The sequence below is a fragment of the Chiloscyllium punctatum genome, chromosome 30 (genome assembly GCF_047496795.1).
Source record: "Chiloscyllium punctatum isolate Juve2018m chromosome 30, sChiPun1.3, whole genome shotgun sequence".
In the NCBI taxonomy this organism is placed as follows: domain Eukaryota; kingdom Metazoa; phylum Chordata; class Chondrichthyes; order Orectolobiformes; family Hemiscylliidae; genus Chiloscyllium; species Chiloscyllium punctatum.
In genome coordinates this window covers 40,820,299-40,942,194 of record NC_092768.1, presented here as the reverse complement: position 1 = coordinate 40,942,194, position 121,896 = coordinate 40,820,299, and the positions used below count along the sequence as shown (strand labels likewise).

Genomic DNA, 121,896 nt, shown 5'->3' with positions numbered 1-121,896 from the left:
TCTTCCCTCGTGGCAACGTATGTCCCCTTCCAACACATGGACTGCTACAGTCTGTCTGTGTGGAGTTTGCACATTCTCCCCGTGTCTGCGTGGGTTTCCTCCGGGTGCTCCGGTTTCCTCCCACAGACCAAAGATGTGCAGGTCAGGTGAATTGGCCGTGCTAAATTGCCCGTAGTGGTAGGTGCATTAGTCAGAGGGAAATGGGTCCGGGTGGGTTACTCTTCGGAGGGTCGATGTGGACTTGGTGGGCCGAAGGGCCTATTTCCACACTGTAGCGAATCTAATGTAATTTCAGTCAGCTCACAATCGCCTCCTGAAGGGAAACTAAGAACAGGCAATTAATAGTGGCTTAGCCAGTGACACTCCGAGGTTCATCAGTGAATTTTTTTTGTAAAAAGTGTCTGAAGTCAGAGTAGAGGACAGAGTCATTAAGTTTAAATTCGGATCATGAACTATATTTGGCTCAATACCGATGGTCCATCGTCTAATGGTCTTAGTTGCAGTGGTTTGAAACACCCCGTAGCTTGACAGGCGATTTCAGAGGACATATAAAATATCAAGCACAGTTCTGTATGGCTGAATTCACCATGATTCACGTCAGATAATGACGGCAAATTTCCTGTCCCAAACAAAATTAGTGAAATGTCGTGATGACAATTATGTTTTTTTTCAAAAAAGAACTTCGAATGAAGCCAAATGCAGCTTTCAAACACAGACGAACCGAAATAGATTTGTAGCAAGCAAAGACATGAAAAAAATGTAATATCCAGCGCATGGAAATAAAACAATTAAAACATGACAAATTCGATACATTGCGATACAATGACCTCACTGTAAATAGCATTGAGACAACGAAAGCATGCATCAGTCCCTGGTGGTCTAGTGGTTAGGATTCGGCGCTCTCACCGCCGCGGCCCGGGTTCGATTCCCGGTCAGGGAAGTAAATTTTTGAAGAGCTATTTACAATGTCAATAGTTTTCACATAACTATTCCAGCTTCTATATATTACTGCCTATGAAAATAAATGTTTACCAAAGATCTGGTTGGTGATCTCGTGCTACCTCAATTTTCATCACTTTTGTCCCCGGCTTCGGCTGACAGCCGGGATAAAAATTTGGAGACTGCGAAAACGTTGGATCAGTGGATGGAGATTTCAGGAGAGCTTGTGGCGAGATGGGTGGGAGACGGCGATAGTGCACTTAACAACTGCAGGTGTACACACCTAACCTTTTGCATTGTCGAGTTCTTTGCATATATTTACTTTCGTGCCCATTTCACAGTTCACAATTCACTTTATGTGAGGGGAAAAAACTTATATCAATTTCTAAAACTTTACACTCACGAATCTGTTCCTCTTCCGCAGAAGAATTACTTCTCTCCCCATAAAGGTCACTAGCGTTGCCCCATATTTCCGGTACTTGTCGTTTTCTTTCATATTTTCCTTCCGCGACTCATGGGAATCTTACCCTCCTTCGGATCCTTCGTCCCGCCTCCGGGAAACACCACACTGATTCTGTGAATTGGAGGTGCTGATGTTGGACTGGGGTGGACAAAGTTAAAAATCACGCAGCACCAGGTTATAGTCCAACAGGTTTATTTGTGCTTCTGTGATTTTGAACTTGATTCTGTGAATGCCGTGTGTTTTGTTGGGGTGGGGGCAAGGTGGAGAGGAGAATCACTTAACCACACGTTCCTGCAAACACTTTTTTTCCCCGGAATGTGACACTCATTCATTCACAAAATCTCCATTCTCTTGCACAGGCAGACGACGCTGGTAGGAGCGATACCTGGCAAATATGCACCTTCTGGCCGGTATACATATGGAAAGCACAGCTGGAGAGGGATATAGTGATTCTGTCAGTCGGAAATATGTCCAACATTGAGGAAAAAAAAATCAGAATAAATTTCTTTCAAATGGAACAGTATGTTTAGCATTGTTTTGCCTCTACTAATTCAACCTGCACAACAACTGAAGTAGCTTTACACTGTATTTGAAATCTGTAGAAACAACTTGCAGCAGTCTCTTTGAATCAGTAACTTAAGGCAAGAGGTCAGAAAGGAAATATTGCTCGTTAGGAGCAGAAAGAAATGAAAAATAAGTTAAAAAAAAACAGATGCCAATTCTGTAAGTCTTGATGGACGCTTAAGTGCACCCTTCTTTCTAATCAAAACAAAATTTGCTGGAGAAATTCAGCAGGTTTGGGAGTGCCTGTAGAGAGAAAGCAAAGTTAAAGTTTCGGAGTTCACTGTTCCTCATTCAGAACTGCTCGTATCACAGGTGCTCTCAGACCTGCTGAGTTTTTCCAGCAGTTTTTTATTTTTATTATTGTTCATTTTTCTTTCCCCTTTGAGATACTGGAACATTTACTCCGAACGTCTCCACAAAATTAATGAATCTGTATTACTGAAACAATTCCCAATATTGCACAGCAGGACATAAACTGCAATGTTGGTTTCAAAACCTTGTGGATATTTCGCTAACGATGCATTAAATGGCTATAACGAAGACGGCAGTTATAGTAAGCAAACCACATAAACCTATTTCCAAGATATCTATGAGTATCCCAGAGACCAGATTTGCTGACGCAGTCTTTGTGGTGCAATCAGTTAGTGCGTTGGGCTGTTGGTGGTTCGAGTGTACTCAGGGACGCATGTCCTGGTTAATTTTAGCATTCTTGCTAAATACATCACCATGAATTGTTGTGCATTCAATCCCAAGGAAATTATCCACAAACGTTATCATCGCAAGAAAACCGGAAGATGATCATTCATCAATTGAGAGATCAGTTCGTCCTTTCTTCTTTTGCGATACTGTTTTGCATCTGTACTGCAGCAATCCTGGAGCAATTTACGACAGATGCTGGAATCTCAATTGAAAAGACTGGAGACCACAAGCGAGTCAGACAGCTTCCATTGAGAGAAAGAAAGCTAAACTCTCGAGTCTGGATAACTCTTTATCACAGCCGGTGAAGTGTGGAATGGGCAGCTTTTATGCAGTAAGGGATTTTTTAGAATGCTGCAGGAGAGAGGATTTGGATCGTTCAGATTAAGTGATCAGAATGTGAGAATAACAGAACAATGGTGTGGCGAATTGCCAGACTGGAATTGTCATTCTAAGAGCACTGTATGTAATTTTTGCTTCTTGGCTGCAGAGAGTCAAGGAGCGGACGCACCACCCAGGATAAATTGCAATAGGCAGAAAGTGCTGATCTGTGCTTCCTTCCCATAATCGAATTCAAATCTCAGTGAAATTTACAAGATTACATGTAGACTCAGGAGGAATATCCCCACCGGCTGCGAATGTAAAACAACGGAACTTCAAATAGAAGTATACAATAAACATAAAACGTTTTCAATCATTAAATTTGTTTTGGTTATTTTCCACACTTGGGAAGGATGCGCGGGAGTGCGTTGAGAATGAGGCGTTTAGAGTAAATTATACAGCGGAATAAAAACAACTGTGTAACAGGTGAATATAAATTCACGCCAAATTAATGTAAATCATATTATCTGCCAACGATTGTTGTTGATTCGTTTATTTGTTCGTAACAAGAAAACTGCTGGTGGTCCCAAGATGTTCATATGCTCCATCGCAGGAACAATTTTGCGTTCGCCTCCGTAAGAACTGGGCTATGAGAGACCAAACAAGAAATTCAGAACCGGGTTCATTCATTCGGAAACACGGGGGATTACTGCGCAGATTCTCTGAACGGAATTCGAACTTTTGGGAGAAAAAAGAATCATTGGTTTTGCCAATCCATTCAATTTAACACTAAGTAGTTTCACCCGTGCAAGAATAATGTATAACATTTAAAGTGTGAAAAATAGGGAATAAATGCTGATCAGCTGTGTGAGGCAACACTTTTCTGGTTGTCACTCCTGTACATCACTCCTTGTTTGCCAACTGGTACAATGTGATCTAACATCTAATGTCTCCACTTATTAAGCAACTACTTAAACTCATTACAAACAGGATTGTAACAGGATACTCAGATCTGGAGGAAGAAGCAAAATGTAAACATGTAATGACTTAATCTTGACCTTCAGCAGACTCTATCATGACAGACTGAAAATAACAAATGCTGGAGATCACAGCGCTTCAGACAGCATCCATGGAGAGACAGCAAGCTAACGTTTCATGTCGAGAGGACGCTGATGAAACGTTGTTCTCGCTCCATGGATGCTGCCTAACCGGCTGTGATTCCCAGGATTTGTCGTTTTCATTGCAGATTGCAGCTTCTGCAGTAATTTGTTTCCGCCATGAGAGACTTTCGTGTGAGTGTGAAAGCAATGAAATGTTTTCTTGAGTGGCGTAGTGTTTATGTCAGCCAAGAGTGCAGTGCTGGAAAAGCACGGCAGGTCAGGCACCTTTCGAGGAACAGGAGAATCTTGTTTTATTTCAAAAATATACTTTATTCATAAAATATTTTGATGATCTGTACAATTGGTCATGCCATACATACGTAAACATTCAATTTCTTTGCATACAGAGATCGAGAAATCAACCATATGTAGAGGTCTGTACGTTTACTGTCCATAAGCTGTGGCGTCAGCAGAGCCCACTCACTGCGTGGGCCCCCTGTTCTTAGGCAGGCAGACCTTACACGGTGGTCTTTCCCCACCACGCCTTGGCGGCTGCTGCCCCAAGCTTCACCGCGTCCCTCAACACGTAGTCCTGGACCTTGGAATGTGCCAGTCCGCAACACTCAGTCAGGGTCAACACCTTCAGCTGGAAGATCAACAGATTTTTGACTGTCCAGAGTGCATCCTTCACAGAGTTGATGATCCTCCAGGCACAGTTGATGTTAGTCTCGGTGTGCGTCCTGGGGAACAGGCCGTCGAGCACGGAGTCCCGCGTCACGGCGCTGCTCTGGATGAACCTCGAAAAACACCACTGCATTCCTCTCCAGACTTCCTTTGCGGAGGCACATTCCAGAAGAAGGTGTGTGACAGTCTCGTCGAAGGGCAGCGTGCTGTGCGGCAGAGAGTCCGGACGTGCATAAAGGATCTCACAGCCAGAGCCCTTCTCACCACCAGGCAAGCCATGTCTTAGTGCTTGTTGGAAAGTTCTGATGATGAGGCATTCTGCCAATTGACTTTGACAGTCTGCCCATGGAACCATTTGACAGGATCTGCCCTCTCCTTTTCCCAAAGGGTCTCAAGGACACTATGTGCTGACCACTTCCTGATGGACTTGCAGTCAAAGGTGTTTTCCTTCATAAAGTTCTCCAGGAAGGACAGGTGATACAGAATGGTCCAACTACTTGGAGCATTCCGGAGCGAGGCCAGGCCCATCCTTCGCAACACTGGGGACAGGTAGAACTTCAGAATGTACTGACACTTGGTGTTAGTGTACCGGGGATCCAAGCACAGCTTGATGCAGCCACACACAAAGGTGGCCATCAGGGTTAGAGTGGCACTGGGATTCGACATTTTGGGCAAACGCACTTCATCAGGAATGTGGCATGGAACCTTGACAGTGAAGTGATAAATGGGAGCGGGATGGGGCAGGGGGGAAGGTAACTGAGACTCGGATAGGTAGATGGAGAAAATGCTGGAGCGGGTAAGTAGCAGGGAAGATGGGCAGGTCATGAGGGCGGTGTTGCATTGGAAGTTTGGAATGGGATAAGATTTGGGGAGGGGAAATGAGCAAACTGGTGAAATCCACATTGGTGCAGTAGGGCTTTTTTAGTGTAGATCCCCTATAGTATGGAAACAGGCCCTTCAGCCCAACAAGTCCATACCAACCCTTCCAAGAAGAATCCACCCATTCCCCCACCCTCTAATTACCCCTAAATAATTGGGTAAAACAAGCAGATTAAACATTTTGGGTCTATAACATTCTCTTAGAATTTTGTTTGCTATGTCCACTATACAGGACAGAAACCATTGCATTACCCTGAGACACACAGCAGTAGCTGTTCTAACATCAGGAACGTCATGTAGATCACAATCATAGAAAGTTTATGACACAAGAGAGTGGCCAGTTGAGTGAATCAGCTGAAAACAAAAAGACAACCACCAAATCAATTTCGGAGCAGCTTTTCCATGGTCGATGAGTTCCCCAGCTCAGACTATAGATGGTACAGTATTGAAAATAATAAATGCTGGAGATCACATCGGGTCAGACTGCTTCCATGGAGAGAGAGCAAGCTGACGTTTCGAGTGGTGATGACTTGTCAGTAGAATCTGGGGAAAATTGACTAACGAAAGCAGAGACGAATGCGACATAAAATAGTCAGGGGGATGACCACGCTCTCTCCCCTTTTCACACATTCCTTGTTAAAATATAGGTGAAAGTGTTGTGGAGAAAATATAGAGAATCACCAGGAGACGAAAGGAGTTCTTAAAGAATTAAGTCTTTTATTTGCAAACAAAAAAGCCATGACACTGAGAAATCAGATTCTCGAATGCCCCAAACCTCAGGGTCCATGGATTTTTATATCTTTTTTTAATCATGTTTTTCTTTGGTTATCAGCATGTCCAACTATATTAATCAAAGTACCTCACTCTAGCTACAACAAACCAGTGATGTTAGTTCCCATTATCTCTTTAGTTGTACATTCTACTTAATGTTATTCTAATGTCTCGGTTAGATATTTAGTGCTAAGTCTTGCAACGATGGTCTTTCATTCCAGACACTACTTAATGTTTTCCTAATGTCATGGTTAGATATTTATTATCAGCTCTGCTACAGTGATCGTCTATTCCAGACTAACCTGTCATGATAGATATTTAGCTAGTCCATCTATTACAATAGTTTCCTGTCTCAAGCTGACTCTACTAACTACTAATTAGAAATTTTAATGCCATGTCCCAAATATTCTTGATCCCAATCCTGTCATACTAGCACTTAATAGAGAAACTTGCTTCATTACTTGTGTTATCCTTAACCTTACTCTGCTAATTGGTGTAAGAGCGTTCCACAATGCTTATCCCATCTTACATTCCACAGACCACAGATTGCCAGTGGTCTTCATACTTTAACCCTTCCCTTGTTTTCATGTTCTTTATTTTCCATAAAAGGAATTGATCTGCCTCATCAAAAGAATGTTCATTTCTGTCGGCCAGGAAGTAATACAAAAGTACATACAACATTGACTGAATGAGAATTAGAGTGTAGTCATGACTTGGAGATGCCGGTGTTGGACGAGAGTGGATAAGGTTAAAACTCACAAACGAGGTTCTCGTCCAATCGGTTTAATTGGAAGCACGAACTTCCGGCGCACCGTTCCTGGATGTCTACAGTTTTATTCAGACTAGAGGAAGCCATTTCGCCAGCAATTAGTCTCTGTGGCGCAATCGGTTAGCGCGTTCGGCTGTTAACCGAAAGGTTGGTGGTTCGAGCCCACCCAGGGACGTGTTTTCCTACCGTTGAACACCACATTGCGTCAGTTTGTCGTGTGCCCTCTGATCATACCCGCTTTTCAGACTGGAGTTGTGACCAGTGGTGCGCCACTGCTTCTCGTCATTTATTTCAAAGATCAGTGCTGGTCCCACTGCTTTTCGTCATTTGTATAACTTATTTGGATGTCAACATAGGAGGTAGAGTTAGTAAGCTTGCAGATGACACCAAAATTGGAGGTGTAGTGGACAATGAAGAAACTTTCTGCAAAACGGGATCTTGATCAGATGACTCAATGGACTTCGAAGTGGCAGATTGAATTTATTTTAGATAAATGTGAGGTGCTGCATTTTGGAAAATAAAATCAGAGCAAGACTTATACACTTAATGGTAAGGTTTTTGGTAGTGTGGCTGAACAAAGAGAACTTGGAGTGGTGGTTGCTCGTTCCCTGAAAGTAGAGTCGCATGTAGATAGGATAGTGAAGAAGGCGTTTGGTATGGTCAGAGCAGTGAATATAGGAGTTGGGAGGTCATGTTGCGGCTGCGCAGGACATTGGTGAGGCCACTTTTGGAATATTGCGTAAACTCTGGTCTGCTTCCTATCGGAAACTGTGAAACTTGGTGTTGTAAAACTTGAAAAGTTTGCAAGGATGTAACCAGGATTGGAGGATTTGTGCTAGAGGGAGAGACTGAACAGGCTGGAACTTTTTTCCCTGGAGTGTCGGAGGCTGAGAGGTGACCTTACAGATGTTTATAAAATCAAAAGGGGCATGGATAGGATAAATAAACAAGGTCTTTTCCCTGGGGTAGAGGAGTCTAGAACTAGAGGGCATAGGTTTAGGGTGAGAGGGGAAAGATATAAAAGGGATCTAAGGGGCAACTTTTTCACGCAGAGAGTGGTGTGTGTACGGAATGAGCTGCCAGAGGAAGTGGTTGAGGGTGGTATAAGTACAGCATTTAAAAGGTATCTGGTTGGGTAGATACTAATCGCACTAGATTAGTTTTGGGTATCTGGTCAGCATGGACGATTTGGACCGAAGGGCCTGTTTCTGTGCTGTACATCTCTGTGTCTCTGTGACTCTATGACTGTGGTGTTCTTTTCCTGGACGGTACAGAACAGTTCCGCACACTGGCCCTGACCTCAGGTTGCAGAAACCGCATTGACAGATCCGCGATTTGAGCAAAATATTGAAATCAGCTTCAAATTCGGTTAGATTTCAGACTAAGGGAAGATGGGACAATTTAACGATAGAGGTGTTTAAAATATTCTATCGGCCCAATACAAATAATTTCAGCTAGTGAGTAAGAAACGGTTATCTGATCTCCACATCATTTTGATCCCCGGCAGTTTCTGTTTTTCTTTAATGTTATGTGTTCACTTTGAACCATAAAGAGTCGCGGATGCTGGAAAACGGAAATTGCTGTCAAAACTCAACATATTTGGTGTCGTCTGTGGAAGAGAGTAGAGATAGTGTTCAAGTCCAGTGACTCTTTATCAGTGCTGACAGCAATTTCTGGTCAGGTTGTTACAGAATCATCCTGAACTCCAGACATCTTCATCAAGGGGAGAACTCCTTGAGCGTTTCTCCGACATGAGTGCTCATATTCACTCACATCTGCTTTGAAGTCGACATTTCCGAAAACTGCTTATGCCAATAACATTTTTCTCTGGGCTAACTTGCTACAACAGTTTTTCTATTTCGGATTATCGTCTATCTATTGCGACTGCACATTTCAACAGAGGAGATGCCTGGCAGTCCGATCTTGAACTCTCCACCGGTTTGTCGGTGCACTGCTCATCTGTCTGGATATCACGCACATCTAAAGGGATCGATTGGTTTCACTGCACAGCCGGTGGGATTGAGCCACATCATCAAAGAACAGCGATCATTGCAGAACACACATGGAAGCATAAATATGGAAATAAATGGAAATAAAAGGTGATGTAGCACGAAAGTAAAGATGTAATGGAAGAATGAAAATAAATGAGTGCTAGTGATTTAGAACGAGGAAAAGAAAATATGAGAAAAGGGGTAGGTGTGAGAGGGAGCACAGACGCGCGAGGGCGCTAGGTTTAGAAACTTCAAACAGGTTTTGCCATCACATATCTTTATTCTTCCCATGGCGTGTTCTTTTGCCAGGTGTGGCAGTGTTTAAACTACGTCAAAATGAAAATGCACCATGACTCGGATTCGAACCGAGATTATTATGGTCACAATACAGAAACTACTACACAATCACTACGCCACACAACAAACATAACACTTCTGCTTGCCTAGGGTTCACTTATAAAACACACCGGCTGTTATGGAAAGACTGAGAAAACCCTTTGCTGCATCGAAAACAGGCGGACGAAGTTTAAAATCACACAACACCAAGTTATAGGCCAACAGATTTAATTGGAAGCATACTCGCTTTCGGAGCGTCGCTCCTTCAGGTGGACCAATGTGAACTGGGTGGTGTGTCAACAGATAAGAGGAATCATCGAGTCACAGAGATCTGGGTAGTGAAGAAGGCTTTTGGCACACTGTCCATCAGCCAGGCCATTGAGTGTAGACATTGGGAAGGTGTATTGCAGTTGTCCAGGACGTTGGAGAGGCCGTACTTGGAGTATTGTGATAAGTTTTCGTCACTGTAACTGGAAGGATGTTAGAAGATTAAAGACATAGGATTGGAAGCAAGGCCATTCGGCCCATCGACAACACTCAGCCATTTAATCATGGCTGATGGGCGTTTCAACTCCACAGATCCGCACTCTGCCTTGACGACACCCAAAGTCCCAGCCTCCACCATACTCCATGACAAAGAATTCCACAGGCCCACCACTTTCTGGCTGAAATGTCTCCTCATTTCCATTACAAATTGACCCCCTCTAATTTTAAGGCTGTGCCCATGGGTCCCAATCTCCCTGTCTCAGGGAAACAACTTCCCAGCATCCACCCTTTCTAAGCCAAGTATTATCTTCTAAGCTTCTTTGATTTCCCCTCAACCTTCTAAACTCTAATGAATACAATCCTAGGATCCTCAGCCGATCATCATATGTTAGGCTGACCATTCCAGGGATCATCCATGTGAATCTCCACTGGACATGCTCCAGTGCCAGTAAGTCCTTCCTGAGGTGTGTGGCCAAAGATTGGACACAGTATTATAAATAGGACCTGACTACAGCTTTATAAAGTCTCAGAAGCACATCACTGGTTTTATATTATTAAACTGGAAAGACTGCAGAAGAAATTTACCAGGTTGTTGCCTGGACTAAATGGGCAGAGTTATAGGGAGAGGTTGGACAAACTAGGATTTATTTTTTCTTCAGAGCATAGGAGACTGATGGAGCACCTTGTAGAGGTGTATAAGACCATGTGAGGCATGTCGAGGGTGAATGCATTCAGGGTTTGGGAATTGAAGACTAGAGGGGATTAGTTTATAGTTCAAGAGGGTGGTAGGTACATGGAATAAGCTGACAGCGGAAGTGGTTGAGGTGGGTGCATTAACATTTGGACAACTACATGGATAGGAAAGGTTTAGAAGGTATGGGCTAAGTGCAGGGAAATGGGGTTAGAGTGGATGTATATTTTGGTCGGCATGGACCAGTTTTGGCCAAAGGAGCTGCCTCCATGCTGTTGGACACTCTGACTCTATCTACAGCAAATACAGAAAAAAACAACCTTTAGCCCATTCACTCAGCTGCAGGTCAACATCCACCCAACTATTCCTGTCCTTTTTACAGTATTTCAGCAATAGCCCGGTATAGCTTATCATTCCAATTGTATATCCAAATGTGTCATAGATGTCATGAGCATTTGTGCAGAGGGTAATAGTGGTAGAATGCTTCATGGACTGGAGATCTGTGACTGGTGGAGTGCCTCAGGGGTCGGTGCTGAGCTAATTGATGTTTGTCATTTATATCAAGATTTGGATGAGAATGTACAAGGCACAATTAATAAGTTTGCAGATGACATTAAAATAGAAGGTATTGTGGACAGCAAGGAAGGTTCCCAGAAATTGCCGCAGGACCTTGATAAGCTGGGAAAGTGAGCTGAGAAATGGCAAATGGAGTTTAATAGAGACAAGTGTAAGGGATTTAATATTGAATATTGGAAAGTCAAATCAAGGCAGGAGTTTCATGGTAGGGCTTTAAGGTGTGTGATGGAACAGACAGAGTTTGGAGTTCAGGTGCATGGTTCTCTGAAGATGAAGTCACAGGTCGGCAGGGCAGTGAAGAAGGCTTTTGGCACACTGACCTTCATCAGTCAGTGCATTGACGATAGGTGTTGGGAAGTTATGTTCTGGTTCTACTGGATGTTGGTGAGGCTGCACTTGAAGTATTATGTTAGTTTTTGTCACCTTGATATTGAAAGCATGTTATTAAACTGGAAAGTGTGCTGAATAAATTTATAAGGCTGGTGGCTGGACTCAAAGGTCTGAATTATAAGGAGAGGTTGGACCAACTAGGAGTTTTTTCTTTAGAGTGTAGGAGATTGAGGGGGGAACCTTGTCAAGGTAGAGAAGATCATGAGAGGCATGGATAGTGTGAATGCACTCAGTGTTTTTTCCTCAGGATTGGGGAATCAAGGATGAAAGTGCAAAAGTGCATCACTTTAAGGTTAGAGGGGAAGAATAAAAGGAAACCTGCGGGTCAACGTTTCTCCACAGAGGATGGTCAGTATGTTGAATGAGCTGCCAGCAGAAGTGGTTGAGGTGGGTATATTAACAACATTTGAAAGGCAGTTGGACAAAAACATTGACAGGAAAGGTTTAGAAGGTATGGGCCAAGTGTAGGGAAATGCGGTTTGTGTTCCTGAATGAGTTTCAGCCAGAGGGCCTGTCTCTGCCCTGTTGGACTGTATGACACTGAAAGCAGACAGAAGCCGATGGTCCTGGGTCAGAAGCTCGGGAACAGTGTTATTATTCTGCCATCATCTTGGAAAATTCTGTGCACCCTCTCCAGTACAATCACAGCTCTCCTATAATGTGGATCCAATACTGTATAAAATGCTCCCGCTGTGTCTTAATGAACACTTTTTTTTTACCATTCCAGCACTTACATTTTCCTGCTCTTAAATTCTGTACCTCAGCTAATAAAGGCAAGTATCCCATTTAGAGTCAGAGAGTCACAGAGATACACAGCATGGAAACAGACCCTATGGTCCAACCCATCCATGCCGACCAGATATCCCAACGCAATCTAGTCCAACCAGCCAGCACCCGACCCATATCCCTCCAAACCCTTCCTATTCATATACCCATCCAAATGCCTTTTAAATGTTGCAGTTGTGCCAGTCTCTGCCAATTCCTCCGGCAGCTCATTCCATACACGAACCAACCTCTGTGTGAAAATGTTGCCCCTTAGGTCTGTTTTATATCTTTCCCCTCTCACCCTAAACCTATGCCCTCTTGTTCTGGACTCCCCGACCTCAGGGTAAAGACTTTGCCTATTTATCCTATCCATGCCTGTCATAATTTTGTAAACCTCTATAAAGGTCACCCTTCAGCCTCCGACACTCCAGGGAAACCAGCCCCAGCCTGCTCAGCCTCTTCCTATAGCTCAAATCTTACAACCCTGGCAACATCCTTGTAAATCTTTTCTGAACCCTTTCAAGTTTTAAAACATCTTTCCAATAGGAAGGAGACCACAACTGCATGCAATATTCCAACCGTGGCCTAACCAATGTCCTGTACAGTCATAACATTTCCTCCCAACACCTGTACTCAATACTCTGACCAATAAAGGAAAGCATACCAAACGCCTTCCTCACTATCCTATTTACCTTTGACTGCACTTTCAAGGAGCTATGAACCTGCACTCCAAGGTCTCTTTCTTCAGCAACACTCCCTAGAAACTTGCCATTAAGTGTAGAAGTCCTGCTAAGATTTGCTTTCCCAAAATGTAGCACCTCGCATTTATCTGAATTAAACTCCATCTGCCACTTCTCAGCCCATTGGCCCATCTAGTCCAGGTCCTGATGTAATCTGAGGTAACCCTCTTCGCTGTCCACTACACCTCCAATTTTGGTGTCATCTGCAAACTTACTAACTGTACCTCTTATGCTCACATCTAAATCATTTATGTACATGACAAGAAGTAGAAGACCCAGCACCAATCCTTGTGGCACTCCACTGGTCACAGGCCTCAAGTCTGAAAAACAACCCTCCACCACCACCTTTGAGCCTTCTACCTTTGAGCCAGTTTGGTTTCCAAATGGCTAGTTCTTCCTGTATTCCATGAGATCGAACCTTGCTAACCAGTCTCCCATGTGGATTTGTTGTGGTGTGGACTTGTTGGGCCGAAGGGCCTGTTTCCACACTGTAAGTAATCTAATCTAATCCATGGGGAACCTTGTTGAACGCCTTACTGAAGTCCATATAGATCACATCTACTGCTCTGCCCTCATCAATCTCCTTTGTTACTTCTTCAAAAAACTCAATCAAGTTTGTGAGACATGATTTCCCACGCACAAAGCCATGTTGACTATCCTGAATCAGTCCTTGCCTTTCCAAATATATGCACATCCTGTCCCTCAGGGATCCCTCCAACAACTTGCCCACCACTGAGGTCAGGCTCACCGGTCTATAGTTCCCTGGCTTGTCTTTATCGCCCTTCTTAAACAGTACCAACGTTAACCAACCTCCAGTCTTCGGGCACCTCACCTGTGACAATCGATAATACAAATATCACTTCTCTAGCTTCCCACAGAGTTCTCGGGTACACCTGATCAGGTCCTGGGGATTTATCCACCTTTAACTGTTTCAAGGCATCCAGTACTTCCTCCTATGTAATCTGGACGTTTTGCAAGATGTCACCATCTATTTCCCTACAGTCTAATGTCTTCCATATCCTTTTCCACAGTAAATACTGATGGAAAATATCAGATTAGATTAATTCCAGTGTGGAAACAGGCCCTTCGGCCCAACAAGTCCACACCAACCCGCTGAAGCGCAACTCACCCAGACCCATTCCCTTACATTCACCCCTTCACCTAACACTATGGGCAATTTAGCATGGCCAATTCACCTAACCTGACCATTTTTGGACTGTGGGAGGAAACCAGAGCACTCGGAGGAAACCCATGCAGATACAGGGAGAACATGTAAACTCCACACAGTCAGTTGCCTGAGGCGGGAATTGAACCCAGGTCTGGTGCTGTGAGGCAGCAGAGCTAACCATTGTGTCACCATGCCACCCAAATGGAAATATTCCTTTAGTATCTCCCCCATTTTCTGTGGCTACACACAAAGGCTGCCTTGCTGATCTTTGAAGAGTCCTATTCTCTGCCTGGTTCCCCTTTTGTCCTTAATATATTAGTAAAAACCCTTTGGATTCTCCTTAATTCTATCCTGTCTACACCTGACATATGCTTCCTTCTTTTCCTTAACCAAACCATCAATTTCTTTCATCATCCAGCCTTCCCTTTCATCCTGACAGGAATATACTTTCTCTGGATTCTTGTTATCTCCTTTCTGAAGGCTTCCCATTTTCAAGCTTCCCTTTACCTGCGAACATCTGCCTCCAATGAGCTTGCGAAAGTTGTTGCTTAATACCATCAAAATTGGCCTTTCTCCAATTTAGAACAACTTTTCAATTTGGTCTATCCTTTTCCATCACTATTTTAAAATGAATAGAATATGATCGCTGGCCCCAAAATACTCCCCCATTGACACCTCAGTCACCTGCTCTGCCTTATTTCCCAAAAGGAGGTCAAGTTTTGCACCTTCTCTCGTAGATATATCCACATACTGAATCAGAAATTTATCTTGTACGCACTTAAGAAATTCCTCTCCATCTATACCTTTAACACTATGGCAGCCCCTGTCTATGTTTGGAAAGTTAAAATCCCTACCATAACTATCCTATTATTCTTACAGATAGCGGAGATCTCCTTACAAGTTTGTTTCTCAATTTCCCTCTGACTGTTGGGGGGTCTATAATACAATCCCAATAAGGTAATTATCCCTTTCTTATTTCTCAGTACCACCCAAATAACTTCTCTGGATGTATTTCTGGGAATATCCTCCTTCTGCACAGTGGTAATGCTATCCCTTATCAAAAACACCACTCCCCCTGCTCTCTTGCCTCCCTTTCTATCCTTCCTGTAGCATTTGTATCCTGGAATATTAAGCTGCCAGTCCTGCCCATCCGTGAGCCAGGTTTCTGGAATTGCTATGATATCCCAGTCCCATGTTCCTAACCATGACCTTAGTTCATCTGCCTTCCCTGTTAGGCCCCTTGCATTGAAATAAATGCAGTTTAATTCATTAGTCCTACCTTGTCCCTACCTGCCCTGACTGTTTGACTCACTTCTGATCTCAACTGTACCAGTCTCAGATTGATCTCTTGTCTCACTACCTCCCCACCAACGAGTTCAAATCCTCCCAAGCAGTTGTAGCAAATTCCCCTGCAAGTATATTAGTCCCCTTCCAATTTAGGTGCAATCCATCCTTCTTGTACAGGTCACTTCTACCCGAAAAGAGATTCCAATGATCAAAAATGTGAATCCTTCTCCCATACACCAGCTCATAAGCCATGCATTCTTCTGCTTTTTCCCCTCATCCTGCCGTCACTAGCTCAAAGCACTGGGAGTAATCTAGATATTACTAGCCTTGAGGAATTCCTTTGTAACTTTCTGCCTAACTCGCTGTAATCTCCCTTCAGAATCTCAAACTTTTCCCTTCCTATATCGTTGGTTCCAATGTGGACAATGACCTCTTGCTGGTCCCTCTCCCCCGTGAGAACATTCTGCAGCCTCTCTGAGACATCCTTAATCCTGGCACCAGGAAAACAACACACCATTCTGTTTTTTCTCTGCTGTTCCACAGAAACGTCTATCTGTACCTCCGACTACAGAATCCCCTGACACAATTGATCTCTTGGAAGCTGACGTGGCCCTCGTTGCATTCGAGACAGTCTCAATACCAGAAACTTGGCTGCTCGTTCTACATTCCCCTGATAATCCATCACCCACTTCATTTTCCAAAACAGCATATCTGTTTGAAATGGGTATATCCACAAAAGACTCCTGCCCTAGGTGCCTACCTGTCTTACCTTGCTGGAGTTAACCCATCTATGTGACTGTCACTGAGACTTTCTCCCCTTCCTATAACTGCCATCCATCACATACAGTTGCTGTCGCAAACTCCTCATCTCTTCTGTCTCTCCCTCCAACTGATGCACTCGAACTGATAAATGATGTGCGATGCAAATCTTATGGCATACATAATCTGCAGTAACCCTTAAACTCTCTTCAAACTCTCACATCTGACAAGAAGTACATATCACTGCAAAGGCCATTTTTGCTCCTTCCCAATCTACAGACCCAGAAAATAACACCATCTTATTCCTCTACAAAACACTGCACCAGTTTAAAATATAAGCTATAGCTATTAATTTAAGTTTAATCAAGAGACTGATCTCCAAAAACATATAATCAAGAAAGAACTCACTGTACTCACTAATGCAGCCTTTCTCTTGGGCAGATTTAAAACAACAATTAACTTCTGATTGTGTTATGAACTTTGTGCAAATAGGCTCCTCCAAGATTAGATGTGAAATTCTCCGTTTGTTAATTTTCCCAGATGCACTCCGATATCCAGCGGCACATGAATTCAAAAACAGCAAAGGCAGTAACTGTGCAGGTTCTCTCTCTCTCTCCCCTGCACTGTCCTCACTATGTGCTTCCTTTGTCTGTTTTCTCCCTTTTAAAACTGCTGCTGTTTTGATTTTTTTTTCCAAAGTTCCAAAACAATGCTGCCTCTTAACTATTTTAACTAATGATCGTGGGTGAAAATTTTCCCACCAATGCAACAAATTCAGGACCTCGCTCCAGTACACAGCTGCTAGTGCTTCTGCAGATTACAAACTCTTCTGGAGCTCTCATGAGCAATTGAATGTAAGTGTGAAAGTAACTGATTATCAGTGACAGTTAAAGACAATAAACCATGCGATGGAAGAGGTGGATCTGATTTCTGGAGTAAGATTTATAAGGGCATGAGATTTGGAAAGTGCAAATATGTCTTGTTGACAAATTTATTTCTTTTTGCAACTGATTCCTCATTGTGTTCATTGATCAGTTGCGGCAGACAGCAAAATATCTCAAAAACAAAATGGCGGTGGCCACAATGAAGAGTCATAACCATATGATCATGGTGGTACAGATCAAATGGTGTTCTGTAGTTTGCTTACTGTTAACTCAATGCACATAGCTCAATCAGAGCAATTGTATCTTATTGCTGTGCCAAACAAAGTGCAAACTGACAAAGAACATTAATTGATATTTCAATGGGTGGAAGAAATGATAGAATCCCTTCCCATGTACAGAGCAGGTAAATGGTTTTTCAGCAGTGTGAACCCGGTACGATGCCAGACGTTTGGAGAGAGAGACACACATACCCCGACAAAGTGAAGATAAAGCTGTTCTACCTGGAGTTTTCATGAACTGAATTTGATGTTGAGATGCCCAAGTCAGCAATTTTGAACTTGGCAGCATCTCACGAGTTCATCCGGAGACTTACCTGGACTAGCCTTGGAATTTCTGTAGCTACAAAAGGAATTCAGGAGCTGAGATTCTGTGAAGAGTTACTCAATGCCTGACTCAAAAAGTCACGAAACTTAACTCTCAAGTGCAATAGAATGCTCTCCACAAACCTGGATGAATACAACTCCACAAACATCCTTCAGAATAAAACAACCCATTTGATCAAAACGCCGTTCAGTACCTAAAATTAAAATTAATACATCTCCGGTGCGCAGTGGCACACGAGCATCTACAAGGTAGTGTCACAACATGACAATGTGTGGGAATCTCAAGAGCAGTGCGGACAGGCCAGAAAAAAGCTCCTAAGCAGCGAAACTCCAGTGGTCCCCAAGTCCATGACCTTCAGAAAAGTAGAGAAAGGAAAAAAACCAAGACGATACTCATCTAGGATTGGTGATACTTCAGTTTCCTGAAATGCTTGGCAGCCTCTGTGTCGTGAGAGTTTTCGCAGACAAGAAATGGGAAGAATCCAAACTGGCAGCAGACTTTCTCTTTGGCTCAGTCTGCATATAACTGATGGGGCCTGCTAAATTCAAATGGCAAGTATTTAAAATCATGGTAACTTTTATCCGTGATTTAGAAAAACAAAGGGGGAGCTCCATTAAAACAGAAAATTCTCCCAGGTTTATCTGCAAGAGAAGAAACTAACCACAATTAAATTTCAGACAAGTTTGGAGAGATGCTGAGAAATACACCACTTTATGCTAAGCATGCACATGTTATATATTTTGTATGCTGGAGGACAGTTACATTGCTGACACTATCCTTTGAATATCCAACTGTGGGCCATTGAGCTATATAGAGTCAAACATTTTGATTAAGCAGATTTATTTATTCATGTAGCAATGTGACCAGGCTGGAGTTTAGTTCCATCAGCAGAAACAAAATCCAACTGTCAGAATGTGGTTCAGTTGTGGATGTGAATACCAGCAGTGACAAAAGTAAGGTCCATCCCCTGCAATCAGTTGTGAATTTGCTGGTGTTTTAGCAGGTTTGATGACTGAGTGAATCCTTTCCCACATACAGAGCAAGTGAATGGTCTCTCCCCAGTGTGTACCCGTTGGTGCGTCTTCAAGTTTGATAAACGTGCAAAGGTTTTCACACAGCCAGAGCATTTGAAAGGTCTCTCATTGGTGTGAACTCGCTGGTGGGTCAGCAGGTGGAAGGACTGAGAGAATCCCTTCCCACAAATCGAACAAGTGAATGGCTTCTCCCCAGTGTGAACCCGCTGGTGAGTCAGGAGGTTAGAAGACTGAGTGAATCCCTTCCCACAAATAAAGCAGGTGAACGGCCTCTCTCCGGTGTGGACTCGCTGATGCTTCAGAAGGTTGGACGAACGGCTAAATGTCTTCACACAATAAGAGCAACTGTATGGCTTCTCCCCAGTGTGAACTTGTTGGTGTGTCAGCAGGTGAGAGGATTGGGCGAATCCTTTCTCACACACAGAGCAGGTGAATGGCCTCTTGCCTGTGTGAAGCTGCTGGTGTTTCAGCAGGTTAGATGATTCTCGAAAACACTTCCCACATTGCAAGCAGCTGAACGGCCGCTCCCCAGTGTGACTACGTAGATGTATCTCTAACTGAGATGGGTAGTTGAATCCCTTCCCACAGTCCCCACATTTCCATGCTCTCTCCATGGTCTGGGTGGCTCTGTGACTCTCTAGGTTGGATGATGAGCTGAAGTTTTGTCCACACAAAGTACAAATGTACATTTGCTCGTGCTGGAAAGGTAAAAATTTTTATTCAGGAATGATAACTAGTCGAAGTTCTTTTCACAGTCAATGCATTGGAACATTTTCAGTCAGGTGTCTGGGTCTTGGTTACTCGCAGTCACGTCAATGCTTGAAATGTTTTGAACACGCAAATGGAGCAAACACCTCTCCTTTCACATTCAAATGCTGAGAATAACCAGGATCTGTTTGTCGTCAAGCAATACTGTCAAATCTGGATATGACATTGTGTTTTGAGTTTTCTGATCTCAACTCTTCTTCTAATGTCCCTGTGAAAAGAGGTTAAAAATAATCACTACTCAAGGTACAAAACAGAATTTCAGAACAGGCATGTATAGTTTCTTTGGAACATTCTTTCCCCTATTGTTTCCTCAAAACTGTAAGTACTCATCCCATACAGTTTCTTTTGTCCCTTTGGAGAGATTTCAAACTGTCACATTTCTCCAAAATTTCTCTGCTCTCTGTCTTTGCCCTCTTCGGCTGAGTTCAATTCTCCAACCCCAGTTGCAAAGTGATAGTAAAGTCAACGGGTCAATGGTCACTCGTGTCTTGAAACCCAGACTGCTCCCTCTCCCATTCTACAAGTTGGCTGCCATTTTTATGGCCCTGCCCTGGTAACAAGAGACCCTGCTGACTCAAACCTGTCTCAATGGTCAAATATGGGTTTCGGGCTTCCTTCATGTAACTCCAGGTGAATTTCAGTTTTGACCTCTTCATATTTTCCTCCTTATTCCTTACCAAATATCCTGCAGTTCTCTCCTCTAATCTAGGTACAATTAAGTAATAGGAACAGCTTTTTAAATATTTATCTAATCGAAAACTCTCATAACCTTGCACAACATCTCAACACCCAATCTCCTTTATTCCAATGTCAACTTCTTCAACCTAACCTTCCAATTTCCTATATCTCTGGAACCATTCTAATAAAATCACCGATACACCTCATTTAAACTCCTAAGCTGTGCTGACAAAATTGAATACTTTGCCCTTGACCTGGCGTAACTAGAGCTTTGATGGTTTACAATAAATTCACAACTTTTGTACTCAAATTTCTGACTGGCAGTCTGTGATCAGTGGGGTTCCACAAGGATCAATGCTGGCATCTCTGTTGTCTGAAATACATATAAATAATTTGAAGAAAATATCGATGGCTTGAATAATATCTTTGCAGACAACACAAAAATTGGTGGAGTTGTGAAGAGTAAGGAACATTGTTAAAGGATACAGCAAGAAATAGACTAGTTGGAAGGTTGGGCAGAGAAACAGCATATGGAGTTTAATGTGAACAAGTGTGAAGCCATGCATTTTGAGAGGCTAAATGCACAAAGAAAGAAAGTATATAGTAAACAGCCAGCCTCTCAGGAGCATTGATATACAGAAGGATCTTGGGTTGCAAGTCCATAGCTTCCTGAGTGTGGCAACACAAGTGGATATCATGGCAAAGAAGAACATAGTGGAACTGACCAGTTAAGCATATAGCCAATTGGTAAATAAAACGTAATATCGAAAAACATAAGCTGATGCCTTTTTAAAGAAAGGACAAATAAAAACAATTTTGACTAAAATGCACAGTTCGAAAGAGTGAGTAGGATCAAAAGTACTCTACTTACCAGGATGGTAAATCCTTGAGGGTGGTTGTACAACTTGGAAAAGCCATCAAGAAAGCATTGATAGAGGAATCAACATTGATGTTCGAACTGCACAGCGCAGGACCAGACTCCAGCCTGCCATATATGTGGTGGCCATGGTGCCTTTCCAAACTGCTTTCACATGGTCCATAGCCACTATCCTTCACCTCTTCAGGTGTCTGTCTAAAAGCATTTTCCACATTGCTATTATATCTACTTCTACTACCTCCCTAGACATTACATTCTAGGCACATTTCACTCTTTGTTGAAAAAAAATCTGCACATCTTGAAACTTACCCCCATCATCTTAAACCTATGTGCTCTCGTATTTGCCATTTCCAGGCTGGGAAAAAGACACTGACTCCATAGCTCTCATAATTTTATATACTTCTATCAGATCCCCCCTCAGCCTCTGACGTTCAAATGAAAACGACCCGTTTGGCCAATCTCTCCTTATAGCTAATATATTGCTATCTTGACAACATCCTACAAAATTTCCCCAGCCTTCCTATAAAGTGCAGTGACCAGAACTGCCCAAAATACTCCAAATGTGGCCGAATTCAAGTTTATACAGTTGGTACGTGGCTTGCAAACTGTTAACGTCTTATCCAATGAAGGTAAGTATATGATACATCTGATTTGCATCTTTTCCACTGGTATTGCCACTTTCAGGAAGCGATGGACATGCAGACCAAGCTTCCTCTTATATCTGTGCTCCTCAGGGTTCTGCCATTTGCTGTATATTTAACTCTTGCATTTGATCTCCCAAAATACAACCCCACATACATTTTCAGATTATATTCTGTCTGCCATTTCTCCACCCAAACTCCCAACTCATCTATATCCTGCTGTGCATCCTTCCTCATTTTCCACTGTAGTGATCGGAACAAGGTCAGTCAAGTGGACATCAAATAATTAGTTCTTTTATTGCGGCTGTGAACCTGGTCCAATCAGGGACGCCTGGCTGACAAAAGATAACAGGCTTTGTTTGTGTGTTTTTCCTGGTGGTGGAATATTAAAACTGCTATTTGTTATTTTGTCCTGCACCTACATTCACACAACACAGGTGCTGATGAAAATAAACACGACTGCGGAATGGCAGTATTGCAGCGATATTAAAGAAAATAAACAGGCGAGTCAGGGGTTCTGTTCACTTCAGCAGTTAGCTCTAAGCTTGCTGGGTCAGTGCTATGTGCTATCCGCGTGTAAATCAAGGATGACTTGATGACTGCATACCAGCCTTTGTGGAAGTACTTCTATGGCAATGTGCGTTGCATTAGTGATGTGACCATGCAAAAGCACCTACTATCTGAAGCCCCCTTGGACTTCAAACAGGCACGATAATTGTCTTTATCATTCAAAAATGTGGCAAGTGGAGTTTATGAGTTACAAGGTATACCAATGTAAGTTGACACCCTCTCCAGGCCAGCTGAGATTCAGGAACACCATTTGAATACAGGCAATTGCAAGGCCTCATTCAGGCCATGTCCTGAGTAGAGGGAAGCTAGATCAGCCCACAGCAAAACCCCAACCAAAGTCAAGTCTCAATGAAACAATTACAATTTTCTTGAGGATCCAGGCCAGCAGGTCACTGTAATACAGCCAGTACGCAGACGCAGGTCAGCACGAAGAGTCCCGCTATGCCTGAATAAAGTAAGAAAACTTGTAGACTAGTATCCAAGAGAATGCACACCCTATCAAGTGCAACTACAGCTGGTTTGGAACACTTAAATTGCTTCACAATATGCAAACTACACCAATCAAAACAAACAAATGGTTAAATGGTTACCCAGTTCTTTTGGAAGTTGATATCAATGTGTCTGTATCTGTGGCTGTGGAACCAAAATTCACCCTGTATCGCAAACCTTACATTTGTGGAAGAGCCCCAACAAATTAAGTCTACAATCTTTGTTCCCGTCTCTTCTGAAAAGCAGTTGGTTCAGTTGCCACAGACTGATTATAGTAAAAGGCTGAGGCAAATGTCTGATGGGGTGAGATTGGTTGGGAAAGATTCAACTTGATTGGTTGTGCATTTTTTGATTAGAAAATGGTCACCAGAGCGAATTCTCAATTAAATAACCAGACGTTTGTCAGGGATATCTACGGACTATGAAAAGTGGCAAGACCACATTATGCGTTGACTAAGAAGCAATTTCTTAATTCTGCAAGGCCTGACCAATGGCATTCACTTTATGTGCAAAAGTAGAGGTATGGGAAATCAGGATGGAAAGTGAAAGAATTATCAAACCAATGCAGTTTGTGGAATGGGCAGAACTGGTCGTACCAATTCTGAAGCCCGACAGATCGGTTTGCCTTGTGGCGATTGCAAACAAATGGTGAACTGCTTTTCACAGCAACATAAATACCCAATCCCTTGCAAACAGGAGTTATCTACACACCTGATGGGCGTGTACACATTGTCCTTCATGGAACTGGATGAGAAACATGTGTACCTTCAATTGCGATTAGAAAATAAGAGGAAATTAGATATTGCCCATAAGGGTTTGTACCAATACACGAGACTGCTTTTTGGGGGTCTAATCAACTGTGTCATTTTCCAGTGGATAATGGAAAATATTTTACAAAGTCGACCATGTCAACATTTAACTGGATGATGTGCTAATAACAGAAGACCAGTAAAGAGCCTTGAAAGAACTTGGAAATTGAGTCCTCAGCAGAGAAAAAAAAACGTGTTCCAGTCACCTTAAGTGACTTCCTTGGCTGACTGAGTCGACAAGACCAGATTACATCCATTGGAAGATTAAGTGAGGGCAATCAAAGGTGCCCTGGCTCCCAAGTATGTTCTGGTCTTTCCTTGGGTTGTTGACTTATTATGGACAAGTCATATGTAACCTGGCACCTATGCTGGCACTTTTACATTTGCGAATGAAAAAGTGCAAGCATGCAAAATGGTCTTGTAGCTGAGGTATCGCCTTTAGGGAAGTGAAGAATCAGCTGTCATTGTCTAAGGTGTTGGCAAACTACAATCTCAAGTGAGATGTAGGGCTGAAATCTAATGCTTCCCAGGATAGTATCACGGTCGTGGTGGCTCATAGGTGACTTAACAGAGAGTAGTGTCCAATAGTGTATGCTTTCTGTGTTTTGGCTGATGCTGAACAGAGATAAGTTGAGGTAGAGAAGAAAAGTTTGACGATGAGAGCAAGTTTCACCAATACCTTTATGAATGTAAATTTGTCAAAGTAAAGGACTACAATAGTAACTTAATAGATAGGGCTACTGAAAGAGGACAAGGCTTTGCCACCTATAGTTTCAGGTCAGATTCAGCAGTGGGCTCCTATTCGGAGTGCAGAAGTTGGAACACTGTCTGGGAGGTCAAGTGGCAAATGTGGATGCTTGGAGTTGCCTCCCACTTGCAGATTAGTGTTTCCACTACTGGAAGAGTCCACTCTGCTTTTAAATTTTATGGACACTATTATAGTCACTGCTGATAATATCAAACTGTGGATACAAAAATATCTCATCCTGGCAAAAATAAAACAGCTGGTAGTGATGGGGGCACCAAAAGTGCCATCACAACGAGAACTGAAACTTTTCTGGACCCAGGGAGACCTGATCGCCAGACAGCACGGCATATTATTATGGGGAGCAAGAGCAGTTGTCCCAAGCAAAGGTCATTACCTGATACTGGCTGAATTCCACCAGGAATGAAGATGTTGGCGAGAATTTATGTCTGGTGACCAGGATTGAATGCTGACATAGCCACATTTGATGGGCAGTGCCCAGAGTGCCAACAAGACAAAAAAACGTAACCACCAACAAGTCATCCACATTCATGAGAATGTCCAGCTGAATCCTGGACTTCATTAAAGGTCGACTGTGCCATCTTTTCATGGGCTTTATGTTTTCAGTCTTAATGGAAACCCACTAATAGTGTTTGGACGTGCACAAAGTTCATTTCTCATAACAGCATGATGACTGACAAGCTGCAAGTATAATTTGCCATATGCAGACTCTATGAGGTGTTGGTCACAGACAACAGGCCAGCATTTACCAACAAGGATTCTGAGTATTTCCTCATAGAACATAGAACATAGAAGAATACAGTGCAGTACAGGCCCTGTGGCCCTCGATGTTGCGCTGATCCAAGCCCACCTAACCTACACTAGCCCACTATCCTCCATATGCCTATCCAATGCCGGTTTAAAAGCCCATAAAGAGGGAGAGTCCACCACTGCTACTGGTGGATGTCACATGTTGCATGACGTTTGGTATATAAGGACAGCTCCATACCATCCATCGCCCAGTGGTCAGGTGAAAACACAGTCCAACCTTTGAAGGCAGGCTTGAAGAAACAGCCTACAGCTTCACTCGACACCAAACTGCCCCCATTCCTATTGATTCCAGGTCCACCCTATACACCTACAGGGACAACTCCAGTCGAGTATCTCATGTGGAGAAGGCTGTGGACCAGGTTAAATCGGATCTTCCCAAACCTGGAGGGGTGAGGGTGGTGAAACAACATCAGGAATGCCAATGCTGGATACTGGACCCTCTAAATCAGAGAGGCTATTTACTTCACGGGACAAAGTTTAGTTTCGAGACCAAGGAATGTCCCTGCATGTGTAAAAGGCATGGTGGATACGGGGTCAGGTCCCATGACGTACAACGTTTGGGTAGGAAAGGTGATCCTGAACAGGTAAGTGGACGACATGAAAGCTACAACCTTGCAAACAAGGCAGAAGCAAAACATACATGGCCCCTCAGAACATCCATAACTGTTAGAACCCATGGATTCATCCCCATTGCACAGCACCTCAGGATAAAATGGACACAGAAGATGTCACAGCTACCACGTGAAGATGATGAGTTTCAGCCAAGACACTCTGGGCACAAGAGGCAGGCTATTATCACTCCAGATTAGGCAGAGTTGGAGGAACTACACCTGGTGTGAAAATGCCAGAGGAGAAACTACTGGATGAAGAACATGCCTATCTGCAGGATTTAAAGGGGGATGAATGTTGTGGTTTGAATCAGTTCAACTCATTGAAAATGATTTCCCTGATTTGGGCTGTTAACCTGATCAAATCAGGGAGTCCCGACTGTCAGATATAAACAGGAGTCAAGGGCAGTGCTTGTCACTGGCCACTCGGGTGTTTTTCCTATCTTCCTGGTGGTGGAAATTGAATAAAGATTCGTACACTTTGTGTCTTTCACTGTGTCTCACACCTGCACACACACACCATGGGTGCTGGGGATAAAAATAAGCACTACCGCACTTAGGTGGTAGTGTGGGGGTTAAAAAAAAAAAGAAACAGAAAAAAAAGAAAAATGAAAAAAAAAAGAGAAAAAAAAAATAAATAAACAGGAGTCAAGGGCAGTGCTTGTCACTGGCCACTCAGGTGTTTTTCATATCTTCCTGGTGGCGGGAATTGAATAAAGATTCGTGCACTTTGTGTCTTTCACTGTGTCTCACACCTGCACACACACACACCATGGGTGCTGGGGAAAAAATAAGCACTACCGCAGTTAGGCGGTAGTGTGGGGGGGTTTAAAAAAAATATGAAAAAAAGAAAAAAAAAGAAAAAAATATAAACAGGAGTCTCAGGGTTTTTACTCATTCTAGAAATTGGCTGTGAACTAGCTGGGTGAATGTCATTTATTATGCAAGTGTAAATAAAAGGTGACTTGATGACAAGATACTGACTTTGATGGAGTTATTTCATTAAAAATTCCACCAATTTTCAACTCGTCTGCAAACGTCCTAATCAGAACTGAAAAATTACTACCACTAATATTTTCATCCAAATACATTTATATACAAACAGAGATCTGAAAACTGACTCTTGCAGAACACAATTAGTCACAGACACCCCATCAGAAAAATACACTTTCCCAAATTATTGTCTGGCTTATTCGACCAAGCCAATTTTGTATCCAACTTACCAACTCAACATGGATCCCATGTGACTTAATCTTCTGGTCCAGCCTATCATGAGGGACCTTGTCAAATGGTTTAGTAGTGTCTATGGAGGCAACATTCACAGCCTTCCCTCAGTCAGCATTATCACTTCCTCAATAAGGTTTGTGAGACAAGACCTCCTTGCAGAAAGCCAATTTGACTGTCCCTAGTGAGTTCATTCTTTTCCAATGATGAGTAAATCCTGTGCCTGAACCAATTTTCAAAATGGTGGATGAGAAAGAATCATATCCATACAGCAGATCCTTTCTTCCCTCGATTTCTTGGAGCATTAATTATTATATTTATAAGTGATAACTTTTTGTTTGAATTCAAAGGAAAAATCAGAAATAACATACTTTAAATGGGAGGAAATGGAGAGAGCAGGAATTTCAGGAGAGACCATGAGGGAGGTCCAAGAATGAATCGAGAGTTCAACACAAAACAAACAATGAACTTTCACCACTGACCGATTGTGAAATTACAAGCATCTCTGGGAATCGGAGCTCTGTCCAAGAAAACCAAACAAACAGTTGAACTTGTAGACCTCAATTTAAGAACAGCTCACATCATGGAGAATCATGATTTCATTGATCAGTGAGTATTTGCTCTGAAGATTTAAAAAACTTACAAATCTTACATTCCTTTGGCAAATCTATAATAGACTCTGATGTTTTACTGAGATCTGTCTTTTGTTTTCTTTAAATATAAAACGTAGGTATGAAGTTATCCGAAAGCAGTGCTTTTCGAGCAATAAGATGGTGCTACTATCTGGGTCTGTAAATAAAGGTACGGAGATGGCCTTTAGTAAAGTAACATGCTCTTCCTGTTTGATGTGTGAGGTTATCGAGAATTTCAATATTTCTGACGATTGGGCCTGCAAGAGGTGTGTTTGGTTGTGAATCCATTGGGTCATATGGATCAGGTGGAGCAGCAGTTCGAGGCAATGAGGGGGTGATGGATTGAAGTTCAGGAAGGTAGAAAACTGCAGTTATAGTCAAATGGATGGGTTACCCATAGGACAGGTAGGAGAGGCAGACAGGAGTCTCCTGTGGCTATCTGCATCTCAAACAAGTGTGCTGTTTTGGAAAATGCAGGGTGTGATGGACTATCAGGAGAATGTAGCTCTGACAGCCAAATTTCTAGGACCAAAATTAGCCATTCCGTGATGAGAGATAGGTCCAGTTCCAAGCAATTAATCATGATAGAGACACTCTCTCTCTCTCCTTTCTGGGAGTACAGACAGACATTTCTGTGACCGACAGCGAGACATCAAAATGGTCTGTAGCTGCCCTGGTCAAGTATGTCTTGGAGAGGGTTCACGACATACTCAAAGGGAAGAGCGACATTATACACATTGTACCAATGATATCAGAAGAGAAGGGAGGTGGTTTTGTGGACAGAATATAGGATATTGAGCAGGAAATTGGAAAATTGGTCCTGTAGCGTAATAATATATAGATTGCTCCCTGTGCTTGGTGAGAGTGAGAGTAGGAAGAAGAGACGAGAGCAGATGAACGTGTGAGTAAAGAGCTGGTGCGGTGGGCAGCGAGTCACATTTTTGGATCATTGGAATCTTGTCTGAAGCAGAACCAGCCTTATGAGAAGGATAGTTTGCAGCTGAATTAGAAGGGGACCGGTATCCTGGTGGGTAGATTGCTCATGCTACTCATGAGTTTTAAACCAGTAAAGGCTGGGGGGATGGGGCAATAAAATAGTGAGAAAAGAGAAATGACTGAGGCTGGTACAATTGAAAAGAGGAGCAGGTCAAAGAGTCAAGGCAGGCAAGAGCAAGACAGAGATAAAATTAAGACTGATCAATTAAATTGCACTTATTTCAATATAAGAGGACTGACAGGTAAAGCTGATGAACCCGGGGCATGGTTGGAAACATGGCACAGGGATATCATAAGTATTACATAAACTTGTCTCAGGGAACGACAGGACTGGCAGCTTAATGTTTCAGGGTACTGATGCTAGAGAAAGGAAGCAAGCGCAAAGGGGTTGTGGCATTTTTGTTCAGCTGTACTCAGGGAGGATATTCCTGGGATTACGTTCAATGAAGTTATTTGGATGGAAATGAAAAGAAGAAAAGGGATTATCACCACATTGGAATTAAATATAGGCCCCTCAATAGTCAGCAGGAAATTGAGAAGTGGCCCAGTGACTCAGTGGTTAGCACTGCTGCCTCACAGTACTAGGGACCCGGGCTCGATTCCAGCCCCGTGCAAATGTCTGTATGTGGTGTTTGCATATTCTCCCTGAATCTGCGTCAGTTTCCTCCAGTTGCTCTGGTGTCCACCCACAATCTAAAGATGTGCAGGTTAGGTAAATTGGCTATGTTAAATTACCCATAGTGTTCAGGGATGTCTCGGTTAGGTGCATGAAGAAGGAGTAAATGTAGGAGAATGGGTCGGAGTGCGATACTGTGCGGAGGGTTGGTGTTGACTTGTTGGGCCGAAGGGCCCGTTTCCACACAGTATGGATTCTAATTGCTTATCAAGCAAATTTGTGAGGGGTTACAATTATCTCTCAGAATAAGAGGATTAAAATGGTAGGGGATTTTAACTTTCCAAGCATAGACTGTGACGAATATAGTGTTCAGGGGTTAGATGGATTAGAACTTGTCAATTGTGTTAAAGAAGATTTTCTGATTAAATATGTTGATAAGCCTCCTAAAGAAGGAGCAAAACATGACCTTCTCTTCTGAAGTAAAGCAAGGCAGTTGACTGAGGTGTCAATGGGAGTACATGTTGGGGCCAGTGATTATAATTCTGTTAGTTTTAAAAGAATAGACAATATCTAAAAGTTAAGATTCTAAATTGAAGTAACGCAAATTTTGATGGAATTAGGCAAGTCATTTCAAAAGTTGATAAGGAGAAGCTATTCATGGGTAAAGGGGCTGTTGGAAAGTGTGAGACCTTCAAAAATGAGATAAAGAATTAAGGGCTAGGTAATTGAAAATGGAGGATGGAGGAAAAAAGTTGCAGCCATAAGAGCTGCAACTTTGTTGAGGTATTTTCAGTGTTGGAATGAATTTCCTCATATTCTCGGAGCAGTAATTACCGTTTTATATGCTGTTGTATTGTATTGGAAGTTTGGGGAAAAAAAACGATCAAAACAACAGCACTTCAAAAAGGAAAAAGACAGAAAAGGGCAGTGAATCAAATGGTGAAAGAAACCGACACTGCTGTCGGACCCAGCAGTAACAAGCACAGCTGCTGCCTTTGCTGTCTGGTTTCAGGCATCTCCAGACATTGGAGTGCATCTAAGAAAAACAAACAGACAGCAAAATTCACATATGACCTTTGAGAAACCTTTGTGTGGGAGGTCACAGCAGGGGAGCAGCTAAGTGGCTTTTTAAAAACTGTACCCACACTATTTCTTTGGTAAATCCACAATACCAAGTGGGTGTTTACTTTTTGATTATTTCGTTAAAACTTTAAGAATATATAAACTTAGGTATTAAGGTTGGAGTAGTGTTTTTAGAGCAGTAAGACAGTGCTAGTTTCTGGGGGTGTATATTGTTAATATGTAAAGATTTGTTCTGCTGGATTGATGTGCTCTTCCTGTCGGATGTGAGAGATTAGGGAGAGTTTCTATGCGACTGATGATTATGTCTGCAGGAAGTGTATTTGGTTGTGAATCCTGTCATACTGCATGGATCGATTGGAGCAGCAGTTAGAGGCATTGAAAAATTTGCAGGAGCTAGGGGGTGTGATGGATGGCAATTGCAGGGAGGGAGATAAACCGATGATGCATTCAGGATGATGGGTTACATTGAGGAAAGGTCAGACAGGGAGACAGGTAGTGGAAGAGTCACCTGTAGCCATCCTCATCTCAAACGAGTATGCGGTTCTGGAAAATGTAGGGGCTGATCGACTCTCAGGCAAATGTAGTACTGACAGCCAGAGGTTTCTGGTACTGGGACTGGCTCTAATGTAATGAGGATTATGCCAGATTCCAAGCGACCGATTGTGATAGAGGATTCTTTAGTTCGAGGCACAGACAGACGATTCTGTTGCTGACAGCTAAATATCGGAGTGGTGTGTTGTCTCTCTAAAGACAGGATCAAAGATATCTCAGAGGGGGTGTAGAATTTTCTCAAAGGTCAACAGGACCAGAAGAAGGTCTGGAACTAATGTCTTAGGAAGTGAAAAGAATGAGATTCTGAGGAGAGAATATCAGAGTTTAGGTTGAATAGTAAAAAGCAGGCTTTTGAGGATAGTCATATTTGGATTACTCCAAGTGCCATGAGCTAGTGATGGTAGGAATAGGAGTATAGAGCAGATGAATGCGTGGCCGAGGAGCTGATACAGGGAGAATGACTCACGTTTTTTCTCACTTGAATGTCTTCTTTTGTAGAAATGGCCTGTGCAAGAAATACGGAATGCATCTGCATTGGAAGAGGACTAATATACTGGCGGGAAGATTTGCTAAAGCTGCTTGCGTAGGAATAAACAGGTGGGGGGGGGGGGGGGTGGGGGGTTGGGAGGGGACCCCTGGGGATAGTGAGGGAAGTGATCAGTCTGAAACTAGTAGAGTTGGGAAAAAAAGAGTAAAATCAAACAGACAGGGCAATCCAGAACAAAATAGAAATGAGGTAGGATTGATAAATTAAACATCATTTATTTCAATGTAGGAGGTCTAACAAAGCAGAAGCACTGAGTACATGATTGGGAACATGGGATTTGGAATATCATAGCAGTTACAGAGATGTGGCTCAGGGATGGACCGGATTGCAGTTTAATATTCCAGGGTATAGATTTTATAGGAAGGATAGTAAGGGGGACAAGAAAGGAGGGGGGAGTGGTGCTTTTGATTAGGGGAAACATTATGTCTGTACTTAGGGAAGAAATTCCCGGGAATATGTCCAGGGAAATTATTTTAGAAATGGGAAATAAGAAAGGGATGATCACCTTATTGGGTTTGTACTATAGATCCCCCATAGTCATTCAGAAATTCAGTAACAAAGCTGTAAGGAGATTTCAGTTGTTTGTATGAATCACAGGATTATGGAAGGGGATTTTGACTTTCCAAACAAGAAAATTTTCTGATTCAGTGTATGGATGTACCTACTACAGAAGGCACAAAACCCGACCTCTTCTTGGGAAATAAGGCAGGGCAGGCGAAGTTCACAGCACAGAATCATATAAGTTAATTGTTGTTTTAAGTCTGTCCAAGAGAAAGGCTGCAATAGTGGATACAGTGGATTCTTTCTTGATTATATGTTTTTGGAGATAAGTCTCTTGATTAAACTTAAAATATAAGCCTATTAATTTAACCTGGGGCAGTGTTTGTAGAGGAATAAAACGGTGTTATTTCCTGGGTCTGTAGATTGTAAAGGAGCAAAAATGGCCTTTGCAGTGATATGTACTTCTTGTCAGATGTGGGCGTTTCAAGAGAGTTTAAGGGTTACTGCGGATTATATCTGCCATAAATGCTGTTGGATGTGAATCTTATCGGATCGAGTGGAACGGTTGGAGAGACAAATAGAAGCGATGAGGAATTTGCAACAGCAACATTATGCGATGGATGGCAGTTACAGGAGCGGGTGTGTGGTCTGAGATACAGTGACATAGATGGGTTACTTTAAGGAAGAGTAATGGAGGTAGGCAGATACAGCAGGTGTCTTTTGTGGGTATACCCATTTCAAACAGGTATGCTGTTTTGGAAAATGTAGGGGGTGATGGATTCTCAGGGGAACGTAGCACAAACAGCTAAGTTTCTGGTGTTGAGACTGGCTCTAATGCAACGAGGGGTACGTTCGCTTCCAAGAGATCAATCATGTTCGGGGATTCGGTAGTCAGAGGTACAGACAGATGTTTCTGTGGCCAGCAGAGAAAAAAGCAGAATGGTGTGTTGTTTCCCTGGTGCCAGGATCAAGGATGTCTCAGAGAGGGTGCAGAATGTTCTCATGGGGGAAGAGGGGCCTGCAGGAGGTCATTGTCCACATTGGAACCAACCACATTGGAAGGGAAAAGGTTGAGACTCTGAAGGGAGATTATAGAGAGTTAGGTAGAATTTTAAAAAGGAGGTCCTCAAGGGTAGTAATATCTGTATTACTCCCTGTACTATGAGCTAGTGATGGCAGGAATAGGAGGATAGAGCAGATGAATGCATGGCTCAGGAGCTGGTGTATGGGAGAACGATTCACATTTTTGGATCATTGGAATCTCTTTTGGGGTAGAAGTGACCTGTACAAGAAGGACGGATTACACCTAAATTTGATGGGGACTAATATACTTGCAGGGGAATTTGCTCCAACTGCTTGGGAGGATTTAAGCTAGTAAGGTGGGGTGGGACCCAGGGAAGATAGTGAGGAAAGAGGTCAATCAGAGACGGGTACAGCTGAGAACAGAAGTGAGTCAAACAGTCAGGGCAGACAGGGACAAGGTAGGACTAATAAATTAAACTGCATTTATTTCAATGCAATGGGCCTACCAGGGAAGGCAGATGAAGGCAGATGAAGGCAGAGGCATGGTTAGGAACTTGGGACTGAGGTATCATAGCAATTACGGAAACATGGCTCAGGGATGGGCAGGACTGGCAGCTGAGTGTTCCAGGATACAAATGCTACAGGAAGGATAGAAAGGGAGGCAAGAGAGGAGGGATAGTGGCATTTTTGATAAGGGATAACATTACAGCTCTGCTAAGGGAGGATATTCCTGGAAATACATCCAGGGATGTTATTTGGGTGGAACGGAGAAATAAGAAAGGGATGCTCACCTTATTGGGATTGTATTATAGACCCCCCCAATAGTCAGAGGGAAATTGAGAAACAAACCTGTAAGGAAATCTCAGCTATCTGTAAGAATAATAGGGTAGTTATGGTAGGGGATTTTAACTTTCCCAACATTGACTGGGACTGCCATAGTGTTAAATGTTTAAACAGAGATGGATTTTCTTAAGTGTGCACAAGACAATTTTCTGATTCAGTATGTGGATGTACCTACTAGAGAAGGTGCAAAACCTGACCTACTCTTGGGAAATAAGGCAGGGCAGGTGACTGAGGATTCAGTGGGGGAGAACTTTGGGGCCAGTGACCATAACTTTATTCATTTTAAAATAGTGATGGAAAAGGATGGACCAGATTGAAAAGTTGAAGTTCTAAATTGGAGAAAGGCCAATTTTGATGGTATTAGGCAAGAACTTTCGAAAGCGGATTGGAGGCAGATGTTCGCAGGTAAAAGGGCGGCTGGAAAATGGGAAGCCTTCAGAAATGAGGTAACAAGAATCCAGAGAAAGTACATTCCTGTCAGGGTGAAAGGGAAGGCTGGAAGGTATAGGGAATGCTGGATGATGAAAGAAATTGAGGGTTTGGTTAAAAAAAAAGGAAGCATATGTCAGGGACAGACAGGATAGATGAAGTGAATCCTTAGAAGAGTATAAACAAAATAGGAGTATACTTAAAAGGGAAATCAGGAGGGCAAAACAGGGACATGAGATAGCTTTGACAAATAGAATTAAGGAGAATCCAAAGTGGTTTTACAAATATATTAAGGACAAAAGGGTAACTAGGGAGAGAATAGGGCCCCTCAAAGATCAGCAAGGCGGCCTTTGTTTGGAGCCACAGAAAATGGGGGAGATACCAAGTGAATATTTTGTGTCAGTATTTACTGTGGAAAAGGATATGGAAGATACAGACTGTAGGGAAATAGATGGTGACATCTTGCAAAACATCCATATTTCAGAGAAGGAAGTGCTGGATGGCTTGAAACAGTAAGAGTTGGGTAAATCCCCAGGACCTGACAGATGTACCCAAGAACTCTGTGGGAAGCTAGAGAAGTGATTTCTGGGCCTCTTGCTGAGATATTTGTATCATCAATAGTCACAAGGGAGGTGCCGGAAGACTGGAGGTTGGCAAACATTGTGCCACTGTTTAAGAAGGGCGGTAAAGACACACCTCGGTGGTGGGCAAGTTATTGGAGGGAATCCTGAGGGACAGGATGTACATATATCTGAAAAGGCAAGGACTGATTCGGGACAGTCAACATGGCTTTGTGCGTGGGAAATCATGTCTCACAAACTTGATTGAGTTTTTTGAAGAAGTAACAAAGAAGATTGGGTAGGGCAGAGCAGTAGATGTGATCTATATGGATTTCAGTAAGGCGTTCAACAAGGTTCCCATGGGAGACTGATTAGCAAGGTTAGATCTCATGGAATACAGGGGAAACAAGCCATTTGGATACAGAACTGGCTTAAAAAGTCAAAGATAGAGGGTGGTAGTGGAGAGTATTTTTTCAGACTGGAGGCCTGTGACCAGTGGAGTGCCACAAGGATCGTGCTGGGCTCTCTACTTTTTGTCATTTACATAAATGATTTGGATGCGAGCATAAGAGGTACAGTTAGTAAGTTTGCAGATGACACCAAAATTGGAGGTGTAGTGGACAGTGAAGAGGGCTACCTCAGATTACAACAGGATCTGGACCAGATGGGCCAATGGGCTGAGAGGTGGCAGATGATGTTTAATTCAGATAAATGCAAGGTGCTGCATTTTGGGAAAGCAAATCTTAGCAGGACTTATACACTTAATGGTCAGGTCCTAGGCAGTGTTGCTGAACAAGGCGACCTTGGAGTGCAGGTTCATAGCTCCTTCAAAGTGGAGTTGCAGGTAGATAGAATAGTGAAGAAGGCGTTTGGTATGCTCTCTTTTATTGGTCAGAGTATTGAGTACAGGAGTTGGGAGGTCATGTTGCGGCCCTACAGGACATTGGTTAGGCTACTGTTGGATATTGCGTGCAATTCTGGTCTCCTTCCTATCGGAAGATGTTGTGAAACTTGAAAGGGTTCAGAAAAGATTTACAAGGATGTTGCCAGGGTTGGAGGATCTGAACTACAGGGAGAGGCTGAACAGGCTGGGGCTGTTTACCCTGGAGCGTCGGAGCCTGAGGGGTGACCTTATAGAGGATTACAAAATTATGAGGGGCATGGATAGGATAAATAGGCAAAGTCTTTTCCCTGGGGTCAGGGAGTCCAGAACTAGAGGGCATAGTTTTAGGGTGAGAGGGGAAAGATATAAAAGAGACCTAAGGGGCAACATTTTCAAGCAGAGGGTGGTATGTGATGGAATGAGCTGCCAGAGAATGTGATGGAGGCTGGTACAATTGCAACATTTAAGAGGCATTTGGATGGGTATATGAATAGGAAGGGTTTGGAGGGATATGGGCCGGGTGCTGGCAGGTGGGACTAGATTGGGTTGGGATATCTGGTCGGCATGGACGGGTTTGACCGAAGGGTCTGTTTCTCATGCTGTAATGTGCCAGAAGAATGGGTCCACTGCTGTGTACAAATGACTTGCACGTGAAGGAATAGTTAATAAGTTTGCAGATTATATCAAAATTGATGGTGCAGTGGACAGTGAAGCAGGCTATGGCAGTGTACAACTCGACTTTATTCACGTGGGCTGATTGGCTGAGGAGTGGAAAGTGTATGTTAACTTAGATAAATGAGGCAGGGCAAATCAGGGCAGGTCTTATATACTTAATGGTAAGGTTCTGCAGAGTGTTGGTGAACAAAATGACCTTGTGGTGCAGGTTCATAGTTCCTTGAAGATGGAGTCACAGGTTGACAGGGTCATAAAGGCAGCGTTTGGTACACTTGCTTTTATTGGTAATTGAATTGAGTTTAGGATTTTGGATGTCATGTTGCAGCTGTACAGGACATTGGTTAGGCCACTTTTGGAATACTATTGTCAGCTTTTGTCTTCTTCCTATTGGAAAAAATGTTGTGAAACATGAAAGGGTTCAGAAAAGATATATAAAGATGTGCTATGTTTGGAGGAGTTGAGCTATAGGGTGAAGCTGCATAGGCTGGGGCTATTTTTCCTGGAGCATTGGAAGTTGAGGTGTGATCTTATCGAGTTTTATAAAATCATGAGTGACATGGATAGGGTAAATCGACAAAGTTTTGTTTTTTTCCCAGGGTTTCTGATTAGATTAGATTACTTCCAGTATGAAAACAGGCCCTTTGGCCCAACAAGTCCACACCCACCCGCTGAAGCGCAACCCACCCAGACCCATTCCCCAAAACTAGTGGGCATGGGTTTAAGGCGAAAGGGAAAAGATTTAGAAAGATCTAACCGGCAATGTTTTTATGCAGATGATGGTGCGAATATGGAATAGCTTCCAGAGGTTTTGGCAGATACTGGTACAATTATAATATTTAAAAGGCATCTGGTTGGGTTCATGCATCAGAAGGGTTTACAATGATATGGACCAAATGCTGACAAATGATACTGGATTATTTTAGGTCAGCCTGCACAAATTGATCCGAATGGTCTGTTTCCTTGCTGGACAACTGTGTGACTGCAAAAGACTTCTCCTATAAATTTACTGACCACTGATGTAAGGATCACTGGATTATCCCTGTTGCCTTTCTTAAACAAAGGAACAACCTTGTGTATTCTTCAATCTTCTGGGAACTCACCTTGGCTAAAGTCAACAGAAAGATCTCGGTCAACACCCCAGCAGTTTCCCCTATTGCCTCCTTCAGTATCCTGGCAGAGGCTACATCAGGCCCTGTGAATGTATCTACCTTAAATATTTCTCAAGACCTCCAAAACCACCTCTTTCCTCATGTGGAAATGTCAAAGGGTAACAATGTAACCTCTCCATAATCAAACAGTGAGGAGAGACAATACAAATGGAAAGGTACAGTTTTAAAAGTGGTGAATAAAGGACAGTTTGTTGTTTCTTTTAAGTCACTTCAGGCAAAACTGAGCATTCGATAAAGCATATGGGACTTTTGGCTTTTATAAGTAGATGTATTTGGAACAGATAAAAGGAAGTTACACCAACCCTATATATAATTGCCTCAGTTATTTCCCTCCCTAAACCACACCACCTCTCTATTCCATTTTCCTCCCTTAAGCCTCTGTGATCAAGATTCTGCTGTAACATTGCTCTCAGTGACTTAGGACAAAGTCAAGGCTGCAGAGCTCCTATTAAAAACCTTAAAGCATTTAAAGCAAAAGGCACCACGTTAAGAAATTCTTGTGCATGGATCAAACAAATATCGCGATACTTTATTGATGCGGAATGAACATCCAGTTTTTCCTTAAATAATAGCAAAGGATTAGCACCTTCATCACACAGACCACTAAGGTTAAGAAAAAGCCCTTTCATCATTTGCCCAAGGGAGAACTGGGCATTAACCACTTTATACTGGGTTTGCTTTTCCACAAAGCAAAACTGAAATTTAAACGCTCCTACAATTTGACCTTTTTTTTTTACATCTAATGATCACTGTCTGTTTAACAACCTAATGGACCTTAGAATTTGCTTAGTTTTATAACCTGATTAGAAATTGTTGGGTTTGCTCCTTCTCCAGCATATCAACAGGAGCCACTTATGCCATAGTGCTTTCAAAGCAATAAGCAAAGCTGAAGACAAATGAAGAAATATTAATTCAGATGGCACAAAGTGGAGCCAAAGGGGAAAATTTGAAGTGTTTTAAGGAAATGGCAGTTACCTCTCCATCTGCTGTAACTAAGTTAAGATGGAAATTGGATAAACACCTGGAGGAGACAAAAAGAAATGTAGTTACCTTTGAAGGAACCTCATCTGCAAATCATCATCCCCACTGCCAGAAACTGATTCTTGTTTGGACGTCTTGCAACTTTTGACTGAGTTGTGTGTGCAAGGTCTGAAATAAAACAAAAACAACATGTTGAACACCATAACACTCAACATTCTCATGTCTAATCATCAATCTCCAAACTGCTTTCCAGTTTCCTGCCTGCTCTTTATGTACCTTAATTTCCCAAGCATTCAAAACTCTATCCATCTCAGCCTTCAATATTGTTTAAAAACCTCCCATCCAGAAATCTTTGAGATAGAAAATGCGAAAGCTTGACCACTCATTGAGTGAAGCAATTTTCTCATCTGGTTCCAAAATAATTGCTTTTGATCCTGAAACTGTCAAATTTTGAACCAAGGCACAAAATCATATTGAACATCCTCTCAGTATTACTCTGCAAAGCAGCTTCAGAATCTCGTATATTTCAGTCAGAAGACCTCTTATTTTTCTGAAATCCAGATGCCCAAGTTACAGAGCCTCTTCTCACAAAAAGAACTGTCTCGTTCCATTGTCCAATCTGTTGAACCTTGACTTCACTGCCTCCAATTATAATATATCCTTCCTTAAATATGAACAGCTAAACAGTACGTCCCCTTCCAATTGTGATGTCATGTAAGCTCTGCACAGCTGCAGAACTTCCTTATAAAAATGAAGATTAACATTTATTTTTCTCATTGCTTGGTGTACCTTCATGAGTGCATTTTAATGCTTTGTATGCATAACATTTGGAAGATTGTCATCTTTGGAAAAAACCTCACAAATCCTTTTCTGTGACAAGCTATCAAAATATTTTTGACGTTTTTTAATATACCATTTGCTAGTATCACAGGGTCTGAACAGATTCCCGAGACATAATCAAAAAGGGCAAGAGAAGTGTGCAGGCAGAAAGGCTTTACTTAGAACCAAACTCTCAGAAAAAAAATCAGTTAGTGTTAATGTGTAATATAATGCAATCAGAAACCAGCTTAAATCATGGAAAATAGGGTTTATTAAATGAGAGAAAGGCTTTAAAAAAATGAAGCACCAAGGGAGGCTTACTGGCAAATACAGAAAAATCATAATTGCACATCATGAAACTACACAGTTCAGGTCGCTAAATGTTGTTTGGTATCAGCAACAAATTTGGAGGTTTTGAAGAAATTATAGAAAGTAACAAGGATTCAGGCACTTCATAAACAAATATAAGGCCTCAACTGCTAAAATTGACAATTTGTTTAATAGATGAGTTTTCACAGTCAATATGAGGCTATTTCTTTGAAAGGAAAATGAACAAAAAGGGTATTAACGGCCAATATTTACCAGGTGTGGCTAGTAATTTGAGAAATTTTGATTATAAGTAGAAGAGGGAAGTCCACAGGATGAATACTGCACACAGGATGAGGGCCAGGAGGTTGTACCCTTGGATTGGGGACATGAAGTATAAAGACGAAAGGCAGGAAAATGTGGGTAAGATCAAACACTGAACTGGGATCAAACATGCCCCTTAAAGTGATCATGAATTGTTGAAGAAATCAACAATTTCTTGATGGAGGAGTGAAACAATAGTGCACAAAAAGTTCTGTATGAAACATACTACCTTAATCCCCGTTCCTTCATGCATGCTTTTGCATAAAAGTCACATACATCTGAACATTTAATTCCGATTGTTGATCTATTCCAAACAACAATGATTACCTTTCAGATTCTATTTCTTCACATTATCCTGAGATTGTCATCGTCCTTCATAGAATCTCATTCTTTGTCCGATACACTATATATACACCTGTATAGGGCTAAGAGTGAGAGAGAAAAACTATATTGTTAATAAGTATTAAATGGAGATTTCTATTTTCACAGCAAGAAAATTTCCAATTTCATCATTTGCAACAGAGGTGTTAGAATTGGAACATTTGTGAAAGGAGTCATAAATAAACAAGTATCAGACAGATAATAATAAGAAATAGGGCAAACAGACCCAGGCAAAAATATGTTTAAAGAATCACTGACTGGGTGACCAATTTTGTAAACAGGGAATGCATCTGTTTCTTACATTTGTTCGAAACAAGATCAAAACTTGGATAATTGGACACCTACGCATTATAAGTTGGTGTGAAGAGGCATTTGTCTGTATTCAGGAAAGTTTTCAATCCAGCCAGTCAAGAAATGAAACGGTTGAATAAACGATGGTTAAGTTGTACTCAACACTCCAGTGGTGAATCATGAGAAGTACCGTCCTGAATCTTGCACTGGGCAACAATGCCTGAGGGAACTTGCTCAATTACAGAAAAAGGTAACCATAAAATTACGAAATCGAAAATGCACAACAACTTCTGCGGGTGGGGAAAACACCTTTTGTGGCTGATCACAATAAATTCGACGCTTTTGAAGAGCCAACCAGTAGTCGCAAGTTCAATACCCACAATGCTCTGCGATGGAGAAAGTACTCTGTCCAAAACTTTGAATACAATGGTGCCGAAAGGACGCGTGCTCACCAGGGCAGGCAGCGGGGCATTCTGGATGCTCGTTTGTCACGAACCAGATGCGGTGGACAGGAGAAAAGGGATCAAGGACTGGCGGCGAGAATATGGTGGAAGCGCGATAGCGCCAAGTGAATGGTAGGTAACCTTGCTTACTTTGAACCACAGACGCCAAATGGCCAGGCGGAGCAAATCTGATTCGGGCCCCGAGACCCACAATCAGCACCTCTTAACCAGCTCTCACTTCTATCCCCTCGCCTCAAAAACCGACCCGAGTCAACTTCCGGAAGGCCCAAAGCGCATGCTCATCTATGGGACTTGCTTCCCCAGAGAAGGGAGGGATTTTTGCTCTTGTGCTTTGCTGCCCTCCTGCTATTTATGTTCTGCGGCGTCTGGAATCGCAGAGGGCACCATTATCCAGCAACATTAAAACAAAACGTCCATACCCCGTCTTCTATGTATGTGCAAGCAGTTTTTGAATCTTCCTCACAATATCTTTCGTTGAAATTATTCCAGTTTGAAAGGTAAATCGGTCTAAGTTTCTGATTCAGTGCTCTTAGGAATCACCTCGGAAGATTCGAGCTCTTTCAGGCGCCATGCAAATACTCCCAAGGAGAGAGGACATGGGCATTGATTGGCCAGGATTAAAATTGAATGGTGCAACCGTCTGAATGGCTTCCTCTGCTTTTCCTTACAGTCATGGTTTTTGGGATGAGAATTGATTGAGTACTTGCACACCAGGGTTTGTTTTAGTTAATGGGTTGTGGGTATTTCTGTCAAGGCCATTACATGTTGGCCATCCCTAATTACGTTCGGGAAGGCAGGATACGTTTCTCCTGTCTGTCTGATTCAGTTTTACGCTGGACAGTGATTTCTTTTTATTCACTTAACGTATCTAATTTCAAGCAGGAATATTGTAAGTGAGAGGCGTCAGCTGATAAAAGCGGAATAGCCTCTGAACGCACATTTTCGACGATCGCACAGATAGATTGGGCACAGAGTCTCATATGGAAGATAAAGTGTTATGCATAAAACTTGACATAGTCAGATTCAGAATATGCAGGGGATTCAGCAAGTTGAGAAATGAATACAGCCAGTCAGAGACCATGAGGGAACAAGGGAAAGTCAAACAAAAGAGAAATAAGTTTTGAGTGCTGTGATGGGTTTCGATGTTGACACCGAGTAGAGGCAGATTTGATTTGATTTGATTTGATTTATCATTGTCACATATATTGAAGTACAGTTAAAAGCGTTGGCTTACCTGCTTTACAGCCAGGCCATTCTGTACAAATGCTTGTGGATAACAACAGAATGCAGGATGCAATGTTCCACCTGCTGAGATGGTGCAGAGAGAGATCAACACTAACACTAAAGAGGACAATTCAAAAGTTTGCTAATGGCAGGGAATAAGCTGTTTTTTTCAATGCAAGCAAATTTCATATAAATTCGATGTGTTCTGCCTGATAGAAGAGGGTAGAACAAAGAAAGATTAGAGTAGGAAGGGCCTTGATTGTTTTTCTGCTTTTCCAAATCATCAGGAAATATAGATGAAGTCAATGGATAGGAAAATGGTTTGCAAGATAGATTGAGCTGTGTTAACAAGTCTATAATTTCTTTTGGTCTTAGGAAGAGCAGTTGCTGTATCATGCTGGGATACAGACAAATAGAGTGAGTGAGTGGAAAGTGAATGTAGAGCTAAAAGTAAACAAGTTCAGCCAAGTATATTCTGTACACAATTGAACTTCACTCTGTTATAACACTGATAACTTTTATGATTTCCTTTTTACAGGGCATTGGAAGAAGGGCATTTACAGATGGGAAATTCAAACCAAATATCATATGAAGATCTGGCAGCATCAATCAGTTCATCAGACCCCGAATGTCATCTACCTTTGGAAGTGGAAGGAGATAATTTTTGCCTGTTCAGTTTGTGAGAAAAAAAAATCCTGAATAAATGTCACTGGAGAAGCACCAACACTCACACACTCAAGTGAGTCTATTCCAGTATATTGACTGTAAAATAATGTTTTATAATTTTATGCAGCCTCAAAAATAACACTTATGATGCAGAATAATTAATCAACTGTTTTGTGTGTAGACGAGATTCAATTGATTATCCAAGCACGAGAGATGTAAGGACATATACACAATGGAGAAGCCTTGGAAATGTCAGGACTATGGGAAAGGATTCAATTATCCATCCAAACTGGAAAATCGTCAACGGAGCCACACTGGAGAATGGGCATTCACCTGCTCTGTTTGTGGTAAAGGTTTCAGTTACTCGTCTGAACTGAAAAATTATCAACGCAGTCACACCAGGGAGAGGCCATTCACCTGCTCTGTATATGGGAAAGGATTCGGTCAATTCTCGATCCTCCAGACATATCAGCGGGTTCACACTGATGAGAGACCATTCACTTGCATTCATTGTGGGAAGGGATTCAGACAGTCACCTCATCTAATTGCACACCAGAGAATTCACATAGGGGAAAGGACGTATACATGCTCTATGTGTGGGAAGAGATTCGACCCATGTATCCCACCAGCTGACATACCAGGGTGTACACACTGGGGAGTGGCCTTTTACCTGCCCTGTGTGTCAGAAGAGATTTACACAGTCATCTGAGTTTTTGACACATCAGCGGGTTCACACTGGAGAAAGGCCATTCATCGACTCAGTGTGGGAGAAGGGATTTAATCGATCTTCTAATTTACAGAGACACCAGCAATTTCACGTGAGATTGAAGGGGCTTGAATCTTCTATTATTGCTAGTGTTAATTATGCACAAGACTGAATCAGATGAATTCAATCTGTATTTGTTTTGGCTTCTGTTCATACTGGAATACTAGATTATTTGTTGCTTTTATTCTCAGAACTTCAGTATCCCTTTCAGAAGCACTGCTCAACAGAGAAACAAGTCAACAGGAGATTTATAAATGCATTTTCTTTACTCAGCGGGTTGTGAGTTCATGGAATGCCCTGCCAGTATCAGTGGTGGACTCTCCCTCTTTATGGTCATTCAAGCGGGCATTGGATAAGCATATGGAGGTTATTGGGCTAGTGTAGGTTAGGTAGGCTTCGGTCGGCGCAACATCGAGGGCCGAAGGGCCTGTACTGCACTGTATTTTTCTATGTTCTATGTTCTAAAAAGGGAACTAAAACTACTCCAATAAATTATGTATAAGGAACTACATAATAGTGGTGTGAAGTATATATTCAAATAGAGAATTGACTCCAAGAAACAGCAAATAGTATTTAAAATAAAACCGTCAGTGCTTATTTCAAAATAGAAAGTGCCCATTCTTAATACTTTGAACAATAACAGGAAAAGTAGATAAATGTAACGCAGTAGATGTAACATGTTTGTGTTTTTTAAAGGCCTTCAGTCAGTGAGAATATAGTACATTCATGACAAAAGTCAGAGCATGTGGAGTCAAAGACCAGGTTTAATTGACAGGAAGCTCTCTGTACAGCAGAAAATTTTGTATACGGAAATGATTTCCCCATTCACTCAACCTATTAACACAATATAGTGACATTTGACAGTAGGGGTTGATTCTGCTAGTAGTACTTTGATCAAACACATCCAGGACTTACCTATGATAATGAGCTGTGCACAAGTTCTTGCATTCATACTGAATTTTATACATTGGCTCTCTGGCTTTAGATTCCATTTAATCACAGTACATCATTTCTGTTCACTTGATAAGAGAATTCAGTGGCAGTGCTAACATTCCCTGTGGAACAGAGTTTTCCCTGTCTTTACGGGAACCTCTTGGATTTTGTGAAGTCAATATGACCTTAGGCTTATGGAGTGTATAATGGGAAACAACAGTTGAGGGATTTTACAGCAGATGGAATCATACAGCAAGGGAACAGGTATTTCTGCCAATGTTGTCTATACTGACCAGTTTTCCGAAACTGAACTCGTCCCATTTGATTGTATTTGGCCGATATCCCTCTAAAACATTCCTATCCATGTAGCTGTTGAAAGGTCTTTTAACTTTTGTAACTGTACCCTCCTCCACCACTTCCACTGGCAACTTGATCCAAACACACACCACCATCTGTTTGAAAATTTGTCCCTTAGGTTGCTTTTAAATCTTTACACTCATATTAAACCTATGCCCTGTAGGTTTGGAGTTCCATACTGTAGTGAAAAGGCCTTGTCTATCCACCTTAGGTATGCTCCTCAATTTTATATCACTCTGCATGATCACCTGTCGGCCTCCTACGCTCTTTGGGAAAACATCCCAGCCTATTCAAACTCTGCTTATAATTCAAGACTTCCAGTCTCCGTAACATCCTTGTAAATCATTTTTTTTGCACTCTGTCCAATTTAATAAAATCCTTCCTACAGTACTCCAAATGTTGCCTCACCAATGTCTTTTACAGCTGTAACATGACATCTCAATCCCTGGACTGAAGACTTTGCCTGATGAAGGTGTGGATGCCAAGTGCCATCTTCACCAGCCTTTTTACCTGTATCACCACTTCAAAGAAACTACGTCCAATCACCCCTAAGACTGATCTGACAACACTCCTCAGGGCCCTACCATTAAATGTAAGTCCTGTCCTGGTGTATCTTCACAAAATGTAATGTCAGAAATTTAAATGCATTGAATTTCATCTGCTATTCCTCTGTCCACTGCTCTAGTTAGTCAAGATTCTGTTATACTCTGAGATGAACTTCTTCATTGTCCACTACACAGCCAATTATGGTGTCATCCCCGAGTTTACTAATCATGTCTCCTACATTCTCGTCAAAATCGATGGTATAATTGATGAACAACAATAGGCCCAGCATTGATCCTTATCGCACACTGCTGGCCACAGGTCTCAAGTTGAAACAACAATCTTCACTCTGTCTCCTACCATCAAATCAAGTTTGTATCCAACTGGCTATCTCTCCCTGGATCCTGTGTGATCTAACCCTATTAATCAGTCTACCATATGGAATCTTGTCAAAGATGTCAGTAAAGCCCATGCAGACAAAGTATATCACTGTGCCTTCATCTAGATGCTTTGTCACCTCTTCAAAAGAATCAGTCAAGTGTTTGAGAAATGATTTCCAACATACAAAGCTATGGTGACGATTCCTAATTAGTCCTCGCCTTTCCAAATACTTGTCAATGCCATCTGTAAGAATCCCCTCTAATAACTTATAACCACTGACATTATGTTAAACCAGTCTGTAGTGCCATGGTTGTTCCTTGCTAACTTTCTTTTAAAAATGACACAACATTAGCCACCCTGCAATCTTCTAGCACATCACCTGTGGCTATTAATGATACAAATATCTCTGGCAGGGGCCCAGGAATTTCTTCGTTAGTATCCCACATTGTCCTGAGATACACATGATGATGTTCAAGAATTTATCCGTCTTGATGCATTTTAGGATTTCCAGCAACTCCTGTTCGACAATGTAGACTCTTTCATGACATCACTATTTATTTCCTAGAATTCCCTAATTTTTATATCTTTCTGCATGGTAAATACTGACAAGACTTTTCACTGTTTCATGTGGCACCACACATAGACGACCTCATTGATCTTTAAGGGGTCCTATTCTTTCCCTGATTATGCTTTTGCAAGAGCAATCTTATGCAGCTGAATGATGTGGAGATGTATTGGAAGAGAATGGTGAGATGAATTATTTCAAAATCCGACGACAGATTAAGAAACTGAATCAATCCGATGGCTCTGCTGATTTTGACAACAGCTATTTTGGTACTGCAACAGAGATAGAAATGTGATTGGAAAGGTTTGATTGTGTACTTTTGGAGAGAGGAGATTCGAAAATGTGTTGAAGGTGAGGTGGAAGTTTGCAAGGTTAGTGAGTTTGAGACTTATTCTTTTGGGACATTCAAAATAGTGGCAACTTTGGTGATGAGAATGAGAGCACAGTGAACAGACTGCAGCTTATGCAATGGCTTTGCGTTGTCAGCGAAGGAGCAGGAGAATCGAGGTTTCCAGCATAAGCTCTACATCAAGAATTTCAGAAGACAGGCTTCTGCTCAAAACGTCTCCTGCTCCTCGAACGCTGCCTGACCAGCTGTGCTTTTCCAAGACCACACTTCAACTCTTATACAGCAAGGCTGGAAAGGCTGGGACATTTTTCACTGGAGTGTAGGAGATTGAGAGGCGATCTGACAGGAGTTTATAAAATAATGAGAAGTGCAGATAAAGTGAATGGTTGGCTTTTCTGAAGGATGGAGGATTTAAAGAATTGAGGGCATATTTTTAAGGTAAGAGGGAAGAGAATTAAAAAAGTTACAAGAGGGAATTATTTTTACACAGAAAGTGGTTTATATGTGGAACGAACCTCCTGAGGAAGTGGTGGATGGTTGCACAATAATAATGCTTAAATGACATGTGGATAGATATAGAAATAGGAATGGTTTGGAAGGAAATGGTCTTGGAGCAAATAGGTGAGACTAGTTTAGTTTGGGATTACATTCGGCATGACTGTTTGAACTGAAGGTTGATTCCATGGAGTGTATCTGTACTCTGTAGAATGTAGATGTGACAGCAAGTTATGAGGAGATAAACATGGGATTTAATGATGTGCAATGGTTTAAGATGCAATCTCTGAAAGGGGCAAGCACATTTCATCACAACAGAATATAGGCAGGTACAGATTCAGAAAATGCTTGAGGAACATTTGAACTGTTTGAATCTGGTGTGATTGAAATCCGTTCTGAAGAGTTCTTATTGGGCTCAAAATATTATCTCTTTCTTTCCAAATGCTGCCAGACATGTTGGGTGTCTCCAGCATTCTGTTTCAGATTTAGAGAAATCACAACATTTTGCCAATATTAAAGGATAGAGAATGCTCATAATTTTATTGCCTCATGGAACAAGTGCAGGTGTTCTCAATCCCCACGCCCCCTGGCCAACTATACCATCCCAGTTAGCAAGTTTGCAGATGTTTTGATTACTTTTTACATTTCAAGGAGGTCATCGCACGATTGGTTAGGCCCTTTTTTGGAATATTGTGTACATTTCTGACTACTTCCCATCGGAGGGATGTTCTGAAATTTGAAAGGATTCAGAAATGTTTTACAAGGATGTTGCCAGGGTTGGAGGATTTGAGCGATAGGGAGAGGCTGAATAAGCTGGGGCTGTTTTCCCTAAAGCATCTGAGGATAAGGCATGACCTACAGATGTTTATAAAATCATGAGGGGCTTGGATAGTGTAAATACACAGAGTCATTTCCCTGGGGTGAGGGAGTCCAGAATTAGAGGGTGTTGGGATATGGTGAGAGGGGAAAGATTTTAAAGGGACCCAAGAGTCAAAGTTTTCAAGCAGAGGGTGGTGCATATAAGGAATGTTTCCAGAGGAAATTGTGGAGGCTGGTGTGCTTACAACGTTTAAAAGGCATTGAGATAAATATATGAAGAGGAAGCGTTTGGAGAGATATGGTCTGAGTGCTGGCAAATGATTGGTATGGACGAGTTGGACCCAAGGGTCTGTTCGCGCATTGTGTAACTCTGTGATCCCACAAATTCCAGCTGGTCTGGGGAATCCAGACAAGTGCCAAACCAAGTGTTAATTGAAAACAAAACAGGGAATGTTGGTCGGCGGAGTCACCAGGAGTGTCTCCTGGATTCTGTGGAGTAGCCGCATTCAGGGTCTTTCTGTTGGCCTCAAACAGCCCCAGGCCCAGAGCCTCGGCTGCCCTTGGATGCCAGTGGTGATCTTCACTAAAATCAAGAAAATACTGTGCAGTTGGCAATATCTTTAGGGAACTGATGTGGTGGGTGCGGAGGGAGTTATAGATAAAGGGAAAGGCAAGGGCATGGTGCTGAAGTGCGGATAAGTGAAGATAGGTGGAGGGTATGACCTGCTTGGTCAATGGGAGGAATGGATCCAGCTGGTGGCAGGGAGCAGTGACAGGGTGCAGGGGCTGAGAAGGGAGTTGGGGGATGTGGAGGGAGGTTATTTGAAATTGGAGAATGCAATTTTGAGTCTTGAGGGCTGTAGTGTGCCCAGGCGGAGGATAAGTTTTTTTCCTCTAATTGGTGCTGTGGTTTGTTTTAGCAATGGAGGAGGCCAAGGATAGTCATGTTGGAAAGGGAGTGGTTGAGGGAATTGAATTGGATGGTGACTGGTATGTCCGGCTGGCCCCTGTGGACCTGGCTGTGATACTCGGTGAGTCATTGCAAAAGTTTTAATCGGTTTTCCTGATGTAGAGGAGACCACATTGGGAGTACCTGATGCAAGGAGCTAGGTTGGAAGAAAGGCAGGTGAACCTCTGTATTACCTGAAAGGGCTGTTTGGGGCCCTGGGTGGAGTTGATGTGGGTGGTGTGCTCGTAGACTTTGCATTTTTTCTGGATGCAAGGCAAGGTACTTGGGGTTCAGTGATGGGGGTGGCATGAACCAAGAACTGTCAAAGGGAACAGACCTTGTGGAAGGCAGAGTGGGATGGGGAGGGGAAGACATTCTTGGTGGTGGGGTCTTGGAGTTGTCGGAAGTGTTTGAGGATGATGTGTTGGATGTGGACTCTGGTGGAGTAGTAGGAGGAGACAAGGGGGACTCTGTTCTTACTGTGCTGTGAGGCAGATTTTAGAGTGGTGGAATAGGGAATGGAGGTGGTGTGGCAGAGAGCTGTCTGGAAGATGGAGGGAGGAAAAGCAATTGCTCAAAATAGCTGCTCAACTGGAATGCTCGCGAGTGGAATGTCTACTCATTCAAACAGCTGTGGTGGATGTAGGATAATTGGGCAAATGGGATGGAATTTTTGCAGGTTGCTAGGTGGGAGGAGGTGCAGTCCAGGTAGTTATGGGAGTCTGTAGGTTCGTAGTAGATGCCCATTTGCAGGCTGTTGCCAGAGATGGTAATGTTGAGGTCAAGGAAGGGGAGGGGGGCATCTCAGGTGGAGGGTGGGGTGGAAGTTGGTGGCGAGGTCAATAATCTGTTCCAGTTCAGCCTTGGGTGTAGAACACTGCCCTGGTGCAATGCTTGATGTAATTGTGAAAGAGTTGAGGGACTGTTCAATATGGCCAACAAAGATGCGGGCATAGCTAGGACCCATCCGTGTACCCATGGACACATCCTTGATTTGGAGGAAATGGGAGCAGTTGACAGAAATAATATTAAGGGTGAGGACCAGTTTAGTGAGGCAGAGGAGGGTATTGGTGGAGGGGGACTGGATGGGTCTATTGGAGAGGAAGAAGCAGAGGGCATGGTGGCCATCCTTGTGGGGTATGGATGTGTATAATAACTGCACATCCATAATAAAGAGACAGCGCTGTGGACCGGGAAAGTGGAAGTTGTTGAAGATATGGAGGGCATGGATGGTGTCACGGATGTCAGTGGGAAGTGCCTTAACTTGGGGGGAGAGGATGGAGTCATCGTAGGACAAGATGAGTTTGGTGGTGCAGCAGCATGCGAGATAATAGGTCACCAGTATGGTTAGGCTTGTGGATCTTAGGGAGCAGGTGGAAATGCTGGGAGTGACTGGGGTGGTGGGGTGGGGTTATGAGTTTGCAGGCAGTACAGGGGAGATCTTCAGAGGCAGTGAGGGCACGGACGGCATCTTGGATTCGGCCATAATGGGTTGCAGTGGTTCATGGGGAAGTGGGAGGCAGGATATGGTGTTGTACAGTTGGCATTTGGCCTCTACAATCTGAAGGTCCATCCTCCAGACTACCACCAGTCAGGTGCTTTGATGGTGAACCAGGTGTTGTAGTGGAGCGAGTGGAGTGCTGCACGTTCAGAGGATTGCTATTTCACCTTATCCAGCTGTGTTCGTGGAAGAGAGTGAGGACCTCAGATGCTGCAGAGTCAAGAGTCGATGAAATGTGCCTATCGAAAATTTACAGCAGGGTGCTGCCTGACCTGCTGTGCTTTTCTTTCCCTTTCCTTTCCCCTTTTGTTTTGGGTTATGGATCTATGAAATGTCAATCACATCCTCTTACACCCTATTATATGCCAGTTGCTCAAACGTGCGATGAAAAGGATGGCTTCGTATTGTCAGGCAGCTGTGTAAACGTTAATTTTAAATTGACAAATGTTTGCTTCTTTAAAAACCTTTGATGCAATATCACCTACGCGATAGTAATGACAACACAAGTTGCTTGGCTGGGAAACGAACCAAGGCCGCAGTCGTGAAAGCGCCAAATGCTAACCATTAAACCACCATATCGATTGGTAAAGATAAAGATATAATGCATATTTCTGTGCTTAATTTATTTCTGTGGAATGGCTGCAAATTCATTTTATGATTTCCACTGTCATAGGTCTCTCTTGCATATATTTCCAATCATTGTTTTCGGATCGGCGGCATCACATTTCATTCGAAACAATTTTGTTACTTATTTATTTTTGACGATCCTTTCAATCACTAAATTCAGATGCACACATGTATTTCAAGGAACTCACTCACACCGCAATCCGTTTACAAAACATAAATATTTATACGTTTGGAACTTGATGCAATACAATTCCGATGTGTTGCAGGACCTAGGTTAATGATAAATTCAAGTTATTGTTGTTGGATGCACGAGGAGATGCCATTTTGATTCCAACAGGTTTATTTGAAACTGCAAGCTTTCGGAGCCCCTGTTTCCCCCGCAGGCAGTTGGTGAGAGAGGATGCATCCAGCACAGAAATTATTCGTAAACGATAAAAGGGTCATACCACTTAAGTGAATGTACCAACCAAACCGAAGAGGCTAATCCGTTACAATGGAGGTGTAATCTGTAATCCGTTACAATGGAGGTGCAGGTTTCGGTTAATTAATATGTAAATCCCAGAATTTATTTTAAATCTCTGCCCCAAGATCACTCCACCCAAATTACGGGTGACATCTCAGGCAAGACAATGCGTTTTAGGTATGACGTCACGCTCCATGTCTGGGCGAAACCAAGGACTGCAGATTCTGTACTTTAGAGTCGAGAGTCTGGTGCATCCAAAGAGCCGGATGAATCGCCGTTTCAGATAAGTCTCTTAATATCTGAACCAGAAGTCAGACTAGCTTTATTTCCAAAGTAGATTTTCTTAAAGGCCACGTGTGTGCGCGTGCATGTGTGTGTGTGTGTTTGTGTGTGTGAGAGAGAGCGAGATTGCGTGGTTGAGGGAGAGACGGAGTGAGTCTGGGTGTGTGCTCTCTTCGGCGTATGTGTGTGCTTGAGACAAAGTTTTCCGATGGTCTATGACAGACTTTAATTGTCATATGATTGAACAGCTGATGACATTATTCTGTGTGCGATAAACATGACGGAAGCAAAAGTGTGATGGTTGTCTGATTGACTGCGTTGCACCTGGACAGAGTGAAATTCGAATGAAAGACATTTTTTTCCTGGTCTGAGGCCACTCGTGAGCAGCCATGAGTTCTGGTATAATTTTTAATTGCGCTCTGTTCGTGATGTATCGCCGACAAGCTTGGATTAAGGAGCGTCGCTCCGAAGGCTAGTGCGCTTCCAATTAAACCTGTTGGACTATAAACTGGTGTTGTGTGATTTTTAATTTTAACATTATAATTTCTTCCTGTGACTTTTTTTTAAAAGAAGTGCCGGAGAACGAAAACCCAAATTGCAAACTCCTCATGGGGGAATTGAACTCTGGTCGCTAGCGTCACGGGTAAAGATACTAACCACTATACTACCGAAGAAAAGATGAACAGCACCGAAATTAATATAGTACAAAACAAGTAAAAGCACAAAATGGTTTGCTGTTTCATTTTGGCATGCAATATTTTCATTGCAATTCAGAATAATAATTTAGACGGCGAATGAAGGAAGGAGTTAAAACAAATGGACAGGGCCAGGGACAAATTGGTAAAGGTGGTCTACATTCACCTGAGCAGCAGGTACTTTCGTGTGTGCAATAAGGCTGAGAGGTCGCAAAATGCCCTGTTTGTCGGAGAAGAAAACTTGAAGCTCCAGATGCCCTAAGGAGAGTCCAAAAAAAAGATAATCACAGGAAAGGCAGAAGGGGAAAAGGGCACTGACTGTTCCAAGGATCCGAACTTAGATACAAAATCTCAAAGGCAGTTAGGACGGACGGAAAACTGATTGATTCAATGTAAGATTCCCGAGAATTTTACTGCTTCAGCAATTCATGCTCCTTTCTTGTTGGTCAAGAATTGTGAATATTAATTACATCGTCTGAAGGTCTGCTGACATTATCGAACAACAACCGTTAATGAGTTAAGTTGCGTTCAAAATTGACGATGAAAGACGACATGTGATTGATTAGTTTTGCCATTACCAGGCATGGAACATCAGCTGACCGCACAATACTTGCCGCAAGAACATTTTGCCAAAGGTTGGGAAGTTGATAGCTGAGGCGGAGGTGGGGAACGGATGAAGGCAAATAGGACTAGTTTATTCACTCGAGAGTTATTTCGGATAATTCACGAAAGAGTTAGATCCAGAAAAAATAAAGAAAGACTGAGCAGAACTCAGACAGAAGAGACGTTTCGCCTGTATGGAGGGCTCGATCCCCAAGGAGCACAGACTTAAAATCCGGGGCAGAAGTTTAGAGGAGAAACACGGAACATCATTTTCCCTCAGAGTGATGGGAATCTGGAATTCCTTGCCTGTCAGGATGGTCGCGGCTGAAGTTTCCATAAAATTGCACCAAAAAAAATCATATGTCCACTTTTTGCAATCATAGGATCCAAATGTTGGAATTGATCGAATTTTTTCAAGGCTGGGATGTGATGCAAGACGCGTTAGATCAGCTACTTGACACTTCTGGCTGAAGATTATTGTGAATGCTTTAGACTTATATTTTGGAAAGATGTGCTGAGCTCTTCTATCATTGAAGGTGGGGGTGTTTGTTAAACATCCTCTTCCAGTGATTTGTTGTCCAGCAATCACGACTGGATGTGGCAGAGTGCAGAATTTACATCTGATCTGTAGTTTGTGGCCTCGCTTATCCCTGTCTATCACTTGTTTTTGTGTTGTTTCGTCGCTTCACCAAGTTGAAACCTCATGTTTAGAAATGCACGCTACTGATGCTGGTAATGGAGTTCCTTCCTCCATTATCCATTATCTTCCAAATCCACCTTTGATTTACTGACTTGATAGTAATGGTTAAGTGGAGGATATGTCGATCCATGATTATGCTGGAGTATGATTCCAGTGATTCTGATTGTCATAGAAAAGCAAGGATACCCAGTCTTCAGTTGCAAGATGTGTTCAAAGCCTGTTTCATTTAGCATTGTAATAGTGCTACGCAACATGATGGATCGTGTTCTAAATGTAAAGAAAACACATTGTCTCCACAGTGATTGTGTGGTGGTCACTTGTGGCAATACTCTCATGCAGTAGGCAGATTTGTGTGGTTCAGATCAATCATGCTTTATTTTTGCTCACTTTGGTTCTCTCATCACCTTTCACAGCATTACTCCAGCAAGTATGTAATTTGGGGCCGAGCAGCTTGATTGTGCCTTTTGTTGGGCCATAATTATTGGTGAACATCGAACTGCCTTACTCTTAGTAGTTCCCCTCCCCTTAGCACCCTTAGAGCTTCCTTGAATGTTGTTCACCATGATTATTCAGTGGGACAACATTAGACTGTTTATTTTACCTGACTGTGAGACAGATCTCCCAATTTCAGTGAAAGTCCTCGGATGTTGTTCAAACCGATGGGTAGTTTGCAGGTAGATCATAGGAATAAAAGGGCAGCAGTCATTTAGTTAGGACTGTAATAGAGCCCCCAGCCAGTGAGCAATTGTGAGGCAGATATGCAATCAATTCACGAACACGTTTAAATAAATATTAATGAGTTAATTATATCACTACTTGGTTGGGATGATCAGAAATAATAATATTCCTTTTATACAGGATTTTTTTTTGTGATGACATAAGTTGTCCAACAAGGCTTGTGCCATTCTGGATCGAATTTTGGGAATAGAATTTCGACATAAGTTTGAGGTGAAAATGGAGCATAATTTAAATGACAGTGACCACTATATGGTTTAAATTTGACATCATAAAAGAGAAAAAATGATCAGCAAAAAGAGTTTTTACAATGGGACTAGCAGATTTTCTTAAACTATGGTAGATCTGGTGAAAATGTGCAGCTACTGAAAAGTATATTGGACTAATGTGAGGAGTTCAAAATGAACTACGAGTATAAATGCTCATATTTGTATCCTTCAGGTGAAATGCAGGAGCAGCAAGCCCAGATATCCATGGAATAATCGTGATTCATTTAAAAAAAGGAAAGGAGAGGTGGACAACAGGTTCGATGGAAGCAAACCAATGGAAGACCGACAAGAATGTGTGAAGTGTGGGGGAGCATGAGACCACAGTTTGGTGAGCTCAGACAGGCCATGATAAAATGCTGGCTGTCAGGATAAGGTGAATTATGAGAAAGTGAGGACTGCGATGCTCGACTTCAGAGTCGAGAGTGTGGTGCTGGAAAAGCACAGCAGATCAGGCAGCTTCCACGGAGCAGGAGAATCCACGCTTTGGGCAGCAGGCCTTTATCAGGAATGGGGCATGTGATCCGAGGAGTTGGAGAGATAAGTGAGAGGGGTTGGGGCTAGGAGGAGTGTAGCTGAGAGTGCGATAAGTAGATGGGGGTAGGGTGAAGGTGATAGGTCAGTGAGGAGAGTGGAGTGGGCAGGTCGGAAGGAAGATGAACAGGTAGGCAGGTTATGAGGGTGATGCCGTGTTGGAAGGTTGGAATTGGATTTCGGTGAGGGCGGGGAAATGAGGGAACTGGTGAAGTCCACATTGATGCTGAGTAACTGGATGATCCTAAGGCGGAAAATGAGGCATTTTTCATCCAACATTATTTATTTAGTGTGGTGATGGAGGAGGCCCAGGACCTGTATATCCTTGGCAGAGTGGGTGGGCGAATTGATGTGTTTGCCCAATGGTAGGTGAGGTTGGTTGGTGCCCGTATTCCAAAGATGTTTTCTGAAGCACTCTGCAAGTAGGCATCCTGTCTCCACAATCTGGAGGAGACTGTATTGTGAGCAACTGATATAGTAAATGACATCTGTTGAAGTGCAGGTAAAACTGTGGATGCGGAAGTCTCCTTTGGGGCCTTGAACAGATTTGAGTGGGGTGTTGTGGGAGCAGGTTTTGTGATTCCTGCAATGGGGGGGGGAAAAAAGCCAGGGGCGGAGGCGTGAACCTGACAACAGAGTCGCAGAGGGAATGGTCTTTACGGAAAATAGATTGAGGTGTGGAGGGAAATAAAACTCCTGTGGTGGAGTCCTATTGTCGGTTTTGGAAATGATGAAAGATGGTGCAATGTCAGTGGAAGTTGGTGGGTTCAGTCCTTGTTGTGGTTGGAGGGGTGAGGTTTGAGGATGGAGGTGTTGGAAGTGAATGAGGTGTGCTTTATTGACCACGTGGGAGGGAGAATTGCGGTCTTTAAAGAAGGAGGCCATCTGGTGTGTTCTGTGGGGGAACTAGTCCTCCTAGAGCAGATGCGGCTGAGGTGGAGGAATTGGAATGAAAGGAATTGGAATTACAAGATGCAGGGTGTGAGTAGGTGCAATCCAGGTAGCTGTGGGAGTCAGTGCATTTGTCAAAGATATCCGTATTGAGTCAGTCACTATTGACGGAGATGCAGAGGTTGAGAAAGGGGAGGGAGGTGACTGGGATGGTTCTGGTGAGCTCAAGTTCGGGTTGGAATGGGATGGTGAAGTTGATGAACTGGTCAACATCCTCATGTGTACATGGGGTGGCACCAATACAGTCAACAATTTGGCAGAGGAAAAGATCTGGAATGGTGCCGGTGTAGCTGTGGAACGTGGACTGTTCAACGCTACTGAAAAAGAGACAGGCATGGCTGTGGCCCAGATGGGTGCCCATGGCTATAGCTTTCATCTGGAGGAAGTGAGCAGATTCAATGGAGGAAGAATTGAGGGTGAGGGCCAGTTCGGCCAAATGAATGAGAGTATCAGAGGAGAGGTACTGGTGGGGATGCCGTGAGAGGAAGAAATAGAGGGCCTGAAGGCCTCCATTATGGCAGAGAGATGTGTATAGTAACTGAAAGTCCATGGTGAAGATGAGGCACTGGGGGCCAGAGAAACCAATGTCTTGGAAGAGGCAGAGGGCGCTGGTGGTGTCCTGAATGTATATGTGGAATGCCTGGAACAGGGAGGATAATACAGTATCAAGGTATGTGGAGGTGCATTTGGGAGAATGCCATCCACTTGATATCAATGTCCAGGAAAGTTATAGGTCTTATTGGGACGAATGTTGCAACCTGTGTGGGGACCCAAAGAACTTTGGTAAAAGTGATAAATGATTACTTAACACACCTTTGCTGGAGCGAGGGAGGATGCAAATACAGAATTGGAAATGATGAATGTGATGCTCTTTAAAAGATTGTGTTTTTTTAAAATAAAATGATGTATTGGAGGTTTTGCAAGATTTAAAATGGACAAATTAAAACTTCCGGTGACTTTCCTTCATAACCAATATACCTGAACCTCTAATGGTCTGACATGCTGATGAGATCAAAGATATCTAGGGATGGTGATGTCAGTCTCCAATCCTACCTGTGGGCTACTGCACGAAAACACAATTTAAAGGAGGGTTTCAACAGGGGGGATTCAAAATCCGTGACACCTAAGTGTGTAAATCCACCAGGTATTAAAATTGAGAAAATGTGTAGAGAAACACACTGGATCCTGATAAGTTAAAACACTTTCATTGACTAGTAATGAATGTCATAGAGAAACGTATGAAAAATAGGTTCAATGCCAACTCGACTATTGTATCCAAGTCAAGTCATCACATTCTGGATGGATGGTCAGGTTTCATGGTGATTCCCATAACAGTGTTCTGAATGGTATGTTGTCAGAACACAACCTCATGTGAGTACCTGCTGCAGGTCATCAGTGGTCTATACTTTCATTTGAGCAACATTATTTCGGGAAATTTCATCAAATTGTTTTGAAATTCTTTTTCTCTTCACGCTTGTGGCGAAGCTTCCTTTGTGTATCCATTATTTTACACTGTTGTATTCATCAAGAAATCATTTTCTGGTTTGTGCTTTGGTAATATTTTGCTCTTGCCTGAAGCTGGAGAATGTCTGACAATACTTTTCAAAACACACACACTACTTAATCAAGACCACCGCCTTTAATTGTCTGCTTTGAAACAGAAGGGAAATATAATACAATCAATACATTTTGCAAAACTAGTGTTCCAAGGAAGAAAGATTTAAGTAAATCATATCAACAAAATCATTGTACTAGTAAAATTTAAAAGGACGGAAAACTGATAAAACCCTTGGAACCTGACACTCCACATCTCAGTGCTGAAGGAAATTACTACAAAGATAGCTCATGCATTGCTCATTATCTTTCAACATTCCACAGATTCTAGAATGAATCCTCAAAAACATAGAAGGTGACAAATGTCAGAAAAGTATTTGGGAAGATAACAGGAGAGAAATGATGGAACACTCCACCTGTTGGCCTTGCAAGAGTAAGAGACAAAATTTAGAATCTTTAACAAACAGTGCAATAAGTAGCTGTAGAATAATAATCATCTTAGTGGTAATAATGTTTGACATGCAGTTGCAGGAACGCTATGTTTAGACTAACACAATTCTAGATTGCATTTAATGAGGATTTGAAGACAGGAGTACAAAAATAATGCTTGTTTGCGTCAGAGCTTATTTATTCTGCTGCTGAAGTTTTCCCAGCGCATTAAATATATTGAGGTGGAGGGAGTGTTCACCAGATTGTCACCAAAGTTTCAAGGAATGAGAACAATCTTAATGAAATGCACTAAACAGAAAACACGAATAAGCAGAATAGGTTCAGGTGAGACATTTCACCAGTTGAGATATCTTGAACGAGAGCTGTAACATTTAAAAAATGCAAATTAAGTCCGAACTGAAGAGAACTGACTTTTACCCAGAGGGTTGTAGATCTTTGCCATTGTTTATCACAGAGAGGCACAGATACTTTGTCTATGGCTTTATTTACATATATATTTGTGCTATGTTGTGTACCAAAGATCTTCAGGTTAATGGTGATGTTTTGAGAAATTATATTGAAGTGTTTCAAGTCATGATTGCGTTGGATGGCGGAATAACCTGTTGAGCTGAAAGGCTGAGTTATATTCCAGTGTGACTTAGTATGTTCTACATGGCATTATACATGTGTTGGTTTACAGAAGGTGACATATTTTCTCCATTTAAAGCAACAACTTGGACACGGACACAGAGAGGAAAGTCAACATGCAGTCAACTCCTGATTCGACCTTGAGCCATTTCTTATTCATTGATTTTGCCAAATCTATTTCTTTGCAAGGTAACGATATTGACCTCTTGCCTATGGACAGGTGGTGAGGTAGCGGTTTCTACACGGAAACATCATCACATTATAATCAGTAATCAGTTGTGGCTTTCATAACCTCGACAAAGTACCAAGTCAGTGCAGGTGTTAGTTTATGTCATCTGTTCTTTGTAACACGGTCTACAAAATGTGGTGATGAGACAATGTTTATTACTTTGTCACATATCATTTTGCTGAAGAAAACTTATGATTCTATCCCAGTCCAGTCGTAGCATGTCTGTTCTTGATGTTTCAAAACTGGGAAGAGCCTCCTGTGTCACAAGCAGTGAAACCAGTATAGTCCCCGTGTGATTGCTACCTGGGAAGGTCATATAATGAAAATAATACCATTAAAACAATGCATGGCAGCAACATTCCGAAAATTAGTGGAAGTTAGAAGTTTGCTTGGGGGAAGAGGTTATCTATTTTTAACAATCTGATCCGAATCCCTAACTTAACTGTGTATTTCAAAGGATTCAATCAAACAAAGTGGAACGATATTTAGGAACTGGAAACGACTTTTGCGGAATTTAGTGAAACATTTGGTGGAAGTCACCTATAATTCAGAAGACTGTGTTTGGCACCGAATGCTGCGACAGAGTTTGTGTTTCAAAAATGTAAAGATAATGCTCTAGTACATCTCTTCAGGTCAGTTGTGCTGCATTGATAAAGAGTCATTAAATGAAAACCACCAGCCTGTACAGGTAGATGTGAAATATTCAAAAGCATTTTTCTCAAAAGAAGACAAATATTTACCCTTGCTGACTTCTAAATTCCATAATTACTCCATTTTTTGCGCTGCAGATATTGGAAATATATTATCTGAGAATAACCAAAACTTTTTTTATAGAAACTTTCTGTGGACAAGTGCATCAGTTACTGGACTGGTCAGCAGTTTTGGACATCTTACAACTTCCTTTACAGATCTGTAGAGAATGGAAGACGATGGAGGTTCAGAAATGTGACAAATACATTTGTGGAAAATATTAATGAATCCGGATTTACTTTAATTCTGTATTGGCTGAATACACTCCACCTACTTCACTGCATCCCAATTGCCAGAAGACTTTCATTGAAATCTTCAAATGCTGTGATATGTTGAAGACCGACAAATAAAATGTGCTTCTCTCACTGACATAAAATACCTGTCTGGCTATTCAAGGTTACACATGATGCAAATCTATTTTCAAAATGTTCAGTTCTGACTGACAATGAATTTGTCAGTGATCAGAATCAAAGAATGAAGCGAAAGCAAGTTGATTGAAATCCTCAGTTCATATTCCCAACTTCTTTTGTGCTTGATTTTATTACAGAACATTGCCATCGACAGAGATTTTTTGTCATTGCCTTCCTAATCATCTCTTCATGGATTACCAAATAGCGTGGGAATATTCAATGTTACTCAGTCTCAATTTCTCAACAGGTAATAAATAAGGAAATCACACTGAAGCTGACAAACAAATTAAATGCCCCAGTCTTCAAGTTAAAATACTTAGATTGCAATTTGTAGTTCGTCAGCAGTTAACTATATCATTTTGTGAAAAAAAAGCCTGCTTAGTGTGCTAATGTTCTGGTAAAAGTTTCCTATTGTTTCTGAGGCTGGTGGGATGATTCCATATTTTCAGACTCTTGATGTGTCTTGTGCAATATGCAGTTGTTTTTTTCCTGTGTGTGTGTTCTAACTTTGTCAGTGACATCTAGTAGGAATAATATTTCATTAAAATGCAAATAATGCTAATGTAATGGATTAAATATATTTTTCATAATTTAATCACTTTTCCAATGAATATAAATGGATAGGTCATCACATTTTTCCGTTGCTCTCCAAACTTCGCCTGAGTTACAGCATATATGCAAATGTTTGTGCAGCAAAAGGGAGAAATACAGACTTATAACACCACATGCGACTCCATAGAGAATGCAACATGAGCATAGATCATAATAGTATGAAATTTCCCGAGATTACAAAGAGTAAAGTTATGGATTTTCTTCTGTTTTCCATCTGTGGGACCTTGGTGCTCTCTGTATTGTTCTGACTCCTAAGTCTTCTGCGATTTTTGCTGGCCACAACAATGTGGCTAACAGTGAAAACATTCAGTGACACAATCAAAATAAAGGGTACAAATGGGGTGAGAATGTGGTGCAAAAACACAATTGTTCCCCAAAACTGTGATTGCAAAGTCTGCGTTGTAGCCTCACGAAACCAGGGTGCATTGTCAAGCCAATATTGATTGGTGAATATGAAATTTAAGACAGTATTCTTTCAACAAATCAGCACAATAACAGCTCCTAGATTAATAGCCACTGTTTTCTGCCAGCAATACTTAGTTGCCAGTTTCTGGCAACAAGTAGCTACGAATCGATCCGTGGTAAACTCAGCAGTGAACCAGACAGAACAATCTGTGACTGCATAAAAAAGCATCGCCTGGATATTGCACAAAGGGGTCGAATACACAGAAACAAATTGTTCCTCGGAAACAATGGGCATCTGTCTCAATATCAAATCGATGATTACAATGAGTACATCGGCTGCTGCCATGGCGACCAGCAAATGTATTACTGAATCTAGAAATTAACTAAACTTATTATTTGATCAGGATTATGCACTGGAAGCAAACACTTGTATGTGTTATTTAAGAGCAAATAATGCATTGCAGCAAATAAATTCTACAGTAAATTGTTTACTTAACAGCTTGATGCTTCAATAATTCAAAGTTTAAAGTACGTGAAAATACTAAGGACCACAACAGTATAGTCGCGGTTGTCAGAAAAAGAATAAAATAGAACCAAGCTATGGGAGCTTCAGATCAATTTCTTTTCATTTGTAATCGTCCAAAAATTGCAGATTGTGTACGACAAGTCACCATAACAGCCTGATCATGCTCGAGACCGAGAGAGTTCATTCTGTGGATAGATTACCTGTTTTGAACTATCGTACTGTACTGAAATTTGGAAGAAAAATAAAACAGCCGACGATTTTTTTCCCTCAAGGACACACGGTGATAATGAGACCAGAAGTGTAAAAGCGCTCTCTTCTGCAGTTTAGATAATCGCGACATCAGTTTAGCAAATCTGTCAGTCATTGTTCAGTTGGTCAGTTCAAGGTGTGAGGTTTTTCTGGCTTGGAGTCAGGCATGATGTTCCTGCGGGAACATGATCCATTCCTGCAGCCTTAACACAATCCTAAACAGGCGCGGATTTAAGTACATTTGCCCATTTTCTAACACACATCACTTCATTACAATGTTGGAGAGAGGTTAGGTACGAAAAAGCGAAGAAGCTGTTTGGATTCGATGTAACATATTTACAATGACTCATGTGATCATTGATGACGTTTTCTGAAACATATGCCATTTTTCGAAATGAACTTGAAGTGTAAATGGCAGGACAACGATTATTTTTTCACGTTAATACTGTCCAAGTGTCTCTGGATCAGCATCTGTGAGGGGAATTTAAAGTCAACCATGTTGCTGTCGTCTAGTTTATAAAGGCGAGATCAAGTAAACTGAATGTCAGAACATCAGAAGTATTCCTAACCGACATTACAAAGTAGATGAATAATTTTACAAAGATTATTCTACAGTCATCATGCGGCATTTTCACGATTCCAGTACTTTCGAGAATATAAATTTCATTATCTTATAACCAAGACTTTTGGTCAAGAATTACGAGATTGCTAGCCCAATGTTATTACCAGATTGTTGCTGACCTTGAAATTCGCGAGATTAATGTAACCACAATTAGTATTTGGTCAGAATGGTGGCTCAGTGGTTAGCACTGCTGCCTCACAGCGGAAGGGGAATAGGTTTGATTCTATTCTTGACTGTGTGGATTTCTTGCCACTGCTCTGGTTTCTGGTCACACTCCAAGAGTGCGCAGGTCCGGTGGACGGGCAATCCTAAACTGACCTCAAGGAACTCTGTAAACAATGGTTCTAATATCTACAGTCCACGACTCATCTCATGAGTAATTGTATGCCACTAAACATCACAATGCGTGAAGATACTGCACAGAAATCTCAATGAGTGAGGATACCAGAAACTCAAGACAAGCAATAAATCTGAGACAGTTGCAACAATCTTTATTAGAACGTCCACTGGAGGACGCCAAAATCAATGATGACAACTTTCCTCTAATTTACTTCAACACATGATATCAATAAATGTCTAAAGGCACTGTTAACTGGAAAGGCTATGTGCTTTTACGACATTCCTGTAATTGTAAAGAACACTTGTATTTCTGCAAAACTTGCTGTGTGTTCGTGAACAGTTATAACACTGGAATTTAGGTGATGGCATATGCTTTGTGCACAAACACAGGACATAATTAATGTGGCAAATTGATGCACCATGAATATAATTTTATGCATCATCAAAGTGATAGAAGTGTCATCAATCGAGAAAACAAACACAACCTGCTTACTAACCAGCTGCACACTTGTGTTTGTTTGCGACGAGCTCACTCAGATTTGAACAGCATTACAATTTTGTTCAAAATGGACAAACGTGTTACGTTCCAGCGTTTGAGAAGAGAGTGAATGACGTCGACTTCAAGATAGAATTTAATTGAATGTAGCCCCGAGGACCCCGACTCAAAATGGGATCAACGTAAACCATAGTGAAGCCTCAATGTTGGTTGTGGGTGTTCACATTCAATCATGCCCAATTCCATGAGATCACTGTAGTCGATTAACAATGCAGACATTTTCAAATCATTCTGTCCAGTGATGATGTCACACACGCCCAGAGCAGGTGGGACGTAAAACCAGATTCCTGCCTGAGACTTAACGGTACTATCATTGTATACAAAGTTCTTCGAGTTTCACATTGTAGGCATTTGTGATCTACCTTTTCAGCGATATTATGACACGCCTCGGGATCAGGTGGGACTTGAGCCCAGGGCACCTGTCTCAAAGGTAGGGACACTATTACTGTGCTATATTGATCTTCCCCTCGTAGCTTCAGCAAGAAATGCAACTCTTCAGATATGTTCGCTTATTATCGTATATCGTATAACCCAGGAAACATGCAATTTTGGCGTTCACATGCAATGTAATGAGCATTTCTAATAAGACAGAGGCAATCCATTCCCCCATAGCATTCATTTGGGTTGCAATTTCTGAATCCCCAGTCCGAAAACATAAGTACTACTAATGGTAATTAATTAAATTGCACTTGGCACATAAACACTGCAGCTCCAAGAAGAGTCAGGTACTATGAATAATGCTGGAAACAACCGAGCTCATTACTCCTCAAAGTCTGTCTACCTTCATCAAACACAATGTTGGGAGGTTAATGGAGTATGCCTTAACTTCCTCGAACAGCTGCTGTAACATTGAACAAGATCACCAACATCTAATATAAAGCAGCTTACGTTCTTGGTACCAAATCCACAAATATTCAGTCACTCTGACATCGAGGCTCAGCACAGTCAACGTATGCAAGCCAAAAGATGCATTGCAGAAGTTTACTGAAGTTCCGCAAATAGCAAATTCCAAACAAACAACACCTCTCACTGAGAAAGACGGGTCAGCAGTACATGGATACATTACCTTCTGCAAGTTGCCATCCAAGCCGCTCCGCATCCGTAGTTAGGTAAATGAAATTTACACATCAGTGACACGAGTTGAAAAATCCTGGAACTCTGTCTCTCACTACACCATAAATGTACCGAGAAGAAATGGACCTAATTAGTTTAAGAAGGCAGCTCACCAAGACCAACACCAAGGGGAACTAGTGATGTAACATCGATTATTATGTCTCAGCAAGAGATACCTGTATCTCCTAAACGACTAACATAAACGAATATCTATACAATGATATGAAACAAGAAATCATTGAAAGATGCGAAGACGGGGAATTGCAACAGCAGCAAGTCAGGGACAATAGATTTTCTCTACTTTGAAAAGGAAAATATATATTTGGAACTCGAATAGATATATTTTGTCCATTCTCAGTCACACTCTCCCTCCTTCGCAGATGCCTCTTTGTTCCGGAGACACTGCCCCGAATAAAATTGCATTGCAAAACACAAGTAAAAGATGCTCTTTATAATGAAACGAAAGCTCTGAAGGGACATTGCATTGCCTATGCAGAATGACACTATTTACACTAACTGATGAAACAGCTTTACTTCTTCCTGTTCATGTGACCATATTAAGAAGGGACAAGAATATATCTCTTGGCACTTTCAAACGGTTCCAACATTGAATAAATCCATGGTTGATCTAATTTTAATCTCGACTCGTTATCAATAATTTGCCACACCCTTCGTAATCAAGAATACCTAAATCAGCCTTCAAAAATATTTAGGAATTCTCACGCAATATCTACCGAGAAATGGAATTAGAAATAATGACAAATACCTGCAGAAAAGATAAAATGTTCCCTCATCTCTGTTTTAAATTGGGGATAACTTGTTTTAAAATGATTTCCACAGGTTCTGGATTCTACCACAAGTGGAAACAAATAGCTAAGCCCTCTCAGACTTTTATTTGTTTCAATTAATTCATCTGTGAGTCGTCTAAATCCCAGAACGTATGGATCTCGCCTGTCTATCCTTTCCTCAGAAGGCAATCTGTTCATCCCAGACTCCAGCAGATGTGGTATGTACTGCTTCCGAAGTTTTGCTATTATACTGAAGTACAGTGAATGATACTGCACAGAGCACTTCAGCTACAGTCTCATCAATGCTCTGTATAACTGAAACACAGCAGGTAGGTAAGGCAATGCGTTCATAGAATCATACACATGAAAATGCCTTTCAGCCACCGACTCTGTGTCAATTGATCCGCACGAATGTAACTTCCAAGAATTTGGTCTGTGGCCTTTGGTTATACAACAGTTCAAATGGACATTACTATGCGTTTTAAGTTTGTGAGAGCTCCCACTTTTACTGCCATCCCGGAGAATGCATTCTACAATTTCACTAATTGAGGAAAAAAGGGATGAAATTCTCCTAGCTCTTATTTTTATATCATAGCCCTGTGTTCGTGACTCTTCAGATGATAATAGCTGTTTGCCATCCACCCTGTGCACACCCCTCATATTCATATACAGTTCAATCATGTGCCGAGTTCCTAACTCTATGTCGCTAAAATAAATTCAAGCTATCCAACCTCTCGACGTATCTGAAATGCTCCCAAAAAACTGTTGTGTGACGCCATAGTGTTACCAGACCACAGGGTCTGCACTCTCAATAGAGGGAGAAGGGAATGGTGGTGATTCAACATGAGGGCCACTAGACTTCTGGTGAGGTTGTGAAGGAATGTCCTTCATTTAATCTCAAGCCTGTGATGGGAATTGAATCTTCGCTGTTGGCTTTACATTGTTCTGTCAACCAAGAATCCTGTCAACTGACAACATCCTGGTAAATCCCCTCTGCAACCCTTATAATGCAACAGTGTAATGACATCGTATGGACAGTAGGTTAAAATTAACGGCGTTCTTTAATCAACTGAGGCCATTAGACTGCTCAGAAAAAAATTGCTTCCAGAGTTTGAAAGACACACATTCCTTTTTTTCATATTCTGCAGTGGGCTCCAGTGGGCTTGTTTTGTTGGTACAATAGAATCTGAACAGGGTGGCTTATTGAGGAGTCTCGGATGTTGACCTGAATGCACTACTTAGTAATAAAGAAATATTGCATCTTCTACAAAAGCAGGACACCCAGGCGACTATCTGCACCAAGAATATGGACGCACCAAGTTGCCAAAAATACTGAAATAGTTCATTGACACATTATCAGTGTTTTACGCATGCTGGCCCTTATACAAACAAACGGAGAAAAATGTGCTTTCTCTCGCACAAATGAGGACCATGAGATCATTTCCAACTATCAGATAACATGGGTTTATCTTGGTACTTTATACTTCTAATGAGGATTTGTATCTATGAGAGTCCAGTGCAGGAAATGATCTCTGGACTCATGAAGATTCCGCGAGCACTTGCTGCATACCAATAGTATCAGGAACTCTTCCCCTTCCCCCGCAACTCTCAGGAACAACAACAGCATCTATTTGGTCTCCTGCCAGTTTTGTTGCAGTGCACCAGGTTAGTGCACATTCCATCTTCCCGACCACAGACTCAGTGATCCAGAATGCGAAAGGCCTTTTATCTTACATCAGCTCTTCAGGTACTCATTCGTTTAACCTATTTGCCCATTCAAATAACCATCGGTAAGTTTCGCATTGTGCAATCCGGAGAGTACAACAATGAGGCAACATTATTCAATCTAGTTTAAAATTTCATCATCCTCTTTCTATCTATATCTTGATATCTTTATGAATCCAAATATCTGACTGTTTGTGCTGCCCAATCAGGATGCTCTCGAGCTGTTCGTTGACATCCTTGACCTTGGCCCCATTACAATAACACACCACATTTCTGTAAAGTTTACGGCTACAAAACTAAACACCAGAATGTACTACACACCATTGTGGCCCTTCCTCTATTAGTTCTTTATCAATTTCTCCAGTACAAATACGCACTGGCCAAACTACCCAGTGGAACTCTCACTGTCACTGATTTTGACGACAGCAAAACTTTGTTGATTGTGATACGCCATAGATCTTTCCAGATTACTGCTTATTCTGACTGGTGATGAATTATTCCTTCTCTGAACACACTTCCATAATTCGCCGGGTGATCATACAGAAAGAAAGTAACGTGCTATTCATGGATTTGCCTCCACCCATCACTTTAGTGGAAGCGCTAACTTTGAAAACAAGAGGAAATCCTGTAGATTTGTTCATCCGGAATTCCAAGCACATTCAAGACGTCTTACACTCTACAGATCATGCAACGAACAGCCCTGAACTTCCCTATCATCGTCAATACAATCTTCCCATAAATATAAAAGAAGAATGGAAATATTTTAAGCATTGAAAAGAAAACACACACACAAATCTCGCCTTCTCCATTCCAACAATAATGTCGGGAAACAAAACAAAGTTACCGAACAGTCAGCTCACCATTTGTGACTAACTTGATTTGCATTGTCTTGTTCGAATTCAGATGAGCCTTATTGTGCTGACAATCCTTCCAATTGGCTCAGTCTGTACCTCAAAACTCATAACTTAAATTGAGAAGTTTTACTGTCTCTGTTCATGTTCAAGTTTGCATGAGGCTGCTCCCTCCGACGCTCTCACTGTCTGGACGAGGACTTCCACACTCAGATTTTTATTTAATACGTTTCCTGACTCTGTTCACCTCCATGCTATGTTTACTACAGTCCTACTGCTCATCTGATGAACTCTGTCTCTGACTACCTAGCATGGGCTCCTCATCCTGTCCACACCTTCGTGATGCTGACTACAGATTTGAAGGCCACACCGATGCTGTTCCTCTTTGTAATATTTCTTTCTTCTCATTTCTTTCTGCCCAATTAATTCTGTACTTGAAGACCCTGATGTATCCTATTCGTCCAGTACTGCTGTACTCTGTTGACCAATCTCTCTCCACATCTTTTTAAAATACTCATTCAGAAAGCCCGTTCAAGTTCATGAAGCTGGAAAAAAAGCAGGCCAGGCAGCAACCGAGGAGCTGGAGAATCGAAGTTTCGGGCTTATGGCCTGGCCTGCTGTGTTTTTCCCGCATCACATTTTTCAACTCTGGTCTCCAGCATCTACAGTCCTCACTTTCTCCAAGTACATGATGTGCCAACTTACCTCCACCTGTATCATTCTCTGATTCAGTGAAATTTTAAGATCCAAAACACTGCCTGTCTGACTGGGAGGAAGCAAAAGAGAGACAATGACTAAGCTGAGCTAGCTCATCAGATGCAGTAGAAATTCACGGAAACTCAAAAGGATGCTCAACCCATCTGCTGAGTTTCTCCAACATTTTCTGTACTTGGCCCATAGTTAATTCTTGTCTTGTTTTCTCATCTTCTCCGCCTAAATCTAACAGAGTGTGACAAAGGGACAGGCTTAAATTGCCTTCTGTTGCGTCTAATTCCTGTGACTGTGTTGAGAAGGCAAATCAGATAGTGTGAGAAAGGAAATTCATGAAGAATCACACAGGAGGTCCAATGTAACTTGCAGTCCGTTTCACTGCTCCTGTCTACTCTTTTCCCCCAGTTCTGACATTGAAAGATGTTTAAATAAAACGAACTGCAGATGCTATAATCCAGAACCAAACAAAAAAAAAACCCTGAAAAGTTCAGCAGTTCTAGCAGAATCTATGGAGAGGATTCAATGTTTCTGGACAAGTGTTCTTTCCTCAACCCCCTTGAAAGATGTTTGCCAGCCAAATGGTTGAGTAATATGCAGCTAATAGAGATGGATGGATCTGGATCGATGATCAGCACTGACCCCATTGAATCGTGGAAAAGGCTAATCTCCATTGCTTTTGGTCTGGATGTCCTCCTGCCTGCAGTGTCAGTGCAGAGTGAATGTGATGAATGGCTTATTTCTATACTATAGGATATCTACGGCCTCACCCTCAGCTAATGTGACGTCACAACGACCGGTGCACCCTCACCACGCCAGGTCCAGAATTACAGAATCCCTAGGGAGCAGAAAGAGACCATTCTGCCCATCGAGTCTGCACAGAACCTCAGAAGAGCATCCTACAGAGACCTATCCGTTCCCCAAACCCTACCCTTTAAACCCACAATTCCCATGGCTAATTACCCGAGCCTGCACTTCCCTGGATATTATGGAGCAAATTAGTACGGCCAGTCTGCCTTAAACTACGCATATTTGGACTGTGGAAGGAAACAGGAGCATTCAGTGGGAATCCAAGCGGAAACAGAGACAACGAGAAAACGTTTGTGCCCAGTCCGTTCCTCGGTTGTCAGGCAACACCTCTCTCTGGAGGACTCACCGACGACCCAGAAAATGCCGCCAACTTTATCATTCCGTGCCCGGGAGCTTGTCTCCTGATCACGTATTGCCGCTAAGTAACAATGGTGTGGAGGTGCCGGTGTTGGACTGGGATGGACAAAGTCAAAAATCACTCAACACCAGAATATCATCCAACAGGACGGACTTTAACGTCGGGTTATGTGATTTTTAGTTTACAAACAAGGCAGCGTTCACAGTGTCTCCACGGTTCACAGCCGCGATGACGTGAAAAGCGATTCACGTCACGTATTTGCTGGCTTGCTCCCGGACGAGAGCGAGCTTTCAATCAAAGGAACTTCCATCACTTTGCATTGCCTTTGCAAAGCTCACTTCAAATGCAAAGGCAGCGTTATTCAGAAATATGTGCATAAATCACTGAACAAAAGAAAAATCTGATACATAAAAACCGAAAATTACAGGTAAAGGCAAAAACAGTAAGTACAGCGATTGAATAATAGCAAATTTGCGAATTGCTCTTTGTCAATGCTTGTAATCAATGTCTCAAACACCCAAAATATTGGAAAATGGAGCAGCAGGGGCCGTGGTGGGCATGATCTCAGGAACACAGGTAGATAGTTCATGTACAAGAGGTACATGAAATTTAGTGTGTGTTTATTTTTCTTCCATTTACACCAATATTTAAAGCCAATGACTTGGAAACCCAAGCACCTCTCAGCTCACGGAAAAAAAAAGTATCCCTTTTTAATACGACACATCCGGAGATGCTAAAATACATCTCTGGAGCAGATGGGACTTGAATCCACGCCTTCTGGTACCGCATAACCACGGTACCACAAAAGCCCCTAATTTCAAATGGGGCATATATGGATCAGTTGGGAAATAGGGCTTAGTTATTAAAATCAACCTGTTTACTTATATTATGATTCATCCTTGGGAGCAGGTGAGATTGGAATCTAGGGCTTCAGGCCCAGTGACAGTTGGGCCCTTAAAAAACTGCCTTGGACATGTTGTGGCATATCTCTGTGGCAGGCAAGACATGAACTTGGATTTACAAGTCAGTCATGGAGACAGGATCATGGTGCCACAAGAATCCCTGTATCTCCCCATATTATGTCAGATAGCTTAGGTTTCTGCTGTTCCCTCTCCCTCTCTTTCCATGTCCTCTATGTTTACAAATTAAATCCTTTCTCCAGACCTGTCCAATTCAATCATCCAGCTCTTTGTCAAGAGTCAGAGATTTTACTCTCAATGAAGATGCTGTTGTCTCCATGCCAGGTATCAAACATGCATCTATTCGAATCCCATTTTCCAAAAGTTGACCCCTACCCCGGTATGCAAAGTTGTTTGAAATGTTCATCTCATTAGTTCTTAGGGGCTTTGCATATTCCTGCCTCTAGATATCCACAACACTGAGTGAAAATATATTTTGTCGAGAAATGAAATGTCCTTGTTATTACCGTAAAGTTGCACTCCATAGTAATTGACCCCCACTATTAAAGCAAAAGTTTTCTCCTGATCAATCCTGTCTAGATCCTTCAGGACTTTGAACACCTCTATCTCAAACATCCTAAGCCTTCCCTGTTCAACCCTGGAAGACGAAGTCTCTCTAGAGCTGAATCACTCCAACCCAGACAACATCCCCTCAAAGCTTCTCTACATTCTTTCCAGTGCACTCACATTCTTCCTAAAGCATGGTAACCATAATTGAACACAGCACTCCAGATTTAGCCTTTATAACGTCATGTGCTGCTGAATAATAATAATAATTATTAGAATTATTATAATATTCTCCTCGCTGTTTCATTCAATGCTGTGACTCATAAAGGCATGTATATCATATGCCTTCTTAACTACATTAACCAATATATCTACCTGTCTTGCTGCATTCAAGCATCTATGAACATGCATATCAAAGCCATTGAAATTCTTTGTTCATCCACCCAAAGTATAATCACCCCATTATTTTCAGACTTCAATTCCTTTTGCCATTGTTCAGTCCAACTGAACAACTTACTTATTGTGTTGTGTTTTAGGTGAAGACTTTCCCCCTGACTATTTAACATTGTATTCCAATAATTACAGAAATAATGAGAAAATTATAAAACAAATATAAATTAATCTTAGAGAGCTGAGGCATCTGAACATGTTCTGGGTAAAATGACGTCTATGAAAGACAAAATGGGTTTCCGCTGAACTGAGTTGGAAGTGGTTTTCTTAAAGGACAGATGCAGTACTGTTGAGAGAACTTTAAATTAACTCAGTGGGTTTGTGGAATTCAAAATCAAACATTAAAGAGAATATCAAGGTGCAGTCATACAGCGATTAGGTGATGTCTTAATGGTATTATCACTAAACTATTAATCTGGAGACCGAGATCATGTTCCATAACCAGACTTCACATCCAATTGTGGCAGATCGTGGAATTTGGAAGAAACATGAATATGCAATTAGCACTTCAATGATGATGGGTGGTGATAGTGGGAGAGAAATAAAATCTCATCTGCTCTGGTCAATATGTGTCTGTTATCTGCTCTCAATTCTATTGACAGGGAGAAAGGGAAAAAGGGAATTAAAATAGCCCCTTGGCATCAGAAACAGCAGCAACTCTGGGTCAGGCAATGGTGAAGGAACCAACAAGAGGGAAACACATAGTTGACTTAATTCTTACCAACTTGTCTGCTACAGTTGCAATTGACAATCATGCAGTCTTTGTGGGGATGATGTCTTGCCTTCAAACTGATAATACCTTAAATCATGCTTGCATGGTCGGATTCCCAATCTAAGTGGAAAAGACTTTGCATCTCAAGGTCTGAAGCACAACAGATACCAGTTTTAAGGCAATTCAATTCACTCAATGTGATACCAAGAAACAATTGCAGGTACAGGATACTGCAATGTCTGTGGCCCCTTATTCGCCATTAGTTCTGAAGAGTTGTGCTACAGTCTTGCCACAGCTCTGTCCAAACAGTTCCAGTACAGCTACAACACTGGCGTCTATTGGCATGTGTGAAATTGCTCAGGTGTGCCATGTACACAAAACATAGGACAAATCCAACAAGGTAACATACCGCCCCATCAGCCTACTCTGAGTCATCAATAAATCGATGCAAGTTGTCATGAGCTGTGCATTCAAGCAGCATCTTCTCAGCAATAATCTATTCACTTACACCCAGTTTTTGTTCTGATAGGGCCACTCAGCTCCTGACCTTAATGCAGCCTTGCTTCAAACATGGACAAGAAAGCATAATTTCAAACTAGAGCTGATAGTGTCACCCTTGACATCAAGTCGACAGTTGACGAAGTGTGGTGTCAAGGAGCCCTAGCGAAAGAGTAGTCGGTGGGAATCAGAAGACAACTCTGTACCATTTGGAGTTATACCTGACCACATAGAAGAGAAGAATACTTTGGAGATCAGTCGCCTCAGCTCCAGAACAGCTCGGAAGGTATTCTTTAAGAGAGTGGCCAAGGACCAATCCTGTTTTACTCCTTCATCAATGACACCTCGTCCATCACAGTGTTAGAAGTGAGGATGTTCACTGGACATTGCACAATGTTCAGAAACATTCACAACTCATCGGATATTGAAGTGGTTTATGTCCACATACAGCATAACCTGGATAATAGCCATACTTTGGCGGGTAAGTGGTAAGCCACATTCATGCTGCAAATACCAGGCAATAAAAATGTCCAATTAGAGACAATCTAACTAATGCTTTTCAACATACAATTATGTTACCATTGCTGAATCCCACATTATTAGCATCCTGCAAGCTACCATTGACAAGAAGCTGATTCGGACTAGACATATAAATACATTGGCTCGATAAAAAACAGGCTGGAGACTGGTAAATTGCTGCAAGTAACTCACTGTCTAACTCCCCAAAGCCTGACCACCATTTAAAAGTGAAGAGTGTGAAGGAACACTCCCTATTCGCCTGGATGAGTGCAGTTCTAACAACTCACAAGAAGCTTGACACCAGCCCACATGATTGGCACCGCATTCACAACAATCCATTCGTTCCACCACCATAGACAAAATGCATTTCACATATTCACTAAAGATCCTATAGAATGACAAGGGCAACAGCTAAATGGGAATACCACCACTTGCAAGTTCTACTCCAAGCCTACCAGCACCCTGACTTAGAAATATATCATTGTTCCTTCAGTATTGGTGTTCGAAATTCTGGAATTGCTTCCCGCATGTCACCGTATGTTCACTTACAACACATAGACTGCAACAGTTCAGAAAGTCAGTTAACAATCGCCTTCTGAAGGCGAATCAGAATAGGCAGTAATCATTGGATGAGCCAATGACAATCCCAGGTGCCATCAATGTTTTTTTCGCAGAAAGAGTCTGAAGTCAGAGTAAAGGACAAAGTAATTCTGTTTAAATTAGGATTATGTCCTATATTTGGCACATTGCCAATAGTCCAGCATTTAATATTCTTAGATGCAGTAGGTTGAAACAACCCCGTGGCTTTACAGACGATTTCAGAGGACATGTAAAAAGTCAAACACAATTCTCCATGACTGAATTTACATGATTCAGGTCAGACAATGACGGCAAAGTTCTTGTCCCAAAGAAAAGAAGTGAAATATCGTCAAGACAATTGTTTTTTTTTCAAAATAGAACTCCGAAGCCACATACAACTTTCAAACACAGACGAATCGAAACAGATTTGTAGAAAGCCAGACATGAAAAATAGTGTAATATCCAGCGCATGGAAAAAACAATCAAAACACAGCAAATCCAATTTACGGGAATACATTGCATTAAATCTAAATTGTATTGCGTCAAGATGCTCGGTATGTTTCCCTGGTAGTCTAGTGGTTAGGATTCGGCGCTTTCACCGCCGCGGCCCGGGTTCGATTCCCGGTCAGGGAACGTTTTGTTTTTAGAAGAGCTATCAACACGTCGTTGTTTATGAGTCATATTTTTGGATTTGTCGTGCTGGAAGAACACAGCAGTTCAGGCAGCATCCGAGTAGCAGCAAAATCGACGTTTCGGGCAAAAGCCCTTTATTAGCAATAAAGGGAGTCATGTTCGTCCGGCCATGTAAATACTTTCCATATAACTATTGCGGCTTCAATATCTTATTGGCTATGAAACCAAATGTTTGCTAAAGTGACCAGAAGATCTTTTGCGCATCAGGTCTGGGTTGGTGATCCAGTGCTACCTCAATTTTCAGCACTTTTGTCTTCAGCTTCGGCTAAAAAATGTTAATTCGGAAAAAAATTTGTGGACTGCGAAAATGTATCAGTTGATAGAGATTTCGGGGAGCTTGTGGCGTGAGGGGTGGGAGAAGGTGATAGTGCATTTAACAACGACAGGTATACACACCTAACTTTTTGCATTTTCGAATTCTTTGCACATATCTACTTCCATGTTCATTTCACAGCTCACAATTCACTTTATGCGTGGAGAAAGAAAGAATATCAATTTCTCCAAATTTACACTCACCAATCTGTTTCTGTTCCCAAGACGAATTACTTCTCTCCCCACAGAGGTCACCAGAGATGCCCCATATTTCCGCTTTTTGCCATTTTCTTTCATATTTTCCTTCCTCGGGTCTTGAGAATCTTGCCCTCGTTCGGGTCCCTCGTCCTGCCTCCGGGAAACACGAGAACTGCTCGCGTCACAGGTGCTGTCAGACCTGCTGAGTTTTTCCAGCTGTTCTTCGTTTTTAGTTATTGCTGACTTTGCTTTCGCCTTTGAGATCCCGAACATTTCCTCTGAACGTCTCCACGAAATTAATTACTCTGTATTACTGAGACAATTCCAAATATTGCACATCAGGACATAAAGTGCAAGGCTGATATCAGAACCTTGCAAATACTTCGTTTACGAGCAAGCCACGTACACCAGTTTCCAAAATATCCACGAGTGTCCCCTCGGCAAACTCAACTGCCGGAGTTTCTATTGACGCTATCCATTGGCGGGTTTGGCTATTAACTGAGCGGTTTGTGGTTTGAGCCTACCCATGGACGCTCGTGCATATTAATTTTAACACTCTTGCTAAAAACATCACCACGAATTATTGTGCACTCAATCCCAAGGAAACTATCCACAATCCTTGTCATCAAAAGAAAACCGGAAGATAATCATTTATCAACTGAGAGGTCAGTTCGAATGATCTTATTGTACTCTTTACTGTTTTGCATCTGTATTGTAGCAATCATGGAGCAACTTACTACAGATGCTACAATCTCGACTGAAAAGACTGGAGACCACAAGCGAGTCAGACAGCTTCCATTGAGAGAAAAAAAGCTAAACTTTCGAGTCTGGATAACTTTTTATCAGAGCTGGTGAAGCGTGGAATGGGCAGCTTTTATACAGCAAGGGGTGTATTAGAATGCTGAAGGAGAAAGGATTTTGATCGTTCAGATTAAGTGATCGGAATGTGAGAATGGCAGAACAATGGTGTGTCGAACTGCCAGACTGGAATTGTCGTTCTAAGAGCACTGAATATACTTTTTGCTTCTTTGCTGCAGAGAGTCATAAAGGGTACCCACCACCCAGGATAATTAGCAATAGGCAATAAGTGCTGATCTGTGCTTACTTCCCGTAATCGAATGCAAATCTCATTGAAATTTACAAGATTACATGTAGATTTAGGAAGAATATCCCCACCGGCTGTGAATGTAAAACAATGGAACTTCAAATGGAAGCATACAATGAACATAAAACCTCTTCACTCGTTAAATTTGTTTGATTTATTTTCCACAGTTGGGAGGGATGGGAGGGAGTGTGTTCAGAATGAGGCGTTTGCAGTAAACTGTATAGCTCAACAAAGAACAACTGTTGTGTAATAGATGAGTATAAATTGCCACCAAATGAATGGGAATCATATTATTGACAACGATTGTCGTTGATTGAGCTGCTATTCGTTTATTTGTTCGTAACAAGAAAATCGCTCGTGGTTCAAAGATGTTCAGATGTTCCATTAGAGGACAAACTTCAGCGTCAGCTTCTGTAAGAACTGGGCTATTAGAGGCCAAACAAGAAATTCAGAACCATTTCGAATTCGTTCATTCGGAAACGCTGCGCAGATTCTCTGAACGGAATTCAAACTTCCGGGAGAAAAAAAACTCATTGGCTTTGCCAATCCATACAATTTATCACTAATTAGTTTCACCTTGGCAAGAATAGTGTATAACATTTGAAGTGTGAAAAATAGGGAATAAAATCTGATCAGCTGTGTGAGGCAACACATTTCTGGTTGTCACTCCTGTACATCACTCGTTCTCTGCCAACTGGTACAATGTGATCTACCATCTAATGTCTCCAATTATTAAGCAAATGCTTAAACTTATTGCAATCAGGAATGTAACATTCCCCTGACCTGGAGGAAGAAGCAAAAATGTAATCATGTAGTTACTTATCACTTCATCTTGACCTTCAGCAGATTCTACCATGACAGACTGTAAACAACAACTGCTAGAGATTACAGCGCTTCAGACAGCATCCACGGAGAGGGAATAAGCTAACGTTTCAAGTCGAGATGATGCTGATGAAACGTTTCTCTCTCTCCATGAATGATGCCTGACTTGCTGTGATTACCAGCATTTGTCGTTTTCATTACAGATTACAGCATCTGCAATAATTTGTTTCCACCATGAGAGACTTTCGTGTGAGTATGAAAGCAATGAAATGTTTGCTTGAGTGGCGTAGTGTTAATGTCAGCCAAGAGTGTTGTGCTGGAAAAGCACGGCAGGTCAGGCACCATTCGAGGAATGGGAGAATTGACGTTTTGGGAAAAAGCCCTTCATCAGGAATGTGGCCGGGAGCCTCGACAATGGAGAGCTAAATGGGAGCAGGCTGGGGCTGGGGGGAAGGTAACTGAGAATGTGCTAGGTAGATGGAGGTGTGGGTAATGTTAGTCGGTCAGAGAAGATGCTGGAGCGGGTAGGTGGGAGGGAAGATGGGCAGGTAGGACAGGTCATGAGGGCAGCGTCGAGCTAGAAGGTTGGATCGGGATGATGTTGGGGTGGGGAAATGAATAAACTGGTGAAATCCACATTGATGCAGTAGGGCTTTTTAAGATGAGATTCCCTACAGTATGAAAACAGACCCTTCAGCCCAACAAGTCCACACCGACCCTCCGAAGAGGAATCCACCCATTCCTCAACCTCTAATTACCCCTAAGTAATTTGGTAAGACAAGCAGATTAAACATTTTGTGTGTATACCATTCTCTTAGAATGTCGTTTGCTACGTCCACTATACAAGTCACAAACCATTGCATTATCCCAGAGACAAACAGCAATAGCTATTCTGACATCAGGAACGTGATACAGATCAGAATCATAGAAAGTTTATGATACAAGGGAGTGGCCAGTTGAGTGCATCAGCTGACACAAAAAGACAACCACCAAATCAATTTCGGAACAACTTTTCCATAGTCAATGAGTTCCCCAGCTCAGACGATTGTTGGTACAGTGCTGAAAATAATAAATGCTGGAGATCACATCGGGTCAGATTGCTTCCATGGAGAGAGAGCAAGCTGAAGTTTCGAATGGCGAAGACTCGTCATTAGAATCTTGGGAAAACTGATTAACAAAAGCAGAGGTGAATGCTACGTAAAATAGTCAAGGGCATGACCACGCCCTCTCCCCTTTCACGCATTCCTTGGCTGAACGTGTTGGGGAGAAAAAATAGAGAATCACCAGGAGACACAGAGAGTTCTTCAAGAAGTAGGTCTTCTATTTTCAAACAAAAAACCGTGACACTGATAAATCAGATTCTCGAAAGCTCCTGAACCTCAGGGTTCGTGGATTTTTATATTTTTTATCATGTTCCTGTTAGCTTGTCAGCATGTCCAACGATATTAATCAAAGTACCTCACTCTAGCTACACAACAAACCAGTGATGTTAGTTCCCATTACCTCTTTAGTTATACATTCTATTTAATGTTATTCTAATGTCACGGTTACATGCTTTGTGCTAACTCTTGCAACGCTGGCCCTTCTTTCCAGACCCTACTTAATATTTTCCTAATGTCATGATTAGATATTTATTATCAGTTCTGCTACAGAGATCGCCCATTCCAGACATACCTGTCATGATAGATAATTAGCTATTCCATCTATTAAAATAGTATCCTATCTCAAGCTGACTCTACTAACGACTAATTAGATATTTTAATGCCATGTCACAAATATTTATGGTTCCAATCCTGTCATAATAACATTTAATAGAGAAATTTGCTTTATTACTCGTTTTATCCTTAACCTTACTCTGCAAATTAGTGTAAGAGCGTGTCTGGACATCACACACATCTAAAGACATCGGTTAGTTTCACTGCACAGCCGGTGAGATTGAGCCACATAGTCCCAGGAACAGCGCTCATTGCAGAACACACATGGTATCATAAATATGTATATAAATGGAAACTGTTTCCCTTCGGTGATGTAGCACGAAAGTAAAGATGTAATGAAAGAAAAAAAAATAAATTAGTGTAAGTGATTTACAAGGAGGAAAAGAAAACATGGGAAAAGGGTTAGGTTTGAGAGGGGGTACGGAACAGAGACGCGTGAGCGTGCGAGGTTTAGAAGCTTCGAACAGGTTTTACCATCATCTGTCTTTATTCTTCCCTTCGTGTGTTCTTTTGTCAGGTGTGGCAGTGTATAAACTAAGTCAAAATGAAAATGCGCCGTGATTCGCATTTGAACCACGCTTGTTGTAGACACAACGTAGAGTACTAACCACTAAACCAGCACGGCGCCACCAGCACGGCGCCACAGTAACTTTTTCCTAGGGTTCACTTATCAAACACACCGGCTGGTATGCAAAGATTGCAAATACCCTTTGCTGCATAGAAAAGAGGTGAAAAGCGTTTCACCAGTGCGAACCCGCGAGGATGTCAGGAGTTTATGATACTGAGTGAATCCGTTCCCACAAAAAAAGCGTTTGAGTGACATCTCCCTGCTCTGGATTCGCTGATGTTTCAGAAGGTTGGACAAATTGCTCAATGTTGTTGCACAATAATAATATAAGAACAACTATACAACTCATTGTGAACTAAGTGGTGTGTCAACAGATAAGAGGAATCATAGAGTCACAGAGATCAGGGCAGTGAAAAAGGCTTTTGGCACAATTTCATTTATCAGCCAGGCCATTGAGTGTAGACATTGGGAAGGTATATTGCAGATGTCCAGAATATTGGTGAGGCCGTACTTGAAGTATTGTGATCAGTTTTCATCACTTCGTTACAGGAAGGATATTGGAAGACCAAAGACATAGGATTGGAAGCAAGCCCATTCGGCCCATCGAGAACACTCTGCCATTTAGTCATGGCTGAAGGGGGTTTCAATTCCACATATCCGCACTCTCCCTGTAGCCCTTAATTCCTTTCGAGATCAAGAAGTTATCAATCTCTGCCTTGAAGACACCCAAAGTCCCGATCTGCACCATGCTCTGTGACAAAGAATTCCACAGGCCCACCACTCTCTGGCTGAATAAAGGTCTCCCCATTTCCATTACAAATTGACCCCCTCTAATTTTAAGGCTGTGCCCACGGGTCCTAGTCTCCCTGTCAAATGGAAACAACTTCCCAGCATCCACTCTTTCTAAGCCATGCATTATCTTCTAAGTTTCTTTGATTTCCCCTCAACCTTCTAAAGTCTAATGAATATCATTCTATGATCCTCAGCCGATCATCATATGTTTCATTCCAAACCCTCAAATTCTTTAATCATCCAGCATTCCCCATACCTACCAGCCTTCCCTTTCACCATGTCAGGAATATACTTTCTCTGGATTCTTGTTATCTCACTTCTGAAGGCTTCCCATTTTCCAGCCGTCCAATTTTTCCAATTTCGAACTTCAAGTTTTAGATCTGGTCTATCCATTTCCATCAATATTTTAAAAAGAATGGAATATGGTCGCTGGCCCCAAAGTGCTGCCCCGCTGACACCTCGGCCTCCTGCCCTGCTTTATTTCCCAATAGTAAGTCAAGTTTTGCACGTTCTCTCGTAGGTATATCCACATACTGAATCAGAAAATTGTCTTGTACACACTTAAGAAGTTACTCTCCATCTAAAGCTTTAACTCTATGGCAATCCCAGTTAATGTTTGGATAGTTAAAATCCCTACCATTACTCCTCTATTATTCTTACAGAAAGCTGAGATCTCCTAACATGTTTGTTTCTCAATTTCCCTCTGACTTCTGGGCGGTCTATAATACAATCCCAATAAGGTGATCATCCCTTTCGTATTTCTCAGTTCCACTCAAATAACTTCCCTGGATGTATTTCTGGGAATATCCTCCCTCAAAACAGTTGTAATGCTACCCCTTATCAAAAATGCCACTCCCACTCCTCTCTTACCTCCCTTTCTTTCCTTCCTGTGGTATTTGTATCCTGGAACATTAAGCTGTCAGTCTTGCCCATCCCTGAACCATGTTTCTGTGGTTGCTATGATATCCCAGCCCCATGTTTCTAACCATGCCCTTAGTTCATCTGCCTTCCTTGTTTGGCCCCTTGCATTAAAATAAATGCAGTTTAATTTGTTAGTCCTAACTTGTCCCCGGCTGCCCTGACTGTTTGACTCACTTCTGTTCTCAACAGTACAATTCTCATATTGATCTCTTTCCTTACTATCTCCCTGAGTCCCACCCCACCTCCCCTCTACCCCAGCACCTTACTTGTTTAAATCCTCCCAAGCAGATCTAGCAATTTCCCCTGCCAGTATATCAGTCCACTTCCAATTCAGATGCAATCCGTCCTTCTTGTAGAGGTCACTTCTACCCTAAAAGAGATTACAATGATCCAATAATGTGAATCCTTCTCCCATACACCAGCTCCTCAGCCATGCATTCATTTGTTCTGTTCTCCTAATCCTGCCCTCACCAGCTCATAGCACTGGGAGTGATCCAGATATTACCACCCTTGAGGACCTCCATTTTAAATTTCTGCCTAACTCTCTGTAATCTCCCTTCAGAATCTCAACCTTTTCCCTTCCTATATCATTGGTTCCAACGTGGACAATGACCTCTTCCTGGCCCCTCTCCTCTGGGAGAACATTCTGCACCCTCTCTGAGACATCCTTGATCATGGCACCAGGGAAACAACACGCCATTCTCCTTTTTCTCTGTTTGCCACAGAAACGTCTGTCTGTACCTCTGACTACAGAATCCCTGAATGCAATTGATTTCCTGGAAGCCGACTTACCGCTCGTTGCATTAGAGCCAGTCTCAATACCTGAAACTTGGTTGTTCGTGCTACGTTCTCCTGAGAATCCATCACCCTCCACATTTTCCAAAACGGAATACATGTTTGAAATGGGATATCCACAAAAGACTCCTGCCCTCGGTGCCTAACTCTCTTACCCTACCTGGAGTTAACCCTTCTATGTGACTGTATGTGAGACTTTCTCCCTTCCTATAACTGCAATCCATCACATACTTTTGCTGTTCCATATTCCTAATCGCTTCTGTCTCTACAACCGATCCACTCAAACTAATAAGATTTGCATGCAACAGCATTTGAGACAGATATAATCCGCAGTAACTCTGAAACTCTCTTTAAACGCCCACATCTGACAAGAAGTACAGATCACTGCAAAGGCCATTTTTGCTCCTTCACAATCTACAGACCCAGAAAATAATACCATCTTATTCCTCTACAAAACACTGCACCAGTTTAAATTAATAGCTATGCCTTATATTTTAAGTTTAATCAAGAGACTTATCTCCAAAAATATGTAATCCACTGTACTCACTAATGCAGCCGTTCTCTTGGACAGACTTAAAACAACAATTAACTTATCTGATTCTTTGTTGTGAACTTCGCCCAAACCGGTTCCTCCAACATTAGTTGCGAAATTCATTGTTTGTTAATTTTCCCAGACGCACTCCGATGTCTAGCGGCACATGAATTGAAAAACAGCAAAATTAGTAACTGTGCAGGCTCTCTCTCTCTCTCTCTCTCTCTCTGTCTCCTGCACTGTCCACACCATATGCTTCGTTTGTCTGTTCTTCTCCCTTTTAAAACTGCTGTTGTTTTGACTTTCCCCCGCCCCCCCTCCAAAGTTTCAAAACAATGCTGCCTCTTAACTATTTTAACTAATTATTCTGGATGAAACGTTTCCCACCAATGCAACAAATTAAGGACCTCGCTCGAGTACAAAGCTGCTAGTGCTTCTGCAGATTACAAACTCTCCTGGAGCTCTAGTGAGCAATTGAATGTAAGTGTGAATGTAAATGATTATCAGTGATAGTTAAATACAATAAACCATGGAATGGAAGGGGTGGATCTGATTTCTGAAATAAGATTTATGAGGGCATGAGATTTTGAAAGTGTAAATATGTCTTGCTGACAAATATATTTCCTTCTGCAACTGATTCCTCATTGTGTTCATTGACCAAGCGCGGCTGACAGCAAAATGACTCAAAAACAAAATGGCTGTGGCCACAATGAAAAGCAATAACCCATGATATGATCATGGTGGTACACATCAAATGGTGTTCTGTATTTTGCGAACAGTTAACTCAATAAGCACATAGCTCTATCAGACCAATTGTTTGGCACAGCAGTAAGATACAAAGGGGCGAAATGACAAAGAACATTCATTGACATTTCATTGGATGGAAGAAATGACAGACTCCCTTCTAATGTACAGAGCAGTTATATGTCTTTTCAGCAGTGTGAACCCGGTATGATGTGAGGAGTTTGGAGGTAGAGAGCGAGAGAGCCACAGAGCAAGAGAGTGAGAGACATACTTACCTTGACAAAGTGAAGACAAAGCTGTAGTACCTAGATTTTTTCATGAACTGAATATAATGTTGAGACGCCAAAGTCAGGAACTTTGAACTTGGCAGCATCTCACGAGGTCATCCGGAGACTTACCTGGAATAGTCTTGGAATATCTGTAGCTACAAAAGCAAGTCAGAAGCAGGAATCTGTGAAGAGTTACTCAACTCCTGACTCAAAAGTCACGAAACTTAAATCAGAAGTGCAATAGAATACGCTCCACAAGCCTGGATGAACACAACTCCACAAACATCCTTCAGGACAAAACAACCCATTTGATCAAAACGCCGTTCAGTACCTAAGCTTATAATTAATACATCTCCGGTGCACAATGGCACACAAGCAACTACAAGGTACAGGATCACAACATGGAAATGTGTGGGAATCTCAAGAGCAGTGAGGACAGGCCAGAAAAAAAAAAAACTCCTAAGCAGAGAAGCTCCAATGGTCCAAGTCCATGTTCATCAGACAAGTGTGAGAAAGGAAAAAACCTAGACCCTACCCATTTCGGACTGGTGCTACTTCAGTTTACTGAAAAGCTTGGCAGCCTCTGCGTCGTGAGATTTTTTGCAGACTAGAGATGGGAATAATCCAAACTGACAGTCGACTTTCTCTTTGGCACAGCCTGCATATAATTGATGAGACCTACTAAATTCAAATGGCAAGTATTTAAAATCATGGTAACGTTTATCCCAGATTTACAAAAACAATGGGGGAGCTCCATTAAAACAGAAAATTCTCCCAGGTTTATCTGTATGAGAAGAAAGTAACCAAAATGTAATTGAAGAGAAGTTCGGAGAGGTGCTGAGAAATACACCACTTTAAGCTAAGCATGCACATATTCTTTAGTTTGTATGGTGGAGAACATTTACATTGCTGACACTATCCTTTGATTATCCAACTGTGGGCCATTGAACTATATAGAATCAAATATATTTGATTAAGCAGCATTATTTATTAATTTAGCAATATGACCAGGCTGGAGTTTAGTTCCATTAGCAGAAACAAAACCCACTGTCAGGATGTCGTTCAGTTGTGGATCTGAGTACCAGCAGTGAAAAAAAGCAAGGTCCATCCCCTGCAATCAGTTGTGAATTTGCTGGTGCTTAAGCAGGTTGGATGCCTGAGTGAATCCTTTCCCGCACACAGAGGAAGTTAACCGTCTCTCCCCAGTGTGTACTCGCTGATGCGTCTTAAATGTTCAATAAACGTGGAAAGGTTTTCACACAGCCAGAGCATATGAAAGGTCTCTCACTGGGGTGAATTCGCTGGTGGGTCAGCAGGTGGAAGGACTGAGAGAATCTCTTCCCACAAATTGAACAAGTGAATATCTTCTCCCCAGTGTGAACCCGCTGGTGAGTCAGGAGGTTAGAGGACTGAGTGAATCCCTTCCCACAAATAAAGCAGGTGAACGGCCTCTCTCCGGTGTGGACTCGCTGATGCTTCAGAAGGTTGGACGAATGGCTAAATGTCTTCACACAATAAGAGCAACTGCATGGCTTCTCACCGGTGTGAACTTGTTGGTGTGTCAGCAGGTGAGAGGATTGGGTGAATCCTTTCTCACACACAGAGCAGGTGAATGGCCTCTTGCCCGTGTGAAGCTGCTGGTGTTTCAGCAGGTGAGGTGATTCTCGAAAACACTTCCCACATTGCGAGCAGCTGAACGGCCTCTCCCCAGTGTGACGATGTGGATGAATCTCCAGCTGAGATGGGTAGTTGAATTCCTTCCCACAACCCCCACATTTCCATGGTCTCTCCATGGTCTGGGTGGCTCTGTGACGCTGTCGTTTGGATGATGAGTTGAAGTCTTGTCCAATGAAGTACAAATGTACATTTGCTCCTGCTGCAAAGGTTAAAATTTTTGTTCATGAATGATAACTTTCGAAGTTCTTTTCACAGTCAATGCATTGGAACATTTTCAGTCAGGTGTCTGGATCTTGGTGTTATCCCAGTCACATCGATGCTTGAAATGTTTTGAACGGGTAAATGAAGCAAACGTATGTACTTTTACATTCAAATGCCGAGAATAACCAAGATCTGTTCGTCAAGCAATACTGTCAAATCTCGATATGACGTTGCGTTTTTGAGTTTTCTGATCTCAACTTTTGTTGTAATGTCTCTGTGAAAAGACGGCAAAAGTAATCACTACTCAAGGTACTAAACAGAATTTCAGAACAGGCATGTATAGTTTCTATGGAACATTCTTTCCCCTATTGTTTACTAAAAACTGTATGTACTCAACCCATACATTTTCTTTTGTCCCTTTGGAGATATTTCAATCTGCCATAGTACTCCAACATTTCTATCCTCTCTGTCTTTGCCCTCTTCTGGCTGAGTTCAACCCTCCAACCCCAGTTGCAAAGTGACAAAATAGTCAACAAGTCAATGATCACCAGTGTGTTGAAACACAGATTGCTCTCTTTCCCATCATACAAATTGGCTGCCATTTTTATGACCCTGCCCTGATAATAAGAGAACCGACTGACTCAATCCTGTCTCAATGGGCAAATGTGTGTGTCGGGCTTCCTTCATGCAACTCCAGGTGAATTTCAGTTTTTTCCTCTTCACATCGTCCTCTTTATTCCTTACCAAATATCCTGCAGTTCTCTCCTCTAATCCTGACACAATTAATTAATAGGAACAGCTTTTTAATATTTAGCTCATGTAAAACTCTCATAACCTTGTACAACATTATCATCTCAACACCTAATCTCCTTTGTCCCAATGTCAACTTCTCCAATCTAACCTTCTAATTTCCTATATCTCTGGAACCATTCGAATAAAATCACCTGTACACCCCTTTTAGACTCCTAAGCTGTGCTGACAAAATGGAATACACTGCCCTTGATCTGGCATAACTGGAGCTTTCTGAGGGTTCACAATAAATTCACAACTTTTGTACTCAAATATTTGACTGGCAGTCTGTGATCAGTGGGTTTCCACAAGGATCAATGCTGGCAACTCTGTTGCCTGAGCTACTTATAAATAATTTGAAGAAGATATTGGTCGCTTGAATAATATCTTTGCAAACAACAGAAAAATTGGTGGAGTCGTGAAGAGTAAAGAAGGTTGTTACAGGATACAGCAAGAAATAGACTAGTCGGTAAGTTGGGCAGCGAAGCAGCAGATGGAGTTTAATGTGAACAAATGTGATGCCATGCATTTTGAGAGGCTAAATTTACAAAGAACGAACGTATATAGCAAATGGCAAGCCTCCCTGGAGCATTGATACACAGAGCCATCTTAGGTTGCAAGTCCATAGCTTCCTGAAAGTGGCAACACAAGTGGATATCGCGGCAAAGAAGAACATAGTGGAATTGGCTAGTTAAACATATAGACAATTGATAAATGAAACGTAATATAGAAAACTATAAGCTGATGCCTTTTTAAAGAAAGGACAAAGAAAAACAATTTTGACGAAAATGCACAGTTCGAAACAGTGAGGAGTATCAAAAGTATTATACTTACCAGCATGGTAAGTCCTCAAATGTAGTTGTACAACTTTGGAAAACCATAAAAAAGCATGATGTTTTATTGATAGCAGAATCAACATTGAAGATAGAACTGCACAGCGCAGGAACGGACTCCAGCCTGCCATATATGTGCTGGCCATGGTGCCATTCCAAACTGCTTGCACATGGTTCATAGCCACTATTCTCCACCTCTTCAGGTGTCTGTCTAAAAGTATTTTCCACATTGCTATTATATCTACTTCTACTATCTCCCTGGATAGTGCATTCCAGGCACCTAACACCCTTTGTTTAAAAAAACTGCACATCTTTAAACTTACCTCCATCATCTTAAACTAACGTTTCCTTGGAATTGGCATTTCCAGGCTGGGAAAAAAGACTCTGACTACACACGTTACACATAGCTCTCATTTTTTTTATACTTCTATCATGTCCCCCGCCTCAGCCTCTGATGCTCAAATGAAAACAATCCGTTTGTCCAATCTCTCCTGATAGCTAATATACAGCTTTCGCCCCAGTATTCTACAAAATTCCCCCAGACTTCCTTTAAGTGCAGTGTCCACAATTGCCCACAATACTCCAAATGTGGCCTAATTAAAGTTTATACAGTTGATATGTAACTTGAAACCTGTTAATGTCCTATCCAATGAAGGTAAGTATATCATATATCTGATTTGCACCTTTTCCACTCGTGTTGCCACTTTCAGGAAGCTATGGACATGCAGATCAAGCTTCCTCTTATATCGATGCTCCTAAGGGTTCTGCCATTTGCTGTATACTTAACTCTTGCATTTGATCTCCCACAATACAACCCTACATACATTTTCAGATTAAATTCTGTCTGCCATTTCTCCACTCAAACTTCCAACTTACCTTTACCCCGCTGTGCATTCTTCCTCACTATCCAACGTAATGATTGGAACAAGGTCAGTCAAGTGGACTTCAAAGAATTAGTTCCTATATTGGGGCTGTGAAACTGGTGCAATCAGGGACGCCTGTTTGCGTGTTTTTCCCTGGTGGTGGAATGTTAAACTGGTATTTACACAACTGGTATTTGTCACTTTGTCCTTCACCTACATTCACACAACAGAGGTGCTGGGGGAAAATAAGCCCTCCTGTCGTATGGCAGTATTGCAGGATTAGTAAAGAAAATAAACGGAGAGTCAAGGGTTTTGTTCACTTTTGCAGTTCGGTCTGAACTAGCTGGGCCAGTGCTATGTACTGTTCACGTGTAAATCAAGGATGACTTGATGACTGGATACAAGCCTTTGTGGAATTATTTCTACGGCAATGAGTGGCATTAATGATGTGACCATGCAAAAGCGCCGACTAGCTGAAGCCCACTTGGACTTCAAACAGGCACAATAGTTGTCTTTATCATTAGAAAATGTGGCAAGTGAAGTTTATGAGTTTCAAGGTATACCAATATACAGGGACGCCCTCTGCGGGCCAGCTCAGATTCGGTAACACCATTTGAATGCAGGCAATTGCACAATCTCATTTAGGTCATGTCCTGAACAGAGGGACGCTTGATCAGCCCACAGCAAAACCCCAAAACAAAGTCAAGCCTCAACCAATTAACATTTTCTTGTGGATCCAGGCCAGCAGGCAACAGTAATGCAGCCAGTACGCAGACTCAAGTCAGCAAAAGGAGTGCAAAATGCCTGAATAAAGTAAGAGAATTCGTAGACTAGTATCCAAGAGAATGCACACCCTGTCAAGTGCAACTCCAGCTCGTTTGGAACACTTAAATTGATTCACAATATCCAAACCAGCACCAAGCAAACAAACAAATGGTTAAATGGTTACCCAGTTCCATTAGAAGTCGATACCAGTGTGTCTGTATCTGTGGCTGTGGAACCAGTCTTTACTAATGTTCACCCTGTATTGTAAACCTTACGTTTGTGGAAGAACCCCAACAAATTAAATCTGCAATATTCGTTCCGGTCTCTTATGAAAAGAAGTTGGTTCAGTTCCCACAGGTTGATTATAGTAAAAGGCTGAGGCGCATGTCTAGTGGGGTGAGATTGGTTGGGAAAGATTCAACTCGATTGGTTGTGCATTTTTCGATTAGAAAATAGCCAACAGAGTGAAGTCTCAATTAAATACCGGAAGTTCGTCAGGGATGTCTACGGACTATCAAAAGGAGGAAAGCCACCTTATACGTTTACTAAGAAGCAATTTCTTAATTCTGCAAGGCCTGACCAATGCCATTCACTTCATGTGCAAAAGCAGAGGTATGGGATGTCAGGCTGGAAAGTAGAAGAATTATCAAACCAATGCAGTTTGTGGAATTGGCAGAACTGGTCATATCGATTCTGAAGCCCAACAAATCGATTTTCCTTTGTGGCGATTGCAAACAAATGGTGAACTACATTTCACAGCAACATAAATACCCAATCCCTTGCAAACAGGACTTATATATACACATCTGGCGGGGGGTGAGAGAGTTATCCTTCATGAAGCTGGATGAGAAACATATGTACCTTCAATTGTGATTTGATAATAATAGGAAAATAAATAACGCCCATAAGGGTTTGTACCAATACATGAGACTGCGTTTAGGGGTCTAATCAACTGTGTCATTTTCCAATGAATAATAGAAAACATTTAAAAAATCTACCCAAGTCAACATTTATCTGAATGATGTGCTAACAACAGAGAAGACCAGTAAAGAGCTTTGAAAGAACTTGGAAATTGTGTCCTCAGCAGAGGAAAATGTGTGTTCCAGTCACCCTAAATGACCTCCTTGGCTGACAGAGTCGACAAGATCAGATTACATCCATTGGAACATTAAGTGAGGGCAATCAAAGGTGCCCTGGCTCTCACGTATGTATTGGTATTTCCTTGGGTTGGTGAATTATTATGGAAAAGTCACAGGTAACCTAGCCCCTGTGGTGGCACTTTTACATTTGCGAGTGAAAAAGTGCAAGCATGCAAAATGGTCTTGTAGCTAAGGTGTCGCCTTTAGGCAAGTGAAGAATCAGCTATCATTGTCTATGGTGTTGGCACACTAAAATCTCAAGTGAGATGTAGAGCTGATATCTTATATCTCCCAGTATAGTATCAGGGTAGTGTTGGCTCATAGGTGGCCCAGCAGAGAGAAGCATCCAGGAGAGTATGCTTTCTGTGCTTTGGCTGATGCTGAAAAGAGATAAGTCTAGATAGAAAAGAAAGGTTTGACGCTGAGAGCAAGTTCCACCAAAAACTTTATGAATGTACATTTGTCACAGTAAAGGACCACAAGAATAAACGAATAGCTAGGGCTACTGAAAGTGGAAAAGGCTGTGCCACCTATAGTTTCAGGTCAGATTTAACAGTGAGCTCCCATTCTGAGTGCAGACAATTACTAGTTGGAACACTGTCTGCGAGGTCAAGTGGCAAATGTGGATGCTTTGAGTTGTCTCCCACTTGCAGATTAGTGGTTCCACTACTGAAAGAGTCCATTCTGCTTTTAAACTTTCTGTACACAATTGCAGTCACTGCTGGTAATATCAAACTGCAGATACAAGAATATCTCATCCTGGCAAACTAAAACAACCGGTGGTGATGGGGGCATCAAAAGTGCCATCAAAACGAAAACTGAAACGTTTCTGGACCCAGGGAGACCTGATCGCCAGAGAGGATGGCATATTATTATGGGGAGCAAGAACAGTTGACCTGAACAAAGGGCATTACCTGATACTGGCTGAATTCCACCAGGAATTTGGCGAGATTTTTATCTCTAGTGACCAGTATTGAATGCTGACATATCCACGTTGTTGGGCAGTGCCCAGAGTGCCAACAAAACAAAAACGCCATCGCCAATAACACCTCCACATTCATGGGAATGGCTGTCTAAACCCTGGACTTGGTTACAAGTCGACTGCGCCATCCATTCACGCGCTTTGTGTTTTTACTCATAGTGGACACCCACTAATAGTGTTTGGACGTGCACACAGTTCATTTGTCAATGACAGGATGATGACTGACAAGCTGTAAGAAACTTTTGCAATACACAGACTCCATGAGGCGTTGGTCACAGACAATAGGCCATCATTTACCAACAAGTATTCTGAATATTTCCTCATGTCGCATGACGTTTGGTAAATAAGGACAGCTCCATACCATCCATCTTCCAGTGGTCAGGTGTAAAAAAAAAGTCCAAACTTTGAAGGCCGTCTTGAAGAAACAGCCTACAGCTTCACTCAACACCAAACTGCCTCTGTTTCTGTTGATTGCAGGTCCACCCCATACACCTACCGGGACAACTCCAGTAGAGTATCTATTGGGGTGAAGACCTTACACCAGGTTAAATAGGATCTTCCCAAACCAGGATGGGTGGGGATGGGGTGGTGCTGGTGGTGGTGATGGTGGTGAGACAACATCAGGAGCGCCAATGCTGGATTCAGGAACCTCTAAATCGGATAGGCTATTTACTTCATGGGACGAAGTTTAGTTTCGAGACAAATGATTGTCCCTGCATGGATAAAAGGCATGGTGGATGCGGGGTCAAGTCCCATGATGAACAAAGTTTGGTTAGGAAATGTGGCTCTGAACATTTACGTGGACAACATGAAAGCTACAACCTTGCAAACAAGGCGTAAGCAAAACATACCTGGCCCCTCAGAACTTCCAAGGCTGTTAGAACCCGTTCATCCCCATTGCACAGCATCTCAGTATAAAATGGACACAGCATATGTCACAGCCTCGACACAACTACCACCTGAAGAAGAGGAGTTTCGGCCAAGACACTCTGGGCACAAGTGGCAGGCTATTATCAGTCCAGATTGGGAAGAGGCAGAGGAATCAGACCTTGTGTGAAAATGCCCGAGAAGAAACTACTAGATGAAGGACATGCCTATCTTCAGGATTTAAAGGGGGATGAATGTTGTGCTTTGAATCAGTTCAACTCATAGAATATGATTTCCCTGATTGGGGCTGTTAATTTGATCAAATTAGCGAGTCCTGACTGACAGATATTAACAGGAGTCTCAAGGGCACTGCTCGTCACTGGCCACTTGGGTGTTTCCTTTTTTCCTGGTGGTGGAAATTTCAATAAAGTTTCGTGCAACCTATGTCTTTCAGTGTGTCTCACACTTGCACACACACACACACACAACATGGGCGCGAAAAAAAAGATAAACATGAGTCTCAGGGTTTCTGCTCAGTTTAGGAACTGGCTGTGTGCTAGCTGGGTGAATGTCATTTGCTATGCAAGTGTAAATAAAAGATGACTTGTTGATAGGATACCAGCTTTCATGGAGATATTCCATAAACAACTTCACCAATTTTCAACTCGTCTGCCAACGTCCTAATCAGAACTGAAAGCTTACTGCCACTTACATATTCATCTAAATAAATTTATATACAAACAACAAAGATCCCCGAACTAAGTCTTGCAGAACAAAACTAGTCACAGACTTCCCATCAGAAAAATACACTTTCACAAATTATAGTCTGTCTTATTGAACCAAGCTAATTTTGTATCCAACTTACCAACGCAATATGGATCCCATGCGACTTAATGTCTGGTCCAGCCTACCATGAGGGACCTTGTCAAATGGTTTAGTAGTGTTTGTGGGGGTAACATTCACAGCCTTCCCTCATCATTCATCATTATCACCTCCTAAATAAGGTTTGTGAGAGAAGACCTCCCTGCAGAAAGCCAGATTGACTATCCCTAGTATTCATTGTGTTCCAGTGATGAGTAAATCCTGTGCCTGAACTATTTTCAAAATGGTGGATGAGAAAGAATCATCGCCATGCAGCAGATCCTTTTTTCCCTCGATTTCTTGGAGCAGTAATTATTGTATTTATAAATTATTCCTTCACTGTTTGAATTCAAAGCAAAAATCAGAAGCAACATACTTTAAATTGGAAAAAATGGAGACAGCAGGAATTTCGGGAGAGACCCTGTGGGAGGTCCAAGAATGGATCTAGAGTTCGATACAAAACAATGAACGTTCACAGCTCACTGATGTGAAATTACAAGCATCTCTGGAAATCGGAGCTCTGTCCAAGAGAACCAAACAAACAGCTGGCCTTGCAGGGACCTCAGTTTCAGAACAGCTCACAACTGGGGGAATCATGATTTCATTGATCAGAAGATTTAAAAAACTTATAAATCTTAAATTCCTTTGGCAAATCTGTAATAGACTCTGATTTTTACTGAGATCTGTATTTTCATTTCTTTAAATATAAAACATAGGTATGAAGTTATCCGAGAGCAGTGTTTTAGAGCAATAAGATGGTGCTACTGTCTGGATCTGTAAATTAAGTTACACAGATGACGATTAGTAGAGTTATATGTTCTTCCTGTTTGATGAGTGAGGTTATCGAGAATTTCAATATTTCTGATGATTATGCCTGCAAGAGGTGTGTTTGGTTGGGAATACTCTTTGGTCTATGGAACATTTGGAGCAGCAGTTAGAGGCAATGAGGATGTGATAGATTGAAGTTCAGGGAGGTAGAATACTGCAATTATAGTGAAATAGTTGGGTTACCTCTGGACAGATAGGAGAGGCAGATAGGTAGTGCAGGAATCTCCTGTGGCTATCCGTATCTCAAACAAGTATGCTGTTTTGGAAAATGTAAGGTGTGATGGACTATCAGGAGAATGTAGCTCTGTCAGCCAAGTTTCTGGTACCAAAACTGACTATACTGTGGTGAGAAGTATGTCCAGTTCCAAGCAATTAATTGTGATGGAGACTCTTTCTCTTTCTGGGAGCACAGACAGACATTTCTGTGACCGACAGCGAGACATGAAAATGGTCCGTAGCTGCCCTGGTCAGGGATGTCTTGGAAAGGGTGCAGTACATTCTCAAAGGGACGAGTGACCAGTAGGAATTAATTGTACACATTGGTATCAGTGATATCGGAAGAAAAGGGAGTCGGTTTTGAAGAGAGAATATAGGATACTGAGCAGGAGATTGGAAAATAGATCCTCGAGGGGAGTAATATATAGATTACACCCTGTGCTGGGAGCGAGTGAGAATAGGAAGAAGAGATTAGAGCAGATGAACGTGTAAGCATAGAGCTGGTGCAGTGGGCAGCGATTCACATTTCTGGATCATTGGAATCTTTTCTGAGACAGAAACGGCCTTAAGAGAGGGATGGTTTGCAGCTGAATTAGAAGGGGTCTGGTATCCTGGTGGGTAGATTGCTCATGCTACTCAGGTGACTTTAACCAGTAAAGGCTGGGGAGATGGGGCAATAAAATAGTGAAAAAAGAGAAATGACTGAGGCTGGTACAATTAAGAAGAGAAGCAGGTCAAAGTGTCAAGGCAGGCAAGAGCAAGACAGAGATAGAAATAAGACGGATCAATTAAATTGCATTTATTTCAAGAAAAGAGGACTGACAGATAAACTGGGGCATGGTTGGAAACGTGGCACAGGGATGTCATTAGTATTGCATAAACTTGGCTCAGGTAAGGACAGGGCTGGCAGCTTAATGTTTCAGGGCACTGATGCTAGAGAAAGAAAAGAAAGGAAGCAAGAGAGAAAGGTGTGTGGCATTTGTGTTCAGCTATACTCAGGGAGTATATTCCTGTGATTACGTTCAATGAAGTTATTTGGGTGAAAATGAAAAGAAGAAAGGGATTATCACCACATTTTAATTAAATATAGACCCCTTAATAATCAGCAGGAAATTGAGAAGCGGCTCCATGGCTCAGTGGTTAGCGCTGCTGCCTCACAGTACCAGGGTCCTCGAGCATCAGTCTCTGTGTGTTGTTTGCATATTCTCACCATATCTTCGTGAGTTTCCTCCGGGTGCTCTGGATTCCTCCCACAATCTAAATATGTGCAGGTTATGTAAATTGGCCATGTTAAACTGCCCATAGTGTTCAAGGATGTGTAAGTTATGTGAATGAGGAAGGAGTAAATGTCGGAGAATGGGTCTGGGTGGGATACTGTTCGGAGGGTCGGTGTCGACTTGTTGGGCAGAAGGGCCTGTTTCCTCACCGTAGGGATTCTAATAACTTATCAAACAAATTTGTGAGGGGTTATCAGTTATCTCAAAGAATAAGAGGATTTTAAGACAGCAAAATTCACATTTGACCTTGGAGAAACCTGTCTGTGGGAGCTCACAGCAGGGCAGCACCTAAGTGGCTTGTTAAAAAGTGTACCCACACTGTTTTTCTTAGCTAAATCCACAATAGCGAGTATGTGTTTACTTTTTGATTATTTTGTTAAAACTTTCAGAATATAAAAACTTTGGTATTAAGTTTGGAGTAGTGTTTTTAGAGCAGCAAGACAGTGCTAGTTTCTAGGGGTGTAGATTGTTAATATGTAAAGATATTTTTTGCTGGATTGATGTGCTCTTCCTGTCGGATGTGAGAGATTAGGGATAATTTCCATGTGACTGATGATTATGTCTGCAGGAAGTGTATTTGGTTGTGTATCCTGTCAAATTGCATGGATCGATTGCAACAGCAGTTAGAGGCAATAAGAAAATTACAGTAGCTGGGGGTGTGATGAATGACAATTGCAGAGAGGGAGATAAACTGATGATACATTCAGGACGATGGGTGACCTCGAGGAAAGGTCAGAGAGGGCAGGTAGTGGAGGGGTCACCTGTAGTTATCCTCATTTCAAACGTGCATGCTGTTCTGGAAAATGTAGGAGCTGATCGACTCTCAAGGGAATGAAGTACTGTCAGGCAGGTGTCTGTTACTGAGGCTGGCTCTAGTGGAATGAGTAGTTTGCCAGATTCCAAGTGATCGATTGTGATACAGAAATCTCTAGCTCGAGGCACAGACAGATGATTCTGCCGCCGACGGCTTGATATTGGAGTGGTGTGTTGCCTCTCTAGAGACTGGATAAAATGTATCTCAGAAAGGGTGCAGACGTTTTCAAAGAGGAACAGTACCAGGAGGAGGTCTGGAACTAACGTCGCAGGAAGTGAAAAAGAATGAGATTCTGAGGAGAGAATATCAGAGCTGAGGCTAAATCATAAAAAGGAGGCTTTCGAGGATAGTCATATTTAGATTGCTCCAAGTGCAATGAGCTAGTGATGGTAATAATAGGAGGATAGAGCAGATGAATGTGTGGTTGAGGAACTAATACAGGGAGAAGGATTCACATTTTTGTCTCATTTGAATGTCTTCTTGGGATGAAATGGCCTGTGCAAGAAGTACGGAATGCATCTGTATTGGAAGAGGACTAATGTACCAGTGGGAAGATTTGCTAAAGCTGCTTGGGGAGAAATAAACAAATCTAGTGGGGTTGGGGACCCAGGGGGATAGTGAGGAAAGTGATCAGTCAGAAACTGGTACAGTTGGGAAAAAGAGGAAATCAAACAGACAGGGCAATCAAGAACAAAATAGAAATTAGACAGGACTGATAAATTAATCATCGTCTATTTCAATGCAGGATGCCTAAAAAAGCAGAAGCACTGAGAGAATGATTTGGAACATGGGATTTCGAATATCATGGCAGTTACAGAGATGTGGCTCAGGGATGGCCAGATTGCCGTTTAATGTTCCAGGGTCTAGATTGTATTGGAAGGAGAGAAAGGGGGACAGAAAAGACGGGGGGGGGGGGGGGGGGGGGGGAGGGGGGTGGTTCTTTGGAGTAGGGGCAACATTATGTCTGTACTTAGGGAAGATATTCCTGGGAATTTGTCCAGGGAAGTTATTTTTGAAACGGGAAATAAGAAAGGGGATGATCACCTTATTGGGATTGTACTATAGATCCCTCATAGTCAGACGGAAATTTAGTAACAAAGCTGTAAGGAGATTTCAGTTGTTTGTATGAATCACAGGATTATGGGAGGGGACTTCGACTTCCCAAACAAGAAAAAATTCTGATTCAGTATATGGATGTACCTACTATAGAAGGCACAAAACTCGACCTCTTCTTGGGAAGTAAGGCAGGGCAAGTGACTGAGGTATCAGTGGGGGAGCACTTCGGGGCTCGCGACCATAATTGTATTAGTTTGAAAATAATGATGGGAAAGGATAGAACAGATAAAACAGCTGAAGGTCTAAACTGTGGGAAGGTGAATTTTGTCAGTATTCGACAAAAATGTTCAAATGCTGATATGGATGGCTGTTCACAGTTAAAGGAAAGGCTGGAGAATGGGAAACGTTCAAAATTGAGATAACAAGAGTCCAGAGACAGTATTTTCCTGTTCGGGTGAAGACAAGGTTGGTCGGTGCAGGGAATACTGGTTGTTTGGGAAATTAAGGCTTGGGTCAAGAAAAAGAAGGAACCAGACTTTTGCAGGAGTCTAGCGATGTCATTGCTGGGCTCCTTGCTGAGATATTTGCATTTTCGATAGCCATGGGTGAGGTCCTGGAAGAGAGTAGGGTGGCTTTGCTGTTTCTTTTAGTCACTTGAGGCAAAACTGAGCATTCGATAAAGCATATGGGATTTTTTGCTTTTTAAGTACGTTTATTCTGAACAGATGAAAGGAAGTTACACCGACCCTATATGCAATTGCCTCAGTTACTTTCCTCCCTAAACCATACCTCCTCTCTATTCCATTTTCCTCCCTTAAGCCTCAAAGTATTATGCTCTGTGATCAAGATTCTGCTGTAAAATTGCTCTCAGTGACTTAAGCTAAACTCAAGGCTGTAGAGCTCCTCTTAAAAACCGTAAAGCATTTAAAGCAAAGACACCACGTTAAGAAATTCTTGTGTTTGTATCAAACAAATATCGTGATACTTTATTGTTGTGGAATGAACATCCAGTTTTTCCTTAAAAATTCGCAAAGGAAGAACGCCTTCACCACACAGATTATAAATGTAAAGAAAAAGCTCTTTCATCATTGGCCCAAAGGAAAACTGGGCATTAACCACTTAATACTGGGTTTGCTTTTCGACAAAGCAAAACTGAAATTTAAACAAGCCCTGAACATGCAACATTTACTAAAAGGTAATAAAGTTTTAATGAACCTTAGAATTTGCTCAGCTTTATAACGGGATTAGAAATTGCTGGGTTTGTCCTTCTCCAGCTCATCACCTGGAGTCACTTATGCCATAGTGTTTTCAAAGCAATAAACAAAGCCTGAAGACAAATGAAGAAATATTAACTCAGATGGCACAAAGTGGGGACAAAGGAGAAAATTTGAAGAAGCGTTTTAAGTAAATGGCAGCTACCTCTCCACCTGCACTGCAGCACAAACTGCTGCAATTAACTTAAAATGGAAATTGGATAAACACCTGGGGGAGACAAAAAGAAATGTAGTTACCTTCGAAGGAACCTCATTGGCAATTCATCATTCACACTGCCAGAAACTGATTCTTGTTTGGACGTCTTGCAACATTTGACTGAGTTCTGTGTGCAAGGTCTGAATTAAAACAAAAACAACGTGTTGAAGATTTGGAAATCTGGAATAACACCTAAAAAAAACTCAGGAGAACACTATAACACTCAACATTCTCATTTCTAATCATCAATCTCCAAACTGCTTTCCAGTTTCCTGCCCGTTCTTCATATACCTCAATGTCTCAAGCATTCAAAACTCTATCCGTCTAAGCCTTCAATATTGTCAATAAACTGCCATCCAGAAGACTTCACGATAGAAAATGTCAAAACTTTAAACTCATTGAGTGAAGAAATTTTCTCATCTGGTTCTGAAATAATTGCTTTTGATCCTGAAACTGTCACTTCTTGAACCAAGGCACAACATTATATTGAACATCCTTTAAGTTTTATTCTGCAAAGCAGATTCAGAATCTTGTATATTTCAGTCAGAAGACATCTTATTTTTCTGAACTCCACATGCCCAATTTATAGAGCCTTTCCTCACAAAAGAACTGTCTCGTTCCATTGTCCAATCTGTTGAACCTTGACTTCACTGCCTCCAATTATAATACATCCTTCCTTAAATATGAACAGCAAAACAGCATGTCGCTTTCCGATTGTGATGTCATGCAAGCCCTGCACAGCTGCAGAATTTCCTTATACAAATGAAAATTAGCATTTATTTTTCTCATTGCTTGGTGTATCTTTGTGATAGCATTTTAATGCTTCGCATGCATAGCATTTGGAAGATTGTCAGATTTGAAAAAAAACTTCAGCTTCTCTATTTTTGTCAGCAGTGTATAATATCATATTTCATTTGTCAAACTGTTGCCCACTTAATTTAAAAAAAATCACACAGCTACCTGAGCAAGGAGCAGTGCTCCAAATGCATGCAATTTCAAATAAACCTGTACGACCATAACCTGGTATTGCGTGATTTTTAAGTTTATCCACCCCAGTCCAACGTCATCACCTCTACATCATGACTCACTTGATTAAATTGTATCATAGACAAAATTAAGACAATTATTTCTTTTATTTTACACGAGTAATGAACTGAGATTCCCAATAGCAAAGGCCCGAAAGATCCTCCTTGCAGGACTCCATTAATCACAGCCTGCCAACTCAGAAATGCGCAGTTAACTGTCTGGTTACTAATTCTTGGCCCTTTCTAACACAAGGAGCCGTAAACTTTGTGTATAACCCTTTCCTGTGACAAGCTATCAATATATTTTTGAAGTCTTTTGCTGGTATCACAGGGTCTGAACAGATTACCGAGACATAATCGAAAAGGGTAAGAGAAGTGTGCAGGCAGAAAGGGTTTACTTAGAAACAAACTCTCTGAAAAAAAAAACAGTTAGCGTTAATGTGTAATGTAACGCTATCAGAAACCAGCTTAAATAATGGAAAATAGGGTTAATTAAACGAGAGAAAGGCTTTAAAAAATGAAGCACCAAGGGAAGTTGACTGGTAAATACAGAAAAATCATAATTGACGTCATGAAACTACACAGTTCAGGTCGCTAAAGGTTGTTTGGTATCAACTACAAAATTTGGAGGTTTTGAAGAAATTAGGGAAAGTAACAAGGACTCAACCACTTCATAAACAAATACTTAGCAGGTATAAGGCTTCAACTGCTTAAATTGACAGTTTGTTTAAAAATAGTTGAGTTTTCAAAGTCAGTATGAGGCTATTTGTTCGAAAGGAAGATGACCAAAAAGGGTATTAATCGACCAATATTTACGAGGTGTAGCTCGTAAATTGAGAAATTTGATCATTATAAGTAGAAGAGGAAATTCCACAGGATGAATACTGAACACAGGGTGAGGGCAAAGAGGTTGTACCCTTGGAGTTGGGACAAGAAGAACAAAGATGAAAGGCAGGAAAATGTGGGTAATATCAAACACTGAACTGGGATCAAACATGCCCCTTAAAGTGATCATGAATTGTTCAAGAAATCCACAGATGGAGAAGTCAGACAGGAGCGCACCAAAAGATAGAGGTAATGGTGTAACAATGAAAAAAAGAAGATTGATATTGCAGTTTCAACACAATGCTCACGAATGGCACAATTATTGTCCTCTGCCAAGTCATTGTTATATATCATCATAAACTATTTGGCCCCACCCTCTCCATGAGATGCAGTTTGCTATTGTGATTAGACCCCATTTGTTCCAATTCGGAAGAGGCCGAGTGTTATACTCTCTGGACTATTCGTTTAAAGATTGAGATAATGTTCTGAGCCTGGTTTGAATACCACAAAGGCTCACAGTGGAATTTGAATTTATTGAAATCTGGAATGACAGACTACTCCTGTCGGCGTCTTCTTTCCCTTTTTTTCACTTTCCTTCAATCATATCGATTCAATGTGCACCAATCTAGGATTATTCCTTGCTACCGTATTTATTCCATTATCTACGATACATATTAGCGTACTCCCCTTTTTTTCATGCATGCTTTTGCATAAAAGTCACATACTTCTGAATATTTAATTCCCATTGTTGATCTATTCCAAACAACAATGATTACCTTTCAGTTTCTATTTCTTCACATTATCCTGAGATTGTCTTTCGTCCTTCAGCAGAATCTCATTCTTTGTCCGACATACCTACAGGGCTGTATAGGGCTAAAAGTGAGAGAGAAAAACTATATTGATATTAAGTATTAAATTGAGATTTCTATTTTCAGAGCAAGAAAGTTCCCAATTTCTTCGTTTGCAATAGAGGTGTTAGAATTGGAGCATTAGTGAAAGGAGTCATAAATGAACAAGTATCAGACAGGTAATAATAAGGAATGGGGCAAACAGACCCAGGCGAAGATATGTGTAAAGAATCACTGACTGGGTGACTAATTTTGTAAACAGGGAATGCATCTGTTTCTTACCATTGATCGAAACAAGATCAGAACTTGGATAATTGTATATCTACTCATTATAACTTGGTGTGAAGAGGCATTTATCTGTATTCAGGAAAGTTTTCAATCCAGCCAGTCAAGAAGTGAAACGGTTGAATAAAAGATGGATAAGTTGTACTCAAGACTCCAGTGGTGAATCATTAGAAGTACCATCCTGAATCTTTGCCCGAAACGTCGATTTCGCTGCTCGTTGGATGCTGCCTGAACTGCTATGCTCTTCCAGCACCTCTAATCCAGTACGTCCTGAATCTTGCACTGGGCAACAACAATGCCTGAGGGAACTTGCTCAATTACAGAAAAAGGTAACCATAAAATTACGAAATCGAAAATGCGCAACAACTTCTGCGAGTAGGGAAAAACCTTTTGTGTCTGATCACAATAAATTCGACGCTTTTGAAGAGCCAACCAGTCATCGCAAGTTCAATACCCACAATGCTCTGCAAGTGAGAAAGTGCTCTGTTCAAACCTTTGAATACGATGGTGCTGAAAGGGCACGTGCTCACCAGGACAGGCAGCGGGGCATTCTGGATGCTCCTTTGTCTCGAACCAAATGTGGTGGACACGAGAAACGGGATCGGGGACTGGCAGCGAGTTTATGGTGGAAGCGCGATAGCGCCAAGAGAACAGTAACCACAGACGCCAAATGACCAGGCAAAGCAACTCTGTTTCGGGCCCCGACACCCGCAATCAGCACCTCTTAACCATCTCTCACTTGTTATCCCCTCGCCCCAAAAATCGACCCAATTCAACTTCCGGAAGGCACAATATGCATACTCGTCTATGAGACTTGCTTCCCTCGAGAAAGCAGGGCTTTTTGCTCCTGTGCTTTGCTGCCCTCCTGCTATTTATATTCTGCAGCGGCTGGAATCGCAGAGGGCACCATTATCCTGCAACATTAAAACAAAACAGCGGGAAACGGCCATACTCCGTCTTCTGCGTATGTGCAAACGGTGTTTGATTCTTCCTCACACTATCTCTCGGTGAAATTATTCCAGTTTGAAAGGTAAATCGGTCTAAATTTCTGATTCAGTGCTCTTAGGAATCACCTCGGAAGATTCGAGCTCATTCAGGTGCCATGCAAATGCTCCCAAGGAGCGAGGACATGGGCATTGTTTGGCCAGGATAAATATTGAATGGTGCAATAATCAGAATGGCTTCCTCTGTTTTTCCTTACAGTCGTGGTATTTAATGAGCAGAATTTATTGAGTACTTACAAGCAAGGGTCTTTTTTTAGTTAATGGGTTGTGGGTATTTCTGTCAAGGCAATTACATGTTGGCCATCTTTAATTACGTTTGAGAAGGCAGGATACGTTTCTCCAGTCTATCTTACTCAGTTTTACACTGGACAGTGATTCTTTTTATTTACTTCACCTATCTAATTTCAAGCAGGTATATTGTAAGTTTGAGGAGTCAGCTGATGAAAGAGGAATAGCCTCTTAATGCACATTTTCGATTATCACACAGGTAGGTTGGGCACAGAGTCTTATATGGAAGATAAAATGTTATGCATAGAACTTGACATAGCTAGATTCAGAATATTCAGGCGGTTCAGCAAGTGGAGAAATGAATACAGCCAGTCAGAGACCATGAGGAAAAAAGGGAAAGTCAACTAAAAGAGAAATAAGTTTTGGATTCTGCGATGGGATTTGATGCTGACACCAAGTCGAGGCAGATTTGAATTGATTTGATTTGATTTATCATTGTCACATATATTGAAGAACAGTTAAAAGTATTGGCTTACCTGTTTACAGCCAGACCATTCTGTACACATGCATGAGGTTAACAACAGAATGCAGGATACAATGTTTCACCTGCTGAGATGGTGCAGACAGAGATCAGCACTAACACGAAAGAGGTCAATTCAAAGGTATGGTAACGACAGGGGAAAAGCTGTTTTTTCAATGCAAACAAATTTCATAGAAATTCGATGTGTTCTGCCTGATGGAAGAGGGTAGAACAGAGAATGATTAGAGAATGAGGTGCCTTCATTATCTTTCTCCTTTTCCAAAGTTTCAGGAAGTATAGATAAAGTCAATGGATAGGAAGATGGTTTACAAGATGAATTGGGCTGTGTTAACAAATCTATGATTTCTTTTGGTCTTGGGAAGAGCAGTTGCCATATCATGCTGGGATGCAGACAAATAGAATGAGTGAGTGGGAAGTGAATGTAGAGTTGAAAGTAAACAAGTTCAGCAAGTATATTCTGTGGAAACTATAATTGTACAATTGAACTTCACTCTGTTATAACACTGATAACTTTGATGATTTCCTTTTTACAGGGCATTGGAAGAAGAGCATTTGTAGAAGGGAAATTCAAACCAAATATCATATCAAGATCTGACAGCATCAATCAGTTCATCAGACCCCGAATGCCATTTCCCTTTGGATGTGGAAGGAGATAATTTTTGCCTGTTCAGTTTGTGAGAAAAAAAACATCCTGAATAAATGTCACTGGAGAAGCACCAGCACTCACACACTCAAGTGAGTCTATTCCAGTAGATTGACTGTGAAATAACGTTTTATAATTTATGCAGCTTCAAAAATAGCATTTACAATGCAGAATAATTATTCCATTGTTTCGTGTGTGGACGAGATTCAATTGATTATCCAAGTGAGAGAGACGTAAGGACATATACACAATGAAGAAGCCTTGGAAATGTCGGGACTGTGGGAAAGGATTCAATTATCCATCCAAATTGGAAATTCATCAAAGCAGCCACACTGGAGAATGGGCATTCACCTGCTCTGTTTGTGGTAAAAGTTTCAGTTACCCATCTGAACTGAAAAATCATCGGTGCAGACACACTGGGGAGAGGCCATTCACCTGCTCTGTATGTGGGAAAGGATTCGGACAATTCTCGATCCTCCAGATACATATGTGAGTTCACACTGATGAGAGACCATTCATTTGCATTCATTGTGGGAAGGGATTCAGACAGTCACCTCATCTAATTGCACACAAGAGAATTCACACAGGGGAAAGTCTGTATACATGCTCTATGTGTGGGAAGAGATTTACCCACGTATCCCACGAGCTGACACATCAGCGCGTACTCACTGGGGAGCGGCCTTTTACCTGCCCTGTGTGTGAGAAGAGATTTACATGGTCATCTGAGTTTTTGACACATCAGCGGGTTCACACTGGAGAAAGGCCATTCACGTGCACAGTGTGTGAGAAGGGTTTGAATCGATCTTCTAATTTACAGAATCACCAGCACGTTCACGTGAGATAGAAGGGGTTTGAGTCTTCTATTATTGCTAATGTTAATTCTGCACAAGACTGAGTCAGATGAATTGAATCAGTACTTGTTTTGGATCCAGTTCATACTGGGACCTCTGTTTGGAATACTGGATCATAGGTTGCTTTCATTCTCAGAACTTCAGTATCCCTTTCAGAAGCACTGTTCAACAAAGAAACAAGTCAACAGGCGATTTATAAATGCATTTTTGATAAATAAAAAGGGAACGAAAACTAATCCAATAAATTACGTACAAGGAACTAAATAATAGTGGTGTGAAATCTATGTTCAAATAGAGAATTGACTTCAAGAAACAGAATATACTATTTCAAATAAGACCGTCTGTGCTATTTTCAAAATGGAAAGTATCCAGCCTTAATATTTTGAACAGCAACAGGAAAAGTAGATAAATATAACGCAGTGGATGTAACATGTTTGTGTTTTTCAAAGGTCTTCAGTCAGTGAGAATGTAGTACATTCACGATGAAAGTCACAGCATGTGGAGTCAAAGGCCAGCTTTAAGGAACAGGAAGCGCTCTGTACACCAGAATATTCATGAAGGTGGGAAGCTTTGTTCCATATTGTTTGACCCGAGGAACGTTTTTACTCACTGCTTATGTAAGGGATTTCGACTTTTGAATCCTAAATTAAATTTTATAATTTAAAGATTAAATTAAAATGGAAGTAATGTTTGATATTATTGAAGAGACTGTGATCCCATTTGTATAGAATAATTCACTTGTTTTAACGACATGTAAGTGCACAAATATGGTTTAGGACATTTGTCCCCTTGAAATTGTGCAGCCTTTTAATGAGATCCTATCTGATCTGATTGCACCTCAAACTCTAAACTCTTGCTGGTAATATTGGACTCATGTAAGGAAAGGATCTCTTTTCTGGGACCTCCAGTACACTTTGGAGGAGGAATTTTCAAAGATTATGAACTCTTAGAGAAAAGTAATTCTCTCCATCTCTATTTGAAATGCGACACCTCTTGTTTTTGAACTGCATGGTGATCTCTCCCACAAAATCAAATAACTTTCCATTTTCCTCTCTCAAGGCCCCTCAGTTTGTTTGTTAAACACAGTAATGGAGTACTCTCTGAGTTTATGTATTTTAGCAGAACAAATAAGTGACTCTGCCTTCATTTTTCCAACCTTCAAATATTTTGGATATAATGCTGGAAAATAACAATTGTGTGCAAAGCTTTTCCGTTGTCCACAGATCTGTGAAGATACCTCAATTGTACAAACTTTATTCAGTTTTCTGAGAATTAAGACTCCAGCTTTAACAAATGAAAATATTTGAACCTTAATCACGATTTTTTTTAAATTGATGGAAGATTGTCTAATTATTTTGCATATGGCAAATGATTTCCCCATTCAGCCCAGCTTTTAACACAATGTAGTGACATTTGAAAGTAGGGGTTAGTACTTTGATTAAACACATGCAGGACTCTACTGTGATAATGAGCTGTGCACAAGTTCTTGAATTCATACTGAATTTTATACATTGGTTCTGTGGCTCAAGATTCCCTTTAATCATAGTACATAATTTCTGTTCACTTGATATGCCAATTTAGTGGCAGTGACAATATTCCCCGTGGAACAGAATTTTCCCTGTCTTTAGTACGGGAACCTCTTGTATTTTGTAAGTCAATATGACCTTAGGTTTATGGAGTGTATAATGGAAAACAACAGTTGAGGGATTTTACGGCAGATGGAGTCATACAGCAAGGAAACAGGTATTTCTATCAAACTTTTCTAAACTGACCAGGTTTCCGAAACTGAACTAGTCCCATTTGATTGTATTTGGCCGATTTCCCACTAAAGCATTTCTATCCGTATAGCTGATGAAATGTCTTTTAACTTTTGTTACTGTACCCGCCTCCACCACTTCCACTGCGACCTTGATCGACACACATCACCATCTGCGTGAAAATTTGTCCCTTAGGTCCCTTTCAAATCTTTCCACTCACATTAAACATATGCCTTGTAGGTTTGAGTCCCATATCGTGTTGAAAACACCTTGTCTATCTAACTTAGCTATGTTCCTCAATTTTATATAACTCGATACGATCATCTGTCGGCTTCCTACACTCTTCTGGAAAACGTCCCAGCCTATTCAGCCTCTGCTTATAATTCAAGACTTCCAGTCTCAATAACATCATTGTAAATCATTTTTTTGCACCTGTCCAATTTAATAACATCCTTCCTACAGTCCTCCAAATGTTGCCTCACCAATGCCTTTTACAGCTGTAACATGACATCTCAACCCCTGGACTGAGGACTTTGCCTGATGAAGGCATGGGTGCCAAGTGCCAACTTTACCAGTCTTTCTACTTGTACCACCACTTCAAAGAAACTACGTCCAATCACCCCTAAGACTGATTTGACAATACACCTCAGGGCCCTACCATTAACTGCAATGCCTGTCCTGGTATGTCTTCACAAAATGCAATGTCAGAAATTTATATGCATTGAACTTCATCTGCTATTCCTCTGCCCACTGCTCCAGTTAATCAAGATTCTGTTGTACTCTGAGATTATCTTCTTCATTGTCCACTATACTGCCAATTATGGTGTCATCCACTAATTTACTAATCATGTCTCCTACATTCTCGTCAAAATCGATGGTATAATTGATGAAAAACAACAAACACAGCATTGATCCTTGTCGCACCCTGCTGGTCACAATCCTCAAGTCTAAACAGCAATCTTCATTCTGTCTCCTATCATCAAATCAAGTTTGCATCCAACTGGCTATCTCTCCATGGATCCTTTGTGATCTAACCGTATTAATCAGTCTACCATATGGAATCTTGTCAAAGATGTCAGTAAATGCTATTCGACAAAGTCTATCGCTGTGCCTTCATTTACATATTTTGTCACCTCTTCAAAAGAATCAGTCAAATGTTTGAGAAATGATTTCCGACATACAAAGCTATGGTGACTATTCCTAACTAGTCCTTGCCTTTCCAAATGCTTGTCAATGCCATCTCTAAGAATCCCCTCTAATAAATTACAACAACTGACATTATGTTAAACCAGTCTGTCGTGCCATGGTTTTTCCTTGCTAACTTTCTTTAAAAAATGACACAACATTAAACACCCTGCGTGCTTCTAGCACATCACCTGTGGATATTAATGATACAAATGTCTCTGGCAGGGGCCCAGTAATTTCTTCGTTCGTTTCCCACATTGTCCTGAGATACACGTGATGATGTTCAGGAATTTATCCGCCTTGATGCATTTTCTGACTTCCAGCAACACCTGTTCTGCAATGTAGACTCTTTTCAGGACCTCAATATTTATTCCCTAGAATTCCTTAATTTTCATATCTTTCTCCATGTTAACTACTGACAAGAATTATTCATTTAGGATTTTCGCTGTTTCATGTGGCACCACACATCGACGACCTTATTGATCCTTTAGGGGTCTTATTATTTCCATGATTACGCTTTTGCAACGGTAGTCTCATGCAGCTGAACGATGTGGAGATGTATTGGAAGAGAATGGTGAGATGAATTATTTCAAAATCCGAAGACAGATTAAGGAACTGAATCAATCAGATGGCTCTGCTGATTTTGACAACGGCTATTTTGGTACTGAAACAGGAGATAGAAATGTGATTGGAAAGGATTGATTGTGGCTTTTTGGGGAAGGGAGGTTCGAAAAAGTGTTAAAGGTGAGGTGGAGGTTTGCATGGGTAGTTAGTTGGAAGATTATTCTTTTGGGACATTCAAAATAGTGGCAATTTTGGTGGTGAGAATGAGAGCACAGTTAACAGACTGCACCTTATGCAATGGCTTTGCGTGGTCACCCAAGGAGCGGGAGAATCGAGGTATCCAGCATAAACTGTACATCAGGAATTTCTGAAGACAGGCTTATGCTCATAACGTCAACTCTCCTGCTCCTCGTATTTGAAAGGGACTCAAGAGGCAATGTTTTCAAGCAGAGGATGGTGCATATAAGGAATGTTTCCAGAGGAAATTGTGGAGGCTTGCGCACTGGGCAGCATGGTCGCACAGTATTTAGCGCTGCTGGCTCATAGCGCCAGAGACCTGTGTTCAAATCCCACCTCGGGCAACTGGCTGTGTGGAGATCTCTCTCTCTCCCCGTGTCTGCGCGTGTTTCCTCCGGGTGCTCCGGTTTTCTCTCACAGTCCAAAAATGTGAATGTTAGGTGAATTGGCCATGCTAAATTGCCCGTAGTGTTAGGTGACGGGGAAAATATAGGCAAATGGGTCTGGATGGGTTGCTCTTCAGAGAGTTGGTGTGAACTTGTTGTGCCAAAGGACATGTTTACACACTGTAAGTAATCATAAGAATGCGAATAGCCGGTATGGTTTTGAGTGCTGGCAAATGATTGGCATGGATGAGTCTGTTCCCGCGCTGTGTAGTTCTGTGATCCAACAACTTCCCCAGTGTGGGGAGACCAGACAATTGACAAACCAAGTGTTAATTGAAAACAAAACGGGGAGTTAGTCGGCGGAGTCACCATGAGCGTCTCCTGGATTCCGTGGAGTAGCCATATTCAGGGTCTTTCTGTTGGCCTCAGGCAGCCCCAGGCCCAGAGCCCAGGCTGCCCTTGGGTACCAGTGGTGATCTCTACTAAAATCAAGAAAATGCTGTGCAGTTGGCAATATCTTTAGAGAACTGATGTGGTGAGTGTGGGGGGAGTTGTATATAAAAGGGGATGGAGGGGCATGGTGCTGAAGTGGGGATAAGTGAAGACAGGTGGAGTGGATGACCTGGTTGGTCAATGGAAGAAATGGATCCAGTTGGCGGCAGGGGGCAGTGACAGTGAGGCGCAGGGGCTGAAAAGGGAGTTGGACGATGGGGAGCGAGGTTACTTGAAGTTGGAGAATGCAATGCTGAGTCTTCAGGGATGTATTGTACCCAGGCAGACGATAAGATATGTTCCTCCAAAAGGTGTTGTGGTTTGTTTCGGCAATGGAGGGGGCCAAGGATAGTCATGTTCAAAAGGGAATAGTTGGGGGAATTGAATTGGCCGGTGACTGGTATGTCCGGCTGGCCCCTGCGGACCTGGCTGTGATACTCAGTGAGTCATTGCCACAGTTTATAATCGTTTTCTCTGATGTCGAGAAGAACACATTAGGAGTACCTGATGCAATAAGCTAGGTTTGAAGAGAGACCGGTGATCATGTGTCTTACCTGAAAGGACTGTTTGGGGCCCTGTGTCGAGGTGAGGTGGATGGTTTGCTCATAGGTTTTGCATTTTTTCTGGTTGCAAGGCAAGGTACTTGGGGTTCAGTGACGGGGGTGGCATGAACCAAGAACTATGAAAGGGAACAGACCTTGTGGAAGGCAGAGCGTGTTGGGGAGGGCAAGATGTTCTTTGTGGTGGTGCCTTGGAGTTGTCCCAAGTGTTTGATAATGATGTGTTGAATGCGGTCTCTGGTGGGGTAGGAGGTGGAAATAAGGGGGACTCTGCCCTTACTGCGCTGTGGGGCAGACTTTAGAGTGGTGGAATAGGGAATGGATGTGGTGTGGCAGAGGGCATTCTGGAAGATGGAGGGAGGAAAGCAATTGCTCAAAATAGCTTCTCATCTAGGATGCTCGCCACTGGAATGTCTACTCATTCAAGCAGATGTGGTGGATTGGGGGTAATTGGGCAAATAGAGATTTTGCAGGTTGCTCGGTGGGAGGAGGTGCAGTCCAGTTAGTTATGGGAGTCTGTAGGTTTGTAGTAGATGCCCACCTTCAGGCTGTTGCCAGAGATGGTAATGTTGAATTAAAGGAAGGGGAGTGAGGCGGATGAAGTGGACCAACTGAATTTGAGAGTGGGGTGGAAGTTGTGGGCGAGGTCGATAATCAGCTCTAGTTCACCTGGGCGCAGAACACTGGCCTGGTGCAAAGATTGATGTAATGGTGAAAGATTTGAGGGACTGTTCAATATGGCCAACAAAGATGCAGGCATAGCTGGGATCCATCCGGATACCCATGGGCACATCCTTGATTTGTAGGAAACGGGAGCAGTTGATGGAAATAGTATTAAGGGTGAGGACCAGTTTAGTGGAGCAGAGGAGGGTGTTGGTGGAGAGGACTGGATCGGTCTATTGGAGAGGAAGAAGCAGAGGGCATGGTGCCTTTCTTGTGGAGTATAGACGTGTATAATAACTGCACATCCATTAGAAAGAGAAAGTGCTGCGGACCGGGAAATTGGAAGTTGTTGTAGATATGAAGGGCGTCGATGGTGTCACGGATGTCAGTGGGAAGTGCCTGAACTTGTGGGGAGAGGATGGAGTAACAGTAGGGCAAGAAGAGTTTGGTAGGGCAGCAGCATGCAAGATAATTGCTCGGCCAGTTTAGTTGGGCTTGTGGATGTTGGGGAGCAGGTGGAAATGCCAGGGAGTGACTTCGGCGGTGGGGTGGGGATATGAGTTTGCAGGCAGTACAAGGGAGATCTTCAGAGGCAGTGAGGGTCTTGCATTTGGCCATAATGGGTTGCGGTGGTACAGGGGGAAGTGGGAGATATGTTATGGTGTTGAAGAGTTGCCATTTGGCCACTACAATCTGAAGGTCTATCCTCCAGACTACCACCAGTCACCTGGTTTGATGGTGAACCAGGGATTGTAGTGTTGCGAGTGGAGTGCTTGCTGCACGTTCGGAGGATTGCTGTTTCGCCTTATTCAGCTGTGTTCGTGAAGAGAGTGAGGACCTCAGATACTGCAGAGTCAAGAGTCGATAAAGTGTGCCTCTGGAAAATATACAGCAGGATGCTGCCTGACCTGCTGAGCTTATTCCAGCTCCATACTTTATCGACTCATATGTGTCATGTGTGTTCATCCCTGATTATCTCTGTCCAGCTTTTCTGTTCCCTCTGTGTCAATGTTCAATGTGTTCTTTCCTGTAAAAACCAGTCCACTGTGCTCGTCCCTGCATGCTCATTCACAGAACTGAAATATGAGTCCCTGAGTTTACATCGAACTAAATACTCCCGAAGATTCTTGGAATGAAATCCGGACGTTCCTGGATGCTTTTTTACTTTGCATTTCTGTGTCTTTTCTTTCCCTTTCCGCTTTCCTTTTGTTTTAATTTCGCTTATGGATCTGTGAAATGTCAATCGAAGTAAGTGAATAGATGATCGAGCATTCATCCTCTTACACTATTATATGTAACTTGCTCTAACTTGCAATGAAAAGGATATATTTGTATGGTCCGGCAGCTGTGAAAACGTTGATTTTAAATTGACAAATGTTTGCTTTCTCTTAATACTTTGATACAATAATACCTACGCGTTAATAATCAAAGCACCCGTCGCCTTTCCGGGAATCCAACGCGGTCCGGAGCGGTGAAAGCACTGAATCCTAATCACTAAACCACCAGGGAATGTTGTCTCATATGCTACCGATTGGTAAAGATAAATGCATAATGCATATTTCTGAGTATAATTTATTTCTGTGGAATGGCTACAAATTCATCTTATGATTTCCACTTTCATAGGACTCTTTTGCATATATTTCCAATTATTGCTTTCGGATCGGCTCCATCACATTCCATTCAAAACAATTTTGTTATTTATTTACTTTTAACGATCCTTTCAATTGATACTCAATTCAGATGCACACATGTATTTAGAGGAACTCATTCACGCCGCGATCCGTTTACAAAACTATTAACCACAAATATTTATACGTTTGGAACTTGATGCAATACAATTCCGATGTGTTGCAGCACCTAGATTAATGATGAATTCAAGTTATTGTTGTTGGATGCACGAGGCGATGCCAATTTGATTCCAACAGGTTTATTTGAAACTGCAAGCTTTCGGAGCCCCCGTTCTCCCCGCAGGCAGTTAGTGAGAGAGGATGCATCCAGCACAGAATTTATAAGTAAAAGATAAAAGGGTCAAACCACTTAAGCGAATGTACCAACCAAACTGAAGTGGCTTTTAAGTCTCTAATCCGTTATAATGGAGGTGCAGGTTTCGGTTAAGTAATATCTCAATCCCACAATTTATTTTTAGTCACTGTCCCAAGATCTCTCCACCCAAATGAAGGCTGACATCTCAGGCAAGACAATGCATTTTAGCTATGACGTCACATTTCATGTGTGGGCAAATCTGAGGAATGCAGATTCTGCAGTTGAGAGTCGAATGTGTGGTGCTGGAAAAGCCCAGGAGGTCAAGCAACATCCAAAGAGCAGGAGATTCGACGTTTCAGGTAAGTCTGTTTATATCTGAACCAGAAGTCAAACTGGTTTTATTTCCAAAGTAGATTTTTTTTAAGGCAACCTTGACTGTCTACAAATCGCGTGCTTTTTGAATAAAATAAAATGTATCTGCATATGCAAATTCACCCCAAACAGTTATGTGCGTGTGTGCGCAGGGATGTGTGTGTGTGTGAGAGACAGCGTGTGTGAGCGAGATTGCGTGGTTGTTTGAGTCCGAGAGTGTGTGTGTGTGTGTGAGTGTGCTCCGGTTTTCACTGTGTGTGTGTGTGCCTGAGTTAGTGTGTACGTGAGTGTGAGGGATTACAGAATGTTCTCGTGAGAGTGTATGAGTACGACCGTGTCTGATTGAGAAAGGGTCTCTGCGTGTATGTGTGCGTGTGTATGACTGTCTGCGTGTGAGTGTGTGCATGTTTGTGAATAGTTTGGTGCGGTCACCTGTTGTTGCGTGTCCCGAAGTTTGCCTTGGGCGGTGTTTACTCGTTGATCCGAGGGAGAATTTGGGTGATTGTTTTCCTGCCAGAATCATACAACACAGAAAAGGCCTATTGAATATGTCGCCAATTTTTCTTCAGACGAATACAATAGAGAAAATAAACTTATGGTGCTTTATTCGTTTGAGCAAAATGGCACCTCAGGCATGATGCATCCCAAATCACTTCGATTGAAAATATCGACGGGATTCAAACCCGCGTGGGGAAACTCCGATCGATTTCTCTTCCGTCGCCTTCACTACTCAGCCATAACCACATAAAACCCAATGACCTTCAGCCGTGTCTTTCTCTAGTTATACACGTAAATTTCTTTTGGTTCTTTTTTGAAGTGTTCTCCTGCTGCTGAGTAACAATTATATCAAATCGCGTCGGCATCACACTCCAGATGGAAGGATCCCGTAAATTCGATTCCGCCCATGAGCAAACCGTCCGAGGGGAGAGGGAAGGCAAAGTTTTCCGATGGTCTATGACAGACTTTAATTGTCACATGATTGAGCAACTGGTGACATTAATCTGTGTGCGATAAACATGAGGGAAGCAAAAGGGTGATGATTGTCTGATTGACTGCTTTGAACCGAGACAGTGTGAAATTCGTATGAGAGACAATCGTTGACAGCATTTTTTCCTGGTCTGAGAATGTCAGTGAGCAGCCATGACTTCTGGCATAACTAAAGCGCATTTTAATTACGCTCTGTTCGTGACATATCTCCGACAAACTTGGATGGCGCACTTACTTTTAACATTATAATTTCTTCTCGTGGCATTTAAAAGAAAAGCTTCTCGAGAACGTAAACCAAAGTAGCAACCTCCTCGTCGGGGAACTGAGCCCCGGTACCCCGCGCGATAGGCAGGAATACTAGCCACTATAGTAACGGCAGAATGCTCGCGATTCATTTCATTAATATAGTACAAATCAAGTGAAAACACAAAATGTTCTGCTGTTTCATTTTGGCATGCAATATTTTCATTGAATCAGAATAATAATTTAGACGGCGAATGAAGGAAGGAGTTAAAACAAATGGACAGGGCAAGGGGCAATTGGGTCAAGGTGGTCTACATTCATCTTAGGAGCAGGTACTTTCGTGTGTGCAATAAGGCTGAGACGTCGCAAAATGCCCTGTATGAAGGAGAAGAAAACTTGAAGCTCCAGATGCCTTAATGAAAGTCCAAAAAAAGATAATCACAGGAAAGTCAGAAGGGGCAAATGGCGCCGACTGTTCCAAGGATCCGAGCTTAGTTACAAAGTCTAGAAGGCAGTTAGGACGGACGGAAAATTGATTGACTCAAACTCAGATTCCCGATAATTTTACTGCTTCAGCAAGTCACGCTCCTTTATTGTTGGTCAAGATTTGTGAATATTAAAATACTTCGACCGAAGGTCTGCTGACACTATCGAACAACAACCGTTAATGAGTTAAGTTGCGTTCAACATTGACGATGAAAAACGACATGTGATTGATTAGTTTTGCCATTACCAGGCATGGAACATCAGCTGACCGCGTAATACTTGCCGGAAGGACTCTGCCAAAGGTTGGGGAGTGGTTAGCTGAGGGGGAGGTGGGGAACGGATGAAGGCAAGTGGCACTAGTCTATTCAGTCAAGCGTTATTTCTGAAAATTAACGGAAGAGTTAGAACCAGAAAAATAAAAAAAAACATTGTGCAGAACTGGCACAAAATTTGTATTGATGCATTAAAGGTGGAGTTTGAAGGAGGAGAGTTAGCTAAGAAAGTTGAAAGAGTTGGTTGAGTCAGGAGTAAACTTCGAGGCACAGAGTTTACGAGCAGGAAGTTATGCTGGATCTGTAAGAAATATTGTTGAGGACGAAGCTAGAATATTGCATGCGGGATATAATAGAAATGGAAATATTGCAGGGGTGATTGATCAGGTTATGGACTGGGCTAGAGAGTTTCAGTGATAAAGAGAGATTGGATAAACGAGAGTTATCTTCTGTAGAGCAGAAGAAATTGAACCGGGACATGCTTAAGATGCATAAAATAGTAAGGGGTTAGATAGGGCAGACAAAAAGAGACCTGTATTGAGGGCTCGAGCCCCAAGCAGGACAGATTTAAAATCTGGGGCAGAACTTTATAGGAGAAACAAGGAACATAATTTTCCCTTAGAGAGTGATGGGAATCTGGAACTGATTGCCTGTCAGGGTGGTAGAGGCAGACGTTTCATCAAATTTAACAAAAAATATCACATGTCCACTTGCAGACAAGCATAGGATCCCAAAGTTGAAATTAATTGAATTGCTTCAAGGCTGGCATGTGATGCAGGGCGGATTGTATCAGCTACTTAGCACTTCTGGTTGAAGATTATTATGAATGCTTTGGGAAGATGACATATTTTGGGAAGATGTACTGAGCTCTTCTATCATTGAAGAAGGGGGTGTTTGTAAAACATCCTCCTCCAGTGACTTGTTATTCTGCAATCACGACTGGATGCGGCAAAGTACAGAATTTACATCTGATCTGTAGTTTGTGGCATCGCTGTCTATCACTTGTTTTTTATGTTGTTTCATTGCTTCACCACGTGGACACCTCATTTTTAGAAATGTCTGCTACTGATGCTGGCGTTCCTTCCTCCATTATCCAGTGAACCACCTTTGATTTACTGACTTGATAGTAATGGTTAAGTGGAGGATATGTCCGTCCATGAGTGGGCTGCAGTATGATTCCAGTGATTCTGATTGTCATAGAAAAGCAAGAATACCCAGTCTTCAGTTGCAAGATATGTTCAAAACCTATCTCATTTAGCGTTGTAATCGTGCAATGCAACATAATGGATCGTGTTCTAAATGGAAAGGAAACACATTGTCTCCACAGTGATTGTGTGGTGGTCACTGTTGCTGATACATTCATGCACAAGTATATCTGTAGCAAGTAGATTTGTGAGGTTCAGGCCAAGCCTAAGTTATTGTTACCCTTTTTGGTTCTCTCATCACCTTCCATAGTATTACTTCAGCAAGTATGTAATGTTGGACCGAGCAGCTTGATTGTACCTTTTGTTGGGCCATAATTAATGGTGAATATCGAACTGCCTTACTCTGAGTAGATTCCTTGCCCTTGTCACACTTAGAACTTCCTTGAATGTTGCTCACCATGATTACTCAGTGGGATAGCATTAGACTGTTATTTTACCAGACTGTGAGACAGATCTCCCAATTTCAGTGTAAGTCCACGGATGTTGTTCAAGCCAATGGATGTTTTGTGAACAGATCGCAGGAATAAAAGGGCAGCAGTCATTAGTTAGAATTGTAATAGAGCCCCTACCAATGAGCAATTGTGGGCCAGATGTGCAATCAATTCACTAACTCGTGTAAATAAATATTAATGGATTAATTATGTCAGCATTTGGTTGGGATAATCATAAATAAAAATATTCTTTGCAACGTATACAGGATTTATAAAAAAATGTGATGACATAAGTCGTCCAACAAGGCTTGTGCCATTCTGTATCCAATTTTGGAAAAATAAATTCCATATATGTTTAAGGTGAAAATGGAGCATCATTTAAATGACAGTTACCACTTCATGGTTTAAATTTGACATCGTAAAAGAGAAAAAAATGATGAGCAAAAAGAGTTTTTACATTGGGACAAGCAGATTTTGTTAAGATAGGGTAAATCTGGTGAAAATGAACAGCTACTGAAAAGCATATAGTACTAATGTGAGGCGTTCAAAATGAACTACTAGAATAAAGGCTCATATTTGTTCCCTTCAGGTGAAATACAGGAGCAGCAAGCCCAGATATCCGTGGAATAATCGTGATTCATTTTTAAAAAGGAAAGGACAGGTGTACAATAGGTTCGATGGAAGCAAACCAATGGAAGACCGACAAGAATATAGGAAGTGTGGGGGAGCACGAGACAACAATTTGGTGAACTCGGACAGGCCATAATAAAATGTTAGCTGTCAGGGTAAGGCAAATTATGAGAAGGTGAGGACTGAGATGCTCGACATCAGAGTTGAGAGTATGGTGCTGGAAAACCACAACAGATCAGGCAGCATTCAAGAAGCAGAAGAATCGAAGCTTTGGGCAGGAGCCCTTTATCAGGAATGGGGCTTGTGATCCGAGGAGGTGGAGAGATAAATGAGAAGGGTGGGGCTAGGAGGAGGGTAGCTGAGAGTGCGATATGTCGACGGGGTGGGGGTACATGTGATAGGTCAGAGAGGACGGTGGAGTGGGCACGTAAGAAAGAAGATGGACAGGTAGGACAGGTTATGAGGGCAGTGCCGTGTTGGAAGGTTGGAACTGGGTTTAGGTAGGGGGGGCGGGGAAATGAGGGAACTGGTGAAGTCCACACTGATGCTATGTGGCTGGAGGGTCCCAAGGCGGAAAATGAGGCATTCTTCGTCCAGGCGTTATTTATTTAGGGTGTGGAATGGAGGAAGCTCAGGAACTAAATGTCCTTGGCAGAGTGGGTGGGCAAGTTGTTGTGCTCGCCCATGAGTAGTTGGGGTTGGTTGGTGCCGGTGTCCCAGTGATGGTTTCTGAAGCACTCAGAAAGTAGGCGTCCTGTCTCCCCAATGTGGAGGAGACCGTATTGTGAGCAGTGGATACAATAAGTGAGATGTGTGGAAGTGCAGGTAAAACTCTGATGGATGCGGAAGTCTCCTTTCGGACCTTGGACCGATTTGAGTGGGGTGGTGTGGGAGCAGGATTTGTGATTCCTGTAGTGGCAGGGAAAAGAGCCAGGAGGGGGGAGAGTGGACCTGCCAAGAGAGTCGCAGAGGGAATGGTCCTTACAGAAAATGGATAGAGGTGGAGAGGGAAATTTATCTCAGGTGGTGTGGTCCATTTGTCGGTTTGGAAATTATGGAGGATGGTGCGAAGTGTATGGAGGTTTGTGGGTTCAGTCCTTGGTGTGGTTGGAGGGGTGAGGTTCGAGAATCGATGTGCTCGAATTGGATGAGACGCGCTTTATTGACCACGTGGGAGGGGGAATTGTGGTATTGAAGAATTAGGCCATCTGGTGTGTTCTGTGGGGGAACTGGTCCTTCTGGAGCAGATGCAGCTGAGGTGGAGGAATTGGGATTAAGGATAGTATTTTTACAGGAGGCAGGGTGGGAGGAGGTGCAATCCAGGTAGCTATGGTGATCAGTGCGTTTGTCAAAGGGACCCGTACTGAGTTGGTCACAATTGATGGAGATGCAGAGGTCCAGAAAGGGGAGGGAGGTGACTGGGATGGTCCTGCTGAACTCAAGGTCGGGGTGGAATGGGTTGGTGAAGTCGATGAACTGTTCAACCTCCTCGTGTGAGCATGAGGCGGCGCTAATGCAATCATCAGTGTAGCAGAGGAAAAGATCGGGAATGGTGCCGGTGTAGCTGTGGAATATGTACTGCTCGACTTTACTGAGAAAGAGACAGACATAGCTGTGGCCCAGGTGGGTGCCCATGGCTATACCTTTCATCTGGAGGAAGTGAGAGGACTCAAAAGAGGAAGTATTGAGGGTGAGGGCCAGTTCAGCAAATGAATGAGAGTATCAGAGGAGAGGTACTGGTAGGGAAGCGGTGAGAGGAAGCAATGGAGAGCTTTGAGGCTTTTATCATGGCAGAGAGAAGTGTATAGTGACTGAAAATCCTTGGTGAAGATGAGACACTGGGGGCTAGGTAAACCAAAGTCTTGGAGGAGGTGGAGGGCGTTGGTGGTTTCCTGAATGTATGTGTGGAATGCCTGGAACAGATAGGATAACACAGTATCAAGGTATGTGGAAATGCATTTGTGAGAATTATATCAAGTGGACGACAAATTTCAGGGAAATAATATGTCTTATTGGGATAAACATTGCAACTTGTGTGGGGACCCAAAGAACTTTGGTGAAAGTGATAAATGATTACTTAACACACATCATTACTGGAGCAAGGAGGTGGCAAACACAAAATTGGAGATGATGAATGTGAAGTTCTTTGAATGATTGTTCTTTTTTTTTAAAGAAATGAGATATTGGAGGTTTTGCAAGATTTAAAAGTGGACAAATTAAAAGTTCTGGTCACTGTCCTTAATAACCAATATACCTCAACCTTTATTGTTCTGAGTTGCTGATGGGATAGGAGTTACCTCGGGATGGTGATGCCGGTCTGCAATCCTAACTGTGGTGCTAGTGCACAAGAGCACAATTTAAAGGAGGGTTTCGACAGGGTATAGTCAAGATCAGTGAGGCCTAAGTGTATAAAGCCACTAGATGTTAAAATTGAGGAAATGTGTAGAGAAACATACTGGATCCTGAGAAGTAAAAACACTTTTTTAGACGACTAGTAATGAATGTAATAGAAAAACGTATGAAAAATAGGCTTAATGTCATCTCGACTATTGCTGTGATGTGTTGAAGACCAAAAAAAGAATCGTGCTTCTCTCACCGTTTGGATATTCAAGGTTATACATGATACAAACCTCTTTTCAATATGTTCAATTCTGACTGACAATGAATTTGTCAATGATCAGAATCAAAGAATGAATCGAGAGTAAGTTGATTAAAATCCTCAGTTCATTTTCGCAACTTCTATTGTGCTTGATTTTATAATGTAACGTTACTATCGTCAGAGCTCTTTTGTCATTGCTTTTCTATTCATCTCTCCACGGATTACCAAATAACGTGGGAGTATTCAATGTCACTTACAGTCTCAATTTCTCGTCAGGTAATAAATGAGGAAAAAGTGAGGACTGCAGATGCTGGCGATCAGAGCTGAAAATGTGTAGCTGGAAAAGCGCAGCAGGTCAGGCAGCATCCAAGGAACATGAGAATTGACGTTTCGGGCATAAGCCCTTCTTCAGGAATGAGGAAAGTGTGTCCAGCAGGCTAAGATAAAAGGTATGGAGGAGGGACTTGGGGGAGGGGTGTTGGAAATGCGATAGGTGGAAGGAGGTCAAGGTGAGGGCGATAGGCCGGAATGGGGTGGGGGTGGAGAGGTCAGGAAGAAGATTTCAGGTTAGGAAGGCGGTGCTGAGTTCGATGGATTTGACTGAGACATGGTGGGGGGAGGGGAAATGAGGAAACTGGAGATATCTGAGTTCATCCCTTGTGGTTGGAGGGTTCCTAGGCGGAAGATGAGGCGGTCTTCCTCCAACAATCGTGTTGCTATGGTCTGGCGATGGAGGAGTACAAGGACCTCCATGTCCTTGTTGGAGTGGGAGGGGGAGTTGAAGTGTTGAGCCACGGGGTGGTTGGGTTGGTTGGTCCGGGTGTCCCAGAGGTGTTCCCTGAAACGTTCTGCAAGTAGGCGGCCTGTCTCTCCAATATAGAGGAGGCCACATTGGGTGCAGCGGATGCAATAGATGATGTGTGTGGAGGTGCAGGTGAATTTGTGGCGGATATGGAAGTATCCCTTGGGGCCTTGGAGGGAAGTAAGGGGGGGGTGGGGAATGTGTGGGCGCAAGATTTGCACTTCTTGCAGTTGCAGGGGACGGTGCCAGGAGTGGAGGTTGGGTTGGTGGGGGGTGTGGACCTGACGAGGAATTCACGGAGGGAGTGGTCTTTTCGGAACGCTGATAGGGGAGGGAAGGGAAATATATCCCTGATTGTGGGACTTCCCACACCATACCCCAAGCACCATCTTTACAGTGCCCAGTAGTCCAAATCCCCTGTGAAGTCAGGTGTGCAAGAGTGGCAGCGTTGTGCAATACAATGGGTACAAGTTCCATTAAATATCCACTCCAGATCTGCTGAAGTATCATGGTGTAAATTAAAACAAGAGCAGGGAAATGTCCTGCAGATTGCCACCAACCACTGAGGAATCAATGCTCCTCCATGTTGAAAGCAATTCTATGAAGCACTCAGAGTCACAAGAACATGGAATAACCATCAGTGTCAAACACGAAGAGTGGACCAGTAATACAACAACGTACATAAACCGACCAAGTCTTAAAATACATAATTTTCACAAGTGGTGAGGAATCTACCAAAGTGAAACAAGAACTTATTTAACCTCATTCTCACAAACCTACATGTCACATATGCATCTGAGCATAATAACTTTGAAAGGAGTGGCACTGAACATTCATTATGGAGAAGAAATCCCATCTTTGCTTTGAGAGTATTCTCCCTAGTGTTTTTTTTTGCATGACCACCAGGCTACCTGGGATAAACTTTGAACATATCTAGCAACTCCACACTGCAAATCCATGAAGAACTGCAAACCATCAAGAACAACAGAATTATTTGAAACACAATCTCTGAAACCTCATGTCTCGCATATCTCACATTCTAAAACTGCTTCCAGACAGGTGATTCACCATGGTTTAATGAGGAATGTAGGGAGGAAGTTGAGGTATACGTAAAGATGAGGCGTCAACCTGGTGAATTTTCAAGACATGACTACTTAGATGTCAGAC

The 121,896-nt window shown here is 42.0% G+C and overlaps 2 long non-coding RNA genes and 3 other non-coding genes across 5 annotated transcripts; 4 read left to right on the top strand and 1 right to left on the bottom strand.

The window, feature by feature from the left end:
• Window positions 1–868: 868 nt before the first annotated feature.
• On the top strand, window positions 869–940 carry trnae-cuc (transfer RNA glutamic acid (anticodon CUC)). The gene has a single exon. It is a non-coding gene; the product is annotated as a tRNA-Glu (tRNA).
• Window positions 941–7,287: 6,347 nt separating this feature from the next.
• Window positions 7,288–7,361, top strand: trnan-guu (transfer RNA asparagine (anticodon GUU)). Its single transcript has one exon. It is a non-coding gene; the product is annotated as a tRNA-Asn (tRNA).
• Window positions 7,362–18,554: 11,193 nt separating this feature from the next.
• On the bottom strand, window positions 18,555–40,494 carry LOC140455436 (uncharacterized). The gene is made up of 3 exons (XR_011952836.1): window positions 40,403–40,494; window positions 38,696–38,794; window positions 18,555–19,872 (listed from the first exon to the last, which is right to left on the bottom strand). It is a non-coding gene; the product is annotated as an uncharacterized lncRNA (long non-coding RNA).
• Window positions 40,495–41,144: 650 nt separating this feature from the next.
• Window positions 41,145–45,460, top strand: LOC140455435 (uncharacterized). Its single transcript, XR_011952835.1, has 3 exons — window positions 41,145–41,322; window positions 42,974–43,174; window positions 43,283–45,460. It is a non-coding gene; the product is annotated as an uncharacterized lncRNA (long non-coding RNA).
• Window positions 45,461–75,082: 29,622 nt separating this feature from the next.
• Window positions 75,083–75,154, top strand: trnae-uuc (transfer RNA glutamic acid (anticodon UUC)). The gene has a single exon. It is a non-coding gene; the product is annotated as a tRNA-Glu (tRNA).
• The last annotated feature ends 46,742 nt before the right edge of the window (window positions 75,155–121,896 follow it).